The sequence below is a fragment of the Marmota flaviventris genome, chromosome Y (genome assembly GCF_047511675.1).
Source record: "Marmota flaviventris isolate mMarFla1 chromosome Y, mMarFla1.hap1, whole genome shotgun sequence".
NCBI lineage: Eukaryota > Metazoa > Chordata > Mammalia > Rodentia > Sciuridae > Marmota > Marmota flaviventris.
The window spans coordinates 12772460-12916638 of record NC_092519.1 but is presented as its reverse complement, the minus strand read 5'-3'; the positions used below and the strand labels follow the sequence as shown (position 1 = coordinate 12916638).

Genomic DNA, 144179 nt, shown 5'->3' with positions numbered 1-144179 from the left:
CCAGGGATCTGAACTTCTTGCCCTGCTAGTGTGAACAGTACAGTTACTGCCTCAATTGAAACTGTAATTGGAAACTAAAAAGTATTGTGTTGCAAACCACCTGGTGACTTCTCTGGGGAAGAGGAAAGGACCCCATTATCTGTATCTGCACCACAGTTAACATATTCAACTCCTGGCAGTAATGTGCAAAAATATCCCCAAGAGGCGGACTTAACCAGGGGCGTTCAGTACCCCATTATGGCTCCCACACCCCTTAGCTCCATGAGGTGACAGTCCTTAGCTGTGAATATCTGTGCTGAAAGACAACAATGTAACCCCCTTTTCCCTGTTGCTTTGTTATGGTTTGGATGTGAGGGGTCCCCCAAAAGCTCACGTGTGAGACAATGCAAGAAGGTTCAGAGGAGAAACGATAGGTTGTGAGAGTCTTAACTCAATCAGTGAATTAATCCCCTGATAGAAATTAACTGTGGTAACTGAAGTGGTAGGGTATGGAGGAAGGAGGTGGAAAGTGAGGTATAGCTTTGGGTACACATTTGCATCTGGCCAGTGGAATCTCTCTGCTTCCTGATGATGTAAGCTGCTTTCCTCGGCCACACACTCCTGCCATGATGTTCAGTCTTGAGGAATGGAGCCAACCTTCTAGGACTAAGACCTCTGAAACTGCAAGTCCTGAAATAAACTTTTTTTCCTCTATAATTGTGCTGGTCAGGTCCTTTAGTCACAGCAGTGAAAAAGCTGACTAAAAACACACTCCTTCCTGCCACCTCTGTCACCTCACCTAAGACTGGCTGAAGTATGACTGTGTGTATCAAGGATTGGGAAGCAGCACCTGGTGGGCCCCAATCTACAAGGCATTTTTAAGAGTAACAGGGAAGGCAGCTTCTGTACTCACAGAAATCCCACGTGGATCTGGGGGTCGTCATTACCACATGTGTCTCCAAAAGCAGACTCTTCAGTATCTTCATTCCTGAACACAAGGGGAAATTCGCCCAGCTTTATTACAAAGGGAACTGATCACTACAGGTTGTATAGAAACTCTCTCATGCTGAGGGTGCCTCTTACTGAGAAGAGCTTTATCAAATTGTGACATAAATAAAGAGGCTCATTAAGCGTATGAAAGGGCATGGATCCTGAGGATCCATGGGGTCTCTCATGGGTACCTGCCTACCAACTGCTGTTACTTATTTATGTTGTGTTTGTTTTGTTTTGGAAAATAACTTTGCATACCTTTCAAAACTCCATATAATATTTAAGGCAGCATTCAAAAATTTAAAAGTTTGAAATAACTGAAATGTCTTATACTTGAAATTTATGAATATACAAAGAAAACATAACATCAAAAATAGTCAATCAAAATGAATCACATTAGTCCAAAAAAGTCATGTTTTTTCACTGCTAGGGGATTCTTATAGCTAAGAAAGCAAGAAAGAAAATAATTCATAATTAAAGCATGAGTGCAGAAAAAGAGAAGGGACATAAAAAAAACTAATTCTCAAAGAGATCAGGCTGAGTCAATAAATTTACACATAAACTAGAAGCAGAAATTGTGAGAGAACGCACAGAAGCATCCTACACTACATATCCAAGACCTTTACTCTTGGGCTTCAAGGAAATGAGGTTGACCATGGGAAGAAATGCTAGTGAGGCAATGAATAAAGAATTCTTTACACATTCACTTAAAAAAGACTGTGTCCTTTTTATTATTAAAGACAGTCAGTCATATAGACAGACAATAGATCCAAAGAAACGAACTCTGCTTGATAAAAAGGAAGGAAATGCATTTGGGCAAAGCTGCCAGCTGACATGCTGAATAATAAATGCTATTATACTCTAGAGAAAAAATAAATATACATGTGGAATATTTAGTGAAAAGTTTTGAAATTTCTTACATAACTTTAGTAGCCATCATGAAAATTACTGTTAAAATAATAATGACAATTGATACACTATACCCCATCATCCTAAACATGGATTTACCACACAAAGATGTGCCTACAGCCTGAGCAACAATGGGAAAGAAAGAGAATTCAAGTTCACTTACAGAAACATTTCTATGGAGCCACATGAGAATTGAGATTTTTTTATTAGTTGCTCAAAACATTACAATAATCTTGACATATCATACATTCGATTCAAATGGGTATGAATTCTTATTTTTCCACATGTACAGATTGCAGGATCACATTGGTTATACAGCCACATTATACATACTGCCATACTAGTGTCTGTTGTATTCTGCTGCCCTTCCTGTCCTCTCTCTATCCCCCCTCCCCTTCCCTCCCCTCCCATCACCTCTCTCTACCCATTCTACTGTAATACATTTCTCTCTCTTTTTTTCTTCCCTTTCACACCATCTTATGTGTGATTTTGTATAACAATGAGAGTCTCTTTCCATCTTCCATGCAATTCCCCTTCTCTCACCCTTTCCCTCCCACCTCTTGCCCCTGTTTAATGGTAATCTTCTTCTCATGCTCTTCCTCCCTACTCTATTTTGAGTCATCTCCCTTATATCAGAGAAGACATTCAGCATTTGTTTTTTAGGGATTGGCTAGCTTCACTTAGCAAAATCTGCTCTAATGCCATCCATTTCCCTGCAAATGCCATGATCTTGTTATTTTTTAGAGCTGCATAATATTCCACTGTGTATAAATGCCACATTTTTTTATCCATTCAATTATTGAAGGACATCTAGGTTGGTTCCACAGTCTAGCTACTGTGAATTGTGCTGCTATGAACAGTGATATAGCTGTATCCCTGTAATATGCTCTTTTTAGGTTTTTTGGGTATAGTCCAAGAAGGGAAATAGCTGGGTCAAATGGTGGTTCCATTCCCACCTTTCCAAGGAATCTCCATACTGCTTTCCAAATTGTCCGCACCAATTTGTAGTCCCACCAGAAATGTACAAGTGTAAAAGTGTACCCTTTTCCCCACATCCTCACCAGCACTTGTTATTGTTTGACTTCGTAATGGCTGCCATTCTTACTGGAGTGAGATGATATCTTAGAGTGGTTATAATTTGCATTTCTATGATTGCTAGAGATGGTGAGAATTTTTTGTGTATTTGTTGATTGATTATATGTCCTCCTCTGAGAAGTGTCTGTTCAGGTCCTTGGCCCATTTGTTGATTGGATTATTTGTTTTCTTTTTGTTTAATTTTTTGAGTTCTTTGTATACTCTGGAGATGAGGGCTCTATCTGATGTGTGAGGGGTAAAAATTTGTTCCCAGGATGTAGGCTCCTTATTTGCCTCTCTTATTGTTTTTCTTGCTAAAAAAAACTTTTTAGTTTGAATATGTCCCATTTGTTGATTCTTGATTTTAACTCTTGAGCTACAGGTGTCCTATTAAGGAATTTGGAGCCCAACCCCACGAGATGGAGATTAGGGCCAACTTTTTCTTCTATTAGATGCAGAGTTTCTGGTTTGATTCCTAGCTCCTAAATTCATATTGAGTTAACTTTTATGCATGTTGCATATGTATTTCCAGTTTTCCCAGCACCGTTTGTTGAAGATGCTATCCTTTCTCCATTGCATGCTTTTAGCGCCTTTGTCTAACATACGGTAGTTGTAATTTTCTGTATTTGTCTCTGTGCCCTCTATTCTGTACCATTGGTCTACCCTCCTGTTTTGGTACCAGTACCATGCTGTTTTTGCTACTATTGCTCTGTAGTATAGTTTAAGATCTGGTATTGCTTTACCACCTGTTTCACTCTTCCTGCTTAGAATTGCTTTTGCTATTTTGGGTCTTTTATTTTTCCAAATGAATTTCATGATTGCTTTTTCTATTTCTTAAAGGAATGCCATTGGGATTTTGATTGGCATTGCATTAAAACATATAGAGTCCTTTTGGTAATAGGCCATTTTAATGATATTAGTTCTGCCTATCCGTGAATAAGGTATATCTTTCCATCTTCTAAGATCTTCTATTTCTCTCTTTAGGGTTCTGTAGTTTTTGTTGTATAGGTGTTTCACCTCTTTTGTTAGGTTGACTCCCAAGTGTTTTATATTATTATTATTATTATTATTATTATTATTATTATTATTATTATTATTATTTTGAGGATATTGTGAATGGGGTGGTTGTCCTCATTTCCATTTCAGAGGATTTGTCCCTGATATACAGAAATGCCTTTGATTTATGGGTGTTGATTTTATATCCCGCCACTTGTTTTTTCATTTACTAGCTCTAGAAGTTTTTTTGTAGACCCTTTTGGGTCTTCTAGGTATAGAAACATGTCGTCTGAAAATAGTGCTAATTTAAGTTTTTCTTTTCCTATTTTTATGCCTTCAATTTCTTTCTGTCTAATTGCTCTGGCCAGTGTTTCGAGAACTATATTGAATAGAAGTGGTGAGAGAGGGCATCCCTGTCTTGTTCCAGATTTTAGAGGGAATGCCTTCAGTTTTTCTCCATTCAGAATGATGCTAGCCTGAGGCTTAGCATAGATAGCTTTTACAATGTCGACGTAAGTTCCTGTTATCCCTAGTTTTTCTAGTGTTTTGAACATAAAGGGATGCTGTACTTTGTTGAATGCTTTTTCTGCTTCTATTGAGATGATCATATGGTTCTTATTTTTAAGTCTATTGATGTGGTGAATAACATTTATTGATTTCCGTATATTGAACCAGCCTTGTTTCCCAGGGATGAATCCTACTTGATCACGGTGCACAATCTTTTAGATATGTTTTTGTATCTGATTTGCCAGAATTTTATTGAGGATTTTTGCATCTAGGTTCATTAGAGATATTGATCTATAGTTTTCTTTCTTTGAAGTGTCTTTGTCTGGTTTAGTAATCAGGGTGATGAGAATGAATGAATTTGAAAGTGCTCCTTCTTTTTCTATTTCCTGAAATATCTTGAAAAGTATTGGTATTAATTTTTCTTTAAAGTTCTTGTAAAACTCCGCTGTATACCCATCCGGTCCTGGGCTTTTCTTGGTTGGTAGTCTTTTGATGGCTTTTTCTATTTCCTCCATTGATATTGGTCTGTTTAAGTTGTGTGTGTCTTCCTGGCTCAATCTGGGCAGATCATATAACTTAAGAAATTTATCGATGACTTCACTATCTTCTATTTTATTGGAGTATAATGTTTAAAATAATTTCTAATTATCTTCTGTATTTCTGTAGTGTCTGTTGTGATATTGCCTTTTTCATCCTATATCCTAGTAATTTGAGTTATCTCTCTTCTTCTCTTCATTAGCATGGCTAAGGGTCTGTCGATCTTATTTATTTTTTCAAAGAACCAACTTGCCGCAGTCTGGCTGGGCACAATCAGGAGCCACTTGTCAAAAGAAACTAACTTTATTTTTAGAACCACACACCAAACCACACAGCTCCTCAGGAAAAACCCTCAGAGCCCAACTGCCACCACCAGCTTTCCACAAGCCTCTCTCTCTCCCACCCACGCTTCTCCCCACCTCCCACCATCCTCCTGCTCTTGAGGCCGATTGGCTGGGTCACGTGGGCGGAGCCAAAAAAGTCCCCCAATGAGCAGCTCCGTGGTCTGAAAGGGCAGGGAAACAGCCCAATGAGCATCACCGCAGAGGAGCCAATCAGCTAGATGTTGCTGGGGCCGCTGTGAGCCAATCATCAGCCGGCAGCTGGAAGTTTGCTGGCAGCTGGAAGTTTGTTGGGGCCCCTTCTGCTGTGGCTCTCAACACCAACTTTTAGTTTTGTCAATTTTTTTCAATTGTTTCTTGTGTTTCAATTTCATTGATTTTAGCTCTGATTTTAATTATTTCTTGCCTTCTACTACATTGGCTATTGTTTTGCTCTTCTTTTCTAGGGTTTTGAGATGAAGTGTGAGATCATTTATTTGTTGGTGTTTTCTTTTTTTGAGGAACGAACTCCAAGCAATGAATTTTCCTTAGAACTGCTTTCATTGTGTCCCATAGATTCCGATATGTTGTGTCTGTGTTTTCATCTATCTCTAAGAATTTTTTGATTTCCTCCTTTATGTCTTCTGTAACCCATTGTTCATTCAGTAACATATTGTTCATTCTCCAAGTGATGTAAAATTTTTCCTTCCTTCTTTTATCATTGATTTCCAGTTTCATTTCATTATGATCAGATAAGATCTACTCCTTTATAATTTCTAAGAGTTGCCCTATGGCATAATATATGGTCTATTTTTGTGAAGGATCCATGTGCTGCTGAGAAAAAAGCATATCCGATTGATGATGGTTGATATATACTATATACGTTAGTTAAGTCTAGCTTATTAATTGTGTTATTGAGTTGTATAGTTTCTTTATTCAACTTTTGTTTGGAAGATTCTGTCCAATGGTGAGATATGTGTGTTGAAGTCACCCATAATTATTGTGTTGTGATCTATTTGTCTCTTGAATTTGAGGAGAGTTTTTTTTATGAATGTAGCAGCACCATTGTTTGGGGCATATATATTGATAGTTGTTATATCTTGTTGGTGAATGGTTCCCTTTAATAGTATATAGTATCCTTCTATATCCCTTTTGATTAACTTAGGCTTGAAGTCAATTTTATTCGATCTGAGTGTAGCCCCCCCTGCTTTCTTCCGAGGACCATGTGAGTGGTATGATTTTTCCCAACCTTTCACCTTCGGCCTGTGTATGTCTTTTCCTATCAGATGAGTCTCCTGAAGGCAGCATATTATTGGATCTGTTTTTTTAATCCAGGTTACCAGCCTATGTAGCTTAATTGGTGAGTGAAGCCATTAATATTTAGGGTTACTATTGATATATGGTTTGTACTTCCAGTAATGTTTGTTTTTTTTTTTTTTGTTTTTTGTTTTAAATTTGGTTTGTTCTTCCCTCTTTGAGTCGTCCCCCCCCCCCCTTTACTGAGGTTTTAGTTGTTGTTTTTCATTTCCTCTTTATGTAGTGTTTTGCCCAAAATGCTTTGCAGTGCTGGTTTTCTGGCTGTGAATTTTTCTAACTTTTGTTTATCATGAAAGATTTTTATTTTGTTGTCAAGCCTGAAGCTTAATTTTGCTGGATACAATATTCTTGATTGGCACCCATTGTCTTTCAGCATTTGAAATATTCCAGGATCTTCAGCGTCTGTGATGAAAAATCAGCCATTAATCTAATTGATTTACCCCTGAATATAATCTGCTCCTTTCTCTTGTAGCTTTTAATATTCTGTCTTTGTTCTGTATGTTGGATATCCATGATAATGTGTCTTGGAGTTGGTCTCTTGTGGTTTTGTATAGTCAGCATCCTGTAGGCTTCTAGTATTTAGACATCTCTTTCATTTTTCATGTCTGGAAAGTTTTCTAAAATTATTTCATTCAACACATTGCTCATTCCTTTGGTTTGGACCTCTATACCTTCTTCTATCTCAATGACTCTTAAGTTTTTTTTATTTTTATGTTATCCCATATCTCTTGGATGTTTCTCTGGTGGTTTCTTACCAGCCTTTCTGAGTTGACTAGACTCTTTTCGAGATGATATATTTTGTCTTCATTGTCTGATGTTCTGACTTCTACTTGATATACTCTACTGGTGATACTCTCATTTGAGTTTTTAATTTGGTTTATAATTTCCTTCATTTCTAGGATTTATGTTTGATTTTTTTATAACCTCTATCTCCCAGTAGAGTTGTTCTTTTGCTTCTTGAATTTGTATATGTAATTCATTGTCAAAGTGATCTTTCATTGTTTGCATTTGCTGTCTAATGACCTCTTTAAGGTTCCATTCCATCTGAGTCAGGTATGCCTTGATTTCTTTATCTGATCATTTCTCTGATGCCTCTAGGTTCTCCTGTAAATTTAAGTTGTCTTGCATTGTTTGTGATCCTTTTTTTCCTTGTTTTTTTCATGATGCTCACGTTATTTTCCAGCTCTGTTTGACTGCTGTGTTACTATTTTCTCCTATAAATTTATTTTGGTTTTATATATTTCCAGGATCTCTCCTTTGTGATGGGAGACAGTATCTAGAGATGTTGGGTTTTATTGTAATTTAAAGTAAATTCATTTGTTTCATAAAAGACATATGGATTCTGATGGCATATAGAGAACTGCAGTTTGGTCTTAGGACTTTATGTTTAGGTCGGATGACGTGATGGTATGAGGGTTAGTATATCTTAGCTACCTTGGAAGATTGCTCTACTGAAGGGGGATATTAACAGGAGAATAGACTGGAGTATTTGGGGGTAGCTAGGGACTTGGGAGCACTATAGACAACCTCAGAACATTCACCTATTTGCATTTAGTAAATTACACGTAATAGAAGTCGTAATGCTTGGGAGGAAAGGTAGGGGAAGGGGAAGGAAGAAGTCACTAAGAAGAAAGAGAGAGAGAAAAATAAGTAGAATAAAAGAAAAGGGAAAAATAAAAATTGAAGAAAAAAAAAAACTGCACTCTTATTAGAGTCCTATTATCTTCTCTTCCAGTAGGTGGAGCTGTGCTCTCTGGGCCAAGCTTCTGCCCTCAAGATGCAGGAAACAATTCCTGTGAGGTGGCTTCTCCTCCCCAGCTGGGCGGCTCCCCAATCTTCGTCACCCAGGGCCACTCCAGCCCACCACCGTTCTCATCGTTGATGTTCTTCACAGATTTACACTCCAGGTGCAGCCCCCGGATGCCCTGCTTTCTTAAATGACTGGGCCCTCTCTCTGTTTGCCATTCACCCAGACCCCAAGGTTGTGGAATGCGGGAGCTGGGGACCGGCAGCTTATTCTGCCTGATTCCCTTTGATAGCCATGCCCCTGAGAGCTGGCAAGAAAGGTCTTGGCTGTTGCCACTAGTGGGAGGTGGAGTTGGAGGTCAGGTGCCCCTCCTGTTTCCCTCGCCTTTGATAATCACGCCCACGAAGAGCTGGGGAAAGATTTTTTAGTTTTCCCAGCTGTATGGATATGGTGGACTGAGGGTCACACACCTGTTGTCATTGATTTTGCTGATGACATCAGTTCTCTGCCACGGTGGACCCCAGTCTCCTTGCCATGTCCAATGGGAAGGGTGGGTCTGGTCTGTTTCTCCTAAGCCCCAGCCTCAGATCCCGGTGCGCTGGCCCATGGATGCGCAGCAGGTCACCATAGCACTGAGTCGCGTCTGGCTGCGGTGGGTTGTCCATCAACCAGCCAGTACCTCCACGCATGGGGTGGCCCAGATTCATCTGGGCCCTAGCATGCCGCAGCCTCTGAGAAGCTCAAACTCCTTGCCTAGGTTTCACAGAAGCCCAACTTCGCTGGATGTTCCTGACAAGACAGCATCTGGCCTTTCTGAACTTACTCTCTGCCTCAGCTGAGGAGATCAGGGGAGAGCACCTTTCCAACCACTGCCATATTGAATCTGATCGAGAATAGAGATTTTAAAGACAAAAAAAGCACAACATAAAAAAATGGCAGAATTTAAGCCAATAATTTTAAATAAAGTATAATATAACAAAATTTTCCTATTTTTGTTAGAAAATATCAACATTTGGATGAAAATGGTATTAATTTTTAAATCATGACACATTTGCCTTTCAAAATACAGAGAAGACAAACTAGTGAATTTATAAACCCATTTTCAAGATTATGGTCTTTTGCCTTTACAGTCTCAGCCCTGCCTTCTACTCCATCTGATTTATTTAAAATACACTAAAACAAATCATTGCCTTGCAGGTCTGGGGAATTTTGATTTCTTTAAATCTCACTAAAATTTGCCTGGGGCCAAACTTCAATTGTCCTGTTTTTCAGTAAGAACGAAAAGTTGCTGTGCAGTGGCACACATTCATAATCCCAGATATTCAATAGGTTGAATCAAAGGATCATGTGTTCAAGGCCAGCCTCAGCAACAAGGCCAGCAGCAACAACCTTCTCTAAAAGTTGCCGCAGCCTGGCTGGCTGGGCAAAATAATCGGGGGGTGACGAACAATTTGTGTAGATTGATACAGCAGGAGTGGAAGCCTTTTATTGCAGGACAGGAGCAGTATTTATATATTGCACACAGCTTATCTAATTAGCATAAACTAGATACAGCAGTCAACCAATAAGGAATCTCCACACTTAATAGCTTGCTTTTGTTACTTCTCAAACCACTCCCTCTGGCATTTTGCCAGGCACCATCCAGACTTGTTTACGAACTCTAACATTCCCCTGCCAAAATGCCAGGTGTTATTTTGACTTGTTTACAGACTCTAACAAAAAGTAGGAAAAGGTCTAGGAATGTAGCTCAATAACAGAACATACCTGCAACCTCCACAAAACAAAAACCTGAAAAGATGGAGGAAACTACATGATTCAGGGCATCAATAAGGTGTCAAGGGAATCTGATGCACCAAGTTCTATGACTATGAAGCTATGACAACCATAAGCTCAGGAGTTCCCAAAGCATCGCTGGAGGCTAGGAGGCCCCCTGTATGCAGACCTGTAACTAATTAACCAACCCAGACATCTGGGACCATGCAGCAGGACCCATTAACTAACTCAGTCAATTATTTCAGTTTTTTAAGGACATATCAACTTCTGGTGTCATGCATGAGTCCATCACCAGGTGGCAGTATATAAATATAGAAAAGCAAATATGTCCTAGTCTAAGATGGCACCATTACAATGTTGGCCACAGAGTGGGAAGAAAGCAAAGAAATAAACATCAGAAATTAAGTTCTTCTTCACATTCTGTCCTCTCTAGCCTATGGGGCCTTTGGGTTTTGTGTGGATTTTCTGACATTCTTGAATCTCAACATTTAAAGACAAGTTGGTAGATGGGGGAATGAAAAGAAGGTTAAAGGAATGACAAATATATGATTCAATTGATATTTAATTTTTGAATGAAAAGAATAAACAGGGAGCAATGAATCTGTGATTATAAAGAACAAAATAAATTAAAATAATCTCTGCGTGAATTACAAAAACAATATATGTGGAGATATAAAAGTATATATTTACAAACACATAGATACCAAAGCAACAGGGATGCCAAACAGCCATGGGCAAGCTCCAGAACCTACTGGCCTCTGGTTGAACACACAAATATTGGGATACTACTATTTTTAGAAAGGACAATTTTCCTTTCAACCTATCAATCTAAAAGTCAAACTATTTCACAGGTAACAGATATGTTGAATAAAGAACCTAAAAAATAATCTCTTTAAGGACAGAGAAGGTCACACAGGTAGCAGTCAACAGTGAAGGAAACAAAATGAAGAGAAGCCTGATCTCCAGGTAGCAAGTCTGAAGGTATTTCCAATACTCCTCATTAATTTTGTATTCCAGTTTTAGTTGTACATTTTGTTGCATAATAATAGTACATTTCTAGGGTTTCTCAGCCTCTGCACTATTGACAGTTTGGGTTGGATTATTCTCTCTGGATGCATCCCTGTGTGCAGTAGGATTTTTTAGCAGCACCCCTACCTCTATCCACGAGATGGCAATAGAAGCCTCCACCAAGAAATTTCTCCCACAGGGATTTTACCAAATGTCCCCCAGGGCAGGAGGCAAAAATACCCTGATTGAGATCCACTATGTTATATGAATTGTCTAGTGTTTGCCTAAATGGATATCTAAAATATTTTTGCCACAGAGTGAAAAGGAAATCTAAAGAAATCAGGATAAGAAATTAAAAGTTAAATGTAAGTAAAACTTTATAAAATGGGCTGAACTTCAGGAATAGAAAAACTTGTTCTTGATCCTGCTTAAAACCTAAGGAAATTAAAGATGCTGGAGCTTGGCTTTAAAAAGCACATGAAATCAATATTGTCTTCAACAGGCACCAAAGAGGAGTCAAACTAACACAACTGAGCAGATGAAGCTTTACCTAGCTAGATCACCAGAAAATAGAATTGGTAGAAAAGACTGAATGCTTACTAACATGTCTTTGAAATTATACCATTATTTTCATTTCCACCATTGAAAGAATTTCATCCTTGAATACTATGAGAACTAGGATAAAGAGATGAAGTCAAAGTGACAAAGGAAGCAGGCTTCCCACTAGACTACAAGACACTAGTTCACACACTGGTTGAGGTGGGCTCACACACCGTATGCTCTACCTTGGCACATGGGCTGCAGAACTCATTGAGGCCTTGGTACCTCTCTATTCACTTCCAAATGTGTGAGACTGTGTGGTTCTGACCCTTATTTTCAACAATTAAATATATTCTTAAAAACAAGCCAAATACCTGGCAAAGACTACTTTGTCAATGTTAATTATCTTTCCCACACGAGGTCCTTCCCCATCCCCAGAGAATCCGTGTGGTTGAAGTAATGCAGTGCCCTGCAAATCTTCATCCCCCAAAGCAGAGGCCTGTGCTCGCAGTCTGTCTAGGGCACCCAGGCCTGGCACTTCAAAACCATCCGCTAACTGCGCCAGAGGAGAGTCCCGCGAGGCCGGGAGAAAAGGTGTGTCCAGGGGCGAGCTGGGGGGCGACAGAGAGGACAGGGAAGAGCGGGAGGACAGTGATGCCAGCGACTGGGGCGTGTCCAGGGACCGCCTCTGCTTGTGGAAGCCCGGGTGGCCTGGAGGGTCTGAGAAGGGGACATCACGTCCCAGGGAGTCAAAAGGAATCAGATCGAAGCGTAGAAGCTGGCCGCACTCAGCATCGGCCTTCTCGTACTGAGGGAGGCCGTAGATGTCGGTGAAGCTGACTGAGCTCAGCGAACCGCGGCTGGAGGCCAGTGATCCCCGGCTGGAGGCCAGGGACCCGCGGCTGCTCCCAGAGGACACTGTCAGGGTGCTGGCAGACAGGCTGAAAGGAGAGAGAGACTGTCTTAAAAACAACTCTCTGGGATGCTCCAGAACAGCCGTAAGCCTCAATGTCCCAAGAGAGGCCAGCTCTGTTATTCTTGGAATACAGAACAGATTTTTAACCTTGAGAGCATCTGAATGGACTTTCATCGTAAGTCTTGTTTCTTTTAAATATTTTAAAGGCATCCAATAAATGAACACTTTCAGATACCAACGATTACCTCATGCTCTCAAAATTTATTCTCCCTATAGGAATGATTGTTTAACACTCTTCAGACCTTCTTAATCTATGGAAAACCAATTTTGAATTCTACAAATATGTGTATAGACAAATTACAAAACACTCTACTGAAATATTATCACTGTTATCTCTAATTGTAGTTTATTTTTACCTATCTCCTTAAAAACAAAAATAGAATAAAAACTAAATTTTCTTCTCTATTTTTAAATTTTCACCAAAAAATGCAAGTTGTAATTCTTAAGAGAGCACAAACTTTTTATTTAATTTATTGCAAATAAGAAAAAGTAGACTTTTAAAATGATCCAACTCGTAATTTTCCTCTAATTCATTCCATTGTTATCATTTAGTGTTAATATTTCCCATAAAAATAATTTATGGTGTGTCTTTGGGAGTACTAATTTATACATTATGTGTTAAAGTTCAGTTTTTTTAAAAAAAATCCTTGTAATTAGGACTTTGGAAGAAGATATAACTTAACAGCTGCCATTTTTTAGAACAACTTATAGTGTTTCACATACATGCCTGAAGACATTCTTAAGCCCAAAGCTTGAGATTCCTTTAGGTCAGAGAAATCAGGTAAGCCACTTCTACCTCTCTGAAATACAGTAGCTATAAAATAATAAATGTTCTTTGTTTAAGCTGCTAGATTTTGAGGTATTTTTCTGTAAAACCATAGCTAACTAGAATAACTTTTCATTATTTTAAGAAAAACTATGATCATCCTCAAATTAATCCATTATAGAAAAAATATCTAAGTTTCAGTACAACATTAAACTATTTTTCAGATATAGGATTCATAATCTTCATTATTTATAATAATAATTTCATTATCATTAGCAGTTTGTAATAAAAGGTATTTTTTTAAACTGTAGCTAATTTGTGAATATCTTCATCAAATCATGCTAGGGTGATTTTAAAAATATATAAAAATATTAAAGTCATAAGCAGATATGTTAATGTTATTTACTTATAAAATGTTTAAAACTTTCTATAGCATTTCAAAGTTAAATTATTAAAAAATGTTTCAGTTTACTCAGCTACTTTAATAAACTGAATAAAAACAAAAGCCAAATTTATATTGCTTATACTCAACACCACAGGAAATTTATTTCAGAATTCTAATTACACTAATTGTTTTATTAGTTTGCTTAAATGACTCTTTTAAAATAACATAAAAAATGGGCATTGAACCCAGGGGCATGTAATAGTGAACCACATCCCTAGCACACTTTTATATTTTATTCAGAAACCAGGGTCCCACTAAATTTCTGAGGCTAGCTTTAAACTTGTGATCCTCCTTCCTCAGCCTTCTGAGCTGCTGGGATTACAGGAATGAGCCATGGTGCTCAGTAAATAATCTACTTTTTTTTTTTTTAATCTGGGACTGAATATAATAGATCAAGTGGATAGGTAGCCTCTTACAACTACATTAAGTAGACACAACTACATTAAGTAGATAACTTCTTTTTTTCCTGAAGTAGAATTATATAATAAGAAAAGATGAAATTGGTGGATTTTAAAAAGAGCATGCATATATAGTCACATGACAAAAAACCAATTATATAATAAATTATATATATATAACCTTCAAGATTGATTTAAATTTGAATGACTATCAAAATTACAATGGGTCATAAATTCCAAAATGAGAGACTTTTTGTTTTGTTTTGTACCATATTACTGAAGTCCTGTGTCAGAAACTGGATAACTAATAACTAATCAGAATAAATTAAAGAAAGAAAAAAAAGAGAAAATGGTTGAGTGGATGAAGATAAGGATAGATGGCATAGATGGTGTGGTTAAGATGTGTGATTAGGTGAATGGATTGATTTATGGATCAATGGATCAAAGAATGGAAACAAATGGAATGTATAAGTAGAAAGATAAACAAATATGGGAATGGGGAACCCAGATGACTGGTTAAAATACTGAACACATAGTAAAACTATTGTAATTTTTTATTCATTTTAGTTTATCTTCTGGGTGAAAACTAATACAATTATTTATATACAGTGAAAAGGTTATATACAATTAAAACTAAAGAGCATTCTTTGCTATACTAGGGCATATAGGTAAAAGTAACTATTTTCTACTTTCTACATTAATTTTTTAATATTTATTTTTTTAGTTTTAGACAATATCTTCATTTTATTTCTGTGCTGAGAATGGAACTCAGTGCACCATTGCATGCTAGGTGAGCAGTCTACCACTGAGCCACAATCCCAGTTCCCACTATTCTTCTACTTTAATAATTCTCTAATTTTTTCTACCTGTTCATCCATGTACTAAACTCACTGTCTAGATTATACGTTCAACAAATGGTGTTGAATGATACATGAATTAATAAATATCTCTATAATAAAACAAAACAATGGTGTTGTGACATTTAGCACAGTAGAAATTTTTTAAAAAGTCGTTTTTTTCATTACTTAGGTAAAGTGAAATATACAAGTGTTTTACAAGCTTGATTGGGGAGGGAGAGAAGATAATCAGAAGAGGATGAGCACTTGCTGTGGTGCAGGTTCAAAAAACTTAGCTTTGCCATTTCTGCAGGAACTGGATGACTTTGGGAAAAAATGCCTCATCCTCTCAGAGTCTTTCATTACCTGTAAATTAGAGTTTATACTATATGTTTTCAGAAAACAGGTGTTAACTAAATTATATGTAACAAATGACAGAAATCCCACCAAAAAGAAATAAAGAAAAAAAAGCAGCTGTTTTCAATGACAAAACAAATATGTCAACTATTTAGAAAAGAAAATTCAGAATTAACATACAAATTAGAATGATAATTGTTTGCCTTGAATGCGAATTTTGAAAGTTCAAAATATTTGCAGTAAACCTCCTTGATTTATAATAAAAATACTAGTTTTTAATAACTTGGCATAGAAGAATCGTAGAATTTCATTGTTTAGTAGATATCTCATGCTATAGCCACAGCATGCTCAACATTAAATCTTCTTATATATAGGAAATGAGGAGTTCTTTAACAGATGGTCTGAGGACCAATGGTGATCCTGGAGACAATTTGAGAGGTTCAGTAAGATTCCCTTTCTTAACTATCATAAAGCCACAATTTCTTCAGTTAATATGACATTATTATAAACAACTGTTCAATTAGCTATTTTCCAGTAAGATAGACATAAAGCCATTGCTTAGCATCTGAATGACCATCTTAAGTAACAGCCACCATTTTAGGAAAAAGTTTCTGTTTTCCCTTCCAAGAAGACAATTCTCAGAAAGGCTTACCTTCCTCATACCAACCAACCCCTAAACACCTGCATTAGGACACCACCAGCCACCACCCCTCAACCCCCTCTGATTTCTGAACCTGCCCCATAACATCCAGGGAGCCCAAGTCTCTTTTCACTCTATAGAGAGATGACCTTTATTTGCCAGCTGTGACAAATAAACTCATATGTATCTCTGCCTCATCTCCATCTTTCATTTCTCACTTAGTGTTCTCTCTTTCCTTGCTTTCCCTTTACCTGTCTCTTGTTCCTCGCTTTCCTCTCACTAGATATTGGAACATAAAAAATGTAAAATAATATCACTCTTCTTTATACTTGTTTTTTTCTTGTTATTTTCATGACTAACAACTAAAGCCTGATCCTTATACATGCTAGATAAGCACTCTGCCAAACCCTATACTTTAAGAAATCATTTTTCATAAAAGAAGTTGCTTATATTAACATAGAATGATGTTATAAAACAAATAATTTGAAAATAATCTGAGACTCCAAAAACATTTATTTATATTAAGTTTTAAAGAACCATTTATTTTATTGTTTTTAAGTTGCTCTGGAGGTTGGAACAGAAGGATCACCTGTTCAAAGCCAACCTCAGCAATGGCAAGGCCCTGAGCAACTCAGGGCGACCCTGTCTCTAAATGAAATACAAAATAGGGCTGGGGATGGGCCTCAGAGGTCCAGTGCTCCTGAGTTCAATTCGTGGTACCCAAAGAAGAAAAGAAGAAAGAAAAAAGGAAGAAAGGAAGGAAGGAAGGAAGGAGAGAAGAGAAGAAAAAGAAGTAGCAGCAGAAAGGAGAGCTTTGGTCAATAGGGACAAAATAAGAACCACAAAGGCATACCCATGGAGCCAGCTTCTTCAGCCACACTCTACATGCCTATTTTCACTACCAATATCAGTGGTTAAATCAATATCGGTCAATATCAGTGGTTAAATCCACAGATTAGGTCAAGGCTGTCATAACCCAATCAGTTCACCTCTAAACCTTCTTGTGTAAACTTTTGATGGATTCCTTACAATCAAATCCTAATAGGACTAAAAGTACAATACCACTGGATATATATAGTTCCAGTCATTTTACATGTTAAATCTCATTTCTTACTTATTATTTAAATAATAAAGATAAAGAAACTGATGCTAAAAGAGCACAAGTAGCTTGTGTGGGCTACACAAGTACAGAGCTTGGTTAATTCATTTTGAACCTTTCTCCTATCATTCAATCCTGCTTTTGATATGATATATACAAAAAATAAAAAGAAATGGCTTCATTTATTCATGACACTACTAAGTTACAGAATATTCTTGAAAAAGAGATAACCTAGAAGAGTACATCTCACAAGAACAATTAGCCTCAAAAAGTAATTTGTCATTCATAGTTTACCTAAAACAAGTACACATTTGTAATTTTCAACACTTTTATATAAATATGAACCCACTCTAATTACTAGTTCAAGTCCCAAATTTATATAATCAAAATTGAGTTTATACTGAAGGAGTTTTCTTTCATGATTAATATATCCAGGTTTTCAATTCTTTTATATGTACATGAAAACACATACACACAAACACACACATGTGTATCTATTTTTGCCTCTTTTGGTAGTTTATTCTAATGGGTGTGATCTGTTAATGCTTCATGATTTTCATTTGTGTATTTCTAAGAATATGTGATATTGAGTTATCTTTATATGCAGTATTTTGCCATTTAAATACCCAGACATTAGAAAAATGTCTATTCAAGTCTTTTGCTCAGTTTGTTGAAAGATATTCAAGTTTTCTATGAATTGTAAAGTTTAATCCCTTTAACGATATTTAAAATTTCATTTTCTCCATTCTCAATTATCTTTTTATTCCTTGAAAGGGCTCTTTAATACAAGTTATTAATCTATCTAATGTGCCAATTTTTATGGTTGTTGGCTTCTTCCTTGGTACCGTATGCTAGAAATCATATGCAAGAAATCATGCTCAAATCTAAGTTTTGTCCCTGAGAATTTTCTTCTAAGAGTTTTTTAGTTTTATATTTTATATATTTCATATTTTAATATTTTAATACACTTTTGAGTTGATTTTTTTGTATGGTGTAAAACAAAAGTACAGCTTTGGTCTTTTTCATCTAGATATCTGGTTACCTAACATAATTTGTAATGTAGACTATATTTGTCCTATTAAATGTTCTTGACACCCTTGTCAAAAATAATTTGGTATGACTAAAAAAGAATCAATCAATAAAAAATAATTTGGTTGTATATGCAAGAAGTTAATTTTGGTATTTCTAATCTGTTCAACTGACTATATATCTACCTTGATATCAAAAGTGTACACATTTTTATTACTGTATTATTACACTAATATTTGAAATAAAATAGTATAAGTCTGCCTACTTATTCTTTTTTAAGATTGTTTTAACTGTTCAGGGTCTGTGGAACTTACTGTATACAAACTTTAAAATGGATATTTGTATTTCTGCAAAGAAACTTGCCATTGAGTTTTATATGTACTGAATAGAATTTGTAGCTTAAGTAGTAGTATTGACTGACATCTTAATCATAGTAAGCCTCTCAAGGTAGGGAAATTGGATGTTATTGCATTATTTGTCTCCTTTCTTTTCATTTCTTTTTCTTTAATGTAGTGAGGATTAAATCTAGAGTACTCTCTATTACTGGACCTATCTCTATCACCAGACCTTTTTATTTTGTATTTAGACACAGGGTCTTATGAAATTGCCTTTTCTGGGCTTAAACCCTCAACCTCCTGAGTATTGGTATTATAGGCATCTGTCATCATGTCCATCTCTTTTTAAATTTCATTCAGCAATACATTTTACAATTTTTATTTTACAAGTCTTTTTCTTGGTTAATTCTTAAGTATTTTATTCTTTTTGTATTCTTGTGATTGGGATTATTAATTTCATTTTCAATTTGTTTACTACTATTTGTATTAAATGTAACTATCTGGACCTGTTAGCTTTATATCTTACAACTGATTGGTCACTTGTAAACCTGGAGGGGTCTTGATATAAATCCACATTATCTACAAACAGAGATAATTTAATTTATTTTCTAATTTTAATGGCCTCTTTTTTTCTTGTCAATTGCTTTTCTAAAGTTTTAAGTACAATGTCAAATAGAAATGGTAATTCAAACATTCTTGTCTTGCAGTTCAATCTTCACTATTTTATGATTATGTTAGCTGGGAGTTATTAATACCTGGAATTTTAAAAGTAAAGGTGATTCCTTCTGATATTTTATTGAGGGTCAATATTCACAGATGAGGAATTATAGTTTACAAAATGTTTCCTGCATCAATCAAGATTTTTTTCCCTTTTATTCAGAAAATGTGTTATTTTAAATTTTTTTGAACCATCCTTCCTTTCCCAGGAACAAATTTTATGTCATGGTATTTAGCCATAGAATTTGGTTTGTTAATATATCTTCTTGTTGCATCAGTGCCACAGTCTGGCTGGGCACAATTCATGAGCCACTTGTCAAAAGAAACTTTATTTTTAGAACACACACACCACACCACACAGCTCCTCAGGAAAAACCCTCAGAGCCCAACTGCCACCACTGGCTTCCCACAAGCCTCTCAACCTCCCCCACTCCTCCTGCTCTTGAGGCTGATTTGCTGTAGCATGGGCGGAGCCAAAAAAAGTCCCCCAATGAGCAGCTCCCTAGTCTGAAAGGGTGGGGAAACAGCCCAATGAGATTCACCGCAGAGGAGCCAATCAGCTAGAAGTTGCTGGGGAGGCTGTGAGCCAACCATCAGCTGCAGCTGGAAGTTTGCTGGCAGCTGGAAGTTTGCTGGGGACCTTTGGCTGTGGCTCTCAACACATCAGTATATCTGAGTGATATTGATTTATAGGTTTTTGTTCTGTAGTGCATGACTTTGATATCAGAGGAATGCATGTTTCATAACATGTTTTTTGAAAATATTTGAGAACACTTAAATTCACAAGTGAAGCTATGAAATACATAGATTAAAAGATTTAAAATTACTGATTCAGTTTTCTCACTAATTATAGGTCTATTTATATTTTTTATTTCTCTGTGATTCAGTGTTGGTAGATTTTTTTGTTCCTAGGAATTTAATCATATCATCTAGGTTATTCATTTGTGGTAGGCAGTTTTTATAGTCTTTAAAATGCTTTTGCTTTTTGTAGGATATCTGCATTGCCCACAATTATTTATGGTTTAGAAATTTAAATCTTGTTTCTTAAATCATTGAGATTTTTTTCCTATAACTATTGTTTGTCACAATATATAAGGGAAATTAAAAATAATCAATCTCTTACTCTACACATTTATAATTGTTTTATCTTGGTGAATTATAACTTTCATGAAAACTGAGAACTATGTTAGTTGAGTTATTCATATATAATTCTATGCCGAATTTGAATTTTTTCACCCTTCTTTGACTCATTTTTTTATTGAAAGTTTTCTACTATTGCTATAGTCATCTTATGGTTACTATTTGAATGCAATATCTTTCTCCACAATTAAGTGAGAAGTTTCATCTTTACTCCTTTCAGTTTCCCAAACAACCATTTAAGTAGCAACTTCACAGTATTGGTTGAAATGATCCATTCTTATCATTAAGGAAACCCACTGAAACACTTTTGCATTAATAACCACACAGTAATTACTGAGGTTGTTGTAAATGTCCTCAATTCTGAAGAGCAATTATTCTTCCAAAACAGGAGGATAATAGGGGAGGAAAGATGGGGGGAATGAGATTTATATCAAAATCCTAGGTACATGTATAATTGCACAAATCGTGCATCTCTACACCAGGTACAACCAAAGAATGGAAATATCATACTCAGTTTGTGTACAGTGAATTGAAGTGCATTCTGCCATCATGTACAACTAAGTAGAACAAAAGGAGATAACAACAACAACAACAAAACAGTATTAGTCTTAACCAAGTTTATTTTCCCTAAACATATTTTCTTTACAAATTTCTAATAATGTTTAAATTAACTCATTATTCCATAACAATACAACTTAACTAAATGAGCCTCTAAAAAATTGCTTTTGGTTGATACCTTAATTTAGCCTTTCTTAATTTGCAGACAAATTGCGTACAATTGTCTCCAATATCTTTTAAGATATCTCACAATTTTCTAGTATAATTTGGAGTATTTTGATAAATACTTAGTCTTGTGCATTCAGTTTTTATAGATATAGTTTAACTGTCTATTAAATACAGGCTTTTGTCACCTAAGTAAAAAGACAATTATGCTCTATGTGAGACATTTGAAGTTCAGTCTTATTATTTTGATTTTATTTATTTGCACTGATAACTTGTCAATTTGAATATTATGAATATTTCCTTGAAAACCACACACTACCAAACTCACTCTAAATGATATAGGTAAACTAAATAGCCCCTATGCTAGTGTTATAGTTAAACCAGTGTCCTATGCTAGTGTTATAGTTAAAGCACCATCCCAGGGTTGCATAGACTTCCAGACCACTCATGTCTAATTGAATCAAGGATGCTTCTTATAAGCCTTAAAACCAAAAAAGGGACATTTGGGGGTCTAGCCAATGCAAGCAAGCCAAATTACAGAAGCAGGAGAGTGCAGTTAGGTGGTGGGAAGCTTAAACAATCACAATTATCCCAGTCATTCCAATTATAGAAACAAAGCCCCATTACCCTAGTTACAGAAAAATGCCCATTAGGTAGTTTCATGTTCTTAAAGGTTTCTATAGGAAAAGGAAAAGAACAACTTGCCCCAGTCATGACCTTTCTATTTGGCATGATTGTTTTATAAAATGGAATTACTAAACAATGGAATAACTTTTGCTTTACTATCACATTTCCTACTGGTTTTAGTAGGCTTGATGTCAGTCTTGTACACCATTAGGCCTCAGTTTCTCTTCATTCTTCTAAGAGACCATACTGGCTTGCAAGACCATAAGTCAGACCTCACCTACACTCTTGTGTATAGTTTAGGAGTGTTTTTAAAAGTCAGGGTCCTACAGTAATCCCAATCAGGAGAAGGACTAGGGAGCCAACTATGGCTGAGATGATGGAAGTCAATCAAGGGGACCATAAGAATAAATTTTAGAACCAATTGCCTGAAACTTCTCTTGCTTTCCTCCCTTTCCATTAACCTGTTTCTTATAGTGCTAAACTGTCTTATTATCCCAGGATGGTTTGCATAGAAACAACAGTTTCCCCCCAGGACCAAAATAAGTCCGCCTTGTTTTAAAAAGAGAAGATCTGGGTCCCACCTATTTTGTAAGACCATTTCTGCCAGAGTGTCTAGTGAAAACTTTTAGTATGGAGATTGACCTTTCTACTTCTCCTAGATCTATATCTATTTGATGGCTGAAGGACTTAAAATTTTCAGAGCCTGTGATAAGAGCTGCAGTTCCTAAAGCAGTAGATCCAGCTGTTCCCAAGTGAACTAGGAGGGGAGCTAAAATAGGGGCAGCCCATCTGTGTTGATAAATCAGTGGGCCCTGACTTTCTAATAAGTCCTGGTGTTCTCTAATTTCAACTCCATCAAATAGAAGGTTACATAGTTCAGAGTTATTGATAGCTTAGAGACGTAGGCAAGGAGTTAGTCCACACATGCAGGCAAACTGTTTCTTCAGTAGGAACAAGAAAGTATGGCTCACTGGTTGATCAAAGTGAAACCCAGGAAGTACAAGTTTTGGTAAACAGGGAGTTCACAGTCCACTTAGAAGTTGGGTTGTGGAAGCAAGTATCTCTTTCTGGGAGATCACCCAGAATGATCTTGGAAAGAGTTCTTCAAATACATCTTTGTTGAGAGCCACAGCTGAAGGGGTCCCAGCAAACTTCCAGCTGCCAGCTGATTGGCTCCTCTGCGGTGATGCTCATTGGGCTGTTTTCCCGCCCTTTCAGACCACAGAGCTGCTCATTGGGGGACTCTTTTGACTCCACCCATGTGACCCAGCCAATTGGCCTCAAGAGCAGGAGGAGTGGGGTGGGGGTTAAGAGGCTTGTGGGAAGCCGGTGGTGGCAGTTGGGCTCTGAGGGAATTTCTGAAGAGCTCCTGTGGTGCGGCATGTGTGTTCTAAAAATAAAGTTCTTTTCTGCTTAATAAGTGGCTTATGTATTGTGCCCAGCCAGACTGCAGCATTTGGTGGCCCTACGGGGAACGACTGAAGGTAAGTGATAAGGTAAACTGCTAGCCCCTGAGGGCAGGGCGAGACGATGGGTAGACATTTTGTTTTGCTTTTGTTTTAAGTTGCCTGTTCCTGGAGATGGGTGAGACAGAAGAAAAACTGCTCACATCTGAGGAAAAACTATTTGCGTCTGAGGAACACATAGGGAGAAAGGAAAGATGGACATTTCAGGAGGATAGAAAGGCTGATATAATGATTTTTATTGTTCCATTTTTGTTTCATTCTGTTTTGGTTTTATTTGGCATCATCTTGATGGATTGTATTATAGTAGAAATATGGGATCAGAAATTAGTAAAAAAAACAAACCGAAAGAGTGTTAAGTAAATTGTTAGAGGAAGGAGGCATCCCAGTAAAATCAAGAGCAGTCAGGGCATACATTGATACAATACAAAAATGTAGCCCATGGCTCTTTGAGGAGGAGTTGTTAAATATATCACAGTGGAACCATCATGGTGAAGATTTAAAAAGAATAGAAAAGAAAAGCCCAGGGACTCTGCCAGTTGGCACATTGCCATTGTGGACGTTTGAATCTTGGTTGCTTAGTCCAAAGCCTTCAGTTCAGACAATGGTAGAGGAAGGAGAAGACATATTGATTCAAGTAAAAGAGAAGGTCTCTCGAGCTAGTCAGACAGAGGACAAAATTCAAGTAAAAGAGAAGGTCTCTCAAGTTAGTCAGACAGAGGAAGAAAGTTTAGAGCAGAAAAAGCCATCAGGGGAAAAGTTACTACAGGAGACTGCTACTAACACCTTTCTATCACCAGAGGGTGTAAGTGTCCAGCCAACAGCACCACCTCCATACGCTGGTAGGCCTCCAACCCCCATAGTTGATAGATGGGATCCTGAGACAGGACCTCAAAGATTAGCATGCTCTGTATTTGAGCAGGGAGGAGGGCAGTGAATTCACCATGCTTTAGATTTCAAAACAGTGAAGCAGCCAAAAGAGGCTGTAACAACCTATGGTCCTCAAGCACCCTTCACTGTAAGCATGGTCGAATCCATTACCAACTTGAACATGACACCAGCAGATTGGACTAGTATGTGTAAAGCTGTGCTAAATGGAGGACAATACCTGTTATGGAAGGTTGCCAATGAGGAATTTTGCAAGGAGATGGCTAGGCGAAATGAAGCAGCTGGTTATCCTCAGAGAAATCTATATGTTGTTAGGAAAGGAACCTTATGAGGATCAGCAGCAACAAATTGCATATGATCCAGCCATATACTCACAAATTGCTGTAGATACAGTTAGGGCATGGAAGATTTTACAAGGACATGGAGGTTTTTGAGAATATAGAACAAGCAATGCCATTAATAAAACAACTGGCTTATGAGCAAGCAAATCGTTGGTGCAGAGAGGTCATTAGACCATGGAAACATGAAGATTTAAACACATATATTAAATTATGTAGAGACATTAATGAACAAGGGCAAGTCTTGGCAGCTGCAGTACAACAGGCTTTAGATGCCAGGCCAAAAACATGCTACAATTGTGAACAAACAGGACATTTTAAAAGGAATTGCCCCATGGGAGGAGGGTTTAATAAAACTAGGTATCAAAGGAGTAGAATACCGGGTATTTGCCCACAATGCCATAGAGGGAGACATTGGGCTAATGAATGCCATTCTCAAACCACCATAGAGGGTACTGCATTATCAAAAAATGAACAATGACCAGGTATCTATCCATAATATCATGGAGAAAGGCATTGGGTTCCATTGCCAAAAAATGGACAGGGGGGCCCAATGCGCCGGGGCCCAACACCACAAATATGTGGGGCACTGGAGGAACCCAACAACCCCATCAGGGTAGTGCCCAGGACACATTATCCATTAGATCCCTCACTAGATGAACAACAGGAAGCGCAGGGTTGGACATGTACGCCTCCACCAGAATGGTGCTAATTCTAGAGATGGGAGTTCAAATCATTCTCACAGGGGTAAAAGACCTCTTCCCAAAGGAACAGTAGGCTTAATATTGGGATGCAGTTCTTCTACTCTAAAAGGACTTATGATAAGTCCTGGGGTAATTGATCCCGATTATGAAGGTGAAATAAAATTATAGCCAGTTCTCCAAAGTGTATATCAATAATTTCACCAGGAGATAGAATAGCACAGTAATTAATAATACCCAGCCTACATGATAAATTTTCCAGTCATACCGTAGAAAGAAGTTCCAGGGGATTAGGCTCCACAGGTGTAGATTGGGCTATGCTTTCTTTAAATTTAGATTCTCGCCCCATGCTAAAACTAAATATTCAAGGACATGAATTTAATGGGCTACTGGATACAGGTGCAGACCTTAGCATCATCTCTCATCAAGAATGGCCAAAACATTGGCCATTACAACAAGCCACTCAAACGCTTCGAGGCCTAGGAGTGGTGACTAATCCCCATAGAAGTGCAATGGTATTAGATTGGAAGGATCCTGAAGGATGTGAAGGAACTATACAGCCATATGTATTGGATCATCTTCCCGTAAATTTATGGGGACGAAATGTCCTAGATTAATTAGGACTAACATTAGCAAATAACATCAATTCAAATGCGTCCACTATTATGGCTAGACAAGGTTTTAGGAAAGGAAAAAGATTAGGAGAACAAGAACAAGGTATAGCAGCACCAATACAAATCAATCAAGGAACAGACAGACATGGATTGGATTTTCAGGAGGGGTCTCTGAGACAATAAAAATTGCTTGGAAATCAGAAAGACCAGTATGGGTTCCTCAGTGGCCCCTGACTAAAGAAAAGATACAAGCAGCCCATGACCTGGTCAAACAACAATTAGCGGAGGGACATATACAACCTTTTCTATCTCCACATAATACTCCCATTTTTGTCATCAAAAAGAAATCTGGTAAATGGAGATTACTGCAAGATTTGAGAGCCATTAATAATGATATGGTTATTATGGGTCCTGCTCAATCGGGGATTCCTCAATTGTCTGCTTTGCCAAAAACCTCGTATGTTTTAATTATAGATATTAAAGATTTTTTTTTTTCAATTCCAATGCATCCTGAGGATTGGCCATGTTTTGCATTTACTATCCCTGCACAGAATCATGAAGGTCCTGATCAGAGATATGAATGGAAAGTACTCCCTCAGGGGATGGCTAACTGCCTAACTATGTGTCAAATTTATGTTAACAAAGTAATCCAGCCACTTAGAAATCAAAATCCTGAACTACAAATATTTCACTATATAGATGATGTATTATTAGCATACAAAGATAAAAACACATTGCTAGAATGCCACACTTACAACCATACTAAAAAATTAAAATCTAGAGATAGCAATAGATAAAGTACAATTAAGTTTTCCAATTAATTATTTAGGAGTTCTATTATCCTCAACCATGGTCCCTCCACCAAAAATTCAAATACGAGTAGATCAACTCAAATCACTTAACGACTTTCAAAATTTATTAGGAGACATAAATTGGATAAGGCCTTATCTAGGCATACCAACAGGAGAGTTGGGACCTTTATTTGATATCCTAAAAGGTCCATCAGATCCAAATTCACCTCAAATGTTAACGCCTGAAGCAAGAAAGGCATTAACAATCATTGAAACATACATGGAAAATATGTATTTGGATAGAATTGATATAAGTTTGCCTTTATTATTTATTGTACTAACAACAAAAAATATTCCTACAGGAGTATTTTGGCAAGATGGTCCATTATTAAGGATACACTTATCTTATTCTCCTAACACTATTCTTACTAGGTATCCTGAGGCTATAGGACAATTAATACTCAAAGGAATAAAAGCAGCAAAGGGAGTGTTTGTAATTTCTCCCAATAAAATTATTACTAGATATACTATGGATCAAATTGATGAGTTAGCTAATGAGTTAAATACTTGGGCAATAATCATGTGCAAATCTAATGTTTCATTTGATAACCACTTACCATCTAATCCTGAATTGTCTTTTTGGTCATCACCTCCTGCAATTTTTTCAAAAATGACAAGAAAAACACCTATCATGAATGCTCCAAATATATTCACTGATGGGTCAAATAATGGTACAGCAGCAATAGTTACACCTGATCAAACTTTTACATTTTTAGTACCCAAACAATCAGCTCAAAAGGTAGAGCTTAATGCAGTATTACAAGCTTTTGTGATGTTTAAAGATTCTGTATTGTTATTTATTTTCTGATAGTATATAGTTAATGCTATAGTATCCCTTGAAGATGCTGGTAGGATTTCCCCTTCCTCTACTGTTTTCTCTTTGCTTTCCACTATACAAAGTCTAATCTGGGACAGAAAAGATCCATTCTTTATAGGACATATCAGGGCACATACAGGATTGCCTGGAGTCCCTGGTTTGGGCAATGAGTCACATACATATTTTCTCTACACTAGAAGAAGCTACAAATTTTCATAAAAAGTTCCATGTCAATGCTAATACTTTACAAAAGCATTTTAAAATAACTAAGGAAAATCTAGACAAATAATAAAACAATGTCAAAATTGTGTGACCTTTTTACCACAAGTTAATCTTGGAGTCAATCCTAGAGGATTGATACCTAACCATATTTGGCAGACGGATATCAAAAAAACTTGCCAGAATTTGGAAAATTAAAATATATGCATGTTACAGTTGATACTTCTTCCGGATTTTTGATGGGCTCTCTTCATGCCAGAGAAAAAACTAAAGATATTATAGCTCACTGCTTACAAAATTTTGCCACTGTGGGCATTCCAAAACAGGTAAAAATAGATAATGGTCCTGGTTATACTTCTACCTATTTTAAACAATTTTGTTCATCCTTTGGCATTACTCATGTAACAGGAATCCCATACAATCCACAGGGACAAGGCATAGTTGAAAGAGCTCATCAAACTATTAAAATGTACTTATTAAAGCAAAAAGAGGGAATTGGGAAGGGGTATATATCCCCCAAAGATAAACTTAAAATAACCCTTTTTACTCTAAACTTTTTAAATTTGGATTCATCAGGACTTAGTGCTGTGGAAAGGCATATGTGTCCAAAAAATGTACATAAGCCCAAGGTACTTTGGAAGGATATTCTAACAGGACAATGGAGATGTCCTCACCCAGTAATTGTCTGGAGTCTGGGGTCTGTTTGTGTGTTTCCACAGGGAGAACAGCAGCCGATTTGGATTCCAGAGAGATTAATTAAAGCGATTTCTACAGACTAAAATGAAGATGATTTGGCTCAAATCCATAACAGCTGATATCCAGAACTCCAGTTTGGCTACCCTTACATCTGCGACAGAACCAGGATGCTTTTTTCAATATCTATTTTATTATTGCCCTTTCCCACATCATGAAGTTCTATTTTGTTTTTTGAGTTCATACAGACCTAGGTTAATGTTTTGCTGATCAGTTCTATTTTTTGACTACAGTTTTTAAAAATTGCAAGAGATTTCATTTGTAAAAAGTTATAAGGCCTTTATTATTATGTTATGTGTTGTATGTATTATATTATGTGTGCACACTTGTGTTTTGTGTTGTATGTTTGTATGTACGTATGTCCATATATCATAGATGATGAGCGCTCATGAAAAAATGGATCAAAATATTTTTTTTTCTTATTCACGTGATTTAAATGGTTTAATTTAAATTGGGTAAACAGCTGTAGAGGATTGTTTCAATATGTGAATAAAAAAGGAGGTTAACAGATCTTTTTGTTTACTTTCACCTTTCCTTTTCATTATATTTAATAATTCTATTCAGGATAATGTAAATTGCTCAGAATATTGTTTTCTTTTAGTGCCTTCTGGAATGTTTCATAATATTTTCTTTAGCCATTATTGCCAGAATTCCTATCTTCATCCCAGTGCCGGTGAAGACAAAGATAAAACAATCTACAGCTTCTGCAATAGCTATCACTGAACTGCTTGCAAAACTTGCCTGGACTATGTATCACTTGTATGCATTGTGAACTCACCTGCATGCATTGTGAACTATCTGTTGGTGCAGCGTCTTGTGGTAGTGTTGGGGTATTTTTGCTGATGATGTCATTGGTGGTACAATTTTTCCAAAAGGAGCTATCAGTTGGCTTGGTGTATCTTCTTCCCTTCTGCTTGTGATGGTTGTTCAGCTAAAATTTGGGAGCCAACAGAGGAGAGGCAAAGATCCTCACTCCCCCCCCCCCCGCCCCCCCCCCGCTGGTACAAAGACCTATCCACAGGTGTGGCTGTATGCTGGACCAGTAGTCAATGACGGGTAAGATCCAATTGCAATGGTACCAACCTAAGACAGAAGGCTGACGCCTTGAGGTCAGCTCCTGTGATGACGGGTAAGGACCATAGGTACTATCGGACAACCTAAGGCAGGCAGGGTCCCTAAGCCACATGCTTGTTGTTTAAACAGAGAGGGGGAGATGTTGAGAGCCACAGCCGAAGGGGCCCCAGCAAGCTTTCAGCTGATTGGCTCATCGTGGCCCCAGCAAACTTCCAGCTGCCAGCTGATTGGCTCCTCTGTGGTGATGCTCATTGGGTTGTTTCCCCGCCCTTTCAGACCACGGAGCTGCTCATTGTGGACTCTTTTGGCTCCACCCATGTGACCGACCCAGCCAATCGGCCTCAAGAGCTGGAGGAATGGGCGTTTGAGAGGCTTGTGGGAAGCCAGTGGTGGCAGTTGGGCTCTGAGGGAATTCCCGAAGAGCTCCTATGATGTGGCATGTGTGTTCTAAAAATAAAGGTTCGTTTCTGCTTGATAAATGGCTCGTGAATTGTGCCCAGCCAGACTGTGGCATATCTTCTTGAACTAGACATATTGGGGAACATCTATACTGACCATAGTTTTCCCCTCTAATATTAGGGATCTCCTAGTGCTGTAAGGAAAAAGGATAATGATAGTTCTTGCTGCTTTGAGCTGAGAGCGGGGACAATATGCAGTGAGGCAAGCAGTTTGGAGTCCCTTTTTTGAAACTGAGTGGGTCAAAGAGTCCATGGTAAAAATCTGGTTTGGAAAAAATAGGTTGTAAATTCAACTGGGAATGGGCACTTCTATGAGAGAAACAAAAAGACATGAGTACTGAGACAAGATTAATACAAAATAGCAGTTGTAGCATCTTAAACCTGTTTGTGAATATTATGAAAATGATACAAATTAATAAGTATTCTACCAGGAGGTGTAACACCTGAGAAATTGTCTCCATAACAAGGCCTAACAAAGCCTAAGAAGGTGCCTTTTAAGAGAACATAAATCTTTAACATTTTCAGAGTTATCAGGAACTTAAGACACAACATTTAGTTAAATTAGTTAATGCCATCTGATTTTTGTAAAATATCTTTATTTTCATGACCTCTATATTCAGTAGACATCTCTTTGTTACTTAGGGCTAGATAATTAGACTAGCAAACACTGATTAAGTCTACCTGTGTAGGAGGTTAGGAAGATCTGTAGACCTCAAACGGACTAAAAACTTCTTGTTCTGACAGGTTCTATTAATATTTATCAGGCATTCTTGCCTAAGGAATCTTTTCTGTTGTCTCCAGTCTTATTTATTTTGGGGAGGGTGCCAACACAAATTTACATCTTAAGTAACATTAAAGTAACTGTTTTTTGTTTTCTTTGTTTTTATGTCCAGGAATGGCTGTGTTTTTGTTTTTACTGTTTTTTTGCTAGTTGTTTAAGATCAAGCTGGTCAAACTGACCTTGTTCTATCTATTAGTAAGTGTCAGCTCAATTCTCTTTGGGTACACTCTTGGGGAATTCGTGAGCAGCATTTTAGTTCTGCTAGTGTCATCTGCGTTAGGATGGGTCAAGGTCTTGCTGACCATGTGGCTTTCCTTGGAATCATCAGGCATGTCTCCCCTTTCCATGACCCTCCTCTATTGCAGCATGCACACTCATTGACTTCTCTTCTCCAGTCATCTCATTAATCTCCCTTATCAGGAGTTTATGTGCTCAGAGTTGTAAAGCTCTTGCCCTTTTCCCTGGATTCAGGCTGACTCAGAGGACAGGAGCCAAATATTAATTTTCTTGGACCCTTTATTTTAACCTAAATTTTTAATCCTTGGCCTTAAACATCTAGCAAGTCAGTCTTATCAGTCTTAAACTAATAAGAGTTCTGGGCTTCAACTTTAATATTTATAACTCTACAGTTACTTTTTTTTCCCTAAGTTGTACATATCATACATTCATTATACTTATTTATGTGATGTGGAGATTGAACCCAGTGTCTCACACATGTAAGGCAAGCACTCTACTGCTGAGTCATAATGCCAGCCTTTTTATAGTTAATCTAATCTCTTTTAATTATTATCTGCCTATAGATGATGGCTTAATAGCTCAAATTAATTTAGGTTATGTTTTCTTGATGTATTACTTCTGCAAATTTTAATAGCATCAGTTATAAGGAAAATACAAAGTGAAATTAACAACAGTAAAAACATATTTAACTTGTATATAATATTGAACTTTGGCTGAGATATGCATTATATCTCCCATTTGAAATCACAGTAATCTTTACAATAAAGTTAATCTTTGAATATAAGATTACTTTAAATCAACTTAAGTCTGGCCTATTTTGAAGTCATTTGACATGCTGTAAGGTAGGAGGCAGAGCCTTTTCTCAGGTAAGGCAGGGCTCTTCACAAGTCTTAGGTAAAGTGTTGTAGTTCTGAAGCTGATTTTTGTCTCCTTTTTAGATATCATCTTATAAAGTTTACATATATTGCTTCATGAGTCTGCATGAATGTTTGTTAACTGAGTATGATATTACATCAAAAACGTGAATCAAGAAAAAGCTGAAGGTTTTTAACTTTTCTTTCATGTGGAAAAGTGGCAAAATGTTTTATAATATTAACCTTTAAAACAGATCAGACTCTTATATTTTAATATACCTTTAAATTATTTTCATATCCCAGTTTAAAAGGTAACATAAGGTTTGGTTGCAAAATATCAAATTATATAAATACATTTCCAATAAAATCTGTTATCCTTATAAGATTAAAATTACCATTACAGACAACTTTAGTTTGGAGAACACCAGTTAGATAAAATGTTCTTTTAAATTTGTTACATTTTTAAATTTGTTCTTTTAAATATGTTCATATGAAAGATATGAACATATTTAATGTGTATAGAAGAGTATGTACCACAATTTCATTGATGTTTTTATAGTAACCAAGTTAAGCTTTTAAAGAAAAATGTAAACTCTGTAATGTAGTACAATACTTTAAAATAAAATAATATTTGCTCTTTAACCACAGTTGTAAAAAACCTTAAGGGATATATAACTTAATTAGACCATTTTATTGTTTACTTAAATGTATTATAATTATACTTTATCACAAAAATAATTTTTTTTACCTGGAAACATTTTTTTACTAAATATATTTTTATATTTAGAAACTTTTAATAACTTTAATCTATTGATCTTTCTTTCTTTTATACTTTAAAATAACCCCAAAGGAAGGTCTCCAGTGGGATAGAGAGTTTTGTCCTGCCTCCAGGCACAGAACAGATGAGGCGGAGGCCTCTAGTGCTGTGGAGGCCTCCAGTGGGACAGAGATGATGTCTCATCCTGCTCCCAGGCACAGATGAGGCCCCACAAAGAGGCCTCAAGAGAGACAGTGATGACATGTAAATGACTGTGTCCAATCTGACCTTGTTCCCAGAGGAATAGATTCACCAGGTCTGACAGGCTGACAGAAGGTTTCACAGAGCCTCCTAGGATGGATTGGAATTGCCCTCAGAGCGAGGCTGAGGAACATCTCTCAGGAGCACCCCCCACCCCCATACTCCAGGACTGAGGTCCAAAGGCCAATCATCAGAGGCAAATTTGGCATGGGGGTAGGAAAGAGAGGAATCTTGGACAAGCCCCCAGATGTTTTAGTTAAAGCATCATCCTGGGGTTTCATAATTGACTTCCAGACCACACACGTATAATCAAATCAAGCCTTTATGGAAGCACATTGGTGCTGACTAACCAGAACATAAAACTGTTCCCTTGTTCAGCCCCAAACAATTTCATGGGTGCTTTTTTATAAGTCTGAAAACCACAAAAGGGACATTTGGGGGTCTAGCCAATGCAAGAAAGCCAAGTTATAGAAGCAGGAGAGTGCAGTCAGGTGGCAGGAAGCTTAACCAATCACAATTAGCCCAGTCACCCCAGGTACAGAAACAGAGCTCCTAGTTATAGAAAAATGACCCATTAGGTAGTTTCATGTTCTTTGGGGTTTCTATAGCAAAAGGAAAAGAACAACTTGCCCCAGTCATGACCTTTCTATTTGGCATGATTGTTTTACAAAATGGAGTTACTTTTGCTTTACTATCACACTAGAAATCAAAGGGCAGTGAACCTGTTCCTATGTCAAAACAATTTGTAGTATGCCAGGTAGTTCTTTAAAATTTTAAGAGCAAACATATACTTTCATCAAAACTATGAATATAATTTATAGACTTAGTTTTCTCAATTGCATATACTTCTAATTTTTCAAAAAATTTAACTAGATCCATTTCCCAATACAGACATAAAACAAAACTTAACAAATTTAAAGATATAAACTCATGTTAATTGTGTCATATATTATCAGAATCAACTAAAACCGGTGACAAAAAACAATAACAAAAACCCTTAGAACACTTTAAAACTTAAAACCATATTTCTAAATAAACCAGCTCTCTGATCAAATCTCCTTCTGGCCAGATACCAGATATCCAACTCCCCCACTATCCGGTGGCAATAGCTTGGCACAGTGACGACTGAGCCAAGAAAATTAGAAAATATAAAATGAGGGGGAAATCACATTAAATACGTCTAAAAACTACAGGGAAATATGTAGCACTGTAGTTAACAAACTACAAAAGGAGAGAATATTAAAGGCAGACAACATAGAAGAGTATAATAAATGAGCAGAAATTGGAAAATTGAGAAAAAAACTGTATAAAGTAAATAAAATAAAAACTGATTCATTCAGTAGATCATTAACTTACTAAATCTCTGTAATACTGATGAATTTTAAGACATATCTTATTGTAAGAATGCAAGACACGACACAACTGTTTCTATAACTAGGAGCTTGTTTCTACAAGCTCTGAAAATACTATAAGAACACTAAAAATAGTGTCACTACCTTTATAAGAATGTTTTTGAGAACATTCATAGACTTGGTTGTTCCACAGACACCTCAAACTACCACAATGTACCCAAATGAAATAGATAACTCATCTCTAGATGTTAAAGATATTGAATTCATTATTCATTATTTATCATTTCAAAACAGAAATCACTGGGTCCAGACAATTAAACTGGTTATTTTACCAGACAATTAAAAATAACACTCCAGATTCCAAGATGGCGGGCCAGAGGGAGGCAGCATCCTGTATCACTCCATGAACAAGTTCTCACCTCATTGAAATATTTCATCTCCGAGTAAGAGGACTCCTATACAACTGATTTCCACAAAAATACTAGTGCTGTGACCCCTGCACAGGGCTCAGAGCCTCAGCATTTCAGTAGGACTCTGGACCCCTGGCACCTGAAACCTAAAGTCCGCAGTTCCAGCCCCTGCACAGCTCTCAAGCGGCTTAGCAGAATCACCTATCAGCACCTCTGCAGAGCTCCAGACGGTGCTCTGCTCCCACACAGGTTACTCAGCTACTACATACCCACAGAACAGTGGAATTGCCTGGCTCCCCACACTCCCCATACCTCACCAGACACCTGAGTGCTGGAAGCAGACTGACTCCATCTTGGATAACCTTTCTCCCCATATTTGGTGGGAGCAGCTCTCAGATCGAATCTCCATTTGGCCAGATACCAGGTATCCAACTTCCCCCAACCCAGTGGCAATAACTTGGCAAAGTGACCACTGTACAAAAAGCATCTCTCAGATGGGGAGGTGTGCAGTGCAACCAGGGTGACACCCACCTGGTGTAAGCCTGGGTGTGAGAGTTCCCACAAGTGGGAACAGTTAAGTGAGAGGGCATAGGACTGAAGTTTGAAGCCTAACAGAGAGAACAGAAGCTGAAAAATCTCTAGGCAGGGGAGGAAGACAATACCAGGTGCTCAAGTCAGAAGAGTAGTCCCCAAAAGAGACCTGTGAGGTACAGTCTCCCTGCAGGAACTAGTGGGTGGACAGATGCCCTACTCTAGGACCAGTATTCCCACCATGGTTACCTCCACCATCCAGAAGGAAGAGACACCAGCTTAAAACAGACAACCCCATCTATTGGATGAGAAGAGAAGCAGAAAAGATACGGATCTCTAAAACTAGCAAAAACCTGGTGTCTTTCTTCAAGCTTTTTTTCTTTTTCTTTCTCCCTCTAAATTTTACTATTTTAACATCCTGTATATTTCTAAATATATCTCTATTTGTTTTATGTACTCTACTATCTTCCCATGTACTTGTCTACCCTAAATTACTTCCTGTCTATTCTTTTGTTACTAACTAACCCTCTTCATTAGATTTCTCTTTCACATTTCCTAAGATATATTAACTACATACCCTCACAACTTTCTTCCTTAGCATATCATTCTATGCTCACTCCCAGTTCATGGTCCACCATCAGAAACTGTAAATCTTTCTACAAAACTACTGATGATATTTTAGATAGCAATCGAATCCAACATCTTTGCCCATTGAGACTAAAGTGTGAATGTCTTAATAACAACAAATTGATCATAGGTAATATATTGTGGATACTGGGATTAGTTAACATTGTCCTGCCCCACAAAAGAGAGATCTTGGAACCTACAAAAGCACTACAAATATATAGGGTAAAAACAGTAACACCCTAGATGCACAGAGCTGAAAAGGAAGATACACAAGCAACATGAAGAGACAAGGCAACAAAGTATTGCAAACAAATCAAAACACCTCATTATTAGAATCATTGGCAGGCACAGCAGAAAAAAAAATGACAGAGAAAGAGTTCAGGATATGCTGCAGTCTGGCTGGGCACAAAATCACGAGCCACTCAAGCAGGAACAAACTTTATTTCCAAAACTCCCGTGAATGCCACGCACGTGGCCTTCTCCCGGGACACACTACACCAACAGGAAATCCCTCCTCCGGAATTCCCTCCTACCGCACTTCCCCAACCAATGGGAATTCTCTGGGAGTCCTGCAAGAGCTCCAAAGTAGCAGGCCAAGGCAGACAGCAGGGGTCTAATCTCCAATTGAATGCACATCTTAACATAATCATTATCATCTTAATGGCTTGCTGGTGTCACCTTTCAACCAAAAATGCCATGCGTCATTCCTACTTGGCTATGGCTCTCAGCAAGGATATACATGGTTAAAATGTTCTGTGAACTCAAGGAAGATATAAGAGAGCAAATACATGCAGTGAAAGATTACTTTGACAAGGAGTTACATAAATGAATCCAAGAAGCAAAAGATGACCTCAACAGAGAGAGATAGATGTTCTAAACAAACAAACAAACAAATCAGAACAGATCCACACTAAGGCACATTATAATAAAAATGCCCAATATGCAGAATGAGGAGAGAATTTTAAAAGCTATGAGAGAAAGGAATCAGATTTCATGTAGGAAAAAACAATTAGTATAATAGCAGATTTTTCAACACAGACCCTGAAAGTTGGAACATCTTGGAAGGACAAGTATCAAGCTCTGAAAGAAAAATGGTGCCAACCTAGAATCATGTATCCAGCAAAATGAAGCCTTAGATTTGTAGATAAAATAAAAGCTTTCCACAATAAACAAAAGTTAACAGAATTTATAGCTAGAAACCTAGCAATAGAATACATACTTGACAAAATATTCCATGAATAGGAAACAAACAACAACAACAACAAAAAAAACCAATAAAAATCAGCAGAGGGAGGTAGTACCCTAAAGGAAAATCTAATCAAAGAAAAAAAAAAATCAAGTCAAGTTAAAAAACAAAATTAAACAAATATGGCTGAGAATACACATCATGGCTCAATAATAACCCTGAGTGTTAATGGCTTAAACTCACCAATCAAAAGACAGAGGCTAGCAGACTGGATTAAAAAAAAAAAAGACCCAACAATATGCTGCCTTCAGGAGACTCATCTGATAGGAAAAGACATAACACAGACTGAAGATGAAAGCCTGGGAAAAATTCATACCACTCACATGGACTGCAGAAGCAATCAGGGTTTCCATCCTCATATTAAATTAAGAAGACTTCAAGCCAAAGTTAATCAAAAGGTATAAAGATGGACACTGCATACTTCTTAAAGGAACCATACACCAACAAGACATAAATATATATGTCCCGAACAATGGTGCTGCTATGTTCATCAAATTCTTCTCATGTTCAAGAGTCAAATTGACAACACAATAATCTTGGGCAACTTTAACAGGCCTCTTTCACCACTGGACAGATTTTCCACACAAAAGTTGAATAAGAAACTATAGAACTCAATAATACAATCAATAATTATACTTAACTGACATATATAGAATATTTCAACTTGCATCAAGTGGATACACTTTCTTCTCAGCAGCACATGGATCCTTCTTAAGATAGGCCATATAATATGCCACAAAGCAACTCTTAGCAAATACAGAAAAGTAGACATATTACCATGCATTTTATCAGATCATAATGGAATAAAATTGGAAATCAATGAGAAATAAAAAATAAAAATTTCTCCATTACCTGGAGACTAAACAATATGCTACTGAATGAACAATGGGTTACAGAAGACATCAAATAGATTTAAAAATTTTTAGAGGTAAATTAGAACATGGACATACAATATCGAAATCTCTGGGACACTATGAAAGCAGTACTAAGAAGAAAATTCATTGCATGTAGTTCATTCCTTAAAAGAAAAGAAAAAAAAAAAGTCCACAAATAAATGACCTCACACTACATCTCAAAGCCCTAGAAAAAGAAGAACAACAAATCAGCAGCAAAAGCAGTAGAAGGCAAGAAATAATTAAAATTAGAGCTAAACTCAATAAAATTAAAACAAAAGAAACAATTGAAAAATTGACAAGGCAAAAAGTTGGTTCTTTGAAAAAAGTAAACAAATTGACAGACCTTTAGCCACTCTAATGAAGAGAAGAAGAGAGAAAACTCAACTTACCAGCATACCTGATAAAAGAGGTAATACCACAACAGACACTACAAAAATATAGAGGATAATTAGAAATTATTTAGAAAACTTGTACTCCAATAAAATAAAAGACATTGAAGACATTGAAAAATTTCCGAAGTCATAGAATTTGCCCAGATTGAATCAGAAAGATATACAAAATTTAAACAGAACAATATTAACTGATGAAATAGAAGATGCCATAAGAAGCTTACCAACCAAAAAAAGCTCAGTACTGATGGATACACAGCTGAGTTCTACAGAACCTTTAAAGAAGAAAACCAATACTCTACAATTTATTTCAGGAAACAGAAAAAGAGGCAGCACTTCCAAACTCATACTATGAGGTCAATTATCACCCTGATTCCAAAACCACGCAAGGACACATCAAATAAAGAAAACTTCAGACTAAAATCTCTAATGAATATAGGTGTAAAAATTCTCAATAAAATTCTAGCAAATTGATTACAAACACATATCAAAGATTGTGCTCCATGATCAAGTGGAATTCATCCCAGGAATGCAAGGTTGGTTCAACATACAAAAATCAATAAATGTAATTCATCACATCAGTAGACTCAGATAAGAATCATGATGATCTCAACAGATGCAGGAAAAGCATTTGACAAAATACTGCACCCTTTCATGTTTAAAGCACTAGAAAAAGTAGGGATAACAGGAACACATCTCAACATCCTAAATGCTATCTACACTAAGCCTCAGGCCAATATCATTCTAAATGGAGAAAAATTAAAGGCATTCTCTCTAAAAACTGGAACCAGTCAGGGATGCCTTCTTTACCACTTCTATTCAACATATTTCTTGAATCACTGGCCAAAACAATTAGATAGACAAAAGAAATTAAAGGGATATGTATAGAAAAAGAAGAACTTAAATTAACACTATTTGCTGATGATATAATTCTAAACCTTGGAGACACAAAAAGCTTCACCAGAAAACTTCTAGAACTAGTAAATGAATTCAGCAAAGGACCAGGATATAAAATCAACACCCATAAATCAAAGGCATTTCTGTATATCAGTGACAAATCCTCTGAGAAGGAAATGAGAAAAACTACCTGCCGCAGCCTGGCTGGGCACAATTTTACAAGCCACTTATCAAGCAGAAATGACCTTTATTTTTAGAACACACGTCTCACCACACTAGCTCTTCAGGAATTCCCTCAGAGCCCAACTGCCACCACCAGCTTCCCACAAGCCTCTCAACTCCGGAATCCTCCTACTCCTGAGGCTGATTGGTTGGGTCGCATGGGCGCAGCCAAAAGAGTCCCCGAAGGAGCAGCTCTGTGGTCTGAAAGGGCGGGGAAACAGCCCAAAGAGCATCACTGCAGAGGAGCCAATCAGCTGGCAGCTGGAAGTCTGCTGGGGCCACGGTGAGCCAATCAGCTGGAAGTTTGCTAGGGCTGCTGTGAGCCAAGTTTGCTGGGGCCTCTTTGGCTGTGGCTCTCAACAACTACCCCATTTACAATAACCTCAAAAAATAAGATACCTGGGAATCAACTTAATAAAAGAGATGAAACATCTATACAATGAAAACCATAGAAGCCTAACAAAAGAAATCAAAGAAGACCTTAGAAAATGGAAGGATCTATCTTGCTCTTGTATACGCAGAATTAGTATTAGCAAAATGACAATACTACCAAAAGCACCATACAGATTTAATGCAGTTCTGATTAAAATCCCAATGGCATGACCATAAGGTATGCTACAGAACAACAGTAACAAAAACAGCATGGAATTGGCACCAAAGAGATGGGTAGACCTCTACAGAATAGAGGACACGGAGACTAACCCACAAAATTACAATTATCTTAGATAAAGCTGACAAAAACATACATTGGAGAAAAGATAGCCTCTTCAACAAATGATGCTGGGAAAATTGGAAATCCATATGCAACAAAATGAAATTTAACCCCTATGTCTCACCATGCAGAAAACTCTACTCAAAGTAGATCAAGGACCTAAGAATTAAACCAGAGACTCAATCTAGTATAAGAAAAAGTAGGCCCTAATCTACATCATGTGGGATTAGGCCCCAACTTCCTTAATAAGACTTCTATAGTGCAAGAATTAAAACCAAGGATTAATAAATGGGATGCATTCAAACTAAAAGGTTTATTCTCAGCTCAAGTAACAATCTGTGAGATGAACAGAGAGCCTACATCCTCAGTGCAAATTTTTACCCGACATATCAGATAGAGTACTACTCTCTAGGGTATATAAAGAACTCAAAAAGCCAAGCACCAAAAAAACAAATAACCCAATCAACAAATGGGCCAAGGACCTGAACAGACACTTCTCAGAAGAGAATATACAATCAATCAACAAATATGCGAAAATATGTTCATCATCTCTATCAATTAGAGAAATTGTACTCTAAGATATCCTCTTACTCCAGTCAGAACGGCAGCTCTTATGAAGAAAAATAACAATAAGTGTTGGCGAGGATGTGGGGAAAAAGGTACACTTATACATTGCTGGTGGGACTGTGAATTGGTACAGCCAATATGGAAAGCAGTATACAAATTCCTTGGAAATCTGGGAATGGAACCATCATTTGACCCATCTATCCCTCTCCTCTGTCTATATTCAAAAGGCATAAAAACATCATACTCCAGGGACACAGCCACATCAGTGTTTATAGCAGCACAATTCACAATAGCTAAACTGTGAAGCCATGCCCTTCAATGGATGAATGGATTAAAAAAATGGCATATTTTCACAATGGGATTTTACTCAGCAATAAAAGAGAATAAAATCATGGCATTTGCAGGTAAATGGATGGCATTAGCAAAGATATGCAAAGTAAAGCTAGCAGATCTGAAAAAAACTAATGCTGAATATAAGGAGGCTGACCCATAGTGGGATAGGGAGGGCGAGCATGGGAGGAATAGATGAATTCTAGATAGGGAAGATGGGTAGGAGAGAAAAGGAAGGTACAGGGGATTAGCAAGGATGGTGAAAATGTGATAGACATCATTATCCAAAGTACATGAATGAAGACACAAACTGGTGTCAACATACTTTATATGCAAACAGAGAAATAGAAAATTGTGCTATGTAATAAGAATTGTAATTGTATTACTGTCATTTATTTTTTAAAAATATTTTATTTAAAAAATAAAAATAGTCAATTTTATACAATGTCTTTGAAAATACTTTTCATTTATTTTTGAGGTTGGTATAAACTTCATCAAAATAATACAGATGGTATAATTAACTCTCATTAGGAACATATATAAAATATTTAATAATTATTAGCTAATTAAATCCAGAATCATAACAAAATAATAATGTACTATAACCAAATGCAGTTGATGCTAAAAATGCCAAATGGCTTTTTTTTTTTTTTGATTAATGAAACTCACTATCTAAACAGTCTAAAGAGGAAATATAAACTTTAAACATACTCTGTAGGAAAAACCCTTCCTGCTTCTTACATATACTTTTTCTGCAATCTTAGCACTTGAATATAACTCTGCAAGAGTATATCTCAAATAGGAAGCTACAAAACTTTACTGAGTCAGGCTTGCTGTTTTAGTAAACTTTCTTATGAGAAATCATCTTGATCATATGAAAAATACCTCAACTCTTCTAGGACAAACTTTATTAGACTTAGAACCTCCTATTACTTAAATCTTCTTTTATCTCAACACCAACAGTTAAGAAAAAAAATCACCATCCTTGAACGGACATCTCATGTTCAAACTATAGCATCAGTGAATATAAAATTGAAACCTTGACATTGAGTTTATGTGTCAGTTGGTCATAAGATGTTAGAAATAGAGAAAAAAATATTGGCAGGAACTTCTTTCCTATCTGTGTTGGAAAATATGTGGGTGAGATTATTATTCTAATGAAATAACCTATTTGCTTTTGAACAATGTACTAATGTACTAAGCACTAACCAAGTTTTGATTATCCTGTGTTGCTTCTGAGGCTATGAATTGGGTCACTGGGTCATTTGCTAAAATGATAAGTACCAATGTGTTTTTTCTTATATATGTGACTTGGCTATTATCCATTTGTACTTTCAGTCTTTGGTATGACTTAAACATTACAATATGGAACTGTTAACTAAATTTCTACCCTGGGTAAAACATTAAAAGTATTCATGTTTAGGCAGATAATATCATAATTCTATAGGTTTAAAGAGAATCAGGAGGCATGAATAAGTTGGATGATTTTGGCTAGATTTTGAGTTTCCATGAAATATAGTTGTGTCATTTTAGAGGTGGAATGAAACAATTAGAAAACACAAGGGCAGCTTATAGTAGTCTACATAGAATAGTGGTTAGTAGCATTTGCCTTCCAATGAGCAGTCTGAAGTCAGTGATTCTGAAATTTATCTTGTGTCAGAATCATCAAAAAGTTGTTTAAACATTTTGTTACATTGTTCTTAAGCCAACAAATTATTCAAAGGAAATAACGATATGACTCCCACAATACCTAACACAGGTGGAAAAGAGGTCCCTAAATGTATCCCAGATATCTCTGTTTCTTTTAGTTTATGGTTTAATAGAACTAAACCTTCAGCTTCTGTGCTGCCTGCAGAGCAAATGGTACCAAGAGTGGTTTCTTTTTCGACCCAAGTATCACAATAATTCTTGTATTAAGTATCCCATTATAGGTTATAATGCAAATTATGTTATTCTGAATTGAAATAATAAGATCTACAAATATCTCCTCCAGAATGCATTGTTCCATTCTTTGTTAATTCTTCTTCTTCTTCTTCTTTTTTTTTTTTTAGGGCTTAACTCTTCATACTTAAATAGAGAGGAAAAAAGCAATAACTCCTTAATTACTACATTGCAATTTAACTTCCAAAGAATTTTCACATTATATGTCATGTGAGGGAGGTAAGACTGACAAATCCATTCTACAGATTAGGTGTTCCTAGACTTGTAAAATCAACTGATGTTAAAAACATACACATTAACCCAAACTCTAACATTGAGAATCAGAAACTCCGAGAATCGATGCATGTAATCTGGCTTTCAACCAATTCCTTAAATCAATGATGAAAGACTTGTTAAAACACAAGTTGGAAATTTAAGAGGATAGATTAGAGGAAGGCTACATTTTCAGCTGCTCCCTGAAATGAACAATCAAGCAGTCAGAGTACTGCTTTACTATAAAGTGAGTGAAAGAGGGATTCTCCTGAAATTCAATATCAGACAGTTTCTTAGAGATTCAGACTTTGGGATTCATTAAACAAAGAACAAGAAAGAATACACTAGAGCCAAATTGGTTGTAATAGCAATGCTACTTTATCACAGAGAGCAGGGAAAACATGCAAGGAGTATCACAATAAATTTGGTACAGAATAATCTGTTATGTCAGAAAAGCAGCCTGAACTTAGTTTGTCCCAAGACTGAACAGAAAATTAAGTGTTTAGAGAGTGCTCTGTATTTCTCAACTGACAAGAGAACTGAGGCCTGAATCTTGAGAAGGCCAAGTTGCAACTTGCTGAGAGAGCCAGGAAGTCACAGCAAACATTGCCATGCTTTCTCAGGAATCACCTATTCTGTGGCCCAAGGTATATTTGGCAGGATATGAGTGAAATAGTTACAAAGAAGATTGTACACAGGGGAACTCAGACAACACAAAAAGGGGAATGCAAATAATTTTCCTTTTGAGTTTGGTGTCTCATGTAGCCAGCTAAAGAGGGTTGACAATCTGAACATGCAGGCATGAATACACTGTCTAAACCTGGAAAGACTGAGTTCCCAGGCAGCAGAGTATGCAGAGGATTCATTTTTCCCACCTTGCAAGTAAAATTCTTGGGAGATTCCTAAGATCCAAATTACTGTACAGGTTGAAATCTGTTAAGACCTCATCATTCCTTTGAAAATGGGACCTAGCAGTGTGTTTATCTCCAGAGTAGACACCACCCAACAAAGTCCCTAATACTTGATTAGACCTAAGCCCCAAACGACCAAAACTGTCATAGAAATCTGAAGCATACTCATCCTGGTATGTGAAGACAAAATTTGATAGTACCTCCCATTCCATCCTATGCCATATAGCAAGAAGGAAAGTTGAGAGATATTTCAGTCAGATTTACTTTTAAGTCATTTGAGTTGGCAGCTTGGTGAGCAACACAAAAAGATGTGTTAAGAAATCCCTACACTTGCTATTTTTCCCATAGTACATAGATTAAGAAGAAATGGAATGGACAGTAAAACCTTAGATAGTGACCATTCATCATCATCAACAGTTTTGAACACCTTGGAGGGAAGAGGTTTTTTCATTTTGGATTAAGATTTTTCCCCCCTTTGGTGATGACTGGTTCATGGAAGTATGTATATGTGAACATATACAATTTTTTTTCATTTTTAACATTTTAAAAATGATAATTATCTTTGTCATTTTAGGGTTTGAGTTTTTTGTCTCTTTCTCTCCTTTCTTCTTGCACTGACAGTCACATTCTGTTTTGCTATACTTTTTCCTTCTTTCTTTTATAACCATCACTCACTACATCTCTTCTGAATTCTATGTTCACATTTTCAACATTCTAAACTTTCTTCCACCTTCTTTTCAAAGCTTCCTCTAACTCTATTGTTAACATTTTTCAGAACTATTTTGTTGACCTAAATCCTGTCCCCACTATCCATGCTGTTGTTATTAGTACTGCAGATGACACACTGGACAACTGTTGTTTAATGCCAGATCTGAGTTCATGGTTATTGATTCATTTTGCTTTGGCAAGTGAAGACCTCATCACTGCTGTGAAAATATTAGTATTATCATTTTGTGGTAATTAGTATTGCATGTCAAAACAGGAACCGGGTATTTATTTTAATGCTGCATATTGTTTGCATCAGTTGTTTCTATTGCTTATTGCCTTCTTTCTAGTGATGTGCTGAGAATCTATAGGGACACTACAGATTCACAGGGTAGAGGCTCTGTTGCTGAACTACATCCAGCCAGATGGCACAACTTCTCTCTTCAAAAACTAACCACACTAAACTTCAGTCATACTTTGATACAAAGAGGACAAAAGACAAAAATCCCAAATTAATCATGAGGCTCCAAGTAGCAATGGCTGGGGGCCATCAGGTCCCACTCATGGTCCTTTATACCAATAACACAAACAGAATTAACACAAAGGCTGTGGATACTATGACAAGTCTGCACATAGATCACTTTAGGTCACTTTGGTAAGGAAAGGCTTTGCCTCAAGAAGGCCCATACAGAAGTATGGAAAAGAAATCCATCCCCAAAGTTCCATTTTATATGCAGTGTTATCAGAGACGACTTTCATTCCTTGTCATTTAAACTTCTTATGCTTAGTTCACAGTTGATTTTTGAGTATTCTAGTGACTTATTTTATATTTTTCAGTTTTCTGCATATTTTTTTTCACTGCTTATTTTGTATTGTTTAGTGGTTATAAATTCTTTTAACGTCTGCTTTTGATAGAAGGTTTTATTTTGTCTTTAGTTCAGAAAGATAGTTTTGCTGAATATTCTTTGGCATTATCTTTCAGAGTTCATATACATTATTCCCATTCCGTCAAGACTTTCGTCTAGTTTGAGAAATCAGTTAAAATCCTAATTTAGCTACTATATTTTTCTTGTAGTTTTTGAAAAGCCTGCACATTCCTTTTTTCATTTGCATTTCAGTGTCTCTTTCAATACCACTAATCATGAGATTTAGCCTCTAAATGTTATGCGAGATTTCTTGATTATTCTAGTCAGGGTCTCTGGATTTTTTTTAATTGTTGACCTCATATTCATTATATAGTTGGTTGGCATGACCTGTGAATCAATCTTCAAAGGGAGGCAACCTATTGATCAAAATGTTCCAATGAATTTTTAATTTAATGACTATTTCCAGTTTTGTTTGTTTTTAAGTACTAGGATTAACTTCAGGGGCACTTAATCACTGAGCCACATTCCCAGTCCTATTTTGAGACTGGATCTTGCCAAGTTTAGGCCCTCACTAAATTGAGGGGGCTGGCTCTGAATTTGTAATCTTTCCACCTCAGCCTCCAGAGCCATTAGACACTGCTGTGCCTGGCTTTAGTTCTTTTTCATAATCTACCTCTTCATTGTTATGAGCACTTTCTCCCTGTATTTTTAAAATTAATTTCTTATATCTTCTTTTAGAGCACTGCTTATATTTAATTTTTTTTTCTAGTTGTAGATGAATACAATCTTATTTTACTTATTTTTATGTGGTGTTGGGGATGGAATCCAGCGCCTCATACATGCTAGGCAAGCATTCTAACCCTGAGCCACAACTCCAATCCTCGATCACTGTATATTTTTAAGTATGCAACTTCTACGGTTTTGTTCCCCCCCCCCCCCCCCCCCCGCCAGACATTCATCATTAGTATATCTGTATCAGTGTTTTAAGTGTTGTGGGCTCTTTGGGGTAGTTTGTTCTTTGTCTACACATCTGCTGGGATAATTATTACTTGGTAAGGTCTATTTTAATGTTTCTTTCTCTTAATAACCCTGGGTTTATGCATACTCAAACAATGCTAATTTCACTAAATGTATGTCCTCCTCTGTTCTCAGAACCATATCACTTTAAGAAAAGACATAAACCCCATTTACCATAATCACTTCAGAGTACATCAGCATACTAATCAACCTGGAGAAAAACAAAAACAAACAAAAAAAAAAAAACAACAACTTGTTTATAATGTTCTCCAGTTGTAAATTTAAAATATTCTGGAATAGATTTAAACTAGTTATTAAAGATCATTAATCAGACAAAACAGAAAATACCAACCAGGGCAAAAAGAAAAAAAAAGATGAATGGGGAGGAGAAATCTGAGACAGCAACAGGTAATGCAGGAGGGAAAACGTGAAAGTAAAAGCCTTAGCTATGAAAACAGAACAATTCCATTAAATAACGTTTAAAAACATTAGAAGAAATACAATCAGATAGGTTAAGGGCATAATAAAATTCTATGGCAATATAAGTCAAAATGAAGAATAATTAAGATCCAAAGGAGCTTTAAAGCTATTTGTGGTCTCTCTGACAATACCAAGGGGAATAACAACAACACAAAGTTTTTCCAACCTTCTTGGTTTGCATTTAGATGCCATCAGTCTTCATGTTTGGATCCTGCTAGGGATGCTTGGACATAGAAGTTATTTCCCTGGCGGCTATGGATTTCTCATCAGCCTGGTCATCAGTCAAGAAGCTGAAATTTCAGGGTTGAAGGGTGCTGTGTTGGTCTGTTAGATCTTTCTGGGTGCAAAAGCATAGGATGCAGGAGCTGGTGTTCTGACTGCGGTGGGTAGCTGTGCAACTGCTCCCCTCCACAGGTACTCTTTAAAGTAGTATAGTACTTGGTAGCTGTTTTGCAAACAGAGGACCTAATCTGAGCTCTTATTCACAATTACAGGCACTGCTCCACTGTATTGTGATTCCCTCAGGATGGTGGTATGTAAGCACCTTGCTCCCTTATGAAACTTTGAGGTCTGCAAATGCAGTCTATATATGGGCCTTCTGTAATATATAAATTGTCCTGGCTGGTGTAGTTCTAACCTGTTAATAAAGTAGAAAAATGTTCTTTCCCTCTTTCCTAACGCTAACTTCTTCCCACTAACCCTGCCTTTTTCTAAGTATAAAGAGAAGAAATTTTGATTCATATTTTCTGCTCTGGTAACCAAACCCCAAGTCCAACCAAATCTTGAACTGGGCAATATTGAGTTTTACAGTGCTAACTCTTATATTGATGTTTCCTACTAACTTTTCTTTCTCTGCTTCTTCCTGGTCATGAAAGAATTAAAGGGTGCTATCTAAATGTGTTTCATCATCTTTAGGGCTCTCATCTGCATACATCATACCAGATAGACATATATATTTAGCAGAAAATCAGGACACAGACAAATTCAACATCATTAGTTACCTTCATCTAATTTACACATACAGATTGCTTCTAACAACAGCAAAATCCACATTTTTCTTAAGAACATATAGAAAATTCATCAAGACAGACATATTTTGTGACATAAAATAAATATTTTTAAAGTTACAAAGAACAGAAATCAGAATGTAACTCCTTTCTTAGGCCAAATGAAATTAAGCTAGAAATTAGTAACAGAGCTCACAGAAAATCTTAAAACATATAAAGACTGAAGATCTACAAGTCTAAAAATGGTAAATGGGCCAGAAGAAACATCAGGAGATATTTTTAGATATTCAAATTAAATGAAAATAAAAGCACACATTATCAAAATGTGTAGCATTTATTTTCTTCAGGAAGAAAAGATCACAGGGATTTCCATCATTAAATGAATACAGTAGAAAAAAATATCTAAAAATAATAGTTGGAATTTTTTATCTTAAGAAAATAAGAATAAATTAAATTCAAATTAAGCAGATTACAAATAAAAATCAGAATACAAATCAATGAAATTAAAAACCGGCAACCAGTGGAGAAAACCAATGATAATAAGTTGTTTCTCTGAAAGATCAATAAAATTATCAAATCCCTAGGTAAGTTAACTGACAAGAGAATGAGAGATTACTAATAAAAAATGAAAAGGAACATCATTATAGATCTTGTTAACTTTAAAAGAATAATAAAGCAATACTCTAAAAAACTCTTATCTAGAAACTTGACAACTTTAATGAAATTGACAAAGTCCTCCAAAGACAAAATCTGCCAAACTGTGTATTAAAGGAAAAATAGTCTAATAAACTCATCTACTCAAGCAATTCATTCAATACTTAATAATCTTCTAAACTTTTAATAAAGCACACACTGGTGAATTATACCAAATATTTAATGAAACTGTATTGATTGTCCAGTCTTTTTTGAAAGTTAGAAGCAGAGAGAATAATTTCTAACTCAATATATAAGACCAGCATTAATCTAATTACTAAAGCCAAATATAACTATAACACAATCTGTCTCATAACATATACAAAATCCTCAGGAAAATATCAGCAAGTTGAATTCAAAGAACTAAAAAAATTACACACAATGACCAAGTGAGATTAATCACAGGTATGCAGATTGGTTCAACATTAGAAAAAGCATCTGACAAAAATCTAAGAATCCTTCATGATAGAAATTCTCAGTAAACAAGAAATAGAGAAAAGCTTCTTTAAATTGATAGGGAATACCCACGATACTTAATGGTGCAAAATCTGAAGCATTCCCACTAATATTAGAAACAAGGCAAGTCTGCCTCTCATAAAGTATGTCCTTTATGAACATCACCCTGGAAGTCCTAGCTAATGCAATCTCTCACACACATGCACCGTGTGTCCAGAAAACAAAACAAAAAAAAACCTAAAAAAATTCATCTTTAATAAAAAATGTGAAATACTTTTCCAGCTTAACAAAAGTTGAGCAAGTGTATTACCATAATATCTGCTTCACAATAACTGATAGAAGTTGAAATCAAAGAACAACAGATAGCAACAGGAAATCCTATGAAGATATAAAGATATCTAGTAAAGGGCTATGAATATATTTCACAGGAAGAGAACTTGCCTCCTATTTACTTTGACCCAGGTGAGATCTTTCTTTTTATTTCCCCTAAGTTAGATCCTGATCACCACAAAAACAAAACAAAATAGAGCTCCTGTAAAAGTAAAAATATAGGAAAACAATGATTGGACATAATATAATTTTGTGCTTAAAACTGGTAATTTTAATATAAGATTTAGGCAAGAAAAAGTAAAAGTTTCAGCTAATTGGTAAAAAAATATATGAAGGTAATGCAATAGATAATGAAGTGGGAAGGTTGATGAAGATTACAGATTTTATATTTAACTGAAGTTAAGTTATATTAGTTTAAAGTAGAATGTTGTAAAACTTGAAATGCTTCATTCATACCTGGCATGGTGGCACATGTCTATAATGAAAGCAACTTGGGAGGCTGAGGAAGGAGGATCTTGAGTTCAAACCCAGACTCAGCAACCTAGCCAGGCACTAAGCAACTCAGGAGACTCTGTCACTAAATAAAATACCAAAAAAAAGGGCTGGAAATGTGGTTCATAGTTAAGTACCCCTGGGTTAAATCTCCAGTGCCAAAATAAAAACAAAACAAATTTCATTCACAAAGAAAATACTCAATATACACAATAATAATAAAGCATGTCACTACACACACAAACACACAAATAAAGAGACTGCATGAATGACAACAGAGTTTAACTATATGGTGACCACAAGATAATCATCACATTTAAGGAAATATACAAACTAAAAATAAAAAAGTGAAAGAGACAATCCTTGCAAAACATAACCAAAAGAGCAGGAATGATAACAATAGACAAAATAGAGTGCACACACACACACACAAAAAAAAAAACATTATGAGAATGAACATTATATAATAAAAATAAATATTTTCCAATCAGATAAAAAATTAAAAATATTTTGCATCAAATGTAAGAGCTCCTAAAGACATGAAAAAATATTAAGAGAATTATAAGAGAGGTAGGCATGGTGGCATACATATATAATAACCAGCAATCTGGGAGACTGAGGCAGGAGGATAAGTACAAGGTCAGTCTCAGCAACTCAGCAGGGGCCTTAGCAACTCCGTTAGACCCTGTCTCAAATACAAAACAAAAATGGATGAAGATGTGGCTCAGAGGTTAAATACCTCTAGACTCAATACCAAGTACAGGAAAAGAAAAAAGGGGAAAAAAGAAAGTTGAGGATGTCGATGAATGGTAGTATGTCCCTGGTTCCATCTGCAGTACTTGCTAAAACAAAACAACGTACTCCTACAATCATCACCTGAAGAATTGAAGAAATAGCAACACAATCAAAGAGTATATTTGGAGGCTGGGTTACATAGTTCAGTTAGTAAGTGCTTGTATGCACAAGGTCCTGGGTTTAGTCCCTAGCAACACACACCAACACACACACACACACACACAGTAGTGAAGTTCAGTAGTCCATTTCAAGAATATATACAAAAGCCAGAAAGAAGATCTGAAGAAACAAAAGACATCAAATATACTAGAAACCAGTTGGATATAAGACATATGTAAAGAAAACATTTCACACAGCATTATCCACAAAATGTTTTTCTAAACTACACATGGAACATTTTTTGGACAACATATTTGGTCCCAAATGAGTCGTAATTAAGTGTCTTACCAAATTAAATAAAGAAATAAAAAACGCAACTAGAAACTGTAACAGAAAGTCCACAGTATGTTAAATAAATGTACTGAAGAGTACACCTTACATAATCAATGCGCTTCAGAAGCTGGAGTAAGGCTTGGAGGATAGCTCTGTGCTAGTTATAAATGTCTAACATATATCAGAAGGCCGTGGGTTTGATATATACCACTGTAAAAACAACACCAAGCAAAGAATCACAGCAAAATTAGTAACACCTTGGGACAAATAAAAACAAAACACAGGTCACATAACACTTGAAAAGCAGCATACAGATCAAGTTTATATGCAAATATGTAAATCCACAAGAAAGTGCAGAAACCAACAATCTAATTTAATTTACACCTCAAAGAACTAGAACAAGAAATAAACTCAAACTAGCAGAAAGGAAGATAAAATAAAGATCAAAGATAAAACAGATAAAAGCAGAAAAAGCAAGAAAATGTAGTTCATTTACTAAAAATATTTTTCAAAAATGAAAAATTCTTATTTAAATCAACTTTTAAATGTGTAGATTAGTTTTTTAAAAAAAAAATTCCAGAAAAGACAAAGACAAAATTAAAATAGAAAATTAAACATTTTACCAGTACCACATAAGTAGAACAACAAAGAGTAACAAATAAATCAGACTGAATAAATTCCTAGAAACAATCTACCAAAAGCTAATAATGAAGAAATAGAGAATTAAGATAAGCTAAAACTTAGTTAAGAGGTTCAATCAGTAATCACAGATCTCTTACAAAAAAAAAAAAAAAAAAAAAAATCCAGGATTAGCAGGCTTTGCTAGAGATTTCTACCAAATATTTTTTAAAAAGAATATAAACATGAATCCTTCTGAAAATATTCCAAAATATTAGAGGGCACACTTGAGTTCTTATTCTGAAGCCTGTACTAAAACCTGGAAGAGACACACACACACACAAAAGATCAGTCATGTATCCTTATACTGAACAAACAAAAACCCACCCCACAAAAATGACCAACCAAATAAGTAAATAATATTTCAACAAAACATTAGCAAACTTCAAGAACAGATCAACCTTAGTATCTTATAACACATTAACAAAAAAAGAAAGGCATGATCATCTAAACTAACATGGGAAAAGTTTTTGGTTAAGATTTAACGCCCTATAAAAACACTAAGTCAAAAGCAATTTCAAAACAACAAAAGTCACATTTTTACAAAACATTGCCTATTATCAAATTTATGATGAAAGTCTGAAATCTTATTCACTAATATCAGGAATAAGGATATTAAATGATATAAGCTAGATAAAGAAAAAACAAAACAAAACAAAAAAACAACCACTACATGATTCTACTTGGATGAAAGTTACCAGGACCTGAGGGGACTCCAGTAATAAGTTATTATTATGGGTGTAGTTCCAGCTTTGCTGGAAATCTTGTTTCACAATGATATGAGTATGCTTTAATTACTAAATTGTATGCACTGAAGAAGGATTAAAATGGTAAATTTTAGCTAGGCATGATGGTGCACACCTGCCACCCCAGCCTAGCTTGTGTGAAACTAAGTTCAATTCCCAGTACTACAAGAGGAAATGATTGTTTAAACTTCCCTTTGCAACCACCCTTTTCTTGATATAGTAAAACCAACCAATCAACCAAACAACCAACCAGATTTCTGGGCCTACAGTGATTTCTTATTCAGAAGGGATAGAGTAGGTAGGTTCAAGATTTTATACTCCGAACTAGTTTCTAGGTTATAAAAATTTTAATACCACGGTAACATTGGCAATCTCTGGCTCCCACTTCAAAAAGTTACTGCTTTCAAGAATTATACTTTAAAAAACTGAGCAATAATATGTCCTTTTTATACAAGTCTTAAAATTTGTAGAAGATAAAAAAGAAACAGGCAAAATAAGTTGGAAATCATAAATCAGACTGAGAATGTTAGGTATATTAATATGTATTATTACCATGGTCTTTTCTAACTTCTTGCTCTTGCCAACATAGACATTTATGTTCTCTTACCATTCAATTTAAAGTTAGTATTTCAATTATTATGCAAATTTATTCCTACAAAGTAGAGGAATTGTAATATAATCTTTACTTTTAGAGTAAAAAAAAAATAATTACTTTGTGTCATCCAAACTAAAGAGACAGTAGCAAAGCATTGTGAATATTTTTAATATATCACTGACTGTATTTTAAGATATTAACTTTATGTTACATAAATTTTACCTCAAAAATAAGTCCAAGTGTCTCAATCTTTTTTGCTTGTTTTTGACTCCTAGTCTAGATATTGATATTTAGTATGACAAGCATTTAAAACTATATTTTTATATAGCACATTAAAATATTACTAAAGGCCTACAAATTGAGCACAAAGGAACAAGGCACAAATGAGATATTCTACAACAGGGTCTTTTTGCTACAGAGATGTTAGTAATAATCACTGATTCGACAGATTCATAAAATTATACCAAGTGTCTTATTACCAAATTACATTCATACTGAAATAAACTACAAATGTTCTCAAAAACCTCTTAATAAGAGGAAAATTTATCTCAGAAAAGGGAGATGCTAAAACATTAGTTTTAAGAACAAATTCCTCATATGGCTTAGTAGTTATTAACCACTCTAAATATCACTTGTAAATTAATAGGATCATCAGTTTTGTATCTAAGTAACAAAAAATTGAAAACAATTAATAAACATCCTGCATTCCACTGGTAAACAGAAAAAGATTAAACTTACCAAAATTGCACACATATTTTCCTCAATAAAAAGTTTTAGTTTAGTACTGATATCAAATACACTAAACATTTATTAACAAGAAAATATTCTCCTTTTTATTTGCTTGTTATTCTCAAGTACACATTTACAATATTGTCACATTTTCTTTTTATGAATTTCTTAAGTATTTTACAATGTGTACTGAGGAAGACATATAATAATTTTTAATAGGCAATTTTATGAAACAATAACTTATGTTGTTGTAAAACTTTGTGCCATTTTAGAACATTTAACTGAAACATCAACTTTTTTAGCTTTGCTAATCAAATTTAAGAATTAAAACCAGCCTGTAACTAATAACAATATATAACAGTAAGTACAATTTCATGTTTTCTTCATACAAATATATTTTATCATATTCACGTGAACAAAGTATTATTACCTTTTAAAGGTTTCAACATTGTGTTTTAAAAAACAAAACTATGTATGACTCCAGATTATATGAGAAATATGATGTAAAATGTTGCGTTCTTTATCTTTCAGTTTATTTAAAAAACATAAATAACCTAGTTATCTGTATTAATTTTTTATGAAAGTTTTCAAATTCCTAAGTTTAACTTTTCATTTAAATATTTCCTTTTATATTATTTCAGGAAAGTCAAATTCAAAGGAGATTTAAAAGGTTAAGATTCTCACATACCCCAAAAAATAGGGTTTTCAAAACCAGTATAATGGCTAACACTAAAATTGAGTGGAACTATATGTAGAGAAGAAAGAAGGCATAAGAGATTTCAAAATCCATTTCATGGCTTCAGCTGGCATTAAGCTTAAATTCTTAGGGGACTAAAGAATTTGAAACAACAAACATTTATAATCCTATAGATGTAATTTCTGAATGTGAGAATGACAAAGAAAGGTGAAAGTTACATCCAGAAAGTAACAATGGAATGAAACACCATAATGAAGCCAGGAGGCAGCTTATCAAATGGGGAAAATTTCTTCTCATCTTCCACAAGGTGCCACTAATGTGTCAACAGCTGATTTAAAGAACCTACATACTACTTTTGTTCTTCAAAATTCATATTAACCAAATTCTAATTAACAGAATTAATTATTACACATGTGCATAAATGTCACTGACTGCCAAAAAAATGTATCAACTAAAAACCAAACCTGAAAGAACTGGTGATATCGCAAGGCAACAGATTTTCAATATATACTTAAAATACTTTTTATCTTCTAGTCATTGAAGTCAACATATATTATAAATCTTCAAGCTGGCCAACCAAGAAATAAAAAAGCAGGAGGAACTTGCAAACTCTTAAGTTGTAATCAGCATTCTCTTACACTACTTCCTCTTGGTCCTACTTTCCTTGCAAAGATAGTTCCCTCAAGGGATTGTGAGAAAAAAACTAAAATACATATATCTGGATTAACCTTTGAGAAAAAATTTAAGTCTGAAATTTAAACTTTGAAAATACTCTATCTAAAAACACCTTAACTTCCATTTTTTGATTACTGAAGTTAAATAAATACCTTCACTTTTACTAATGTTCTTATTTTTCCCTTCTAATTCTTTAGCCAAATTTAGTTTCTCTGAATAGCAAGATTTAAAAATGATCTCAATATATCCCTAAATCTTTCATGTTATTATAAATTTAGCAGTTTTCATCACAGATGTAAATTTGGGAATTTTTGCATAAAAGCAATACGTATCTAAAATTTAGGGTACATTATACACCAAGCTGCAAAAAATTGTAAGGGCCACAATTTACCTCTAAAATACTGCACAATTAAGTCTCATTTGTAGAACATGACCATTTCAAAACAAAATAGCAAGAAGAAAAGAAACAAGTTAACAAGGCTATGTAAAATTCTTTTGTAAGATTTTTTCCAAAACTTCTTTATGCTGCAAAAAAGATATAAACATTATGGAAAAAAAAAGGTCAAAGGTTTCTTGGGAAGCACTTTCTGCCTACTAAGCAAAATAAAAATTAAACAAACCTAAATCAGTGTTCCACAATCAGCAATGCTAGCAGCTCAAATAAAATGTTTCATTGTCAAGTAATCTGAAATGATTTCCATATCACACTAAGAAAGGATAATAGAATCTCCCACTTTCATCAACAGATGTCTCTAATGTGAAAAATATGTGTGAAAACCAATGAGTCAAAATGACTATTACATTTAGAGTTACCATCTTAAATTATTTTGTCTTAGCAGAGTACATTCACAGTAAATAAGGTAAACAAATGAACAGTAAATATTTGAATACTGAAAATCAGTATAGAATTAAGGATCACTTTTTAAAAAGCAACTTGATTGTTGCCACCTTTCCTCATTTATTAAATAAACTGAATAGAATTCAGAACACTCTAATGAATAAAATGCAAGGAAAAATAGAAGCAAAAATCATGTTTGTACATAGCATAAATCAATGTATACGGTATTGTATGAGAACAAGAATGATAGACTTTAAAATGGTTTTCCTGTTACAAGACCAACATCTGTACAAAGTCTGTGAACTTATTAGGACAGGCTAACTTCTTTGTGATGTCGCATTATGTGCTGGTTCTTTTCCGAAGGTCTTCGGAAACCTTTCTTGCAGTACTCACAACGATGAGGATAGTCTTTTGTATGAATGGAAATAACATGTCGTTTAAAGCCTGAGGCATCCGTAGTGCTATACTCACAGTACTCACACTGATAGACTTTCCGGCCACTGTGTGTCTTCATATGCTTTTTAAGCTCATTCTGTTGCCTAAATCCCTTTCTACATCTCTTACACCTAAATGGAAGGTCCTTTGTATGAACTGACAGAATATGGCGACTTAGTACAAATGGATCTGCAATTTTAAAGTCACAATGTCTACACTGGTGCATTTTTTTACCCTTGTGGGCAGCCACATGTTTCTTGAGTTCTGAAGGCCTGTGAAAGCCTTTATCACACATGTCACACTTATGGGGATAGTCCTTTGTGTGAACTGAAATTATGTGTCGCTTCAAATCACTTGAATTTGAACTCTTGTGGTCACAATGCAAACATTGGTGTGTTTTGCTTTCTTGATGGATAAGAGCATGTTGCTGCACCTCTTTGGTATCTGAGAAAGTCAGAAGACAAATATCACACTTGAACGGCATCTCTTTACTATGTTTAGTTTTTACGTGCGTTTTTAAGTTAGAAGAGTCTGCAGATCTATATTCACAATATTGGCATTGGTATGGTTTCTCCCCAGTATGAATCCGCATATGTTTTTTGAGCTCTGATGGGTGACGAAAACCTTTACCGCATTCCACACAAATATGAGGAAAACTCTTGCTGTGGACTGCCAAAAGATGACGGTTCAATAACCCTTGTTCAGCTGTCTCATATTCACAGAATTTACACTTATGCATTTTGTTGTTTCCTTTTTCCTTATGCACCATTTTGTGAGTAAACAAAGCCCCAGTGTGAGAGAAATGCTTTCCACACTCATCACACTCACTGACTTTCTCTACCTTGCTGGTCAATTTGTGGCTTTCCAAGTGATTATGTAAACTTATCTTTTTGTTGGTAGTGTAATCACAGTCAGTACAGCAATACTTCTTCTTGGCAATGTGTTCAGGATGGTTTTTCATGTGTCTTTTCAAAAAACCTCTTGATTTAAACTTCTTCCCACAAATCACGCAAGGGTAGACAGTCAAGGGATGTCCATCAGGACCAATAATTATTGCTAAGGAAAAAAAATAAAATAAAAGAACATAAGAGATCAAAATCTATCTGTTGTATTTTCTTCAAAACATTAAGTGTTTTCTGAATATTACTGGGCATGGACTCCTACACTTACGGACATTTCTTTCATTGCTTTTCTACATTAGAAACATTACAACCTTACAATAATGAGAATGTGGTTTGCTTCTCTATGATCATACTAATCCTAATCCTTCCAGTTTAAAAAATGAACAAATAAATTAAGTAGTGATAAAACTACATCAACTTATAAAGAAATATGTTAAAAAAGTCATTCATGAATAAAGTTTAGCATTTTTAAATTTATTACAATAGGTGATTAAAACCAGAAATAATTAATCACAGAGACATATCCCCAGCTCTTTTTGAGATGTTTTGTTAAATAGCAAAGTTAAACAGCAAAGACCTTGAACTTGTGATCCTCCTACCTCAACCTCATGAGTGGCTGCCAGTAACCAATCTTTAAAACTTTTCTTTAGGCTGATTCCTCTGGAGCTGCCAGTGGGGTGCTGCCGCCGCTGTTTATTACAGCTGCTAAAGCAGCTGCAGCCCCTGTTCCCGGGCACCCCTCCTGGGCCCTCAACCTCCCGCTCCGCACGAGCAGCAGTGGAGAGGGGTGTCAGGATGAATGTAGGCACAGCACACATCGAAGTGAACCCCAATATGCAGGTGATGAACAGCCGTGGCATCTGGCTCTCCTATGTGCTCGCCATTGGGCTTCTTCATGTCGTGCTGCTGAGCATCCTCTTCGTGAGAGTACCTGTTGTCTGGACCCTCACCAACCTCATCCACAACATGGGCATGTACATCTTCCTGCACACAGTGAAAGGGACACCCTTCGAGACCCCAGACCAGGGCAAAGTGAGGCTGTTGACCCACTGGGAGCAGATGGATTATGGGGTCCAGTTCACAGCTTCTCGGAAGTTCTTCACCATCACACCCATTGTGCTGTACTTCCTAACCACCTTCTACACCAAGTACGACAGATCCATTTTATCCTCAATACTGTGTCTCTGATGAGCATTGTCATCCCTAAGCTGCCCCAGCTCAACGGAGTCCACATTTTTGGCATCAACAAGTACGGAGGCTGCAGCCCCTTCCCCAGCATGGGGTGGCAGGTGTTTGCTGTGATGCTGAAGACAAGGAGCCTCTGGACTCTGACGGAGATGGGGATCACTCCTCTGGGCCTAGTTCCCCCTTGATTCCCCAGTAGCTGACTTGGAGTAGCTTGTAGTGGGTTGGGGTGGGACCCTGGGCTCTACTCATTCTGATTTTTTTTGATTCTTTCCTTTTGCCTTTTGAATAGACTCCATGGGGTGGTCATGGAAGGGGCTGGGCTCCCGGGCTGAACATGGACCTAGATCTCCGGGGTTGGGACAGGAGGCAAGGGAGAAATCCCTGTTTGCTTGTTTACCCTCAGGCAGCCAAAGCACTTTAATGCCTGTGAGGGAGCAGAGGAAGGTACAGCTTCTGGATTGTTTCGTTTTGGTTCTTCAGGCTATAGGACGACAATGTATTTTTGTACTTATGGAAACAAGTGTGTGACAGTACCTCATCCCTCTGGGTAAAGAGCTGTCTGATCCTAGTCCCAGGCTTTTGGTGGCTCCCCTGCACCCCACTCTGGGTACTGGGTGGGAATGGGGAGTGTGATAGGGGAGGTGGTGGTGGGGGCATACATGGCCTGGTTCTGGAGGCAAAGGGCCAGGGCCCTGCCATCTCATCCCAGTGGAGTTGGAGAGAGGGCAGTGGTGGGTAAGGGTGGGGGTAGTAAGCTGAGTCTTAAAAGAATGGGCCTCAGCAAGTGGACATGTGTTGTAAAAGGGGAGTGGGAAGAAGCTAGTCCCACTTCCTTCTCACCCAGAGAATGGTCTTGGGGTAAGGGAAGTGGCTGTGGGTTTGAAACTCCTGGACTGGTGTGAGGGGCGGGCTTGGGTGGAAGAGGCTATGTCACTGTTAGCACAGGTACAGTTTGACACTGACCTCTGTGTGGTGCAAAAGTGTGAGGAAGCTGCAACAAAAACAGGGGACAGTGGGGCCCTTCCATAGTCCCTCACCTTATGACCTCCCTGTTCAGACTGGTGCCAGGCAGGGCCTTTTGAGGGAAGGTACACATGGGGTTCTGAAACCACCTCTACTTGGTGGTGGGCTAAAGGGTCAGGCAGGGTGGTGGCTGTAGCCACTGTCTTAGTCCAAGGAGGGAGACAGGAGGGGCTGGCTAGAGAGGAGGCACCTTCTCCTCTCCCCAGTCCTACTGGGAGCATGTTACATTGAAAAGGTGTGAGTGCCCAAGCCCTCTGCTGGGGGGCCTGAGGGAGGAGGAGAGTTCACTCATTCTGTTTTCTGCCTCCTAGCCCATCCTCACCCCACACATCACAGGGAACTTTCACCTTAAATCTTTCTAAGCAAAGTGTGAATAGGATTTTTACTCCCTTTGTACAGTATTCTGAGAAACGCAAATAAAGGGCAATATGTTCCTGTTAAATAAAAACAAAAACTTTTCTTTAAACATTAAAATTGGTAAACAAAATAATATAGCAAAGAATAGCAAAGAGGTTGACATCTTCCCTACTCCTTTAAGCTGACTATAATTCATATTTGTTCACTTAACGTTAACTAACATAGTTATGATTTATTTTCATTTATGGTAAATCGCCTGAAACTCTAATTAATTTTCCTTGATATCTGGCCCACAGACTGTTCTTTTATCTAAGGAAAAATTCATGAAAATAATTTGAGTTTTGAAATTATATTTTCAAATTCAATACACAATAGCTACATGTAGCTGAGCAGCTAATATGGTATTATGACACTCCTGTGGATAAATACTATTTTCCTCTGAGAGCTGCCCAGCAGAGTTTGTACTGTGGAATTCATGTGTTCCCACCTGTTTGGTACTGCTTGGAATCAGGTCTCCTCCTTTTCTTTGGTTTTTGTTTAGCTAGTCTGCTAAGGCCAGCAGACTCATCTATGTGCAAGAGGGCACTTGCTGTGCCATTCCGGTTTTCAATTCCATCAGAATTATTACCTAACAATGAGCATTAAAAAACAACATTATAAAGTACTGTGAACTACAAAGAATTTCGAAAAAAAAAAAATGATTTAACTACAATGAAAATTAAGTCATGATGCTTAAGAATTAAAGAGATTCACCATTTCAGGAAATAAGTTTTATGGCCGAGTTTTAAGCAAGACCACAGCATTTTTCCAACAGACTCCCTCTGTTGTCTTCCAAATTATGAAATAATAAGCCATATAAAATAAAGCAATCTGAAAGTTATAGACTTATTTTCATATGCATGAAATCATAATACCATTAATTCATATTTCTGAAATCTTAACCACAGAATCCATTTTTCATTGTACAAACATTAAAGAATCATTCAATCCTTACCATAAGCTGCTGCCCATGCAATTGGCATGAAGGCTTTCATTTCACTGTCATCTATCTGCTGTTCATGCACAGCAGCAGCTGCTGCTGTAACAGCAGCATCTTCTTCTCCTACAATCACTTCCATATAAACCTCATCAGTGATCTCAGCAACATCTAAATACAAATTAATAAAAATGTTTTATGAGTTTCAACTCATACACGAACAATATATTAGCAATTTAAATATAGCAGTGAATATTCAACAAATATTGATTGAACATTCCTTGGATTTCACAGTATTTTATTTAAAGCAACAATCTAAGCATACATTAAGAAACACTAATATGATGTTTGGGATAATGTTAGCATAATAAATTTCTTTAGGTATTGCTGACCAAATACTGGTTGCATTAAAAACAAACAAAAAACAAAAAAAAACTTTAGAAACATAAAATTACTTCCCACAAAAAGGCCACCTGCTTACTTAAATCTTCATCTTCTTGTTGGGAGTCATTGACAGTCATATAAACCATCTTTTCCCTAGGAACACGAATAGTGCTGTTCTGATCAAGAAGTTCAACTCCATGATCGTTTTCAGGCTCACTCTCCACAATGTCTACTGTTCCACCTATTAAGATAAAGACAGCTCCAAGAATTTATTTGAATCCTCATTTGAACAGGCTCTTTTTTATATTTTTATGTAACATTAAAATATATATCTTAACATTTTTCATAGAACTAAAAAAAAAAAAAAAAAAAAAAAAACAACACCCACTCTTAAAATAAAGAATAGTTAGAGCAATTTTAAACCAAAAAAGCAATGCTGGAAGCATCATAATACCGGACTTCTAATTATGCTACAGAGTTAATTACACTGCTAAAAGTTGTTTGGTACTGGCATTAAAAAAAAGACAAAGAGCACTGGCACAGAACAGAAAATACAGAGACAAACACCCATCAAAAGTCATCTGATCCTTGACAAAGGTATCAAATATATACACAGGAGAAAAGACATCCTGTTTGATGTCTGGTGATGGGACAACTGATTTATCCCTACGTAGAAGAATGAAAGTAGATCCTGATCTCTCAACTTGCAGAGAAAACTAATCAAAATGGATGAAAGAGCTCAGAATTAGACAAAAACTATTTAACTGCTACAAGAAAATGTAAGTCAAAACTTCAGTTTTTAAGCACAATGACTTTCTCAATAGGAATCTTAAAGCTCAAAAAATAATAAATGGTATGATATCAAATTAAAATGCTTCTTCATAGCAAAGGAAACAATTAGGAATGTGAAGAGAGAACTTAAAGCATGGGAAAAAAAAAAATCTTTGCAAACTATTCTTTTGACAGAAGATTACCACAGTATACTGACTCAAAAAGCTTTACACCAAAAAACTAGATAAAATAATCTAATTAGTATATAGGCAAATAAATTAAACAGACACCTCTCAATAGAAGAAATACAAATTAACCAACAAATATATTTTAAAAATTTCAATAACATTAGCAAATAGGAAAATGCAAATCAAATCACATGAAGGGACTGGGATTGTGGCTTAGTTGGTAGAGTGCTCATCCAGGTATCCAATAAGAGATGGGTGAATAAAGAAAAAGTGATATGCATACACAATGGCTTTTTACTTAGCCACAAAGGAAAATGAACTATGACATTTGTAGGAAAATGGATGGAACCTGAGACCAATACATTACGTGAAATAAGTCCAACTCAGAAGGTTAAGGGTCATATATGCAGAAGCTACAGATGACTAAGGAAAAAAAAAAAGTGAGGATACATCTCATAAAAATCAAAGGAAATCAGTAGAGAGAGTGATCACTGAGTAGCACATGGAGTGAGAGGGGGAAAATGCTGGTGAGTGATACTGGCCAAATTACAGTTTTAAATTGTGTGCAGGTATGAATATTTAACAAAATATTCTATCAATATATATAATATAAAGCACCAATAAAAAATGTGGGGAAAAAGTCTTAAAAGTATCTTCAAAAAAGATACTTCAAATTGCCTTAGTTTTAAATAAAACCATTACACTGAAGAATCTGAAGCCTTCCTCTTACCTAAGTCATCCTCACCAGGGTCAGCTTTAAAAATGTATACCTTGATGACTTCAGGGCAAGTGCCTTCTACTTTACAAGAATCAATATCTGACTCTGCACTGGTATTCACAGCAGTGGAACCATTATGTTCTATTTTGCCAGCATCATCCACTACAGAGGGAAAAATATATCACAAAAAATTAACAATATGCTTACATAAAATATTGCCATTTTTGTACAAATAAAATATAATCTGATTCACATAAGCTTAAATGATTTTAGCTAGACAAGTATTAGATGCAATGAATACATTTTAAATGACTTCTAGGAGTGGAATAAAATATTAAAAGTATTTCTTATAAATCAAACTTCTGGAATTCACAAACCTTAGTAAACACAGTACCATCTTATACATTCACTATTTCTGAATACAACAAAACATTTAAAAATCAAAATATGATTATCAGAAAGATACATTGCCAGGTATGAACTGAAGAATGTATCTATAATGACTGAACTAAAGCTGTGGTGATAGCAAAGATTTAAATTCAGTCTTATTTTTAACAGTGGCTTATGAACACAGAAGACAAATTTTGGAAGCTGAAATATTCTTTCAAATTCCCCATCATGGTCTTTTTCGGGAGAGGGGTTTGTTCTTTCTTTTTTTTGGAATTGCTAAATGAACCTAGGGCTCTGCGAGTGCAAGGCACAACTCTGCTGCTGAGGTATATGGCAGCTCCCCCTATATCATAGCTCCCCCATCACTATCTTAAGAAGCACAACTAAATTCTATTATCAAAATTCTTACATAGCTTACATTACAGATGAACTTATTCTGAAAAAATTAACTCTGAAAAGCATAACTACAGTGACACTTAATTTTAAATTTCTTACTCATTAGGAATAAAAGACCACATGCAAACAATATATTGAATTTTTTTCCTTACTAATTTTTTTCTTCCCTACTAATATGATAAAATCTAATAACTACTTCAGTTTAAATGCAAAAAAAAAAAAAGACCTAAAAATACTGAGCCACTAAAAAATTAAGATTTGGTGGTGGTGGATTTTCTGACACACTAACAATACTTATATTTGCAAACCCCATTTTAGCACACATTTGGTAACAATACTGAAATATCACTTAGGAATACACTAGTTAAATTTTTTTGTACAATTTAAAATTTAATGTGTATATGTTTATGCTGAAATTGTACTCTCTAGTGCAAACTCTGTTAAACTGAAGTAGAACATTATTCTTCTTCAAACTGACTTACTCATGTCATTGAAAAAAATAAAGAACTTTAAAAACCTGTAATTTAGAAAATTCTCTAAAAATAGGATTACCATAGTAGAGTTTGGAATAATTTGGCAAAACCATGTTTTGTGCTATCAAAGAAACAAAAGAAAAAATACCTCACTCACATTTCAAGAGAATAACATTTACAAAGAATACAGCAGGGATTTAAAAATATTACTGAAATAGCATAATGATTTTTAAAAATGTGTTCTTCAATACTGCTGCAATGCAATATGTGAGTGAGAAGTGTAGCCAACTATGAAATGAAAGTGAAGTCACAGAGGGCTTTGTGGAACAGGCAGAAATACTGAATCCTGGAAGGATGGAGATTTCTCAATCTACTTAAAGTCATAATCTGCAGGTATGCAACTAGGTTAACTTATCAATTTAAACATATTCTGTTACTAGGGATTCTTAAAGAGGCTTGAAAACTTCCAATTTCATCATGATGTTTGCTATACCATCCTGCTGACTTAGAAAAGGTCATATGAATTGACATGACCTGTGAATCTACTGCAATGATGTAACAGATGATGAGATCTGAATCCAAATAGAGATAATACATCTGAGATAAATGACCTCACCTGGAATCATAGGAATAAAATGAACATAATAGATGAAAGACTGAGATATGAAGCCACCTCCTAGCCATGTGAGACCGGAAGTAGACACAGATGTGGAGTTATGGACAAAATGTTTCGTAAAATACTACAGTATAAAAAAGAACTGGGCCAACATCAGAGTCCTAGAAATCTTATAATTTAAAAGAAGGAAAAGAAAATTCACAAAGGAACCCACGAAGAGAGAGCTGGAGAGGTTGACAGATGGGCCGGAAAGAAGTTAGAAAGCTTGAATTCCTATTTAAACCTACGTAATAACAGAGCACAAATACAAATCAAAGAAGAATATACAAGTTAAGGAAACTGTAAATGACCAGGCATCACAATGTTCTTGAAGACAAGTTGCATACAGAAGCCATATGGAGGTTATTAAAAAAGGTAAGGTGTAAATTTTTTAAGTCTAATTTTATAATTTTTTCCCCAGGAGATTATATACATACTTCCCTCCAAGACTAGGAAAGGAACCCAGAGCTTCTTCCAAACTGGGCAAATATTCTACTTCTGATCATACCTCCACTCCCACAATTCTAGTTCTAAAAAGAAGAAAAAAGAAGTGTGACTAGAATAGGTTATAGGTTCAAGACAATTTAGTAAACTAATCATTGCTCTTTGGGGAAAATATAAAGACTGATTTAGTGGATGTGGTAAAATCGCAAGGTAAAAATTTTGAAGGAAATTGGAGAAGGTCAAACTAGAGCAAACATGAAGGAAAAAAAAGACTTTATTCTTTTGAGACTCAAGGTCAGAAAGTACATATAAATTAAAATATAACCAAGTTATTTTTGAGGAAATAGCAGTATAAGAAAGGAAAACAGCATACAGTTTTAACAACATGTATACAACAAGAAGCAAAGACTAACAGTAGGTAAGTGAGGGAGAATAAGTTTTCTTGAAGTTAAAAAAAAAAAAATCAGCCTTTCTGATTACAAATTAAACATATTACAAATAAAACCTTTAGGTATCCCTCAACCCTAAACTTGTAAACTATCAAAATGCAAATAGTATTATTAGTATGTTTTATAAAAATAATTTGAGGGCAGAAAACAGGAATCACATCCTAATTATGATTGATATGTACCAGGTTTTTTACTTTTTCTAAGTTAAATATATTTATGCAATCAACTAAAGTTATTTTTCTCAAAGAAGATCTGAAATTCCAAAGTGAGATAGCCAAAATAAATCTAATTTCTCCAGATATCTCATTTCTGAATAATATTAATGCATGTGAAGCTGGTCTTTCTTTCAAACTTTATAAACAATGACTGTAACAGGTACTACAAAATCAAATTTCTTATATTTACAAGGTCAAGATGGATGGATGTGCTTATAAATGTTAAAAAGTTTCCAAGTAATTGGAAAATATCTTTTGCAAATCAAAAGTATCTAATAATTTGGGGACCTGAAAAAATGCCAAATATGTAACCAATAGCCTGAAGTAGAGATCTTTCTGGTAAGTTCCTTTTTAGTATGTAAACATATTTCAAATATAAAACTTACCTGAGGATGACCAAAGCTATTCTAAGAGAAAAAATAAAATTCACAATAAAAATTTCACTTTGAAAAGGTATAGCCCACTAAATATAAAATTATTCTACATATATTTGACCAAAAAGAAAATTGTGAGGTGGCCAGTTACTACTCAAAAATTATAATTTTAATAATTCTTATAAAGCTGAATTAACATGTTTTAATTTCTAAAAAAAACTGTCTTTTAAAAAAAATATAGAAAGCAAAAACTAGAAATTTAGAGGTAGGCCATTACAAAAGAGATGTTAGTTCTAGAAATTAAAGTGGCTTATAACAACTACCTGTACATGACATTTAATAACTACTTTAGTTTTCTAAATATTCCATCTCACTGTTGAGATATGTGAGATAAAACTTGGGGTGGTGTGTGAATCTCTGTAGAGTTAATAAGCTGCTAAGTAAGGGGGAGTAGACAGAGGATTGTCTTTAGAAGTAAGCTTTACTGGGTTAAATTTAACTTTACTGGGTGATTACATCACTTCTCTGCTTCCGTAGAAAATAAATCACAATTTTACTGGAAAAAAAAAAAAAAAATGTTGGATTTGCATTCAAACTGCATATTTTCTAAGTTAATATCCCAACCATTAAATATTTTCCATTTCAGTCTTCTAATGAATGACAGGGATTGTCTCATTTTATTTAAATTATCTCTGAAAATCATATTTTTGCTAAGGATTAAGAAGTTATTAAGGTTTATTTACTACCACCCACCCCAGGAAAACAGTTAATTATCTAATTTCTCCTGAAGCTCTGAAGCTTAGTCTGTCCTACTGTTTAGTACATATACATTAGTGCTTCTTTTCTCATAAAGTAAAAAAACAAGCAAAACCCAAAATTCCTACAGGAGCACAATTAAAAATGTATTTCAGTGAAAACTTGTCTTGCCTTGAATATTCTTTCCTTGATATGACATTCTTATGTAAGGAACTATTTTTAAAAAGAAATTAAAGTGAACTCAAATTTAGTCAGCTTGAACACTGAAAGAAATAACACTATTTAGACATTACACTATGCATAATACATACAGTAGAAAAAAAAATGAGTTGTTTTAAAAATATATATATATATATATACATTATGGACTGATTTAAAACAATGTTTAAAAAAGTATGGCTCATGCTGGGCATGGTGGCCCACGCCTGTAATTCCAGCAGCTTAGGAGGCTGATGCAGGAAGACTGCAAGATGAAAATGAAAGCCAGCTTCAGCAAGTTAGCAAGGCCCCAAGAAATTCAGTGAGACCCTGTCTCTAAATAAAAACAAAAAACAAGGGCTGGCCAGGATGTGGCTCAGACATGAGTGTTCCTGGGTTTAATCCCTGGTACCAAAAAAAAAAAAAGAAAAAGAAAAAGAAAAAGAAAAAAGGGTAGCATAGAAAATCCCTTTCAAATTTCAAAACAAAACAAAAACCTTTAACCTACACACATGTAAACTAAGAAGTTCAGTAAATCAAAGATGTCACATCCAGTAGTGATTACACTCTGGTAAACAAAAGAGAAATTCTTAAAAGCAGCTAAACCAGATAACAGTTATTACATAAAGGTTTTTCTTTTTTCAATAATAATAATAGCTGACTTCTCTCAAAATTGAACTTTAAAAATGAAGGAATAAAAAAATAGCAGGAGTAAAATTAAGACACTTTACTGATGATCAAACCATAGTAATTGAAACTATAAATATTTGCTTAGAGACAGACTCAACTGTTTATATCAAGGCTACTTGAGACTAATTCTCAGTTCTCATTTGACTTGCCCTGGAAACTTAAGGCATAAAATACTTTATTCTCTTTCCTGAACACAAATTAATACATGCAATTCCTTTCTGAAGTAATGCAGGTAGGTTTATCAAGATTTATCTTAATTTTACAGAAGTTTAAGTGAAAAACCTTCAACTATTATGTAATGAGGGAAAGCAGCCTTTTAAAAACACCTTTGAATCTGGGCTTGGTGGTGCACACCCATTACCTCAGCTGCTCACAAACTTGAGGCAGGATGATCAAAAGGAAATTAGCGAGATTCTATGTCAAAAAAGGGATGGGGATATAGTTCAGTGCTTGCCTAGCATGTGAGGCCCAGGATTCAATCCTTAGTACCAGAAACGAAAACACCTCTGATAGTCAGCATACACCAAGACTTACAGGAAATCATAAGGTAATCCTCACAGTTGCTTTTGTCATCATCCTGGTGGTCCACAGGAATTCCATTGGCATCTATGACTGCTTCAGAGGCACAATCTGCTACTAATACTTCTGAAACTAAGTTAGTCGTCAGAGGATCAGTGACAATTTCTGCTTCCACCTCACTATCATGAACCACATGTTCAACGTGTCCAACATTGGACATGTGTATAGATTCACTTGTCAAGACGTGTTCTGGCATGGACATTGAGGTTGAAGTAATGTCAGATGGTAAAACATCATCTGGAACTGTGCAATGTGCTAAAGAAACTTCTCCGGTTACATCTGAATCAAGTACTTGCTCAGGAATGATGACACTGTCAGATACATCAGCTTCCTCTAAAATATCTGAGCACTGAACATCCTCTATAACAACATCTTCAATGACATCTTGGATTACAACAGAGTCTTGTACATCAGGAACAAAGTTATGCACAGTTATGTCTGAATTAGAAACAAAAACAGTTTCTTGTACTTCCACAACAATTTGATCACCATCCATGTGTGTAGAATCAGTTCCTTAAGAATAAAAATTAAGACAATAAATTTCAGGTGAGTAAGTAGGATTAAAAGTCAAATAGTTTTTACTAGAAAACAGTCTACCTTCTCTGGGTTCCTCAAACACTAAAATAAACTAAAGAAATTAAGAAGGGATCTATTTCTAATTCATATAATGAGTAAAAATTAATCCAACATTTTTTTTAGAATATAAACATGAGAAATTCCCCATGCCACTGAACCAAAATCTTTTAAGAGATGACTATAATATATAAAGTAGTACAAATCAAAAAATAAATACACCACTTTTCTTCATTATGTTTTACTTCCACTGCTTCTTTTCTCAACATATAAATTTTCTTCTTTTTACACACACACATTTTTTTTGTTTACTTTTCTCTTATTTCTTCTATTCCACAATTTCTCCAGTTTGTTCTTCTACAACATACTATCAGTATCTATTTGGCAACGACAAAATAACACTTTGAATCTAAGCTTTACAAAACAATCACAGTAGGAGTGAAAAGTAAGATAGATCACTAAGCAAGAGAGACAACTGAGAATAAAACTGGTTGGACAAATAAATGAACACAAGTGCAGCTGCCTAGAGGTAGTAGAGGTGAGGATAGCTGGGATGGGGCCTACCCTAATTTCATCAGTTAACTGTTTCCATCTTGCCTATTCTCCTATATCCCAGACCAAAAATCTCAGAGTAGTTCCTCAGAAGATGAAATCCTTATGTCCATTCTGTAGTTAAAAAAGTAGAAGAGCAAGCCATTGAAAGCCCACAAAGATCAAATGACTTAACCATGATCACAAAATTTGCATAGCATATGCAGCTCAATAAATATCATTCTTTATAAATTCCACAAGTAGAAAAGAAGTCATATCTTTACCAAATAATGTAACAATAATCATAAAAAATACAATACAAAATACTTGGGTATTATGGCTCCTAGTCCAGAGAAAGGCAAACATAGGAGACTTGCATGTGAAATACTCAGATGATTGGCGCTTTGGGTTTTAACTCAGATTAGGACTGAGTCCAAGCAAGGGCCTAAATGAGAAATTCTGTCAAAAGCAATGGCATCCAAGAAACACAAAGCTTCTACCATCTGATTGCTGCCCTGACACATAGATCAAAGATCAATATGTCCAAAACCCAATAGGTTATATGAAGTTTTCAAAGTTAGTTAATGTACACTTAAATTATATATATATTATAATAATGAAAAAAGTTTGCTTTTATTTCTATAAAATTTTTCCAAAATGTTTTATAATGGTATGAAGCAACAGATCAACGTTATCTCCATTCTGTAGATACAAATGTGAAAGCATTAAGTGGCAAGTAAGTATACTAGCAACAGTCTAAATCAGAGGATAGGGTTATAAAACTAAGTTTTGTGATGAGAGCAAGTCTAAGTTTTAGTCTCCTCATTAAAAAAATGAGGACAATAGTACCTGCAATGCATCTCATAGTACTGTGGTCATAATTAAATTAAACGGGAATGTATAGAGATGTCCTGAAAACTGTAATGAGTTTTTTAATCATTATTATGAAATTAAAAACGTAAGTTTTGATATATTAAGCGCCATACTCAAAAATAAACAAATAGTCTAAGTGTTAACCACCTGGACTAAAAATTGCATAGTCCTTTAAACCCTACCTCTTAGTCCAAGTCCCAGGTCTGCATGGGGAAAAACTAAGCTATCAAATTAACCGTGAGGTTTTTCTCTAAAGAACATAGTCTCTTTTTTAGGAAAATTAAAAGTCAATGTATTTAACATGTGGGAAGAACACACAAATGTTTGATGAGTAAAAAGAAAACAACAAATAGAATAGTCCTCAAAATATGTCCATATTCCAGTCCTAGATACTGTATATGGTATGTGATATGGTAAAAGAAATTCTGCTGTATATTTTAAAGAAATAATCATAACCTTTACCAAACTGAATTATCAAATGTAAATTAAAAGATTATGCCAAATTTTTTAAGAAGCACACATACAGAGAATATAGAAAGTATATTAAAAATCCCTAGGTTTCTTGGTAAAGTAGTACTGTTTTAATATACAAACATGGACCACTTATGATTCAATTAATAAAATCATTAAAACCACAAAGTATGAACAATAAAATCTAGTATGCAACAATTTAATCTAGTATGCAACAATTTAAATGTTACATATTCAGAATGCTTGTTAATCTGAAACTATGAACACATTTGGGGAAAGTCAGAAAAAGTCCATCTACATAGTGTGTAGTCTCCTTTTGGGAATATATAAAACTCAAAAATTGTAGAAGTAGGAACAATTAAAAACAAAGGATCAAAAATTATCTACTGGCAACAAAGAAGAAAGAAATGATATGATCCAAAACCAAAACCAAGAGTAAAGAAAATAGTTCCAACATTACAGATGAAGAGTGAAAAAGTAAAGCCTGGGCTATGTTGTAGCAACTGGTTAACTGGCATAAAGAAAAGGTGGTGTGAATAGTAAATTTTTCTCATTACCCCACCAAATCAACCTGACTTCCTCCTACAAAAATTGTTCACAATATAGCACTAAATCCTACTCTAAACATCACAGTTGTGACTCAGATCTCATAGACTACCAGTGTAGTTCAGTTCATAAACTAAAATTGACTATTCTGGATAATTTGAGCCCAATCTGATAAAATAAGTTGCTTTTAAAAGCAGAGAACAAGTGGAATCAGAAAACTTAAGGAGAAGAGTAAGTCAGAGGGATTTCTAAGTATGGGAAGAAACACATTTGCTATTGCTGAAGTTGCAATAAGGAAATCATTAAGAAACACAGGCAGACACAAGAATCAAAGACCTGCTTTTCAACTGACAGCTATCATAAGAAAATGCATTCAGTCAACAACCAAAATTAGTTGGAAATTCATCCTCAGAGAACTTGAAAGGAACCTGACTATGCTGACACTGGATTTCAGTCCCATGAAAAAAAAAGTAGATGATCCAGCAGGCCTTCATGGAATTCTGACCTACAGAAACTATAAGAAAGTTAATACTGTGTATCAAATGACTATGTTTGTTGGGGCTGGGATTGTTTGTGGCTCAGTGGCAGAGCGCTCACCTAGCATGTGCAAGGCCCTTGATGCCATCCTCAGCACTACAAATAAATAAATAATAAATAAATAAATAAAATGAAGGTACTGTGTCCAAGTACAATTGAAAAATAAATATTTAAAATAAACATCACACACACACAAGCTTCATTCTTTTGAACATGAATGCTAACAACCAATAGAATCTAGAAGAATGGATCAAAGTACAGAAATCCTATAGGAACTCAGAATCTGTGTATACTATATTTCCCTGTATACACAGAGCAGAAATCTAGTCTTTGAAAAACTGTTTATAAGGTCTCAAAAGGAAGGGAGAACCAGCTTACTAAAGAGCACAGAAAGAAGTACAAAGATCTGTATTCTGTAATGGCAGACCTTAGAGCAAAATTTTGTCCTATAATTTTATCTCAAGTATAATTTTAAACAATAAACTCAGATATTTAACTCAGGAAATTTCAGCAAAATGTTGAAGATGTGGCCTTGTTTCTTCTTGCTGTTTATAATAAAATTCAAAAAGAAATATTAATTGTGGAGAGCGCCATTAAATAAAGTCAACAGAACTCAACAATTTGGGCAATTCTCTCAGCTTATACAGATGGGAGAGGTAAAGAGAGAAATTTCATATTAAGATGTGTTTTTAGAAAAAAGATGTTTTTATACAGAAATGAAACTAATTTAAAAAGCATTGTAGATAAGCCTCTTTCTTAAAGCAAAAAATATCCATGACACACAAGAACATTTTATTCCAACAGCAATACTGCTACCTACTATTGAAAGGAATAGAGAAAGTACAGTATAAAGACTACAGGATTCCCAAAATTTCAGGGACAGAAAACAGTGCGGAAAAATTATTTGACTACAAGTGCCTGCTATATTTGATGAAAAAAATAAGTCAGATTCAGAAGGAGCCACAGTCTATAAAAAACTATTATCAGGCCTAGAAATACAGAAGGTGATAAGGCAGATTTCAAAATTTCTTTATGCTGATGACTCGCATTTTACCTTCCATTTCATCCAGTTTGCCTCAAACATCCTAATCTGTCTTATCACTGTATGTCCGAAATAGTTCTTTATAAAACTTTAGTTCTATAGGTCAACAAATGAAGTGGAACTGCATCCTATATGTTTTACTTAATAACTGATGTTGGTTTTGATGTTATTTGATACTTATGCAGTTATCTTATTTTGGATTCTATTTTCAAAATGGGAACCCTGGAAAAAGGTCAATGTATTTAACATCTGGGAAGAACACAAAAGTTTGATGAGTAGAAAGAAAACAACAAATAGAACAGTCCCCAAAATATGTCCATATCCCAGTCCTAGATACTGTATATGGTATGTGATATGGTAAAAGAAATTCTGCAGATATGACTAAGGACATGAACCTAAGATTGGGAGATTATTTTAATGGCTCCAATCTAATCATATGCACAGTTTTCTGGCTGGAATTAAGGTGATGTGATATGTGGACAGACCAGAAAGATTCAAAGTGTAAAAGAAAATATAATCACTATTGCTTAAGTGAGCCACACACAGAGTACAAGAAGGAATAAGGACAGCCTTTAAAAGCAAAAACTTATCCTGGCTGATACACTGTATGGAGGAAGAAACAGATATCTCTCTCTCCCTTATGACAAAAATTAATTTGGTCCAAAGTATACTTCTACTATGCAGAATTCTGATATATATATATATATATATATATATTTGCTTTGTTTTAGTTTAGCGAAACTGTAAAAAATATACTACTTACTAAGGAAATAAAATTAACAAACTTAGAACACTTTTTAACAGTACCTAGGACAACTGGGAAAATTAGAAAAAACTGAAGTTAATAATAATATTTTAATACAGACAGCATAACAAAACCGAGGTGGTATGAGACTTTGGAAGGATTACAGGGTATAAGAGTATGAATCAGTATCAGATTATTTGGGAATTCACCTTCATGACAAAGAACTCTAAACCTGGGAGATGAGAAATAGAACAACCCAATAATTATACCTATTCCATCAAAAAATGAGTTTGGTTCTTGGGGTTGCAATTCAAATTCATCTTCATCCATGGCCTTTAATGCTCATTAGTCCCAGCTCCTAAACCAGGGAACAAAATATACCCAACATTAATTTTTTGTATCACATATTTTTTGTATCACATGGTATTTACATTTAGAAATGTCCAAATTATTTGATTTATCTATCAAGACAAATGAAAAAGGCACAAAACATTCCAGTGATATATACACCAACTATAGAACAAGGGCAGCTGAAACAGGTGAGAGTGTTTTGGGTTTTCAAAATTTATTTTAATTGTGATCTTACATAAAATATACAAAACTTATGTTTAATGAGTTCTTACATAAATTACTGAGAATATACAGAACATTTCTTACATACATACACACACACACACACACACACACACACACACACAGAGGCCCTGTTGCCTGCAGCAACCCAAGGATTAAGAATCATCACATTTTATGACTATTGAAGTAGTTGCTATAAAACTTCATTACATGTTGAAATGTAATAGAATCTCCAATCTTGTGATCACTAAATTATAAAACGGAAATTTAAACTTCCCATTAATTATAAATATTTGAGATCTTTGTAGCCAATGATGTCTCTTAAAATGACCTGCTGATTACAGATGTATATATATGTGTGAACATGTATTATTGTATTTTTGTAATTTATTTTTAAGGTTAAATTTGAAATGGTACCAGCTATAAGGTAGTAAAAATGAATTCACATTTGAGCATAATAAGCTCAAGAGGCTTATCTACAAAAAAAAGTGCTCAAAACAAAGTTCTGCTTTTGTAAAATTTATGAACTTAACAAATGAAATTAAAGAACTTTATAATGCCATTTTCCAAACTTGGTTTAGGCTCAGAAAAAAAAAAAAGTAAATAAAAATAATGACAAAGAACCTGCATACTTCCTTTGAAGTGATCTATAATTTCTTTTACCTTTTTTTTAAGTACAGCACACACACAACCCTCCTAATTGATTTTCTTAGCTCTTATTTCCTAATTCACTTTTAACTGTGCTACTATATGTAGTTTTATTAACCTTTATTATTTTTGCTGACAATAGTGCATAGAACATCATCTCAAAATCACTTCCCTCCTCAAATTATAAAATTCATGACTACAGAGAACAGAAATTAAAATCATCAGCTTCCTGCAAAGAAGTCATAGTTGAAGAATTTGCAGTTCTAAGAAAAATAAGGCATAGAGAAAATCTCAGAAATACATTAAATTATTCTTCCATCATTACTGGGCATGGTGATAGACTCCTATAATTCTACTACTTGGGACTCAGGGTGACCATGTCTCAAAACAAAAATAAAAGGGCTAGAAATGTAGCCCTGAGTTCAATCCCTAGTTCTTAGGTGAAAGGTAGGCGACCTCTGCTTTTCAAAACAGCAAAAACATAATTCTAAGTTAAAAGTATAATTATATATTTTCTTTTGGAAAACAAGAAAATAATATATTTAAAATTTACAATTTTATAGCTCTTGATCTGTTCCATACTATCTCCTGGGCACACTACAATAAACTACTTCTTTGCCACATTAGTTTCTGAAAAGTATATGCTTTTTAAAATTTTATGTAAAATCACTTGTTTGGATTCTGGCTTCCTCAATTAACGTTATTACTTTCCAATCCTTCAAACACAAATTTATCCTATATGCTAGGAAAAAATATACACTTAAGCTACTTAAAACTATTGCTAACAGAATTTCTCTTTTTTTATGAGAGAAATATTATTATGTTGCCCAGGATGGTCTTGAACTAATCAACCTCCTGAACAGCTGGAACTATAAGCATATACCACCTTGCCTAACTTATAACAGAATTTGGCACATGAGGAAATTATGGTGCAAAGCTAAGATGAATAACTGTAAGCATTTATTCTGCAGTCACTAATACATACAGGGAGCAAAGCTAAGGATTCAAGTAACTTGTTAAATTAAGAAGCCAAAAAACAAACCTGGCCCTTTAGTGGATAAGGCATTAAGAAGAGAGGAAAAAATCTAAAACCTAGTCAACTAGCCAAAGGAGAAAAACTGAACAATACAAATATGAATTCTGAAACAAACAAACAAAAAATCATAATTATTTAAAAAAATGAAACTACTTGTAATAGAATGTATAATCTATGCCAGTATAGGGTAAAAAAAATTAATTTAACAGATCTATTTGGAAACATTAAATTACTAGTATTAAATCAAAGAGATAAGACTTCACCAATCCTAGTAAAAACTATTTTGAGAAAATTACACTATGTTACCCTTTCAAACAACTTCAAGCCTAAATGGTTTCCTGGGAATTTTTTGTTGCTGCTGTTCAGTTCTCAGGAACAGGTCATTTTAAAATCTATAAGAAATCCTAGAGCATCAAAATAAATAAATAAATTTTAAAAAAATTCAGAATTATTTTAGACTATTCCAATATGCTAATATTAAGAGTGCTCACAATTTCTTCTATAAAACCAATTATCATTAAAAAGCAAAACATCAAATTTATTCATATCAATCCCAAACTTATTATTTATCAAACCCAAGCCAAGTGCTTGCAAATGTCAACCATTATTTAAAGCAAGAACATAGATCTTGATAAAGTAACATTTTTCAGTAAGAGAAGGAAGAAGCCAATAGACCATATTCAGAGAGGAAACCTCATGACATTCTCAATACATGATGAAAAGCTGGAATTCAACACTTATTTTTGACAAACACAAACAAAACAATCACTCTATGGCTAAATAATGTGTTCTTAATACAGTAAAAATATGAGTATGTGTGTATACATATATAAATAGAATCTCACATTTAGCCCACATTTGCTACAGCAGTGTCTATGGGCTCACACAAAGAAATAATCCTATCATTTTAAAAAAGAATGCCACGTGTTAATCTTAAGGGGTAAGCACTACATATTATTTCCAAAAAAAAGTCAGAATTAAGACCAGGATGCCCTTTAACACTACTGTTTTTAACAATGTAAACTAATAACCAATATTATTAAATAAGATGAAGAAATTGAGGACAAATTATTATTTGAAGCAAGTCAAGCTTCTCAGTTTCATTTGATGTAAACAGAAACTCAAAACAGAAAAACTTCTGAGTTCAAGAATGGAAAAGCAAAAAATAGTATTCAAAAAATTTCTATGTAGCAATGGAGTACTACATTAAAAAGGCTGCCAACTCTTTGTTTTTAAAATATCAGCAAATGCAGAAATATCTTGATTCTCAAAAAAAAGTGTACTATGTCATGTCTATTTTTAAAACTTTAACCTCAGTACTCTACTAACATCCTATTAAAACTCATTTCTTATGTGTGTATCTAACTAGAATATATGCATGAATGTGAGAATGTCTGTTGACGGTATTCCTTGAAAATGCTCATGAGCATAAATAGTAGATGTTAAACATCTTCACAGTGGTTAAATCCATTATAGAATTTTTACATAACAGTATTATAAACTAAAGAGAATCATATCTACATATAAATTATAGATAAATCTCACAGAATGTTGCTCTGAAAAGGCACAAAAATATTCACTTTTTATGCATCATCCATTCTTACAAAGTACAAATACTAGCAAACCAAATTGAAGGTATCAAAAAGTCAGAATACTGGGGGTTCCTTACTGATTTGGAGGACTAAATATCTAGGAGGGGACTTCTGTACTCTGGGTAATGTGGGCAGTGACATTACAGCATTTTAAGACTTATGTTCCCAAGAATGTTTTCTTACTCCCAATAGATAGGGATTATTGAGAAATGTTCTATCAAAGAATTTAATAGTCACTTCTATCATTTGCACTTCTGGTCACTGCAGAGTCTGGTATACATTACTACTTTAAAATGATAAGAAGATTGTTTAACTTTTTGTGAAATGAGCCCAGCAAATTTGTTTATTTTTTTAGTGGGTACATGTCTACAAGAATATGTGTTTAAAAAAAAAAAAAAATCAAATTACTCAGAATATTACACACATAAAAATTTCATAGATACCATTAAGATGCTCTTTAGAAGATGACTTTGGGAATTGTAATGCATTCCACTGTCATATATAAATTTAAAAAATCAAACAAAAAAGAACTTCTAAAAAAAAAAAAAAAAGCCTCAAAAAAGATTCAAATGAAACCAAAGCAATGGGAAGTGAGCTCATATAAGATTTGGTGAAAAGATAACTCTTTCCTTCTCCTGCCCCTCAAAACACAAGAAATTTTTATTTTATATAACAAGATGGAATTGTGTGTATTTTCTTAAATAAATTTAATTTTACAGTAAAAAAAAACTAAACATTTTGCAGTTTATCATTTGGTAACTTTAGAAATCAGATTCTTCTCACTCTCAGGGTTTATTGTTTCTGTGTGCTGTAAATTAAAGTTTTTTACTCATTTTTCTAAACTTGTGGTAAAATATAAATAATAAAAAATATTACTATCTTAACCATTTTAATTGTCTACGATATGTTATACAACAATTACCACCACCTACATGTAACATTTTCATCTTAAAAACTAAAACTCTGTATTCATTAAACCCTATTCTCTCCAATTGGAAACTGCCATTTGCTATCAGTAATAATAATAAAAAAAAAAAAATGACTTTGAGCAATTGACATTCCATTACTAGTAATGTGTATGTGTCTATTTTCTCAAACCTAGTAAGCACTGAGAATTAGCACTACTGACAATTTTTACCAATCTTAATAAAAAAAATGTACAATTAATGTCCTAATTTTTTTTCCTTCTGAAGTTTGTATACACATTCTGTGCCTTGCAACATAGGTATTTACACTTCTTTTAAAAGAACACTGTTTTGAGATTTTTTTTTGGAACTAAATTAGCAATTATAAAACTAATTTGGAAAAACCTGACGCCTTAATATTTTAACTTTTCTATATCACAGCTATCCTTTCCTTTAGGTCTTAAATTTAGTACACATAAAAGTAAAAATTTCAATTTTTAATAACAATTTTATAAGAAAGAATTTGATTATTTCATTATATTTATTTCACAATAATATATCTTTACTATTAGCAAAGTAGTGTTAGGTTTTTTAAAGTTCATATTCCTATTTATCTTAAGCTCTTTTATTTGCTTTTATGAGGGGGAAGTGGGTATTGGACATTGAAATGGGGCACATTACAATGACCTACATCCCCAGTTATTTATTTTTTTTTATATTTTTGAGATAGATTCTTAGTAAGTTGCTTAAGGCCTTATTAATTTGATGAGGTTGGCTTGGCCTCAGCCTCCCAAACTTGGTCTAGTTTGGAACTGGAGATTGAACTCAAGGGCACGTTACCCCTATTCTGTTGCACATTTTTAAGAAGGCTGTCATTTAGTTAGGTATACACCTATAATTCCCAATAATTAGGCAAGCTGAAAAAGGAGGACGCTAAGTTCAATGTCAACATCAAGCTATTTAGCAAGGCAGCAGAAGACATGACAATTCTTATTACACATATAGAGCACAATTTCTCATATCTCTGGTATATTCACAAAAATTTGTGCCTTCATACCTGTACTTTGGATAATAATGATCGTCATACTCTACCATCATTCAGTTTTATTTCTTACATACATTTCAACTAATTTAATTTAAAATCTACATTACCTTAGCCTCAATCTCAATGGGGATTAAATTAAAAACTTTTACCTGATAAACTGTAACTGCTTCTCAACAACAGATTACTTTTATTAAGTAGAATGATACATACTATACTATTTATGACAAAAGTCACTTTTTGAGGATGCACATTTTCAATTTATAAATTGAAAATGAACATCCTCCTCAAAAGTGACTTTTACTGTAATTTTAAGCTATTTTTATAATATTTTTGATCTAATAAAGTTTAAACACTGTTTTCCTTAGTTATCATTCTTTTCAACCTATCTTTTGCTCACCTAGCACAGAAATTTTCATATTTTCTTTTTTCCCGGTACAAAACAAGTCTTCAGATACAAGTTTAAAACTAAAAGAAATACTCTAATTTCCTTCCCCATTTGAAACCAAATGTTAACAAATATCTAAGCAAAGTGACTAAAAAAAGACAAAAATTAGAGATGAAATATAAATAAAATAGAGGTATACAGAAACCAGAAATTATAATAAAAATTTTTCTAATAGAAGATTAATAACTCCTGTTACATAATAATTGCTCAAGGAACATTTTTATTTTATTTTTTTTAATTCTGAGAGAGTATATTACTAATTTAACATGCAAATCCTTCAATTTCCATTTTGTCCTTTGCCTCTTCATCCTGTACTTTACTGAAAATATAAGCATGCACCATCAAGCCTATCTCAAAAGGCATTTTAAAAAATCACATGCTCTTTACTACACACACACACACATATGTATATACACATATATGTAAGTATTTGTACATATTTTTATATACACATGTGTATATAAAAATACATACACAAATACTTATAACATGAAACAATATAATAAACATTTTATACTTGATATTTCATAATTTATTTTTATACATCTAAGTGTGTGTGTAAAAACATACATAAATATTTGCACTTTTTAAAAATGTTCCTATAATTTTTATAGGAAACATAAATACAAAATAAAGGAAAGAAAAAGTTATTTGATTTTAAAATAAAAGATTTCAAGATAAGAAGCATTCATTTTAAAATGAATTAATGCTTAATGTTAAATGGAATAGCCCTGAAGCTAGGTACCTAATAGTACAGTTCAAGAAGTAAAATCATAACCTTGAGAAGCCTGGAAGGCTGAGGCAGGTGGATGGTGCCAGCCTCAGTAACTCAGTGAGGCCCTAAATAATTCATTGAGACCCTTTCTCTAATTAAAGTATTAAAAGGGGCTGAGATGTGGCACAGTAGTTAAAGGCCTCTGGGTTAAAAAAAAGCAAAAGAAAAAGAAAAAGATGAACTATAGTGTGCTAAGAAGAAAACTGTTTTTTTAAAAAAAATACATCTGCAGTTAAGAAAAAAAAATAGTTTACATTAAATGTCAATGAGCTAAAACAGCAACTCCATCTTCTTCCCTGCCCCCCAAACTAAAAAAGGAATGGCATAATAAATTCAAAGCACAGGTGAAAACACATGAACAAAAAGGATCAAAAAAAAAACCCTTTCAAATCTAATTAAATAGTGACACATTAGTAATAATTTTAAAAAGGAATAAAATGATTAATATTAAATGTCAATAAAAACAGTTCTTAAAAAAAAAAAAAAACGAGGTGAGTACAGTGATGCTTGGCTGTAATGCTAGGGGACTGGGAAGCTAAGAAAGGAAGATCACAATTTTGAGGCCATTCTCTTGCAAGTTAGTAAGACCAGGTCTCAAAATAAAAAGCAAAGCCAGGGTGTATCTCAGTAGTAAAGCATCTTGAGTTCAATTCCCAACACTAGGAAGAAAGACGGAAAAAACAGGAAAACCATACAAATACACATATATCCCTCTTGAGGGTTGTTGATACTTAAAAAGGAGAAAGATAAGGAGATCAAACAAAAACTTCCCCCCAATTTTACTTTCTACTATGAAAACTTTCAAACTGGAAAGAAAACTTTAAAAACCTCCAAAATAATTCAAAACTAATATGTAAAACCAAAATATTGGAAGTATTTAAATCTTTAAAGTACCTGGACTGCTGGAAAGTAAATCTAACATTGTTCAAAGAAAATATAGCTAGTTAGAAAACTAAAACCAAACAAACCATTAAATAGTATTACTGCTGTTTATTCACTACATTAAGGAAGTTATCACTCATTAAAATCACTGCCTAATGAACACTATGTCATCATTTAGAATTTTTATCTTACATACGCTACAGTTCTTAAATTTATAGTTTAAAATAATCATTCTAACAGAAAGAAAAATGTAACGGAAGAAATTGATGTAGGAAATTGATAAACTTTATTTAACTCATGTGATTATTCTGGGCTCACATTTCTACTCAAAAGCTGTATAACCTTCGTTTCTTTCTAACAACAGTCCTCTGAACAATGAGACCGCCAGTGATGAAGCATGCTTAATAAACATGTCAAATCTGCTTTCAAGTAAAAGATTATCCCGATGCTGATAATCCTGTTTGATGAAAAATATTGTTTTACTTATCCCATTCTCTCCTACCATTCAACTAGGACTACACAAATATATGCTAAGGAGCTTCTTTTCAATATGGACACTCAATTATCCAATTCTTTTTTAAGCAATAAATTCAATCAAACCAGACTCTGGTTACTCTGAAATTTATTACAATTTTCTGAGATCAAATTATTCTACCTGATCTTCAGATTGGATAGTAGGCATTACCAACATGTAGTGATAGTAATGGCTGCAATTCTGTAGATAACAATTTTGTTGATAACAAAATAACAAAATTTTGTTGATAACAAAATGATCAGTTCACATGACACATTAGCAAACTGTCGGATAACATCTAATTCATTTGAACTGATGTCAAAATGAACAATTCATTAGTACTATGAACAGTGATAACGCATCAAGACCACTACCTAGGTGTCATTGTTCTTTCAGTTGTGAAATATATTCTGATTTTAAGATGTATGTATTATTGTCTTGTTATTTTTCAGTAAGATTGCATAATTAGTAGAATTTCTATCACAAACTATAAGAAATGGTGGTTATAACATTTTGAAATTGCTATGCACAATGGCAAAAATACAAAATACAGTCAACAAAGGCTACACAGTGAAATTCAAATTCTGCTCCACCACTTAGTTGTTTCACCTGTTTATAAGTTCCTAGCTTACAGATTCACATATTAAAAAAACAAAACACAAAAACTTATCATGGGGAATTGATATACAAATGTTAATATATTAATAAAATCTTAGAATTGTACACATATTGTTACGATAACAATCTTGAAGGTGATGAAAACTGATATTATGGAAATACAAATAAAAGATGTATTGATTGGGAGGACAGCTGAGCAAAGAATACTTGCCTTACCTTGAGTAGGCATGGGTTTAACTTACAGCATAGGGGGAATGGGGACAACAGGCCAATGTTTATCAAAACCTTTGTTCTACATGGCTAAATACTGAGACCAAGACCAACGTAAAATACACATAAGAGAATCTGATATACCCCATGAGTTGAATTTTATTACTAGTATGGAAAAAGACTTAACTAAAAAGGTTAGAATACTACCCAAATTTTTAGGTTAATGTTCTTAAAAAAAAAAAAGTTGTTAAAAAAATTAAATTCTTGTCAATGATATAGAGCCTCATATACAATTTAGTAGGAACTAAGTACAAGGACCGTGAACCATAGCTTGGCCAGCATGAATGAAGCCCTGGATTTCAGCCAATCAAAAGAAAACACACATTTATAGGGGAAAAAAAAAAAAAAAAACCCAAAACAAAAAACAGACTGTTTATAACTTTGTGATAGAAAAAGAATTTCTTAAAATTAGAAGTTATAAAAAAAATTAAAGACATTTCTCTGAATTAAGTCTTATTCAATAAAACACCCTAAAAACAAGGATAAAGAAAGCCACAGACTAAAAAGATTCCTACAATGTATATAATCAGTAAATCATGTTTATGTGGAACATAAGAACAATATAATAAATTAACAAACCAAGGGCATATTGGGTCAAGAATAGTTTTGTATAAATATTTATTGAAAAAGAAAAAGACTGAATATACAGGGGCAAGAAGGGCAGGTGGCAAAGTTCAATCTCAACAGTAATCTAACACATGTAACATTCTACCCCTCCAAATTTGGAAAAAACTAAAATTTGTGGCAATGATATAGAGACTCATTTACACAATTTAGTAGGAACTAAGTACAAGCATTATGAAAATGATTTAACAATTCACAGCAAAGTTGACACTAGAAATATACTATAAGAGATGAATTCCACTTGAATCAAGAGAGAAAAATTATGTATAAAGATGTTCACCGAAGCACTGCTTCAGAGTTGCATACAACCAACCCAATTGAACCTAATAGATAAACAAACCACATAATGTTTATAAACCTGAATAAAATATTAATAGATTAGTGATCTCTCAATTTTTTTCACCTCGGGGCTCTATAAATTTGAAAAACTTAAGAACTCCAGAGTCTCTTGCTTTTTAAATTTTTTTAAATTTGTACTTTTAGTTATATACTACAGAAGAATGTATTTTGACATATCATACATACATGGATTATAACTTCCCAGTTCTGTGGTTGTACAAGATATGGAGTTAACACTGGTTGTATTTTCTTATATGACCACAGGAAAGATATGCTGGATTCATTCTTCTGTCTTTCCTATTCCTGTTTCCCCTCACCTTCATTCCCCTTTGTCTCCCCTTATCTTCATTCCCCTTTGTCTAATCCAGTGAACTTCTCCTCCCCAGTTCCCTTTCCTGTTTATTTTGACATAGCATCCACATATCAAAGAGAACATTTAGTCACTGGTTTTGGGGGGACTGGCTTATTTCACTTAACATGATTGTCTCCAGCTCCATCCATCTACTTGCAGATGCCATAACTCCATTTTTGAATAGGGCCGAATAATATTCCATTGTGTATATTTATTACATTTTCTTTATCCATTCATCTGTTGGAGGGCACTTAGGTTGGTTCCATAGTATAGCTATGGGGAACTAAACTATAAAATTGATATGACCACCTCACTCTATCCAACTATGCTATCTCTAAGTTATACTATCATTATTTATTTACCATTAAAAAAATTTAAGCTAAATAATTTTTAAAAGATTTATTACATTTTTTTCACTTAAAATAATAAATCACAAAATGAAAGCATAAAACAATATTTATAATGAAAATTTTTTGAAATTAAAAAAATTAACTTCATTGCAAATCTCTCTAACTTTTATTTTGGAGAGGAGCATGGGGTGGCGGGGGGTACTTTAGACTGAACTCAGGGATGGATGCTCTCCTGCCTCAGCCTCCAGAGCTGTTAGAAGTATAGGTGTACACCACCAATCCCAGGTCTGTTTAACATCTTCCTAAGTCAGATGGATTCCTTATTTCCTTCTGTCATTGAGTTTTTGAAAAGTCATTTATCATGTAGTCTCAGCAAAACTGCACTGTACACTATATTCACGGAAGTATCAAAATAAGAAAGGTAAATAACTTTTTAGTATTTTTATTAGAAGTGTGCTGCTCAGACACCCTCAGTGACAGCTTCCCAGGGATCCAAAATCACATTTCAAGAACAAACTAGATCCATGTCATATATGGAAAATATATGTGTCTATGTCTGAAAAACTCAGTGAAGTAAAAATAATATATAAAATGACATGTACAATATCAACTTTATAGAACATTAAAATACAAATTGTCTTGGGCATACATAGGAGTATACTGGTCGAGGAAAAAGAGAAACAGGAAGTAATAAGGCAGCTCTTTAATTGGATCTGCAGGACATTATTTCTTTTAAAAGAAGAGGTAAGAAGTAAATATCAAACAAAATGTTATACTTTGTTACATCAGAGTAGTGGCTTTTCAACATCTTTAAGGTAATTTATAATTTAAATATTTCGTATATTATTAGTTACTTTAACTTTTAGAATATTTTTTAATTTTTTTTAACTTCTTGTTTCAAATATTCCTTTTAATAACCAGGTTTTAGGGGATGTAGGCAGTTGCAGAGTACTTTACCTAGCATGTTAAAGGACCTAGGCTCTTTCTTCACATTAACACACACACACACACACACACACACACACACACACACACGACAGGCTACTGTTAAAATGTTGCTTTGAAAAAGAATTTTGTTCCTTTAAGAATGGGCTGCTCACATTCCTGTCTACTGAGGTGAAGACATGGTAGAGAAAATAATGTTCCTGAGTTCTGTGATTTGATCATGTGTAGACATAAAATGGATATGATACGTCTTAATATTTATACTATTTAGAACATAGTATCTGACTAGTCAAGGAAGACCCACTCAAACTCCATATATATTTCTCAATTCAAATTATTCAAGTATATTTTCATAAATAAAGTTCATGGGCTGAATCATTCTGCTAGAGATACAAAGAGGAATAAATAATTAGGATTTTCAAAGTTTAGGGAAGACCTCAAAAAATACTGGATTATAATAGATTTAATGCTAAAACAATATCTAAGTTATTCTATAAGAACAAGCCTGAAAAATTCAGAGTTTAGAGTAGAAACAGATGAAGCACACAGCTATTTTAGGAACTCTGATGTAAAAGAATTTTTAATGAATATTACTGGGCACATGCCATTTGTAAAATAAATTTGGTACCAGTCAACGATGCTGTCAATGAGGTAGGGAAGGCAATGTTCAGTAAGTAACTGCAAATGCTAAATAAAAGGGTAAAAATGATAACGCACAAAGTAAAGAATGGGAGAATTAGTAACATGAATTAGGATATAAATTTCCTACTTTCATTTAGAAGTACACTACTAGTCAAACTCCATATCAAGCATAATCACAAGAGTGGGATCCTAATTAGAATAAATTATATTCCATCTTTGTATTTCAAAATACACTCTTCTGTCAGGTATGCCTAAAATTAACAAATAATAATAAAAAAGTGTGTGTGTGTGGGGAGGGGGGGGGGAGAATGGAAAGACTGAAAATAACAGGATAAAGGATTCATTTTCAAGGGATATCCTTCGTGTAAATTGTAAGACCACAGCAGGCAGACAAAACACACAAGGTTTGTGAAGTACGCATTCTTTTGATACTCAAATGAACACACTGTTGAATTGTTTCCCAATTTTGGAAATATATAATTTGGAAAAAAGTGGGACAAAAAAAAAAAGTATTGGTAGAAGTAAATAGAAACATAAAATTTTTGTTAGGTAAGTATATCTAACAAATGGCAGTAGGACATCACAAATAACAAATGAAAAAAGGCATAGAAGAACATAACAGAAAAAAGTGAACTTCAACAGAGGGCAATTTCCCTTCAGCTAAAGGAGCAGGGGGAAAAAAGGAATCTAAGTAGAATAAAGGAAAAGCAAAAGGTAGAAGAGATCAAGTATTTACATTAGACGTCAGTCATTTCAGTTTGATTAAAGAAAAAAATGTTAGGAATAAGATACTTCAAAGATCTTGAATCAGAAATTTTAGTTTCTAGCATGCACAAGTACAAACAATATTAGTGAAAAATAATCTGCATTTTATTTTCTTTTTGTGGTGCTGGGGATTGAACCCAGGGCCTTGTGTATGCCAGGAAAGCACTCTACCAACTGAGCTATATCAGCTCTACACTGCATTTATTAAAATAAGAAAGGAGCACTTGAAAAATACATGAATTTTAAAAACTAACACCTCGCTGGTCCTAAATAACGTCAATAAGGTCAATAAGGTATTCCACCACTTATTCCAATTATTAAGCTCATCACTTAGGCAAAAAAAAAAAAAAAAAAAAAAAAAAAATCAAAACCCAAACCTGTGTATGTAAACAATTAAATAAAAGTCCAACTATTTCTGATAAAACTCCATTAAAGTTTTACACTTACCTGTCATCTTACTATTAAGTTTAATTTAACCTCAATCTCGGAAATCCACTGTTGCTGCACTGGAACATCTTTTTGCTGCTGTACTGTGCAAAATATAATTCTATCTTCTTTACAGTTCTTTAGCTGTTAAGATATAAAAGCAACTACTTCTACAGTCAACAAACAGAATGCATTAGCAAATTGCTTTAAGACTTCTGCAATGCACTGCTTCTTCTCAACTGTGATTGTTATAATACACCTGAGTATCTCCAGATTCCATCAGTATGCTCATGAAGCATCACTTCTTTGATCTCTTAGTCTAGAAAAATTGAAAACTTGGTTTTCATATCATAAAATTACAGGGAAAAAACCAAAAGTGTTTTATGTGTTTCCTTGCCCACCTGCATCTAGTACTTTCCTAAGTTAAAGCATCAGATTTGAGGCTTCAGGAATAATAAAAAAGTTATTCTCCTCACATAACCACTTCTGTTAGGACAAGGTTTGCCTGAGAATACTGAAAGCTTACGAAGTTCAGATATTACTTTTCCAACCTGTTCTTAATCTTAAATATTGTTGTAGTTTTTGAACCAGGGTAAATAAAAAGTTTTGCTTACTATTTTGAGTGCAATACTTATATGAGCAAATGGACATTTGGTGTGAGACTTGAGGATGGACAAGCAGCAGCAACCCAGGAGATTGTCTAAAAAGACACATTCTTAACAATTTTTTAAGTAGAGAAAAAACAAGTCAATTTAGTACAAACTCTCATAATTCCTCAACTTTGAAACTGTTCTAGCCTCTTGAGCCAGAACTGCTAATAATTACTGTTCAGGTGTGCTACCATTCTGCTACTTTCACAATCACAAGCTTTTCTGGTGGGAAATGTCACCACTTTCCAATCTATATCATGAGGTTTGGCCAAACTAAGAAGATTGCTTAAGACTTTCACTGTTGTAATATTTCTTTTCCTTCTCCAAACTCTGCCTAACAAATCTTACTTATTCTTCAATAAACTTATCAAAACGCCATTGTCCATTTAAAACCTTTCCCTGGTGATCCAAATGGAAACCTCCTCCTCCTCCTCTAAACACCCAATAAGAACTTTCTGCACTTGAGTCTGCAGTGTAAGAACCTTTCTTTTCAATCTTCTATCAACTAACACTGGGCTTTGAGTGTCCAGCGAAACAAAATATTATGCAATCAAAAGTATTTGAGGAGTTAAGACTTTTTAACTAAATATAATACCATTTCAGGCACAGCAAATCACATTTATACATTTAGTTGTCCAATAAGCAAATGTGCCTCTTCTCCAGTCTTTTCTAAGCAAAAAAGTAAACTGTACATAAGATTACAAATTATTTAAATACAGTTGTTGGAAAAAGGCTTTACTCCTTTGCTTTCGTGCTGTACAACTTGTCCTTTTCTTCTACCACCAAACTTTATTTTTTAATATATTCGAAATGTCACTAAAGAGGAAATCCACTTCTCTGTCACTCTAATGCTCATTTATGGTTTTACTTTGTGGGGTTTACTGCTGACACCAACCCAAGAACTAAGGTGGCTACATGTGAGACGGTAAACCCTCTGGGACTTGGGGCAAAGAGCTAACTTGGGCAGAATAATACCAGACTGCAGCTGCTCAGCAGAAATGCACTGGAGGCGGGAGGAAGAGCTACTGTGCGCCAGAAATCCCACCGCTCAAGAATGCAGCAAGTGTTGAGGGCACAGAAAAGAGCGAGCACGCCCCTGCGCGGGCACACGACTCCGCGCAGGGAATCCGGGGCTAGGGGCTAGGAGCCAGCAGCCGCAGCCTGCTCTCCCACCCACTAAAGACTATAGCGGAATTTTCTTCCCAGACACCTCCTTCAAGATGGCGCGCCTCCAACCCCTCAACTTGCCCAGTCGTTGGGCGCTGAAGGCCCAAGCCGCCGCCATCTTGCCCCCTCCCCCGCGATATTTACATTGCGAAATCCGCCCAGCCAGCCCGCGGCCTTTACTCCAGGCCTACAGCCCTCGCCTACCAGGCAGGCCTAGTCCCCGCGCGGTGCCCGTGGTCCGCAGTAGTGCCCACCAGAGATCCTCTGAACACCGGGCAGCCCCTCCCCAACCTACAACCACTTAAGAGCGCGTCTCCGCTGCCGCTAGGAACAACCAGGCATTGCGGCCTCCGCGTGGCCTGTTCGGGGCCGCGCGCCATTCCGCCCGGCCTAGTGCCTAAGGGCGATTTGCGGGCCGCCGACCAGGCCAGGACCGGGCCGCCGCGCGTGCACTAGGCCCCACGGCCAAGGTAGCACCCGAGACTCACCGGACCGGCGTACAAGCAATCAGGGACGGTGGCGGGTGCTGCACGACGGCCTTTCTCTAGAGCACTGGGCCGGGCTCCGGCTGCTGGGAAGGGCGGAGGGAGGGAGGAGGGGCCGAGCTCGGAGCTGACAAAAAGCGGCCCAGCTACCCGGCTCGGGCCCGCCGTCAGCACGTCACGTCACCGCCCGGGAGAGAGACCCAGGAAAATGCGGAAGGGTATATGGACCCCTCCTCCGCCCGGTGGGTCCCACAGGCGCTTCGCGACCCGGTAGCCCAGCAGCGTCGCCGCGGCGAGGTCTCTGGAGGCCTAAGTCACAACGTTCTTTCCCTCTTCCGCGTTCCCTCCCGCTTTCAGCGAGGCACGCGCCCTGGCCTCGACCGCCCGTAAAGTCCACGCGGGGGGTCCGCTGAACCCGCGGTATTGCAGGCGATCTAGGCAATCCCCCACCGTATCCGTGGTCCGCGGCCTCTCGCCAAAGACTTACCGCTCTGAGCTCCAGTCCTGGCCGCTGTTGCCAGCTTGAATTGTTTGCAGGCCCTCAGACCCATGTTTCCTTCAACAGTGCAGGAGGAATAATGTAAGATTTAACATCGTCGTTCCCTGCCTTCCCTTAAAACTGTTTTTAATTTCTTTTCTTTTTTTTTTTTTTTTTTTTTTTTTTTGTAAACTACTTACAAGGTTTTCTTAAAAAAGTCTGGGGAAAGTTGATCAGACAACAGTGATCAATTCCAAAATCATGTATTTTGTTTTGTAACTTTCAATTTTTCGGGCGCTCACTGGAATCCAAACTATTAAAGTTACTAGTAGAAAGTTACACCACTGACTTGTTAGACAACATCTTGATTTTTGCATGTTACACTTCACTATAAATCTAAATGTTAGAAAAAGACATTCAAACAACATAAAAATAGAGCCAATAGCATACAGGCGCAAAATATGAATGTAAAGGCATGCATTTTAGTTTTCTACCATACCTTTTTTCAAAATTGGAATTCGTATCCTTACCTTCAGTCATCTTAAAATCATGAAACGTTTTAGAAAAGGAAGCCAACATACTTGAAAAAAAAATTTTTGACAACATAATTTTCAAAACACTACTTTGATTTTTTCCCCAAAATTGTAAATATCTTTATAGAAAATTCTTTCAAACTGAGAATATGTATCACTGAAAGATAATACTTTTCAAATAACTAGTATTCAAGTATTTTCAAAGATCTACTTTTGGGGGGGGGGGGGCGGGGATTACTGGGGATTGAACTCAGGGGCACTTGACCATTGAGCTATGTGCCCAGCCCTATTTTATATTTTATTTAGAAACAGGGTCTTGCAGAGTTGCTTAGTACTGAGACTGGCTTTGAACTCAGGATCCTCCTGCCTCAGCCACTGGAGCCCCTGCTCCTGGCCTGAAGATCTACATTTAATGATACGGTGCAATCTCACATAATTCATTAAATTTTAGGCATCCATTCAACAAACAAACATAAACCCCAAACACTGTTAAGTTTCTTGTCAGCCCCCTCATGATTATTAGACCATTAAATGATCATTTCTGTAAAGCACCTAGAAACAAAGAAAAGGGTATGGCTTCCTAATTTAAAAGAACAGGAATAGTTCAGACAAGTGATACTTTTTTGACAACTTTTTTTTTTTTTTTTTTTTTTTTAACCTAAGTCTTGAAAAAGAAGAGATCTTCATTTCAACACAATGTATATATGGGTTATATACAAGTCTTCCCATTCCTATGTAGCTTTTTCTTTTGGCATCAGAGATTGAAATCAGGGGCACTTAACCACTGTGCCACATCCACATCCCTTTTTATTTTATTTAGGAAGAGGGTCTCCCTGAAGTGCGTTAGGGCCTTGTTAAATTGCTTGAAGCTAGTGACTGTCTTAGCCTCATGAGCTGCTGGGATTACAGCTGGTGCCACCATTGTGTTGCTCTGTGTGTATGTGTGTTAATTGGGATTCTTCAACCCAAGGCTTCACACATGGTAGGCAAGTGCTCTACCACTTATACCACCACACAAGACAGTCTAGCTACCTGTGTTTTAAAGAACATTACTGACCTTTATTTTTTTTTCCAGTGCTAAGCATAAAACCAGGGCCTTGTGCATCCGTATTGATTTCACTGGCAATTGCCTTAGTATTATGAAAGGTCTATAGAATTTATGGAATACATAGGGTACCAAATGTATACTTGGTGCTTGCCTTGACTCCCATAGAAAGCTAGTTGTGGTAGTGCACACTTATAATCCCAGCTACTCAGGATGCTGAAGCAGGAGGATTACAAATTGAGGCCAGCCAGGACAATTAGTGGGACCATATCTCAAAACAGTTTTTTTTAAACATTATTTCTCAAAAATGTGAATATGGTTAAAAGGGACCCAGAATATGGCTAAGTGGTATGGTTAGCATTTGTCTAGAATGCCTGAGGTCCTGGGTTCAATCCTTTATGTAAGGATGAAAAAAAAAAAAAAATGAATGAAAGAGTGGAAACTTTCTGAAGTGTTTTGTTGTTAAACACAATGAAGAAAAATTTAAACGGGGAGCAGAAGCAGAACATTATAAAATATATATTCAAAGTATATATTTTGAATGCAAAATACCTAGCTGCAAAACAAGATGAATTTTTATGTACTTCATGCACATATCTAATGTGTCAGATTATAAACGTAGTCTGTATTAAGTAGAAACGAAGATTTTGATACTGTTTTAAAGCAACAAAAATTACTTGAGTCTTTTTCCAGAACATGATAGAGAAAAAGATTTTTTTTCTTCACATTACTGAAGGAAAAGAAATTAGTTCTGAAGAAACACACTTCAGTATATGAAATGGATTCTGTTATACACCAAAATTTGAAAACATATTAGTTTGTGAGGGCTGCCATAACAATACTACTGGGTGGCTCAAATGAGAAATTTATTTTCTTTCTTACAATACTAAATGCCAGAAGTCCTTTCTTCCTTGATCTCTCTCTCTACTTTGTTGTAGGAACAAGCCTTCCCACCCTTATTACTTTAATTACCTCGTTATAAACTTCCAAAGAGGACACACTCTAAGTTTACTGGGTTCTAGATGCCACTTGTCTTTGCAGGTTGCCACTCAGTGCATGGGAGGACAGGCATTTCAATGTGTAATATTTTACTCTGGCTCCCTCAAATTCAAGTCCTTTCTCACATGAAAAAATACATTCAGTCTATTAGTCCTGAAAAGTCTTTACTCATTATCATAACTCTTAATAATTCAAATTCTTATCTAAACCAAGTATGTGTGAATTACTATCCATCCTGAAGTAAATTTAATCTGCAGCAGGCAAAATGGAAAAGTTATTTTTCCAGGATGCAGTAGCAATACAGATATACAATAGATACTCTCATTCCTAAGGGGCAAATCAGAAAGAAAGAATTCTTGGGTACCATCTAGATCCCAAATCTACCACAACAGTATTAAGGCTAAAATTTTGTCTCTGATTTAAGATTACTTCTTACTTACTTTTGGGTCATCTTAAAGAATCTCAAAGATCTGATTTATTTTTTTTTCCTTTTTGTGTATGAGTCAATTCAAAATATCAATGTTTCAAATGGTGTGCTAACTGGATCTATAAATTAGAATCTTGTATATTTTGCAAATTAGTAGCCAGCCACACTCTTGATGTTACTTCAAGTACACAGTTTCCCTTACTATTTAAAGTTTAGAATTTGCTTAAATGAACTAAAATTTTCCAATTCTTGAAGTTCCACATCTTTAACAATTTTGACCTCATTTTATCTGCTTTCTGATATTTTACTTTATACAGCAAAAGAACCTAAGCTTCAACTTCAAAGTGTTGTTTAGAAATTTTTTTCAGCTTATATCCAAGTACATCACACATCACTTCTATCAGAAAACACTAGAACACAAGTCAGTAAAGATCTTCACCAAAATTTAACAAGAATTGCTTTTCTTGCAGTGCTTAATAACAGGTTCCTCATGACATCTAAGAAATTCACCAGAAGCTCCTTTAACATCCACTTGTCTACAAGCACTGTCTTTAAAATAATTTAGGCTTTTCCTATTGTATGTGGAAGGATGAGTATATAAAATATCTCTCACTATGAATAGAAGTCAAGCTTTTGAAAGTAACTGGTGTATGCTGGGTTATGCTGTCTCTTTCATGTAACCATTTGCTTTCCATTTCTTAATATTGGAGCAACTTTTTAATTTGTTCTTTCATAGAGGACTTCAGTGTTTACATCACAAGCTCTTTAGTTAAGGGTTCTGCATTGACAGATTCAACCCATCAGACTTGAAAAAATTTTAAACAAAAATTCTATCTATACTAAATAGTATAGATAGAGTACAGGCTTTTTTCTTGTTACTATTCCCTAAATAACAAAGCTGAACAATTGTTTACAGATTAACAGTATTAGGTATGGTAAGTAAACTAGAGATAACAGGATAGGATATGTATGGATTTATGCAAATATTGTATTATTTTATACAAGGGACTTAAACATCTGCAGATTTGGGTATCCCCAGGGAACCCTGGAACAAATCTGCTGAAAACCACTTTTCTTATTTTTTGAACACTGCTTTCTGTATATCTATTGCAAACTGTATTTATATTTAGGCAAGGATGTTTCTATGTCTGTATTCTAGCATACAATCAGTATTTCCCTACATAATTTATGTTCTATTATAGCTTAAAGTTGTTACATGTAAATTTCACAGGATATCCTAATGAACTGGAACACCTCAGTGGCTTTATAGATATATTTGAGATAATTAGTAACTTAATCCTTCCTATTGGGTATGTTTCTCTGGAGACCAATAATACAGATTTTGGTTAACAAGAAGTGAGGTCCAGGCAGGTACAGTGGCACATGCCTGCAATCTTAGTGGCTCAGGAGGTAAGGCAGGGGGATCCAGAGTTCAAAGGCAACCTCAATAAAAGCGACGCACTAAGCATCTCGGTTGAGACCCTGTCTCTAAATAAAATACAAAATAGGGCTGGGGGTGAGGCTTAATGTCGAGTGCTCCCGAGTTCAATCCCTGGCACTCACATTCCCAAAAAGTGAGGTTCAGCTTAACAAATACTTAAAAAAAAAAAAAAATGTAAAGGCCCTCTTCAGAAGGCTGCTTGGGTGAAGATCAAGAGTTTTAAAATACTGATGGAAAAAGCCTACATTGCCTATAGAGGGGCACTGGCAGAAATATGGATGTTTAAAGATGCTTCTGGTGAATTCTTGGATGTATCTGAAGAATGAATCATTGGATACTAAAGTAAAAGTATAATAAACCTGGTTAAAAACTGGCAAAGAACTAGTGAATTTGGTTATCAGCTGAAGAGATTTGAGAACTGCAGCCTAGCTACTTTTCTTACAGTAAGTGAAAAGACAAAGACAAAACTTAAAACAAAAAGAAATTTTGGAAATAAATTCTAATTTTATTATTTTTTGATAATGTTAATATCTTCATGAATATTACCAATGTATTTAATTAGTTACATTACCCAATATCTTATGATTTCACGAATGAGCTAATTTTCCTTACTTATTTTCTTGTAATTCTAGTTATTGAACATTCTTAAATGTTACAGCCCTTGCCTGGTATATATGAGGTCTTGGGTACCACTCCAACCATCTCAAAGAAAATAATATTTTATTATTTCTGCATCTTTATTCACATTTTTCTATTTGAGATACTTCTGTTTTCTTTTAGTTCTTGGTCCATGGATTTTTTTTTTTACAAATCTTGGAGCCTGTTTCACCAAAACACTTGACATAAAGTAATTGGGTAACAAACCCAATTTCCTTTTCTTAAGGAAAACATTTCTCTCTCTCTCTCTCTTTTTTTTTTTTTGGTGAACGAGGCATACTTGTTTCTTGTTATGCATCAAATTTTTGTAGGTGTGACAAGTACCTAACAAAAATAATTTAGAAGAGGAAAGACTTATTCTGGCTTCATTTTGGAAGTTTATTAAAGTCTATTCTTAACTGGCTCATTTGCTCTGGACATGAGATGAGGCAGATAATGGTAGGGAAAAAACTGCTCAATTCATGGCACCAGAGAAACAGAGGAAGAGACAAAGGGACAAGACTTAGTACCCTAAAGCATGCTCCTAGTGAAATATATCCTCCATCCATGTTCAACCTGCCTATAGTTTGAATCTCATTCCAGGAGCACATTCATTTATCATTACAAGAAAAAATAAATAAATATTAAGGATTAGGCCAGGTGCAGTGACACATGTCTCAGCCATTTAGAAAGCTGAAGCATAAGGATCACCTTAGTCCTCAAGTTCCTGGTCAGCCTAAGCAACAGTCAAGTCTTCTCTCATGAGTAAATAAATAAAACAGTAGGGAGGCATAAAATAATGAAAACTAAATACAATTAAAGAAATTAAAAGGTACTATTTTAAAAGAATATACAAAGTAGACTAACTGCTTTCACTTCAAATATTAGTAGGACTCATATAAGAAATACAGGAAAACAAAACAAAGATGACACAGATTCAAAAACCCACAGTGAATATTTTAAATTTCTTTATGTTTTTATATTCAAAATTGGCCATTATAAAAATTGAGACAAAGTAAACTTATTAAGTAGAATCAAGCAGAAATATGAGAAATTAAAAAATCAAAAGGCTAGGCTGGGGTTGTGACATGGTGGTAGAGTGCTTGCCTTGCATGTGTGGATTTGATCTTCACTACCACATAAAAATAAATAAATACAAAAAGTATTGTGTCCATCTATAACTAAAAAGGAAAAAAAAATCAAGAAAATAGCACCTTTAATTTAAAATTGAGTATGCTAACCAATTCATTAAAAGCACTGTTGTCCTTAATGTGAGAACTAGCCCTACCATTCATATGGTAAAAATAAAAAAAAATTAAAAAAATAGAAACTGTCATTTATAACTATGACAAAATCATAAATTTAAACAAAGTAACAGAACAACAATTAGAATTATGAACATAAAATTAACTTCAAAAAAATTAAGATATATAAGTAGATTAAAGAAAAAAGTTTATGATTTTCTCAATTTAACATTCATTCCTAATAAAAACTTGTAGTGAAATAGGAACAAAGAGAAAACTTTTCCTTATAGTTATTTAAAAAAAAAAATCTTAAAAGCTCAGTGGCATAGCTTATAAATTCAATCCAGTACTAAAAGAAAAATTAAAAATACGCCCTAAAATTTTTTTGTTCAAAAAAAATTTAAAACCTATATAAATGGGAAGCCATCCTGTGCTTATGGGCTGAAAAATTAATATTAACTCTGTAATGCAGTCTACGCATCCTTAATGTAAAAATCAGAAACTTAAAATCTAAAATTTTTCAACACAGACATGAAACTTTAAGTGTAAAATCCTACAATGCACCACCCATGAAGTGTCAAAATCACAATGATGGACTAAAAATAATGTATAAAATTAGTTTTAGGCTGTGTGTGTGTGTGTGTGTGTGTATAAAATAAATTTCATATCTAGACTTGAGTCCCATATCTAAAATACATTATGAATATTCAACCAATTTCAACACTTCAAACTTTCATATGAAAAAAATGACTCCTAAAAATAGAATTATCAAATGATAAAATTTAATAATCCTATTTTTGGATACTACTATGGTCCAAACATTTGTCTCTCAGAATACATGTGTTGAAATCTCAATTTCCAAGGTCATACGTTAATGGTATTTGGAGGCAGGACCTTTGGAAGATGATGTCTTAAGGGCTCCGCTCTCCTTAATATATTAATTGATTTTTATGTGAATTTGTTGTAAGAGAAGTTTTCTCTCATTTGATCTGGTTTGATATGATACCCTCCACCATGCCAATTATGGCAAGAAGGCCTTTACCATATGCTGAACAGATTCTGGCAGCATGTCTTTCAATTTCCTACTGTTTTCATAAACAAGAGCTAAATAAACCTCCATTCTCTACAGATTACTTAGCCTCAGAATTTTATTACAGCAATAAAAAATAAAGTAAGAGAGGCTGGGGTTGTGGCTCAGCAGTAGATGCTCGTCCAGCACGTGAGGCCCTGGGTTTGATCCTCAGTATCACATTAAAAATAAGTAGATAAATAAATAAATAATACATAAATAAAGGGGCATTGAGTCCAAATACAACTAAAAAATTAAAAAAGAAAGAAATGCATATACCCCAAGACAGAGTACAGAGATATTTTCATCCTATGTCCACAGCAGCACTAGTCACAATAACCAAGAGGTAGAAGTACTCAAATGTCCCTTGATGAATAAACAGAAAGAAAATGTATATCCTATTTGTAATATATATATATGGATTCATTTATATCAATAATCTGTAGATGTCAAATTTATAGAAACAAAAACAGAAGAATGGTTACCAGGGGCTTAGAAAAGAAGAAATGGGGACTTGTTTAATGGTCATAATTAAAAATATAGAGACTGCAAAATGTGAAAAGAGGCAGATGAACTTGGAAACTTGGAACTGAACGATAGTAATGCAATGAACACTAGTAAATAACTAAAGGTGCCCATTTATTTAATAAGACTAACTGGAAACCCAGATTTCATCCCTCCATCTGTGCCAAGACATTTCTCTTATCTTCTACTTTTCTATTCCACATTATGTAATACTTCTCCTCCTTGCTACCATGGTGTCATGCTGGCTCCTGCCAGCAATAACAAATTGTCTTATCGCCTTTACTTCCACAGTGTCTCTAGAAGCAACCAAAGAAGCCGAACTTCCATGCTGACTCAAGGGTAATGAAAGGTCCTGCCCTCCCTCTCTGTGGTGTCAATGAAGGCTAAATAAAAGTAAGTAAATAATAAAACTCAAATTCAAATAATATAAATCTAAATATAATAAAAAAGAACAAAATAACAAATGAAAATAAATCAGCATTCCATCAAAGGATATACTGATAAAACCTGAACTTTTTATTTATACTGATAAAACCTGAACTTTTATCAGTACGACTGAGTGGTAGCAAGGCACCACTCCACAGCACTCCCACTATGGTATCAGTGGAGACATGGAGATTGGACTTATATTCCCAAACAGTGGTAACAAGGCATTCACCATCTCAGTATCAATGAAAGGCACCAGTGACTAATTCCTTACCAGGTAAAAATCAAGTTTTACTAGGAAACCACTAAAATAGAAAATTTACAATGTTCTGGTATTTTCTGTGTATCTTATATTACTATATCATATATCCCACTTGTCCAGATTTCAGATAAAAGTAATTACATAAAAAATAAAGAAAATATTCAACTTTAATAAATAATCAACAAATCTAATGTTAAGACACAGGTTGCATTTAATAGATTTTTAGGTAGATATAACAAATATTCTTCAATGAGTGAGTATAAGCACACTTGAAATAAACCTTCAGAAATAAAAGATTTTGTATTAAGTATCCATAGAACGAAATTAAATTTTAGTGCTAAAAAATACAATAGGAAAACAAAACAATAGTGAGACAATAAAAGAATTGGCATAAAACCCAAGTTTAAAGATCACACACACACACACACACACACACACACACACACACACCAAAAAAATCACATAGTTTGAGAAAAAGTGGACTGAAAAATGAAAGGGAACAAAAATATCCAATATTTAAGTTGTTAAGATATTAGAATACAAGAAAGAGAAAAGTATTTGAGGAAATGATGACCAAAATTTCCCCAAATCTGATGCAATCATAAACTTTTAAAGAAACTCAAATTCAAATAATATAAATCTAAAGAAGTCCACACTAAAACACATGGTTAAGTGTCTCAAAGTTAAAGAAATATTATTTAAAGCAGTTTAAAAAAAACAACAATTTAAAAAGCAGGTTATTCTTCACAAATTGAAAAAGAATGAAGTGATACAACACTGCAAATTGGATAAGGTTCACAATATCTAAATAGTGGTGGCTAGCACTTACCTCCACAAAGAAGAACCAAAGTTTTAGGAGTTTACATACATTTTGAGGTAAATGACCATGAAGAGCACTGGAAATCAGCATGAGAGAGACTGGAACCTTATAATAAGACTCAACTAGGATGACAGCATAGAAAGAGAACTAAAAATACCCCATCATCTATCACTCTGGCTCTTAGCCAGGGAAGGAGTTTCCCCTTTTTTATAAGATTGAACATAAGAATACCTGCAAACTCTACCAAGTGAGGATTCTGCCAATTATTGGAGAGTTTCACATTCCTCAAAGGCATGCAGCTCATTTCCAGGAGTAACCTGGAACTGGAACAATATCTTTACTTTGGAAATGGATCTCATATTATTTCCTAGCAAATCCCTAGGCTGTTACGGGCAAGAGTTATCATGAAAGTATGCTATTGTCCAAACTGATACTGCTCTAGGGTCTGAAACCCCTTCAGGTCTACTATATTGGCTACTATATTGGCTCAGAGAGTTACAACCCTGTGAACTCAGCATAACATAGCTACTGACCCCAGTACTATTGGGCGTCTGCACTGCAGGTGACAGACATTATGACAGGGAAGACATGACCTTGAGAGTCGGATTAGGGTACTTGTATTTTGAGATAAAAGGCATAGCCAGTGATACGTGGACTAGCCAACATTGGGACAGCAGATAGCTACCAACATGTTCCTTACTTAGGCATTTGTTGCTGAAAGGACTGAGTGAATGCCACATTTCCGATTGCTGTCCTGTATACAATTGAATGCCAGAGGGTCTAGATGTCCAGCTACAACCACTGCCTCTAAAAGGGCAGAGGAGGAAAACCCTGGTCCCAGCTAAAACCCCAGCTCCTCCAGCTCCTGAAGAGATACGGAAGAACACCATGATTCCAAATCTCATCCAATTTTCTTAATATATCTGAACTCATGATGCTGACAGGGTTAAGAAAGGGATTCTGTTTCCTATCACCACCTCTCTCCAAGGAACATTTAAGCCAGCACTAGTACTTAATCTGAGGGCAGATGCTTCAAGTTCCTTACTACCACAGGCTTTTTACCACTTCCAATAGTCTGTGCTATAACAAAGCTTGCATCAACAGGAACAGAAAAAAAACCTGCATCATCAAGACAGGGAAGCTATTACCACTGCTGAGAGCTTCACACCTGACTGAGCTGCTAGAATTCTGAACAATGAATAGCATGCAAAGACAGTGGGTCTTTGCCAGTATAATATGCACTGTGTCTCAGTCATTAATTACAGTTTAAAAAACTTTTTTAAAAACTACTAAAAAGCCCAAACTGAACTAATATCTCCATATACATCTTCAGGAAAAAGATACTATGAAGGCCACCCCATAAGTGGTAGATAAATGAAACACCAATGTGAAAATGCTAATTCAGGAGTATAATAAAGACAAAAAAAAAAAAAGTAAAGCCTCCAGTATAACATAGTAACTCTCTAGAACATATTCCAAAGAAATGGACAAAATGCCTGATAAAGAAGTTCAAAATTGATTATGAAGCAGCTCAATGAGATTCAAGAAAATCCAGAGAGTTGAATAAAAACAGAATAACAATACATAAGAAATTAAACAAAAACAACAGGATCTCGAAAAACAACTGAACAGAAATCTTAGAAATGAGCTTACAAATAAGTCAATAAAGCCACAATGGACAACTTCAACAACAGACTTAATCAAACGGTCAGGGCACCTCCATCACCCATGCTCTGACCTCTATCAAGTTGAACCTATGGGAAGATGGTTTGAAGTTTTTATTAAGAGGAGAACCAGAAATGCTTCTGCCTCTTTTCAGGAACTGGAGGATAAGAAGGAGTTACCAGAGGAATCAGTAGATGAGGAATTGCATTGGAAGAGTTTCCCATGCTTAAAACATTTGATCCAAAAGAATGGAAGAACCAAGATCATTATGCAGTGCTTGGACTTGGCCATGTAAGATACAAAGCTACACAGAGACAGATCAAAGCAGCTCGAGAATGTTCTGCTCTCCACTGTAGAGAATGCATATTGAGGTCAGAGGAGAGAAAGCAATGGTCTTAAAACATCACCCACACAAATGGAAAGCAGAGGGTGAACCAATAAAAGAAGGAGACAAGGATTACTTACTTCACTTGTATAACTAAAGCTTAGGAAATGTTATCTGATCCAGTGAAAAGACAAGCATTTAACAGTGTAGATCCTACTTTTGATAACTCAGTTCCTTCTAAAAGTGAAGCAAAGGATAATTTCTTTGAAGTGTTTTCTCCAGTGTTTGAAAGGAATTCCAGATGATCAAATAAAAAAAAAAAATGTCCCTAAACTTGGTGATATGAATTCATCATTTGAAGATGTAGATGCATTTTATTCTTTCTAGTATAATTTTGACTCTTGGAGAGAATTTTCTTATTAGATGAAAAAGAAAAACAGAAGGCAGAATGTCGTGATGAGCGAAGATGGATTGAAAAGCAGAATAGAGCAACAAGGGCACAAAGAAAAAAAGAAGAAATGAACAGAATAAGAACATTAGTTGACAATGCCTATAGCTGTGATCCAAGGATAAAAAAAGTTAAGGAAGAATAAAAAGCCAAGAAAGAAACAGAAAAGAAAGCAAACGCAGAAGTCAAATGGAAGGAACAAGAAGCTAAAGAAAAACAAAGTCAAGCTGAATTAGAAGTGGCTCGGTTTGCTAAGGAGAAAGAATAGGAGGAAGTTAGACAGCAAGCTATGGGCAAAGAAGGAAAAAGATATCCAGAAAAAAGCTATTAAAAAAGAGAGGCAAAAACTTCGTAACTCATGCAAGACCTGGAATCACTTTTTCAGATGAGGCAGAATGGGATAAAATGATGGAAGAAGTGGAAAAACTTTGTGATCGCCTTGAAGTAGCAAGCTTACAGTGCTTGAAAGAAACACTCACATCATCTACAAAAGAAGTAGGAAAGGCTGCTCTGGAAAAACAGAAGAAATAAATGAACAAATTAGGAAAGAAAAAGAGGAAGCTGAGGCTTGTATTAAACAAGCATCGGAAAATGCAGAGAAATCAACTGGTGGAGGTGGAAGTAACAGTAAAAATTGGTCAGAAGATGATCTGCAATTGCTAATTAAAACTGAATATCCTCCCTGCTGGAACAATTCAAGATGGGAAGTTATTGCTAATTATATGAACATACATTCCTCTTCTGGCATCAAAAAAAAAAATGCCAAAGATGTTACTGGCAAAGCAAACAGTCTTTGGAAACTTGACCCTCATCAAAAAAGTGACATGAACAAAAAAAAATTTTAATAAATTTTAAAAAGAACATGGAGTGGTACCTCAAGCAGATAATGCAACACCTTCAGAACAATTTGAAGTTCCCTGCACAGATTTCAACCCTTGGACAGCAGAAGAACAGAAGCTTTTGGAAGAAGCTTTGAAAAACATACCCAGTCAATACACCTAAAAGATGGGAAAAAACAGCAGAAGCAGTTCCTGGCAGGACAAAGAAGGACTGCATGAAACGAATAAGGAGCTCGTCGATATGGTAAAAGCAAAGAAAGCTGTTCAAGAGCAAGGGTTAAATGCAAGTAGAGTCAAGAAATGACATAATGACAATCTTTATTGTGTGCATTTTTATAATATAACTGAAAATACTATATAAACTTTCATTTTAAGAATTATATTTATTGTATCAAAGTTCTCCTTCCAAAATAATTTTTCAGAGTACAAAGATCAACAGTTAAAATGATCATCAGGGCCTTATTCTTGTATGATGCAGTATTTGTTTCAAATTTCCAAATTCATTTTTGTATTTTCCTTTAAGGATCAGTAGTTCAAAACTTGCAAATTCTTAGTTTTATAAATATGTTTAAAATAAAAAAAGAAAGAAACAAGACTTTTCAAGAACCTAGTCAAACAATGAGTGAATGAAGATGGCATTCAAAATCTTCGGGTTACCATTAATTAAATGATCAACTAGTGGCATTTTTAGAATACACAAAAGAAATGCATTCAACATAGAAAAGCTGTTCAATGCATTAGTAACTGAAAATTTCTGCATTCTTGGAAAAGTTATGAATGTGCGGTAATCGGAAGTCCCAAACAGACACATCAGGAATGATTTTTATTATGATATATTTCAGTTACACTGCCAAAAGTATAAGACAAAAAAGAATTCTGAAATATCAAAGAGAAAAATGCCAAGTCACATTCAAGGAAACTCCCATTAAGTTAATAATAAATAAATATCTTAACAGAAATTGTGTAAGGCCAGGAGAGAATAAAATCACAAATTCCTGAAATTTTAACTGCGAATCAGGAATGCTATAGCTATTAAGGCTATCTTTCAAAAATGGGTAATAACTCCTGACTTTCTAAGTCAAAGAAACATTAAAGGTATTTGTCACTAACAGATGAGCTTTGCAAATGAAGCTAAAGGGAATTCTATATTAAAAGTAAAAGATAGGACAGGGGGATGTGGCTCAAGCAGTAGGGTGCTTACCTGGCATGCGTGGGGTGCTGGGTTCGATCCTCAGCACCACATAAAAATAAAATAAAGATGTTGTGTCCACCGAAAACTAAAAAAATAAATATTAAAAATTCTCTCTTTCTCTCTCTTTAAAAAAAAAAGTAAAAGATAACTATCATTATAAAATCCTGTGTCAGTATTAGTGGTACTAGAGGAACTGACACACACACAAGAAACAATCTTCTCAAAATAGTGAAATATCAAATTACAATGATTTATAAGAACAAATATTTAAACCAATCAGAGAAATGTGAACATGACAAATTCAATAAAAACGTACCAATAATAATCCTGAATGTAAATGGACTAAAATTCTCCAATTAAAAAATACAGCCTGGCAGAAATGAGTTTAAAAACAAAACAAAAAGACCAGTAAAGATACCAACAGACTGAAAGTGAAAGCGTGAAATATATATTCTAAGCTAAGAAAAAACAAAAGTGAGCAAGAACACTATATATTTTGTATGTGACAGAAGAGACCAAAACTTACAGAAGAGACAAAGAAGGTGCATGTGTGTACATATCTATGTTAATAAAATATATTATTGCAATAGAAATAGTTTTTTTAAATAAATATTTACTTTTTAGTTGTAGTTGGAAACAATATCTTTTATTTTATTTATTTTTACATGGTTTTGAGTCAAAAACCCAGGACCTCGGGCTTGCTAGAGTGACAACCCCAGACCTAGAAGCAAGTTTTTGAAAAGATAAAAACCAACAAACCTTTAGCTACAAAAACCGAGCAAGCAGGTTGGGTGATGGTACACACATGTAATCCCCGCAGTGGTTAAGGAGGTTGAGGCAGGAGGATCCTGAGTTCAAAGTCACCCTTAGCAACTTAGTAAGGCTAAACCATAAAATTTTGTTAAAGTTAACAGATTGGCAGTATGTATTAAGGATGAAGCCAAGTACACTATTCCATGAATGGGTTTCCAAAACAAGAGCAAGTGGACAGAACTGAGAATTACCATGCTAAGCTATATAAGCCAGTCCCAAGAAGTCAAGGTTGAATGTTTTCTCTTACATGGGCTAATCCAAAAAGTAATAAGGACTAACTTTAAAAAAAATTATATTCCATCCTTTTATAATCATTCCAAAATGAATCTAATATATAATAAAAGAACTGATAAAAAAAAAAAAAAAACACTGTCATCAATATAAGTAAACTGACAGTAAAGGGATGGATTCTGCAGAAAAGATAGAGAGAATAAGAGAAAGAACAGAGATGGAAAAAGAACATTATCAATCAGCATGCATGGATCACATGCAATTTTCCCTTATTTACCTGCCTCCCCCAAACCTTCCCAACCTCTAGTAATCACTATGCTATATTCAGGTTGTCTTTTTTAGTTTTCATATATATCAGGCAAACAACAGACAACAACAACAAAAAGAAGCAAAATGTAAATACAAGATAAAGCTGAATTCAGAACAAAATTAACAGAGAAAAAAGAAAACAAAAAATGATAGAGGTCAATCCTCTAAATGTGTATGTATTGAACAACAAAGTTTTAAAGTTAATTAAGAAAACAGTAAAAGAACAGTAAAGAAAAGTAGGCAAAAAATACTTTTAGATCGAAAATAAGAGATGAGTATTCTAAATATTCTTTTTAGGTAGGTTAAAAATTCTAATGTTCATAGATATAATATAGGCTTCTCCTGGTGACTACCACAAAGGGTGAAGATACAGCCAATTTAAGCCAGTATAAGTGCACCAGCTAAGACATGAGCCAAGGTAAGCAGCTCCACATCCTAATAAAGACAGAGAAAAATTGCACAACAAGTTACACAGGGTGGGGAAGAAGGAGAGGTTCTCAGGGACAAACAAAGAAGATCAAGTGTTACAGGAAACCAATTGCATGAAAGCTAAAAAAGGCAGTAAAATGCCTTTAATGAATATCCTGACCATCATAAAATGATTATGGATCCACTGAATAAATAGCAAAACAGGACTGGTTTACTGACACCTGATTGTCAACAGACAACATAAGGTCCATGATTCTATTCTGGTTGCTTGTAGTAAGATCTTCTGCAAATTCTTTCAAGAGTTAATAGAAAAACCTTTGGTAAGATAAACGCTGCTAGTATAGGGCATTTCTCACTTACTGAGATCAAAAGTAAAGCATAATTGAGGACCCACAAAAACTGATGAAGGATATACAGAAAGTAAGAGAGTTTCTACAAATACTACAAACTATCAAACTTCTTTACATTAAGAGATAAAGTTAATTAGCTCCACTGGAGGAAAATAATGAAAACTTCAAGTGCTATCAGATCAGAGGTTTGCCTCCTAAGGACTTAAAACCTATTGAAACTAAGGGTGAGATTGCCAAAGGCTCAGAGTAGAAGACGAAGTAACAAAGTGGTAGAAGTAGCTTCTGCCAAACAAAGGAAAGTGCTAGAAGAATAGAAGTTCCTCTAGTGATTCCAGTAGCACTATTAATAGAAATTACCAGTAAGTACCTGCCAAAATAATGGAAAAGGGCTGATTAAAGAAGATAGCAATGCATTACTACAAACTTTATGAAAATTACAAGTGAGAAAACTAAATAAAATAGACAAGTTCCACAAAGCCGTAATTATTATAATAAGCTTAAGAAAAAAATAGGACATTTAAATATTCCTAAATATACCTAGTGGGGTGTTTTCCAAAACCAATAAACAAGTATTCAATTCTCTGGACACCAAATGATGTTCAAAAATTCAATTTAAGTTTACCATTGTCAAACTCCACAGACTTACATATGCCCACTTAAGACACCAGTTTTAAACCCAGGACCACTGTAGACTAACAGACTGGCCATAAATTGGTTTTCTACTACTCCTCAAATCCAGTCATTTGCTAGAACAGTCATAACACAACCCAAGAAAATAAACAGCTTTGCTGATTTACTGAAAAATACAACTACAGGGCAGCCAAATGAAGGAGACCCATAAGATAAAGTATTGCAGGCCTGGGATTGGCACAGGGTTTTCATTCTTGTTTCTGGGCATTTTGCTTTCCCAGGCAGTCCTCCTGGAATTTTTCCAAGAAAATCCAGCAATCTTTACAAAACTGGAAGCTTTCAAGGTTCCATTTTTTAAGAGTTTTTATAGAGCTCAAATTCTAATCTTCTAATCCCAAAGGTCAACGAGGGGGTGAAAATACTAGCACTCTAATTACTTGGTCCTTTGGTAACTAACCCCATCTAATGACTCTCTAGAAGTCCCAACCAACTTATTAACATAAATTCAGAGGAGCCTACCAATTGAGAAGACCGAGGCAGGAAAATTATCATATCTGAAGCCAGTTAGGATAAGGAAGACCCTGTCTCGAAATTACAAGTAACTCTTATGAATATGAATCTAAAATACTAGCAATTGGAATCTAGTATCATTTTTAAAAAAGCATTATACAGACCTAGCGGGATAAAAGACTAAGCTTAACTGCGTTCACTTCCCCTGATTTATTTGTGGAAGCCTTTGCCTACAACCCCCTCTATCAACAGGCCCATCTTTGAATGACTGTCCTTTAAATATTTAAGTTAAAAAGCTATTAAGCATTCCTTTATCCAATCAGTGTCCTTACAAAGAAAAAACAGGAATGCGCCCACACAGAAAAAGACCTGCTAACACAGCAAGATAGCTATCTGCAAATCAAGAAACCTTATGAAAAATCTGACACCTTAAACCTGAATTTTTTTGCTTTAAGAAAATACACTTATGAGGAATTTTGTTGTGAAATAACCAACAAAATAATAAATCCCAAATTAATTAATGTACATCTGAAGAATATAATAAAAATCAAAAGCCACATATTCATGTAAATGGAAGTAGAAATACAGTCAAAAACTAACACCCATTCATGATTAAAAATATACAACAATAAAGAAAAACTCTATTAATATGTAATGGCAAAAGACTGGACACTTCCCTTCTAATATTAAATTAGGAAAAAAAATATTCTTGAACTTCTATCAACATTGTTTTGGAAATTCTAGGCAAATAGGTGAAAAATAATCAAGTAGACAAAAGTGAAATTTTAAAAAATCTAGATTTGAAAGAATGATGTAAATACATTGGACGATTAAAAAAATCTTACATACAGAAGAGCATAAAGAATCCACTAAATTTCTTATCATAAACAATAACCAATAAACAAGTTCAGAAAGAATAAGAGGTAAATATTTTAAAAATCTAGGGTATTAGATGAAATGAGATATAGGCATGAATAGTGGTAATGGCTATATAACATTATAAATAATTTAAAAGTATTAAACTGTGCAACTGAAAATGGTTAAAATGGGATCTGGGAATGTAGTTCAGTGAAAAACTACTTGCCTAACATACAGGAGGTCCTATGTTCAATTCCAAATAGAAAAAGAATACACACACACACACCAAAAAAAAAAAAAAAAAAAAAAAAAAAAGGTTAAGATGGCAAATTGTTACTTGAATTTACTACAATTAAAAAAACAAAATATAAAAAAATACATGTCTATGCATTAGCAATAGATGAATTTCAACATCAAAACTAACCAAGTAATTTTACTTAAAACAAACACTGGAAACAACCCAAATCACACCCTCCTAAAAGTACAAAAACATATGCACCACATGTCTTTTTTTAAGAAAAATCTTAAAAGATCTAAATAGTTGGAAAATATTCTATCTTCATGGATGAGAAAGCAACATTGTTTTAAATGACAATACTAATTGACCTAACAGATTAAACACAATAATATTCCTGTGACAAAAATATTTTAAAATTTATAAGTAATTGCCAGGACTCAAAGGAAATCTTGAAAACAGAACAAAAGTGAATAAATACTCATGACTATGCATTTGTAAAGAAGTCTTATATATTACTGCAAATAATCAACAAAATAATAATGAACAAAAACAAAAATAGGTAAATCAAACATATCCAAATAAAAAACATTGTATTTTGAAGAAAACTATCAAGAAAATGAAACCAAATCACAGAATGGGAAAAGACATTTGCAAATCAAAACATGTGCAAAAGACTATCAAATGATATCTTCTAATTCAATACTAAACACATTTTATATAGGCAATGGAATAGCAGTTTTTCCAAAGAAAACATACTAATAACCAAAAGGCAAATTAAGAATGCAGTGTATTGCACAAACAAAAAACTCCATGACATTACTGTTAATCAAGAAAATACAATCAGAATCACAATGGGTTTATAACTTCACACCCACAAAGCAACCAGGATGAAAGTAATAAAAAATGCTAAAAAACACAAAAAGAAATCAGTGTTCTCAAAACTTCTGAGTGTAAATAGTACACTTAAGGAGTGTAACATAGTATACTTGCTTTGAAAAGTCTGGTAATTCTTCAAACAATTAAAAGTACTTACCATATGCCCAGGCAATTTGTTTTTTTAAAAAGTAAAAACAATCCGAATTTCCTTCAATGAGTGAATAAACAAGTAGTATGTCCATTCAATGAAATATTAGGTCATTAAAAGAAAATGCAAATTACTAAAATTAGGTCAATAATGAAATGATGACAGTCAATAACATCAAAGGGAGAGTGAAAGAATAAAATAAACAATTATACCAAATAATTCACAATTTTTCATGAAATAGACACATTTTTGGAAGATACTAAACAAATTCAAACATTTCCAAAAAAGAACAGAAAATGATGGAGAGAGCTAGGAAGGAAAGAAAGAAGGAAGAATAAACACAAATTACCAGGCTTAGTTAATACCTTCTTGAATGAAATAATACTATATTCTACAAGCTCATTCAAAATATTGAAAAGGAAAGTATGGCTCAATTCATATTAATTACCAAGTCAGTGTAATTCTCATACCAAAATAAACTAAGATGATAAAAATGGCAAACTATACACTAATATTTCAAAAATAAGATACACACTCAAAACAATATACACTAAGGTTTATTCCAGGAATGAAACACTAGATTAACATTAATAGACTCAATTGAAATTAATTTTTAATACATCATGGTATATTAAAAACTCAAAATAGCAAAAAGCAAACAATCTAAATTCAGCCAATAATTTTTTTTTAAATTTACCAACAAGATTACTGATCCTTCTTCCAATATTTAACTTTCTGTATTCTAGTTGTTTTGGGTTTACTTTTTCGAACCCAGGGGCACTTAACCACTGAGCTACATCTTCAATCCTTTTAACTTTTTAAGATACGGTCTTGCTAAATTGCTGAAGATGTCTTTGAACTTATGCCCATGTCTCCTGAATGACTAGAATTACAGGCATGTGCCACCTTGTTAATGAAAGGATAGACTTGTATATTTGGTTTCTGCATCCAAACTGAACCAACCAACAGATTGAAGATACTTAAAAAAAAAAAAAGTTGCAAACATACCAAACACAATTTTATTATGTTCATTATTCCCTAAACACAACAAAAATGACTATTTACAAATGCATTCACATTGTAGAAGTAAACAAGAGATGATTTAAAAATATATAGATGGGGATACACTGGCTATATGGAAACCATATGGTGTATCATAAAAGTGAACATTCTCAGATTTTGCTGCATATGAGTATGGCAAGGGTGTGTGTTTACCAGAATCAATTCTTTGAAGATCCGGGGGTAAACTATAATTCAAATACTACATGTAGATTCAGTCTTCCATTTACAAAGGTACATTTTTAGGAAGAAGATGTTTATAAGATTCCAACCTTTGGACAACTTAAGAATAATTAATATATTTTTACAAACCACAGGTATGGAAACAGCCATGCTGTAGATAAGTTTTTTTTTTTTTTTTTTAAAGAACAGAAGAGTTAACTAGACTTTAGGTACACAGAGAATATAACAAGCATTTTTAAAATATCTTAATTACTTAATATGGACAGAGGAAGGTTAAATACTTCGCATCTCTGCAGTTACACCTCCCAGATAAAAAAAATCTGTAGTATTTGAAATTTATGTATTTATTAACATTTAAACACAAAATGAAATGGTCTTATTTAGTAAAATATTATCTTACATACTAAGAATTCAAATAATTCTTTACTATTGCCAATATTATCAACAGTGACATTCTTTACCTGTTATTTATTTTTTACTTCTGAGTTAAAATTCAGTCAGTTACCTTTTAGCTTCAGCTGCCTTGCTTCCTTCCACCTCAGCCTTAAACACTGGTTATTCCTACACCAGAAGCTGGTCACTAATGACAAAAGAGGAATTATATTCCAAAGCAAGTTTTTACATTTGCAAAAGGAATAAATATATTTAAAAATATGCCCATATTTTAAAATCACTTCCTTCCAAACAACACCATTCCTTAAGACTTGGAATGCTATCTAGTCATAAGTAAATCAGAGAATAATTTTATTCTCTAGTACCCCATAAACTTCAATTCTATGAGTTTTTATATTTTTGTTGCTGCTGTTCCAGTACTGGCGATAGAAACTAGGGCACTCTAACACTGAGCTATATAACAAACTCCAGAATTAAGTTCTATATAAAAACCAATTGTTATTAGATATAGAGGAAAGAATATTTTTAAAGGCTCTACCTGTTCGTCTCCGGTTTACTGTAATCTAAAAAGAACAAGTAAAAATTAAGTAATTAATATATTGGGGAAAAATGATTTTATTGTAGTCCAAGTACTACGTAAAATATAGTATAAAATGTGGTAGCAAATCTGTAGGCATATCGCTGGCAAAGAACCAATAATACATCACAGGCTACTCCCCTGTTATGCTACAACAAAACTTCATAAAATACTCTTTTATCCATTATATTACAGGCACATATGAATGTATATTTTCTCTTATCTTCTGCAGAAATAGAAGCCTGAAATGATATAATAGATGGTATGTAAAACTGACTGTAAAAAGGCCAAAGAATGAAAAAAATATACATATGTGCCAGGGAAATGCTAACTAAAATTGTGCTAGTGTAGATACATTCACAGCAGTAAGCTAATAGTAACCCAAAACATTAATATTGGATATTTATTTCATAAAGACATATTTTGTCAATTTATTTTTACAGCCTCAACATATGTAAAGACTAAGACACCCCCCACCAAAGAAAAAACAACACCACACCCCCGTCATAAAGGAATACTCTCAATAATAAAAACCACAGAAAAAAAGGAATGAAAAGCTTTTAAGAAGTACAAAACTCACTATTTAGATATAAACCAATATAGCCAACACTGGAAAAATGTTAACTTTATGGTTGAAGGTGATTGCTGAGGTTTGAACAATAGTTTTCTTACTAATGAGGTGAGGCAAACTTCCTATCTAATTTGGCTTCAATTTCTTCAACGTAAAATGTAGGAAATAAACCTGCTGGGTCTTTTAGACAAATCACTATACATAAGTAACTCAAAATCGTGCCAACCATAAAAAATAAGTATTCACTTTACTTAACAGCAGAGAGAGTATTTTCTGGGACAGACTGGATTACATGAGTTTTTTTTTATTAAAGTATAATTAATAAGTGAAAATAGTATTTGTGGTGTAAAATGAGGCTTTGATATAAGTGTACATAAAGTGATCCAATTATAAACATTTTCTGTGTGTGTTTGTGTTAGTACAGAAAACTGAAACCAGAGCCTTCCACCACTGAGCTATGTATGTTCCAGCCCTTTTTTATTTTATTTTTTTATTTTGAGACAACCATCTCAAACTTGTGATCATTCTGTTACAGCCTACTGAGTTGCTGGGATAGTCTTGCACCACCATGTTCATATTAAAAGAAAAGAATTCTTACTATGAATTTTATAGAAGAACTCTTGTGGCCATGAAGCCTCTGAAATCAAAGGTCTGAATGCATTTGTCTGTCATCCTTAAGATTTTTCACAATATAATCAATATTATAAAATATTCCTATAACCCATTAAATCTATAATATCACAAGCACAAGTTTTCTAAACAGTTATTACTGACTAGTTGGATAACCAATGAATTTTTAGGTTTAAAAATGGAATTAACAAAGCACTTGTAATACTGCTTATTTAAAAATATCAATATTTTGCCTTCTAATGGCTTTTTCCCCCAATTTCATTAATTTTAAATGGTTATGTGGAAAAAAAAAACACCCTACTTCCTTATTGCTAGCAGAAACATTCTAAGCATATCAATTTAATAAGATTATGACATTATACTAAGGTTAAACATGAACTTATTTGGAAGTATTTTGTGTAATAGTATTTCCAACAGGGAAGAACTGTTGGGGATTAGTAGTAATAAAAAAGAAAAAAATTGAGGGCATCAAGAAACAGGATGAATAAAGCTGTCATCAGCTCCCTGAAAGCAGACTTCCAGAAAGCTTGGCCAATGTAAATCAGATATCAGGCTCAAAAAAATTTTTTTTTATTTGAGCCACTCTTATGGAGGTAAAAATAGAGCCAGTGTTCAAGAACACATCTTTTTAAATTTCTACTGGTGCAGTAGTCCTTGAATCCTGGCAATACTCAAACATGAATCATGAGAAATTAAGAAGAAAAACTTTATTTCAAGCAAATTTACTCACATGTGACACAGGAAAACCTGGCTGTACTACCCAATTTCATTTCAAAGCTGCATTGACATATAAATCTGAAAATGATTGGCAGTAATCAACTTCTACTAAAATATAGATTAAGTCCATTTACATGCCAATTTTTATATTTTATTAGAGACCCTGCTATTTAAGTGGCATATATTAAGATTTCCTAACAAAAATGAAAATAACCTGACAGCTTCTAAAGTAATGAGATGTGAAATAAATTTCCTAGTTTTTGCTTTAAAATGTACCCCTAGGTTGTTTAGAAAATTCTGGTTTCATCAAAACATATTATTTAACTGTTATTCTTCATTCATCATGTATTGTTGGCTTGATGGTCACTCCTCTTCTTATTTGACCCCAACCAATTAAACTGCAAAATGAAAATAAAAGAAATCATAAATCTTAAATCGATCCTATTAGCATTACCATCTAATCGTGACATAACTGTTTTTTGTTTTTTCTTTTTGTCTAATTCTAAATTTAAACTTGCACTTACAAAATCTTCTTGGAAAAGAAATATTCCCCCTATCTCCTTAGGTTCTTAGAGCATTACAGATGGGTCCTGTGAGCATAAAAAAGGAGAACGGCAAGTTTCTACAACATTTATGCCTAAAACAATATACCCACCGATTCAGAGTAGCAAAGAAAAATTCTGGAAGTCTCCTTAGGGAACCACAGAAATACACCAAACACCTCAGCCCAATCTAATAAGGTATATCAATATTTATTCTTTTCTCTTGAAATATGCCAAGTGCTTTGACAACACCTAAAAAGGTTCTAATGATCTTAAGGAAAAATAAAGAAATAGAAGATCATGTAGATCACAAAGAGATTATTCTTAATAGTAAAGGAACACCCTACCATCCTTGATACCATACTCTGCTCTTGTCCATGCTGGTCTGTTTTTAGTAAAACCAGGTATCAGTTAAAAGCTATAATTCTAAAAACTAAGAAGAAAGTCAGAACTCGGAGACTTGAAGACTAAAGGACCTGGTTTCCCTAGTAGAAACACCAAATAAGCAATAGTATAATGACTAAAGTGGATCTGTGGGAAATCTATAAAGATCTCTAGTAAGAAGTAAATGATAAGCTAAGGAAAAAATACACCAAAAATAGGAAATTTCTTGGCATTTTGTTCACCTTTGCCCAACTACTTCCCAGAAACAATTCTGAGCAATGAAAGTCAATGAATTCCTAAAACCTTTCATAGGATGGAAGAAAAAGAGTCAAACTTCAAAGATTCTGGGCCTAGAGGTAAAGATTACAGAAACAGAAATCTACTACAACAGCTAAATCCAAAGCAGCAGCAAGGTCAGACTCTGGTGGAAAATAAAAATATTTAAAAAGGGACATATAGCTGGGTATGTGGTACATGCCTGCATTCCAACTACTTGGGAAGCTGGGACAGGACAAGGTCATGGTCACCCTTAGTAATATAAGGAGATCTCTGTATCAAAATAAAAAATAAAAAGCCAGCCACAAGAGGGCTGGCTGAAATTAATATCTCAGTGGTAGAACATTCACCCAGGATGCAATAGCCCTGTTTTGTATCCCTAGCACCACTATCAAAATTTTTAAAAAGTTGCCACATATGTGGTAAAATTAATTGGGAAAAAGCATACATACAAGCCCAAGAAAAACGATGTCTAAAAAGACCTTTAGTCTTCTTTTTGGTATGATTAATGAAGGTCATTCCAGGCATACAGTCTATGAAGATTAGCAAAGACAGTTGATTTTTCAAATGCCCACTTTATAAACATCTCAAGGAAAACCCATTCCAATGAATACAATACATCTCCAAAAACAAAACCCAAAGAACACAGGCATCACATGTAACCAAACACAAAATAAACTAGAAAACAATATGTAATAAAATGTTAATATAAAAAGACAGACATTATGAAGAACTAGAAGATAATTCACAGATAAAAATATAATGGCTAAATTGAAATATTTACTACAGGTACTCAATGGTAAAAGTCAATGGAAAGAATCAACAACTTGAAACATTTGATATGAAATGATCAAAGAGCATAGATGGAAAAAAAAAGAGTAGAACTCATTTGAATAAAAAATGTTTTCAAATTCACCAAACATAAAGACATGGGCATACAAATTAAAAAAGGTCAAAGAATTCTACATGAAAGACTCAGATCCAGATCAAAACAAATGATTATCACTGCCTGTATTAATAAACAACATATTGAAAACAATAAGAAAAATACAATTCATCATCTAAAAGTGATCCTAAATAAGATTATCAGTGTATTTCTCAGAATAAACCAGAAGTAATAGTATATGATATGTATTAAAAGAAAACTAAGAATTCCATATCTGATAAAGTTGACATTCAAAAATGAAGAGATTAAATATTTCCCAGATAAAAACAGAAGAAAATTCATTAAACACTAGACCTGTCTTTCAAAAAATGCTTAATGGGAGTCCTTCAAACAAAAGACATCAGGATAACTTGAAGTCATATGAAAAATGAGTTCTCTAATAAAGAACTTTTATGTAGTATAAAAGCCAATAAAATTAAGAGCTTGGTTTTTAAAAATTGTTTTCAGGGTTTGAAAATCCAAAGTATAATTATAAATTTATGTTAATAGATTACTGTATAAAAGATTTAAAATTAAAGCTATCAGTAAACACTAGGGTTTTGGGATCATACTGGTATATATCCACAAGGGAATGTAAATATATCAAAAGGATTAACAATAAAAAGACAACGAAATTAAAAATGAGAAAAAGAAAAATGAGAAAAAAGCTGGAAAATATTTTACAATATTTTAGTACTTTTAAAATTTCTTTGTAGTAAAACACTTAAAATCTCTGTATTAAAACACTCAAAAGAACTGTGTGAGTGGATTAAAAAACAGAAATTTATACTTTTTTTAATAAAAGACTCACTTTAGATCTAAAAACACACAGATTATGGTTAAAATGGAAAGATTAGAAATGGGCATATCCAGAAAAAACATTGGTAACAAAACAGACTTTTAAAACCCAAAACTATTTGCAAACATCAGAGATGGACTTTATCTAATTACAAAGCGTTAATTTATCAGAAATACAAAACAATTACAAACATAATATGCAGCAAATAACCAAACATCACAGTTCTTAAATATATGATGGGATACTGTCAGAGACTTCCACAACTAACTTTCAAAATGAACAGAACAATCAGATAACTAAGAAAAGAGAAAACCCAAACAACATTAGACCAATAGACCTAATAGGCTTATTAAACACCCAACTGGATTACAGCATACTTATGAAACACTTCATATAGACCATGTATAAGGTCAAAAATCAGGTCTTAATAAATTTAAAATTATCAAAATTAGATAAATTTCCAATTCTATTTTGTATTACATTGTAACAAAACAATTCAACAGAGAGGGTAACTAGAAAACTCACAAATACATAAAAAAATAACTTCTTAAAAAATGGATGAAAAAAGGAATTAACAAAAATTATGAGACAAGAGAAAAATTAAAACAATACCAAATACCAAAACTTATAGGCAACTTCTATTAAAAATGGTATATAGTTCTTTAAAAAATTAAAAACAGAATTAAAACCTAGCAATTCCACTCCTGGATGAATAGAGCAGAAGAACTTAGAGCATAATCTTGGAAGAAATATTTATACAATACATTTATAGCAGTACAATTTACAATAGCCTTAAAAGGAAGCATATGTAGTGTTTGTTGACAAATAAATAGGCAAAATATATACAATAATAAATTATTATTCAACTTTGAAAAGGAAAGAAATCCTGACCTATGCTACAGCATGGGTTAACCTTGAGGACACTATTCTAAAAGAAATAAGCCAACCATTAAAATATAAATACTGGGCTGGGGTTGTAGCTCATTGGTATAGTGCTTGCCCTGCTTATAGAAAGCACTGGGTTCGATTCTCAGAACCACATAAAAATAAAATAAAGGTATTATGTCCATTCACAACTAAAAAATATTAAATATATATATTTTCACACACACATACACACATACACATATATATACACACCATATATGCTACATGACTTACAGGAAGTAATCAGTATGCTCAAATTAATATACCGACAATGGGGTTGCCAGATGGGGAAAGTAAAGTGATTGTTTAATAACAGATTTGCACTTCTGAAAAATTTAAAAATATTTCTAAAAATAGATGACAAAGATGGAATACACAATAATATAAATAAAATTATTATCAATGAATAATTAAAAATGGTTTAAAATATTGACATAGTACATATCCAAATATGTAGCTAAAAGTTAAGTCATAAGAACTGCTCAATAACATCAGGAACGTGTGTGTGTGAACATTATCAAAAACAAAGTCCCACAAGAAAATATGCTGATTTTTTGCAACTGAACAGTTGCAAATTCACAGACTTACCGCCAGTGTTTCTCAACTCTTAGGCTAAGGGCAATTTTTTCTCCTACTTCTGTGCACACAGGATTAGTGAGAACTATTTTACCCAAATCAGCCTTAACTGCACTAACTCTTCCTCCCGTAGACAAGGATCCTATGTTTACCATAAGCACTTCATTCCTGGACAGCTTCTGTACCTAAAAAAAAGAAAGAAAGAAGAAAAAAAAAAAGTTATCATTATTATACTAGAAAAAGAAAATAATTCTGAACAAATTTCAGTATAATGAGATTTGAAGTACATGAATTGTACTGTATCAAAACAAAGCTTTCTGCAGAATTCAACTCAAAGATCTACTTGTAAAATAAGTTATTAAAGAATAAAGAATCTAAGCCTGGCACAATGACCCAAGTCTGTAAGTCCCAGCAGCTCAGGAGCCTGAGGCAGGAGAATTGTCAGTTCAAAGCCAGTCTCAGCAAAAGCAAGGTGCAAAGCAATTTAAAGAGACCCTATCTCTAATTAAAATACAAAATAGGGCTAGGGGTGGGGCTCAGAAATCAAGTGCCCCCTGAGTTCAACCCCTAATAACCTCTCCCCAAAAAGAATAAAGAATCTAATAAAATTCTAAAGAAATCCTATGACAAAGGTTACAAATTTCTTGACATGATAAGAGTATTATTACAGTTAAGTGAGTTCTAGAGATTAATTTCAACTCATGTTAAAACTTTTTGAGACTATAAAATTGGTTAACACATATCATTTAGGTAAAATATCATTTGCTATTTTAATAGCTTTGTTAACATGGACAACCTAATGCTTGAGTTCAGATCAATGTGGTTTTTTATCATTTTATTAGTTCTTTTTAGTTATATCTAATTTTAGGATTCATTTGATATTATAAAAGATGAAACATTATTTTTCTAATTCAATCTCTAGTTCTCCTTCCCTCTTTCCTCACCCTTTCCCCTTCTCTCTATTCTACTGGTCTTTCTGCTGTTTGCTTAGTTGTGTTTTGTTTTGTTTTTTTAGGTAATCTCTATGGATTGAAGGATTTACTATAGTGTATGTAGACATGTACATAGAAAAGTTAGGTTGGATTCTCTCCACTGTTCTTCCTAGTCCAATCCCAACTCCTTTACCTCAAAATCCTCTCCATCAATTACACTGATTTTTTAAATTATACAAATTCCATAACTTCATTTTCTTTATAGCTGAGTAATATTTTTGTTGTGTACATATAATACATTTTCTTTATCCTCAGTTGTTGAAAAGCACCTAGGTTGATTTCATAATTTGTTTTTTATAAATTTCACTGCTAAAAATAAACATTGATGTGACTGCTTCACTGTAATATGCAGATTTTAATCCTTTGCATATATACCCAAAGTGGGACAGCTGGGTCTTCTGGTGGTTCCATTCTTAGACTTTTGAGCAATTTCCACTTTCCAGAGAAGTGCACTAATAAGCAGAACCACCAACAATGTGTAAATGGACCTTTCCCCCCATATTCTCACCAATACTTCGTATTATTTGTGTCCTTAATAACTGATGAAATCTCAAGGTAGTTTTTGATTTTTAGTTTTGCTAAATAAACTTTTTTCTCATAATTTGATTTTTCATAATTTTCATAATTAGAATCACTGAGTTCAATCTCCAGGACAAATAATCAAACCAAAATATACACAATAAAAATAAGTCTAGTAGAAACTGAGGAAACATTAAAAATATGTCCTTTTATTCCAGTGATATCAATTTCTTGCCTCACTGGATTTTTATAATTCTAATTTCCCCTTAACATGCAAAGAATTTAATAACCACATATGTATAGAATTTATATGACAAAGAGAAAAGTACATTCATTTTAAGGTTACCAACAGTGGCAAAAAGATAAAGTTTTAAGTATCTGGCAAATGTCGGTATGATCAAGGGGGAAAAAAGATAATGAAACTTAATAATAGTAATGAGATAGAAGGGAGACTTACTTTAAAAGTTTTGGTGCTGAATATATATAGGTCAATGGGTAGAATAATTTTCTAGCATTCCTGATACCTAACACGTCAAGGAATAAAAAAGGTCTAATATAAAAAAAAAGGAAATACAGAATTCAATGCTTATCTTCTCTCACTATTTCTCTACTCAATATTATTATATTCACTTTTATAAAGTGTATACCAGTGCTTACTTTTAAAATTCTCTCTCTATGAACGAATCCAAGTCAAGCCTAAGCAACTTAGCAAGACCTTCTCAAACTAAAATAAAAACGTTCTGGGGATGTAGTGCAGTGGGTTCAATTCCAGTAGCACACAAGAACACAAATTAATTTAAAAAGTAAGAATTTTTTACTTGATTTAAAACTGATTACCTTACAAAATTTTAAAAGCTAACACCATACTTTGTGTTTTGAAATAGAAATTTATAAAAAGTACTCACCTTTGCTGCTTTTTTGTCTCCTTCTGTACGCACACCTAGTAGCCGTCTAAGTAGAAAGTAGGAAATTTCCAGTTCTGTAAATATCTCCCGGTAATGCTCCAACTGCACCAAGTACCTGACCCACCATTCTGTCAGCTCGACACAAGGTTGGGTCAATTTTGGTTCCAACTCCTAATAAAGATATAAGATTCCACATATTCCTAAACTTTGTTTATTAAGATAACTCCTAAGCTAAAGTTAGTCAAACAAGGACAGCACGGGTTTCATATAATAGCTACATTTTGCTTATACCATCCAACAGCTGCACAATTAAATTTCTCCTCTATCTAAAAAGTCAGATAATTGACGAAATTTTTCTTAAATATTTAATAACAAAGATTTTTTGATATAAACTGTGAGGCAAATAATACCTGGTTAATCAAGGTAAATTTTACATAGTAAAATCTAATCAGTAAAGACTTTAAGATAAAAAGTTCATAATGACTAATTTTCAGAAATAATAGTGACATTTTTAAACACTGGTTGGTAGACAGGCAAGGACTGTCACTACACTATTTTACTTGTATGTTATCATACGTTTCAGTAATAGAAAATTAGATTAAAAAATTCCCAGAACTTGTATTTAACCATTCATATACATACATACACAGAGAACTCTTCTGTAAGAGCTCAACAGAGAAATAGCCAAGCACAGTGGCACATGCCTATAATCCCTGTGGCTCGGGAGTCTGAGGCAGGAGCATCAAGAGTTCAAAGCCAGCCTTAGCAAAAGCGATGTGCTAATAAGCAACTTAGTGAGATGCTGACTCTAAAGATTCTATGAAATAAAGTTCTGCAAAATGGCAAAGACTCCAGAAATTCTCTTTTCCATAAAAAGTAAAGGAAAAAACTGACAAAAATGTGAGATAAACTTTTGAAACTCTGAAAATTAAGCAAAGGCTTTGAGGCAATGTGACAAATGTTCATTAAAACAAAAAGTCATACTAGTTAGAATAGTGAGTTCTGTGATATTAAGGTATCCATGAGGGGTTTGAAAAACTGGCATTTTTCTGCAATCCAGAAGGTCAAATGAATGGATAAGAATGTCATATGATCAGGCACAACCCAAGTAAACCGTAAGCCCTCACCACGAGCTAACCTTAAGGTTGTGTTGGAAATAGATTAACTAAGGCAAATGTTAACTGCCTGGTTTAGTGTTGCAAGCATGCTCCAATGTTCACACAGAGCTCTTTAACAAGGACTGAGAAATGCTATAACAAAATGCAATAACAATAAACCATCCAGGAGGGGGCAGAATCTCATATGCAGCCACTGAACTCTGTTATTTCACGTATCTTCAATAGAAAATTATCTGAGACCTGCAAGGCAGGAAATATGGTACAAGCTATTTTTAAAATATTTTACCATGCAGATATACAAATGTTAGAATTACTAGGCAAAAGACTTTAAGTCAACATTTGACTTAAAAAAATGTTTGAAACACCAAGCATAAGGAAGATGTTTCACCAAACATACAACATTAGGAGTCTAAGAGCACAAGACAATCAAATAGGTATTCTAGAATTCAAGAGTATAAAAATAAAAAAAAAAAATAAAACTTTTTTCTTTAATCCAATGATAAAAAATAAAAACTCTCTCAGAAAATCTTGCCTTTCCTGGATAATGCTAGTGCTCTAAAGAGAAAAAAACTAAAAACTTCCTAAATTGTTCTCTTCTACAAAGGAGAAGTTATCTCTTAAGTCAGCTCCAGCATAAATGACTTCATACAATATACAATATTTCAGCCTGATTCTTTGTAATAATATACATAATAAGCAGCTAAAAACCGTGCAGATAATAGTGATAAATTTTAAGTTCTACACATAAAACCCAAATATACTCTTTATGAATACTTACTTTAGAAACATAATATCGTGTAATCTAAAATCAAAACTTAAACAATGTGTATTAGGAGTTAAAATTTCTAATTACACAGAGGACATATCCTCTTGGATAAAATGACACAAAGCCACTAGTAAAAGTTTATCAATGAAAGAAAAGTTCTTACCAATAAGACCCCCCGGAACAGCATATTGAAGATCATTGTGTTCAGCAAAAAGTGAAACAATTTTGGAAAAGATTGGTTTACACATGAGTTTTCCTTCACTATCTTTGGAAACAATACCAGGTCTGACTTCTATCTCCTGGCTCACCTGAAACAGAAGTTGTTGAAACATATGGGTAAAAGAATAATCATTTAAATGTATAGTCCCAATAGATAGATAACGAAACTAAAAAGCACTGCTATTCCCAAGAATGTTTTCAAATATCACAACAAAAAGAATAAAAATCCAAACAGTTTATTTTTAAAGCTACAACCACTCAATACACTAATTACCTACAGGAAATATACATGTTAAATATAAGACTTGCTATATTCGAAAAACAATAGTAAACAATACATTTTTCTGGAGGGGAAAAAAAAAGAAAATTTTTTAGATTTCCTTTTGCCACTATCATTTTCTGGTTAAGAAGAAATCAAGAATTTAGAATTCAGTGTTTACCTTTAACACTCCTTTTAAAATACTACCACCAGCTACACCCCCTTTAAGGTCATCAACCTCACAGCCAGGTTTATTAACATCAAAAGACCTAATCACTGAGGAAGAGAAAGGAAAACTATTAAATTTCATTCTCCACATAAAAAACAGCCAATAATGTAGAAAAACTAAGTCAACAATGAAACGGAAAATACACAATGAGATTTTAGAAACATAATGAAGTATTTTATTTACCACATAATTGGGTAAAAGACTTTTTTCATAAGTAATAAGAAATCAAATGTGAGAAACACATCACAGATTCCCGAAAATAAGGGGGAAGGAGGGAGAAAGAACACTATATAAAGATTAAAGAAATCACTGTCAATTCCAATTTTGAACACATAATCATTGAAAATCAGTGGTGTAAAAATAAAAAAAAGAAAGTTTGTTTTTTTAAATAATAAAAACAATAATAAATAATAATTTAATAATAAAACAATAATTGAATAATAAAAAATTATTTAATAATAAAGTGGGAATGCTTGTATAAATTATTTCTAACTAAAATATCAGGTTGCTCTAAGCAACAAAGGTTTTAAGTACTAAGAAGAGAACACAGATGTTCCAACCATTAATTAATACTGGATAATCCATTATATTACAATACCAGGATTCTTACCTTGAACAAATGCAAGGATCTGTTCATACTGTTCTTTAGCTTAACTTTCTTTTACCAAATCAATTTTATTTTGCAGAATCAATATATGTTTCAGCTTCATAATTTCTATGGCAGCTAGGTGTTCAGAAGTCTGAGGTTGAGGACAAGATTCATTACCAGTTAAATGGATGACAAAAAAAAATTTTAAACAAAGATAGACAGGATGAGTGTTAAGAATTAACTGGTATCTAACAGACCTTCACTTGCCCAATTCAAGACCTATTTTTTAACACTACTAACATGTTTTGGTATGCTGTTTAAATTCTTTGCCTTATTTCTTCTGATCTTCCCAGTCTTTTAACTTCCACTTCTAGTAATGACTGCAATCCGGGCCTCAAGTTTACCTTCTTAGGGTTTACAGATAGCTTTTGCTCAGTCAAAACATATATTCTGACTTTATTTAGTATTTGGAATATTGTGATCCATTCTACTTTAGGATAGATGATCACTCTCATCAGTTTAAACCTTATAAAATCTTTCCTTAAAAAACAACTTTTGGGGCGAAACAGATAGTACCAGAGATTGAACTCAGTCAGGGGGACTCCACCACTAAGCCCCATCCCTAGCCCTATTTTATATTTTATTTAGGAACAGGGTCTCACTGAGTTGCTTAGCACCTTGCTTTGGCTGATACTGGCTTTGAACTCATGATGCCCTTGCCTCAGATTCCTGAGCAACTGGGATTACAGATGTGCACCAACACACCTGGCTCAAAACAACTTTATCCAAGAAAATACTTCAAAAGTAATTGAATTTCACTTCTAAAATTAGTTAAAAAGGCTCTGACTTCTGACTCAAAGTAGAAGCTATGATAGGCAAGGAAAAAACCAACATGGAAAACAAAAGTGCAGATTCAGTTCCAAACAAGTCTTGATATCTCTGAGTGTATGCCTCACTGGTATGCACTCCTTAATCACAGAAACAGATTAAATATTTGTGGTTCCAATATTTGTGAGGTATTTTGTTACACAGCAATAGAGAGCAGATAGAGCTATTCATTAACATAAATGGAAAGAAGAAAAAAGAAGTTCAAAAGCAACCACTAATAATTTGTAATAAAATATAGTTTGTTTTGTAAACTGAAGATCATCTTTCCCAAGTAGCTACGTTCATTTTCCTGGTACAATACCTGAGATCATGCTTATAGAAGTCTATTCTTATTTGACCTCTCCCCAAATAGACCCGACCTACCTACGCCTTGTATTTCTTGAGGTAATCATTATGTCATCTCTACCTGAAGAATCCTTATTTAATCTTGGGATTGAACATACCAAATTTTAGGCTGAGGCTTCCAAGACATGTGAAGGCTGGCCATGCCAGAAAGAACAACTACATGATTCAGTGATCAATCACATGATCAGTCATCATTTCTACATAACAGGAAGTCCCACTAAAAAAAATCTAATTAGATAAAGTATATCAATTAGGTTGACAGTATTTTCATATGGAATGTTATAAAAAGAAAACCACATAAGCCTCACATTTAGAACTCTTCTAGATTCTGCCTTATGTGTCTCTTTCCTTGGTTGAATCCTTTTCCTGTAACAAACCAAACTGAATACAACTGTCAGTGAGTAGCATGATTCTTTTAACAAACTTAAGGGTGATTTTAAGAATCCCCTCAATTTTCAGGTAATTCAAGAGTGAAAGCAACCTTGTGTGGGGCAGTATAGTGCATTCTAATTTTACATATGGCTAAATTCCATACAGCCCTCCACAACATTCACAAAGAAAGCACATCCTAAGCCTTGAAAATCTATCTTGACAGCTCTTGTTAGCATTTCACATGAATGAGACTGGCATCTAAATAAACCATTATTCAAGATAAAGTACACAACATACTGAGACAAATAAGCCAACACACACTTTTTTAAAAAAAAGTCTACATAAAAAAATGTACAACCTCATGTCTATTTGTAGATCAAAAAAATGCACCACTGATTTCAATATTTTTTTTTTTCCTTTTACATACCATGCTTCTTATTTTAAGATAATTAAGGGACATGGTCATGATTTTGGAAAATTAGCTATAAAAATCTCTATTTATGTCACTTTAAGTTCCCAAAGTCCTCAGTTTTCCTTTAATTATTCCATCTCAGGCTGACCACACTTTTTCCCCCCGGATTAATCCTGATATATTTACCTATTAACAGAAGAGCTGCATCCATTACTGCTGCACCATTGAGCATAGTAGCCATCAAAATATCATGACCAGGACAGTCAACAAAGGAAACATGTCTAACAATTGAGACATAATAACCATCTTTTAGACAATTAAAAGACACGAGTCAGACTTTTTAGATTTACTTTGTTTTAAAAGTAATGAATATTGCTACAAAGTGGCTAAAAAACTGGTATTTACACAATTTTGAAGATTACAGTTGAAATTAAACTGAGGGTCACTGCAAAGCAGATACAACTATGTGCACACATAACTTTTTTAAAAACCAGGTTCTGATATGCCTAGGTATACTCTCAAATTCAAAATAAAGATGACAGAATATAGAACACAGACGTAGTTAACATTTTTTGAACATTTAAACCTAATGAATTATAAAAACTATTTTATTTGGCATCTATGTAAGTTCACCAGGTTTCTTGTCATTTTCCAATTGAAATGTTTCTAACAGTTCCATGTATCTTTTACTTCCTCACTAGATAAGTGATTTACAATTATTATAAAAGTGGTAGCTTGTCTTTTGAGCTTAACAAGGTCTTTTATTTGAACTCTTTTAAATATAGTCTCTATAAAATGCAATTTTTATTTTTGATAAAATACATCCAATCATTTTCATTTGTGATGTGTACTCTAGAAACTTTTCACCATGCCCTAAGACTATCCATTATAGTTTCCCTTGAAACTTTTAGTTATATCTAACCCATTTGAGAAAGTACTCAAAAACATGTATATTTTGAGATTAAGCCATTGCTTTTTAGTAAACTTGGAGACTGGTCCAGGACCCAGATCCATCGCCTGTAAAATATAAAAATTAGAGGATGCTGAAGTCCCTAATACAAAATGGAGAAGAATATTTACATATAAATTCCTTACATATACTAATAATCTATAGAGTACTTGCAATACCTAGAAAATTGTAAATGTTATTTAAATAGTTGTTATACTGTACATTTTAGGATATATAGATGAGAAGAAAGTCTGTACATATTCCCTAACTTTTTTCCCCTGGAAGTTTTTGATCTGCAGTTGGTCTGAAGAGATGTAAAACCCTTAGACATTTAAGACCATTCATACTAAAAAAATCTGAACAAAAATGTTGAGTATATTCAAAGAATACACACACACACACACACAGAGAGAGAGAGAGAGAGAGAGAGAGAGCATTAAAATATAAAGTTTAAAAGAAGGCTCTTTTCTGGTTATAAACAATAATTTTTAATCATCTACTGAAGAATTTTTGTACCTCTTTCAAAGATCAGTCAAACATCTGTGTGGTCTCTTTTACATTCTAAATTCTGTTCCACCAATCCTTACCTTCAGTACAATCTTGAATACTACAGTTACATTTTTTACATCAGAAAGACCAATTCTTCATATTTTATTCTTATTCCTAATTATTTTAGCTATTCTAGTTTGCTTCACTTTCAAAATAAACTTCACAATATTCTTAAGAAAAAAACTGATAAAATTCTGACAGGAATTATACAAATGCTTCTACATAAATTTGAATACCATCAACAACCTCCATTCTTTTGTTACTCAAGTCACGAATATAGTCTGTTTAATTTATGTGGCATGTAATTTTTAAATATATTATATAATTTTTAGTCCATATGCACAATGATGCTGGATGATTATTTCTTTTTATTTTGCCCACGTTAGTCAAGATGATGATAGCTTCTCAAGAAAATTTGGTTAAGTATTCTCTGTTTTTAAGAACTTTAATGTCTATCTTTTGGTGGTAATTTTTATAGTTCAAGTTTTCTGTGTTCCACATCTCCATGTTTTCACGTTTTTTGAGATTTTTAAAAGAAGCCATTTTTAAAAATTTCAGAACATGTATTTGTTGCTAATAAACATAAAGGCAAATTTTTATTGCTCTTGTATTTCACATTTTCAAAAATAAATTTTTTGCAGCAAACACTTTATAATTTTCTCTCTAATCACCATCTGGAAAAGTTTTTTCAATCAGCATGCTCTACATTTCCTTTGCTTGCCTTATACAAAACTTAGAGAGCACTGTGAATAACACAAATAGGGCAGATATTCTTGTATTTCCAGTTAGAAACAACATTCAGTATTTCAACATTTGAAGTCCTGAAGTTTTGCTGTAGAGGTTATCAAGTTGAAGAAACTCCTCCTTATTCCCCATTATGTTTTATAAGAATTTCTGCATAAACACCTTATTATGCAATTTATAAGAAAGATATTTCTTTCTTTCCTTCTCTTTTGATACTCAGGATTGAACCCAGGGACACTTTTCCATTAAACTGCAGCCCAAGCCCCTTTTTATTCTGAGACAAGGGCCTTGCTAGGTTACTGAGGCTGGCCTTCAACTTGCCTTTTAAGTTGCTGGGATTACTGGCATGTGCCACCAGACTTAGGAAGATGTTTCTTTAGTCTAATGTAATGCTACATTAACAATGAATGATTTTCAGACAATCAATCTTGCATACCTGGAAAAAAAACCTACTTGGTCATATCATGTACTTCTTTTTATAGTACTAAATTTTACAGGCTAATATCTATAAATTTTGGTGTTGATATATATGGTTACTTGAGCAGCAGTATCCTTTTGGGTGGCGGGGAGCATGTTGGTCTAGACTTATCAAAGTGATAGTGGCTTCTCAAAAGGTTAGTAAATGTGTTCCTCTACTAAACTTTAGGTTGATAAAGAATGAATCCATTCACCTATAATAATTAATTGTGTAGAATTTTTTCAGTAGTCCCTGTTTTTCTTTAGATATTAGCTAATGTTTCAATCTTCACAACTATAACTTGTTTTCCCATTGTCATTTGCTTAAACTCTATCAGTTTTGAAACAAAACACCTTTTAGTTCTATTAACATTTTCCAATGTTTACAATTTGTCCACTATCACAAAACAGGAAACTTATTACAAACTAAACACAATAGAATTATGTAAGAATATGGTTACATTAATATTAACTAATAAACTCCAGATTATGATTGTCAATATATTTTGGTGCACTTTTTTAACTTAGCTGAAATATTTTTCAGAATCAAATACTGAGTCTTAATAGGCTAATATTATTGTATTCTTTCTGCTTGCTTTGTGTTAATTTGTTTTTCTTTTTATAAACTTGTTCTTTCGAATTGGAAGATCAGATTATAAATTTTAGGTTTTATTGTTCTAAGTAAGCTTTTTAATTTCCTCCTAAGAAGGTTTTGCTGTGCACAACAAATTCTGATATTCTGTATTTTCATCTAGTTCAATATCACTGATGACTACGAAAATGCAAAATAATAAAAGTAATCTCAATCCCTTGCTGGGTAGCAATGTAAATGGTACAGATATTCCAGAAAAGTATGAGATATGTTTTCAAAACACTAAACCATATACTAATCATACAGCTCATTACATTACATATGTAAGTGTATGTGGCACAAAATGAAATTTTACATCTCTGAAAAACTTATACCCAATTGTTCTTAGCAGTTTTTTAATAGCACAAATCTGGAAACAACTAAAAAAATCTACAATAGTTCAGCTATATATGTGTGGCAGACTACTATTTAACAATAATAAAATAGTGAAAAATGACAGCAACCAGGGTAGGTGTCCAGAACATTTTATAGAATGAAATGAATAGAAAGGCAATAACAAAAGGTAACAACTATACAATATATGTAATATTTCTGAAACAACAAATGCATAGCTAAATAACACATTAGTAAAGGAGTAGGTATAGCAAGGGAGAATTATATGTCTATAAATGAGTAACGAAGAGACCTCTTGGTGGTACACTAGTTCTATATCTGAAAGCAGTGGTAATTTTTAAGTATAAAGGTGGTAGTAAAATAATGTATGTCTAAACATACATACATTATGCCAATATCAGGACTCTGATATATAGCTCTTAGAATCAATGGGATAAAAACTTTCCATTAACTCTTTAACTTCACATAAATTTTAACTATTTCAATTTTAAAACTATAAAACACAGTCCTTCTTAGAAAATGAAAGTATTATATGTTCAAAGATATGTAATTTTAGGTGAATATACTTTTAATAAAAAATATATAAAGCAACATTAAAAATGTGTAGATTTGAGCAATTTTGGTTCAATTTTTGGAACTTTTCTAAAAAAAGGTTAAGATGTTTTTGGAATGCTTTCACGGGGAAAAACTGTGATGAACTGAAGTACAGTAAGCTGCTATTTTAAAACAATAAAACTGTTAATAGAATGAGAAGAGTAACCCAAAAACAATTTGGCAAAGATCTCCAGCATCTTGAAAAGCTAAATGAATTTTGAATATAACAAAGGGCAACACAGAAATTTAAAACTAAACTAACTACACTGTGCACTCAGAACTTGTGTTTAAAAACTGTGTTTGTATAATCATTATCTATACTTTCCTAAGGTGAGACTTATGCTTACATATCACTTATAGACATCAGTGTTCTCTTATGAAGAATGAGGATAGGGTATAAATGCAATTATAATCCCCAAAGGCATAGAGAAACAAGTCAATATGTTAAAAAGAAGTAAGACTGGAGACATAGTTCAATGTTAGAGCACTTGCCTAGTATGTGAAAGCTGCCTCCCACCCAAGAAAGAAAGAAAATAAGAGGAAAGGAGGGAAGAAAAAGGGAACAAGAGTTAAGAAGAAGAAAAAAAGAACTTATTAAGTATGTGTTTACTGTTCTACAGGAGGAAAAAAAAAAAATCTAAAACAAAAGAAACCTGGAAAAAGACACCATCAAATCTAATGAATTATTTCTTGTTATGTGATAATACTTGAGAGAATTTGCATTTATTTAGTTTACTTGGATTTAAATAATTAACTTTCCACATTAGAAAAAAAAATTTTTAATTAATAACTAATGTATACTCTATTTCTCGGCCAAAAATAATGTTGTTCAAGATTTCTCATCTCATTTTGTCAGCTGCATCAGCATAAGTTTAATTTTCAGTAGCAGTTAAGCTCCACTATTTCAACAGGAAATGAAAAGCTCTTGAGCATAAAAATCATCACCTGACTAGTCTGAAGTTTCCCTTGGTCCCTGGAATATCTGTAGGAAACTCATCAGGTGTACTACTTCCACAAGATCTATAACATTCTGGCCGAAGACAACTTGAGTCGTCAAGTTCATAAATCTGAAAGTTTCAAAGAAAACAGTAAAATTGGTCAACTGTATAATTACAACTAAAGTAAAATGTTTTTCTTTCCACAGAATAATATATACCTTGGCATTAGCATATCCAAGCTTGATGGTAATATTCCTTTCCAGTTCATTTTTGAACCTCACAGTGTGAACACCAGAAATAGCTTTTACAACTGTAGATTTCCCATGAGCAACATGACCAATTGTTCCTATATAAAACCAAAAATATTTAGGCACCCTATTACATCAAAATTTCAATAGGATAATCAAAGGTACAACATAACATAAATCTGTAGTTAACAGTGATTTCACTCTTCCCTTCCACATATTCTCTTTTCTTAATCAATCGTGTTTCAAACATGACTGAAAAACTTAATCTGAATAACTTATTTAAAAAACATATCCATTGTTTACCTATACATTTTAATTTAATGTAAGAAAAGATTGCCTTTCTTTAAAATACTCAATGAAATGTATGTAAAATTTTATACACTAAGAAACCTTACAGTATTTCCAAAATGTTGTAATAATTATGATGGTCCTAAATTAAAAAACAAAACAAACAAACAAAAAAACCCCCTCAAATTCTGGGAAACTGAAAATAATCTGTTTAATAACATACAAAGCTGCTAAGAGTAGTATGTTTTCACTTATCACTTTCTAATAATTGAGTCTTATCCTGGTTTTCACTCAATTTAACTTTTCTTATAAAGCACCCAGGATATCATTAGGAAAAGCACTACTGAATTTAAAAGCCTATTTATTCATCAAGCAGTCCTTTTATTTTTCCCCAAACATTATTTTAATAATACTGTGAGCAAACATTCTCACTTCTTAAACAGTTCCTATGTATGTGTATGGCACACTGCTTTTTCCACAGTAGCTACGTGATTTTTTTCTTGTTCCACGAGGGATTAGGCCATGAAGACTGAATTCAGGGCCTCAGCTCGCCAGTCAAGCATTCTTACACTGAGACACATCTCAAAATCCAACTGTGCAAGACAAGAACGGAGGGCATTCTTTCCATTTCCCAAGCAAAGGTACTTTGTATATAAAGGCTCAAATGTACTCATTAAATATCTGAATCATTCTACAAATCATTTAATCATACAGACTAAATTTCCTATCAGAAAGCACTCAACTTAGGACTTTCAGAACTGTAGAATTTACGTAATAAATTGTTCTTACCTATATTAATCGTGGCTTGTCTGCTGATAACTTCATGTGAAAGTGGAGTCAATTTGGTAACGTCCTACAATAAAACATCATGTTAACCCAGTGCCCAGAAATCAAACCAGGACTTTTTTTTAAACTTCAGGTTTGGTTTCTACAGCACTACTGCAATCTGTACTGTCAAACAACAACAAAAAAACAAAGCAAAAACAGCCTTTCATGTAAAAACAGTCTTTATTTCAGCGAAAGAACTTAGGAATGGAGAGGTAAAGTTCTTCCTGTTTTCGAAACGGACAATGCAAACTGTCACTATAGATCGCAAACTTTAGTAATACTGAAAAAAAAAAAAAAAAAAAAAAAAAAAAACCTCCATTATATATCTTTATTAAAGTTGAAAAGCTTAATACGTTTAACACACGATTCCTTCCCGGACCTTCGGAGCTCAATAAGTCTCACCCGAATCACTCAGAATTTCGAAGTGTCATGAACCATATCCTAAACCAGACTCTCAGGACTACATAAGGTGCACCAGGCGGCGCCATCAGGGACTATGGTGCATTTTTACACCGCTCCCTCCTAACCCATGTTTCCAACAGACAGTGCCTCGCCCCAACTCCTTCCTCATTTCCGAGCCCACTGTGAATTGCCCCCGGGGGCGGGGGTAAATCCCTCACCAACGTGGCGAGATCCTGCCAAGAAAGGTGCGGCTGCCCCAGAGTCACTCCAACGTCGCCACCCGTCATCTCGCCCGGAGAAGAAGGAAATTGCTCTGTTGCCGCCTGAGAGTACGCAGGCCCCTTTGAGTGGGGCGGGGAAGTACATGTGGGAAAGGCCTAGGCTTGGACAAACGCAAGACAAGTTCAGCCTCCGTGGCCTCGCTACCCACTCTTTGTCCAGCTTGTATTTACAGATAACCTACAAGGATGTCTTTTTTTTTTTTTTTTTTTAAACGATGCAAAGATTCAGGATCTAGTTGTACAGACTACAGACTTTTTAGATATTTGTTAAGGCAACACTAAGGGCAGCCCCATAAAAGGCCCCTTGAGAGGCGAGTAATGCAACGGGACATGCGCAGTGGCAAGGGAAAAAAGCTGTTTCCGTTTCCTATTGAGTGGGTGGAAAGAATCTCCCAGAATCTGGAAATCTTTGCCAGGGTGTGGGAATGGAGAGGAGTGCTTCAAATATATTTGCTTATTTGAGCAATTTGTATAGTTTAATAACGCAAGACAGGCTTGGGGACGCTATGTGCTGAGCTAGCCGCGCTCACGCGCCCCTTAATTCCTGGCCTGAGTTGGGGAAGGCGGCCTCTTGGGGAGGTTAGCGACAGGATTAAGTTCCTGGTTTATTTCCAGGGAGCCGAAAAGCGGAGGACTGCGGCCTTAATGATCCATGGAGCTACTTACTACACAATGCCTTCAATGGACAGAAGTTAGTTAGAAGATTTCTGTAAAAACTCAAACTTAAGAAATGACCTCTTAGCCTTAATATAAGCCAATAAATCTGTGTTTTCTTATTTGTGCGTGATTTTTAAAGTAATCTTCCCACATCAAGTTTAAAGAGGCAAAATTATGTTTGAAGAATATGGCTATATAGTTGCAGGTTGTTTATTTTTAAAGGATATTGGTATTCTGCACATTTTCTATTGAGTTGTAAAAAGCAAATGACAAATCTGGGACTAGCCTACGCACGATTAGTTTTTTTAATACTTAAAATTCACTTAAGTAGATTTCCATTTTACAGTTGAACTGAATTTTAGAGAGATTAATTTGTCAAACTTACTGGTATTTGTAACTGCTACTGCTTTACTTAACGCCTTGGTGTGATATCACAATGGGCAAAAGGTGAAACTTATGCAGTGAAGGAGGAGAAATAAGAAATGTCCTCATCTCTGCCCTTTTCAGTGCTTTATTCACTCAAGTCACTCAATTTCACTTTATAGATCTTAGTCAAGAAAACAAAAATCCTTAATGATAGGCCCTGCAATAGACATAATTCACAGAAAAAAAATTCTAGGTTAATTAATTTACAGCAAGTAATTCTAGATTAATTAATTCTAAGCACTGCAAATACAATCATGACAGGCTAATAACAGACATTCCCTCTGTGCCAAGTTCAAATGTCAGATCAAAAGTCTCAAGTCTTAGGCTTTAAGTCCAGCAGATGCACACTCATTCAGACCAAGATGATAAGGTCAGGAACCAAGGCAGGCTTCTCCAGGTATGGAGCTGATGGCTAGCTGAGGAGGCAATCCTAGGGAAAAGTCAGGGCTCTTACCAGTATCAAGATTTACAGAGTTTGAGAAAGGTGAGGATGATGGAGAGGATCAGCATGGAAGACAACTGATGGGATGTGAGTCCAGGACCTCATCAGGCTCTCCAGCTTGTGTGCCTCAGTATTGGCTGGCTGAATATCTGTTCATTTGCTCATTATTTATATGAAAATTTGGGGCTTTTGATCCCCTTTCAATCCTTATCAGCTCCCACCAGATTTCTCAGTGACATTGTTTATCCTGGGGTTAAATCATATGGTCTGGTGGTCCCCACCCTGATCTTTTGGCCTTATCCTCTTTTTAGGTAAGAACAGCCTACCAGAGACTTCAATCTGAGCTTATCAGAGTTGGGGGAAGTGACTTGTTTGTGTCTGAGGGCCATACTGGAGGGCTCTATTAAGTGTGCCTAGTTAGACTGCAGGTTTCAAACTGGAGTTTTTAAAATGGAGTTGCTTAGGCTCAGACCTAAGGCCACCCTTACATATGCCTAACCCTCTCATGTGAGAAATAGAAAGTCAGATCAACCATTTCCAAAATATAGTAAGGGGACTTTAAATATAACCCAGGGGAAATTTCCCACCAGAAGAGAACAGAGGGGTGCCGGGAAAATTGAAAGTATATTTCTTTTAATAACCCAATAGTATATAATAAAACCTAGGTTACATTCAGAAGTTTATGCACTCCCTACATCTCAGCTAATGAAGAATCAGGGAAAGGATCTTGTTCTCTAGGAAATAAAACTGGTTGTACACACTCTGAGGATTCCTAAACACAAATGACCAATCCTTGGAACACGGTCAGTAAAGTCACATTTTATACTGTTCAGTTATGTCTCTTAGCACATTCTTTGTGCTTGGGCAGGTGAGCTTTTGTTTCTCACAGTCATGAAGTCAGTGCTGTTTGTTACTTCTATTAGTGAACTTTCTGAAATTCAGGTATTATTTGAATCAGGCCTGAACCAAGATGTTCTTGTGTGAAACTCGTTCTGGAAGTTGTTGAAAATAGTTGTTTGTTTTTATTTTTTGATTTTAGCTTGTTTATTTTCTAGTCATAAATATGTGGTTATGGTAAGAATATGAGTGAAGATTAAAAAATGCTTGAGAGTCAGCCAAAACTGGTTAGAATCCTAAGTTTCTTTTATATCCTGTATCAATAAATGTCTCTGGAAAGATCACTGTTAGGAACATAGTTTTGAAGCCAGTAAATTGCCACAAAGCCTAGATCACTCATCTGTAACCACTTTGAAGACCTAAAAGTGTAGTTCTTGGAACAGAAATTACTCAAATCTTTTAAAATCCCTTTTTCACCATATAAATAGTATGTTTAAAACCCTGCATTACTTCAACTCCCCTCAATTCAAATGTTTAGCTCTTCAACCCTGATCTTTTTTTTATTAGAGCATTATAGTTATACATAGTAATTGGGTTTAGTTTTACGAAATCACACATGAAAGAAATTTTATTTCAATATTCTTTGTGCTCCCTTCCCATCCTTTCTTTTCTACACCATTCTCTTTCATCAATTAATATTTTTTTCCTAATTTACTTTTAATTGCTACCTTCTACTTTTCACACATATGAATGTGAAATTCTCATGATAAATTTAGATATGCATAAAATATGGTTTTGTTAAATTTATTTCATACTTCCATCCCCTTTTCAGCCTTTTCCATTTTTCTTATTCTCCTGTTTTTTTTTACTCCTGACTTTCCCCCATGTATTTAGGATAGTTGACCCACTGACACAACTCCATTGTCATCTTTTCTTTAATTTGCTCTGGCTTTCACATTTTAAATAAAACATTTGACCCTTGATTTTCTGAGTCTGGCTTTTAAAAAAAAATTTAGCATGATGTTCTCTATTTCTGTTTATTTACTGGAATATGCCATAATTTCATTCTTTTTTTATTGCTGAGATATACTCCATTGTTTGTATATATTTTCTACATTCATTCATCTTTTGACAGACATTTGGACTGACTTTATGATTTAATTATTGTTAATTGTGTTTCTGTGAATGTTGAAGTGGTAAATTGCTGTAGCATGCTGATTTTAGTTCTATTGGATAGTACCAAGGGGTGATATAGCTGGGTCTTAAAGTAGTTCCATTCCTAGTTTTGAGAAATCTCCATGCTGCTTTCTGTGGTCATTGTAGTAACTTGTAATGCCATTAACATTGCATGAGTGTACGTTTTCCTCCACATCCTCACCAATATTCATTAATATTTGTACTATTGATGGAATGAGATAAAATCATAGTGCAGTTTTGGTTATATTTCCTGATTGTTAAAAATGTTGAACACTTTTTCATATATCTATCCAATATATCTTTTGACTCATGTATCCAAATTTTACTCAGATATTTCAAATTACATACACTCCAAACTGAATGCCTCACCTAACTTCTCAAACTCTTCCCCACATCATTGCATAGCAAACCCAGGGCCTTGTTTTTCCAGTCAATTGCTCTACCACTGTCATACATTTCCAGACCCTTGGTACAACTCCACTGCAGTTTTCTTATGCTTCATTCATACAACAGTAAAGATATTAGATAAATTAGGTAATTTCTTGTTCAATGTAGGCACTCATAATTATAAACTTTTCTTCTAGAATTACCTTCAGAATATCCCAGAAGTTCTTAAATGTTGTGTTTGTTTTTCTGGTTTGATTCTAATGATTCTTCTTGAATTCACCATTTAATTCTTTAATCTCCAAGTTACATAGTTTCTATAGTTTTTCTTGATATTGATTTCTAATTTTATCTCATTATTATCTTATCAAAATACAAAGAATTATATATGGCTACATATATAATTAGCACATGCACATATGAATATAAAAAAGAATTCTGTGCATGTAAAAATATTTGTCTTTTTTTCCATTTACAAATATGAGTTGAAATTTTCTGACTTTTCTGATTAATTTTGGCTTAAATTTATCTTTCTAAGATATATGAGTAGTTACATTGCTTGTGTTCAAGCTCCACTTGCATGGAATGTAATTTTCTATTCTTTCCTTCATATTGTGTCTCTCTTGCAAACAACATATTGCTGAGCATTGTTTTTATTTCTTTCTGCCAATTTATATGTTATAATTTCAATATAGAGATTATTAACATTTAGTCTTATAGATTAGAGTCTATTAATTTTTTTTTGCTATTTTTATTTGTTTTAACAATTGATTCAGTCCTATTTCTCATTTGCTTAACTTTCCTTCTAATGATATCTATTTACTCATGAGTTCTACAGTTTTTTTTTCTTTTTTATTTTATTGTTACATTTTAAAAGCATTTTTGAGTGTGCCAGCTTGTTGTTCATGAATTCATTTTGTTTCTCCTCATTTTGGAAATATTTTGTTTTTTATTTAATTCTGAAAGATAGCATTGATGGGAATAAAAATTTTGTCTGAAAGTCATGTTCAATATTACATACCCTCCTGCATTTTAAAAGTTGGTGCTCATAAATAAAATATAATATTACTTGATGAACTTTGAAATGGGACTGATATTTTTCTCTTGAGGTATTTAAAATTCTATCTTTTTTTAAAGGCAATTATGTTTCATAGGGCAATTCTTTTTTGATCTTGTCAGTGTGGGGTTCTGAGTGCCTCCTACATCTTCATATCCATCTTATTCTCAAAATGTGGGAAAATATCTATTGTTATTTCTCTGAATAGATAATGTAGGCCCTTACCTGCATACCACAATCTTCTTTGATTCCAATGATTCTTACATTTTATCTTTGATGTTTCTTATATTTCTTCTGGACTCTGATTATGATTACTTATTTTCTTTGACAAGTACAACAAATTTGTGATCCAACATGTAGAGTCTGTCTTCTGCACAGTCTACTCTATTGAGAAAATTTTCAACAGATTTTTAAAAAAATATTTATGTTTTTAGGTGTAAATGGACACAACACATGCCTTTGTTTTTATGTGGTGCTGAGGATCAAACCCAAGTCCTGCCCGTGTTAGGTGATCACTCTACTGTGGAGCCACAACCCCAGCCCCAATCAACAGATTTTTTTTATTTGATTTATTATGCCTTCATACCCCAAATCTGATTCCTTTTCTGTATCTGTATCTCTATATTAAACTTCTCATCTGTATCCTGTATTGACTTGCATTATCTTTATATCTTAATTGGTTCTTTTTAGTTATACATAACAGTGATGAATTGATGGACTATATTTTATTCTAATTAGGACTCTGTGGAAGGCCAACCTTACATGTGACTGAGTTACACTCCCCAGCTGGGTGCTGAGGCACTCAGTCACAGAAATGGGTGTGTCTTGCTACAGCCCCATGGGTGAAGCTATGCTCATCTGTTCCTTTGTAATATAACCCCTTGCCCTGTTTAGGATAGAATCTTCCATGGAAGTGCCTTGTGTGTGTCCCCTCCTCTTACTGTGCCCTTGTGTGCGGCCTACCCAGGTGTCAGTCAACCTGCTGACAGTGGACATCATGAAGATAGACTCAGCCCCCTGAAACCTGACCCCTTGCCTCATTTGAATAGCTTCTCCTCAATAAAAGGGGTCAGCGTGTGCTCTCTCTCTCTCTCTTTCTGCGGACCCTTAAGGTCAGAGGAACCGTCACAGCAACCCCAAAGAAAAAGGTATTTGTGTCTCTTGTGTGGTTATTTCGTGCAGCCCAGTTAGCCCAGTTTAACTAGAGCGACCCCTGAGCCTTTTAGTCGCGAGAACAGAAACCCAGCAGGACTCCACTCTTGTGTATGGTGAGATTCACTGTGAAGTATTCATATATGAACATAGATTCATTTCACTCTTTCCTTTACCTATGCTCCCTCCCTTCCCTTCATTTGAATTTGTTTAATCCAATGAACTCTTCTTTTTTCCTGCTGTTCCTTGTTGTAAGTTAGCTCCCATGTATCAGAGAGAGCATTAGATATTTGTTTTTTTCAGATTGGCTTATTTGCATGATAATTTCCAGACCTGTCCATTTACTAGAAAATGTCATGTAGTCATTCTTATTTATGGCTGAGTAATGCACTGCCACCAAGCATGATTTAAAAAAATGCTCTCAGATTTTCAACATCATCATTTCTAGTCACTGAGGTAAGGGTGATATCCAGAAAATAATTTGAAATACATTGTCCATCTAAAGCAAAGCTTTAGTAATAGCTAGAGCCCCTGAAAGGAAAATCAGGTATACCTGCTTAAATCAGGTAAGAAAAAGACTATCAAGTCTGAAAATCAGGCTATCAGCCAGTCAGAATGGAAATGTTGCTACTATAGATGCTAAAATTCCAATTAACTTATCAACTTTGCTAAAGTCTCTGCCCAAAAGTACATGACATTCCCTTTATAAAAACATTGTTTTTGGAGAATTTTTAGAGTCATATAAAAGTAAGCTTTAAGCACTGATCCCATATATTTCCTAAGACTACCCATACAAACATTTCCACTATCTAAACCTTGTGCTTCAGAGGCACATTTATGAGAACTGATAAACATACACAGACAAACCAAAATTACCAAAGTCTAAGAGTTCATGCTTGATTCTGCATATTCTGAAGATATTGAAAAAAAATTGTAATGACATGTAGAGGCCATTTTAATTCACAGAATAAATTACCTTGTTCTTAAATCTTCTGCACTTATTTGCTGCTCTCTTACCCTCCATTACTGGAAACTACTAATGTTTCTTTACTATGTATCATTCTTTACCTTTTCAGATGTCATGTAATCAAAATGATACAATAAACTGTCTTTTCAGAATGATTTCTCTCACATAATAACATGCGCTAATATTTCCTTTATATTATTGTTTGTCATTTACTTTTATTGCTGAATAATACTTCCCTATCTTATTGAACCCAGGTGTTATGTTTTGGATATTAAATATCTCCCCCAAAGTTCATATGTTGAATCAGAGGAAGTTTCTACCTGATAGTACTGTCAGGAGGTAGAAGAGACTTTAGAAAGTGAAACCTAGTTGAAGGAAGTAGGTCATGGGGGATGTACCCTGAAAAGATACGTTGAGATGTCTACCCTTTCTCTCTTTTTGTCAGCAATAAAGTGAGAGCTTTTTTTGTGTGTGCCACATTCTCCCTTCCAGGTATGTGACCTCAACACAGGCCCCAAAGCAACTGTCATGAAAACTCAGAATAAAATTTCTTTTTATGTTGTTAATCTCAGGCATTTTTTCAGTGTGATAGAAAGCTTATTAGTTTATGCATTCACATATGGAAGTTGCTACTATATTTTTAAAAATTAGCAATAAATCTATAAAGGCATTTCTGTACAAATTTTTGTGTCAAGATGCTTTTATTTCTTTTAAGTAAAGGCAAAAATAACTCAGTCATATAGTAGAAATATACTACTTTTTAAGAAAACACTAGAATGTTGACCACTTGCATCCCCAGGAACAATAATAAGAGATCCCATTGCTACGAATACTCATCAGCAATTAATGTTTTAAGTGCATTGATTTTAACCATTCTAATACATGTATACATTTTAGTTTACAATTCTCCAGTGACGTATTTCACAATATATAGTATGTACTTACTTGCTCTGTAAATATCTCCTCAGGAAAGATGTTCCTTAACTTCTGGAATCTATAAGAATGTGTGTGTGTGTGTGTGTGTGTGTGTGTGTATTTATTTATTTATTTTAAACAGCCCTTTCTTGGATTTTCTTGAGAAATATCTTCTCCCATTTATATTATATATTTATATTTTGATAAATATCTTATCTGTCTTCTTGTTCTCTTGAGTACAGCTGATTTTTATTTGAATAAGATCTAGCATCTTATTTTCATGAGTCATGTTCCTAATGTTTTGTCACAGTATACAAGACTATCCACATTGCCTGTCTTATTGTATTCTAGGAGTTCTATTATTTCAAATTTTATATTTTGGACATCTAATTTGGAGAAATGTGTAAGATCTGTGTCTAAATTACAACCCCCTTTTTGCATATAAATTTCCAATTATTTTAGAATCATTTAATTTTTTTCAGCATCTGCTCTATTATAAAAGATACTGATTATTTTTATGTGGGTCCATTTTGGAATTCTCTGTTCTGACCCATTATTCAGTTTATCTATATTTTTGTCAATTCTGCTCTATCTAGATTACTACAGTTTTATTATACATCTTTATGTTAGGCAGGACCATAAATTATCTCCCACTTTTTTTTCAATATTGTCCTGGCTATTTCTAAATCTTTTATCTCTCCATATAAACTTGAGAATAATTTTGCCAATATTCACAATTTAACCAGCTGGGATTCTTATTAGGATGCATTGAATACATAGAACAAGTTGAGGAGATCTTATATCTTAATGACACTGAGTTTTCATAATAGAGCACATGCAATATCACTAAGCTAATTTTAGTTTTTCTATTAGTGATTTTTAATTTTCTTTCATGGAACTTGTATGTATTTTGACTGATATCTAGATTTTTGATTTTGGAGTGTTAATATAAATGTTATTAAATAAAACCAAGAATCAATAAGTGGAATGGCTTCAATTAAAAAAAACAACTATGCTCAGCAAAGAAATTAATTAGGAATGTGAAAAAAGATACTATATAATGGGAGGAAATCAGGTATTTTATCCCTCTTTTCTTATTTCTTTTGCATTAAAAAATAAATTTAAAAAAGATGCACCTTAAATCTCTGATGTGTTTTTCTTTTTTTTTTTCTAGTTACTGTTTTTATTATTACTCACCAGTGATGCCTATATTTTTTGCCACAGATTTTTATGTAACCGTAATAATTGAAAATCCAAAATAGAAAATAATCAGAAATATTAAATAATTTGATTTTATAGCAATTTGACTTCTGATATATATATATATATTTATTTATTTATGTTTTTACCCCATTATTGTGATATTATTATTATTTTTTGTTGGTGTAGAACAATTTTATTTCTCAGTATTAAAATTAGTCCATCCTTTAAGAAAGTTTACATATGTTCAGGGTTTTTTTAATAGAAGCTCATTACAATCACCATAATCCTTACTAATTGCATTTTTTTAAACTTCTCGTGACTTTATAATTATTCCAAAATAAAGTGTTTTTTTATTTTATTTTTTTTAATTTTTTTATTGTTGGTTGTTCAAAACATTACAAATTTCTTGATATATCATATTTCACACTTTGATTCAAGTGGGTTATGAACTCCCATTTTTACCCCATATACAGATTGCAGAATCACATCAGTTACACATCCATTGATTTACATATTGCCATACTAGTGTCTGTTGTGTTCTGCTGCCTTTCCTATCCTCTACTATCCCCTCTCCCCTCCCCTCCCCTCCCCTCTTCTCTCTCTACCCCCTCTACTGTCATTCATTTCTCCCCCTTGTATTATTTTTCCCTTTCCCCTCACTTCCTCTTGTATGTACTTTTGTATAACCCTGAGGGTCTCCTTCCATTTCCATGTAATTTCCCTTCTCTCTCCCTTTCCCTCCCACCTCTCATCCCTATTTAATGTTAATCTTCTTCTCCTGCTCTTCGTCCCTACTCTGTTCTTAGTTACTCTCCTTATATCAAAGAAGACATTTGGCATTTGTTTTTTAGGGATTGGCTAGCTTCACTTAGCGTAATCTGCTCTAATGCCATCCATTTCCCTGCAAATTCTATGATTTTGTCATTTTTTAATGCAGAGTAATACTCCATTGTGTATAAATGCCACATTTTTTTTAATCCATTCGTCTATTGAAGGGCATCTAGGTTGGTTCCACAGTCTTGCTATTGTGAATTGTGCTGCTATGAACATCGATGTAGCAGTGTCCCTGTAGCATGCTCTTCTGATGTGTTTTTCTTCTGAGATGTCCAGTAAAAAAATAACTTATTCAGCTGCAAAGTCTCTTGAAGAGATTGGCTTTATAACCCACAAAGAGTTTTGCAGGACATCACATCAGATATCAGGGTTCTCACAATTCTGGATCTTGAAACAATCCTCAATTACTGATTTTCTTTAAAAACTTCATTGTTTTCTAGTTAAAACAAAAGTATATTATCATTTTACAAACATAAAATCTCAATCCAAACGTTATTTCAGTTAATTTTGCTTTGCATTTTGTGCTGTAATAAGAAGTTTTTATCATTTCAACTTTTCTTAAGATATTATCAAGAAGCAAGCAATATGGAGATTCCTTGGACCCAGCTATTTCTCT

General features: G+C 34.3%; 1 protein-coding gene and 3 pseudogenes across 5 annotated transcripts; 2 read left to right on the top strand and 2 right to left on the bottom strand.

Moving 5' to 3' along the window:
• Positions 1-53665: 53665 nt before the first annotated feature.
• On the bottom strand, positions 53666-116120 carry LOC139703460 (zinc finger X-chromosomal protein-like). Of its 5 annotated transcripts, XM_071606925.1 has the most exons (10): positions 114514-116120; positions 112232-112256; positions 111806-111880; positions 74514-74602; positions 68882-69439; positions 63320-63469; positions 61728-61871; positions 61265-61417; positions 60758-60898; positions 53666-57856 (listed from the first exon to the last, which is right to left on the bottom strand). In XM_071606925.1, the coding sequence occupies exons 4-10, from the start codon at positions 74572-74574 to the stop codon at positions 56673-56675; spliced, it is 2391 nt and encodes a 796-aa protein (XP_071463026.1). In that variant the 5' UTR covers positions 74575-74602; positions 111806-111880; positions 112232-112256; positions 114514-116120; the 3' UTR covers positions 53666-56672. The 5 variants fall into 5 exon arrangements, with proteins under 5 accessions (XP_071463026.1, XP_071463025.1, XP_071463027.1 ...); XM_071606924.1 differs by lacking the exons at positions 111806-111880; positions 114514-116120 and having other exon boundaries at positions 112232-112715; XM_071606926.1 differs by lacking the exons at positions 111806-111880; positions 112232-112256; positions 114514-116120 and adding an exon at positions 90296-90381.
• Positions 58474-59075, top strand: LOC139703509 (ORM1-like protein 3 pseudogene; annotated as a pseudogene).
• Positions 102330-103778, top strand: LOC139703468 (dnaJ homolog subfamily C member 2 pseudogene; annotated as a pseudogene).
• LOC139703461 (eukaryotic translation initiation factor 2 subunit 3, Y-linked-like) lies at positions 111055-133627 on the bottom strand (annotated as a pseudogene).
• Positions 133628-144179: the final 10552 nt, after the last annotated feature.

What these genes read in the sequence shown, in the direction of transcription:
- LOC139703460 (XM_071606925.1), bottom strand. Translation starts at nt 74,574, where the DNA reads ATGGATGAAGATGAATTTGAATTGCAACCCCAAGAACCAAACTCATTT. An exon ending in CCCTGGTGAGGATGACTTAG is followed by an intron (nt 61,872 to 63,319) that starts GTAAGAGGAAGG and finishes TTATCTTAATAG; the next exon opens with GTGGAACAGTAGACATTGTG. An exon ending in TTCCAAGCAGTACCAAACAG is followed by an intron (nt 57,857 to 60,757) that starts GTGGGAACACAT and finishes TTTTTTCCTTAG; the next exon opens with CAATAATTATTGGTCCTGAT.